Here is a 144,179-nt window from a genome sequence, read left to right as displayed (position 1 = left end):
GAGACATTGGACAGTGTAAGATATGACAAAATAATAATTTATAAATTATCAAGGGTTCATGAGGGAGGGGAGGGAAGCCTTTCACAAGAGTGACTGTTCATTGGGAAAAAGGAAATAATCAAACTTTTGGGGGATTACTGGACTCTGGCTTGGAACTGACACTAATTCCAGGAGAGCCAAAGAGTTTCGAAGGTCCACCAGTCAGGGTGGGCGCTTATGGAGGTCAAGTTATCAATGGAGTTTTAGCTCAACTATGCCCGGACCCAGCCTGTGGTTATTTTCCCAGTTCCAGAATGCATCATTGGAATAGATATACTTAGTAACAGGCAGAATTCCCATATTGGATCCCTGAAATGTGGAATAAGGGCTATCATGGTAGGAAAGGCCAAGAGGACACCATTAGAACTCTCATTATCTAGGAAAATAGTGAACCAAAAGTAGTACCACATTCCTGGAGGGATTGCAGAGATCAGTGCCTCCATCAAAGCCTTGAAAGTTGCAGAGGTGGTGATTCCTACTACATCCCCATTTAACTCGCCTATTTGGCCTGTAAGGAAGAGAGATGGATCCTAGAGAATGACAGTGGATTATGGTAAACTTAACCAGGTGGTGACGCCAAATGCAGCTGTCGTTCCAGATGTGATTTCATTGCTTAAGCAAATTAATACTTCTCCTGGTACTTGGTTATGCAGCCATTGATCTGGCTAATGCCTTCTTCTCAATACCAGTCTCAAAGGACCACCAGAAGCAGTTTGCTTCAGCTGGAAAGGATAACAATACACTTTCACAACTCTCCCCCAGGGATACATCAACTCTTCTTCTCTGAGCCATAATTTAGTCTGAATAATTTGACAACAGATTGCCTGTCTATTCCACAAAATGTTACACTTTTCCACTATATTGATGACATTATGCTGATTGGACCCACTAAGGAGGATGTATCAAAGACTCTAGATTCATTGGTACAACATCTGCGTGCAAGAGTTGGGAAATTAATCCTACAAAGATTCAGGCATCCCCACCTCGGTAAAAATTTTAGGAGTCCAGTGGTGTGGGGCATGTCGAGATATTCCTACTAAAATGAAGGATACGCTATTTCATTTGGCACCCTCACCTCCAATGACTAAAAAGGAGGCACAATGCCTAGTGGGCCTCTTTGGATTTGGGAAGCAACATATCCCTCACTTGGGTGTTCTACTTCTATCTATTTATCAAGTGACATGAAAAGCCTCCAATTTTGAGTGGGGCCCAGAACAAGAAAAGGCTCTTCAACCAGGTTCAGGTGGCCGTGCAAGCTGCTTTGCCTCTGGGACCATATGATCCAGCTGACCCAATGGTGCTAGAGGTTTCAGTTGTAGATAAAGATGCAGAGTGGAGTCTTTGGCAAACCCCTATTGGTGAACCACAGCATAGACTGTAGGGATTTTGGAGTAAAGTCTTGCCATCCTCTGCAGACAACTACCTCCCCTACGAAAAATAGTTGTTGGCCTATTACTGAGCCTTGGTGGAGACTGAACACCTCACCATGGGCCACCAAGATACCATGAGGCCTGAACTACCTATCATGAACTGGGTAATGTCTGACCCACAGAATCATAAAGTTGGACGTGCGCAGCAACACTCCATTGTTAAATGGAAGTGGTATATACAAGATCGCGCCAAAGCAGGACCTGAAGGAACAAGTAAGCTGCATGAAGAAGTGGCCCAAATGCCCTCAGTCTCCACTCCTGTCACATTACCTTCTTTCTCCCAGTCTGCTCCTATGGCCTCCTTGGGAGTTCCTTACCATCCTTTAACTGAACACCAAAAAAGTCATGCTTGGTTTAGAGATGGCTCTACACAATATGCAGGTGCCACTCATAAATGGACAGCAGTAGCACTACAGCCCCTTTCTGGGATCTCCCTAAAGGACAGTGGTGAAGGGAAATATTCCCAATGGGCAGAATTTTGAGCAGTGCGCCTGGCCGTTCAGTTTGCCTGTTAGGAAAAATGGCCAGGTGTGAGACTGTATACTGATTCGTGGGCTGTAGCTAATGGCTTGGCCGGATGGTCAGGGAATTGGAAGGGCCATGACTGAAAAATGGGTGATAAGGAGGTGTGGGGAAGAGGTATGTGGATAGATCTCTGAATGGGCCAAGAAAGTAAAACTAATTGCATCTCACATGAACACTCACTAAAAGCTTACCTCTGAAGAGGAGGACTTTAACAATCAAGTGGATAAGATGACACGCACTATGGAGGCTAGTCCTCCTCTTTCCTCTGGCACTCCTGTTATCGCCTAATGGGTACATGAACAAAGTGGACATGGTGGCAGGGATGGAGGTTATACATGGGCACAGCAACATGGACTTCCACTCAACAAGGTTGACTTGGTCACTGCCATTGCTGAGTGCCCCATTTGCCAGCAGCAGAAACCAACATGAAGTCCAAGATATGGTACCATTCCTCGGGGCCACCAACCAGAAACTTGGTGGCAGGTTGATTACATAGGACCACTAGGGGGTGAAATGAGGAGCTGATTTCAGGGGCTTACGTGGAGAGCAAATGTTTTGAGAATGATGAGGGTAACGAATGTACAAATGTGCTTTATACAATTTATGTATCTTATCACAAGATAAGAGTTGTATGAGCTCCCAATAAAATGATTTAAAAAGAAAAGAAAGAAAACATCCCAACCTAGTCCAGATCAAGTCCATAAGTCCGATATGAGCCCATATGTCTGATACCAGTCTATAATTTCCTCTTTAGATTCACGCAGCCATGCAGTGATGCAGAATGCAGGAAGCTCACAGGCCAGTGGGTGGAAAGTCTTGTGGATCCAGTGGTAGTGGAAACATCTCAGAGCTGGTGGGTCTCCATGGGGCTCCTCCACCTCTAGGTCTCTGGTTGCCAGCAGCATGTCTTCGTGTTGCTTGTCAACAGGAACGTCTCCCAGGGAGAGGGGCAAAGAGAGTATCTAGCCTCCAGTGAGCTTCTTATCTCCTTCATGCTTCTGAATGAAGTCATCAAGCTGCAATCCGATTGACAGGCTAGACTCTACTCCTTCACAAGTTGACAGGAGATTATGTAACTGCCTCAGTCTTGTTAGGTGTTGTTCTTAGGCATTAGTTCTAGCTCATAATAATCCTGTGTACAACAGAACAAAAAATAGTACTGTCCTACACCATCCTCACAATTGTTTGGTTTGAGTTCATTGTCAGAAACATTGTGGCAATCTATATCACTAAGAGTTGTTTGAGGGTACAAAAAGGACTCCAATCTTGGACTGTGAAACATATAGCTCACAGTTAGAAACCACAGCAGCTCTTGGGAGAAAGACTGGATTTTCTACTCCCATAAACAGTTCCAGTCCCAGAAACCACAGAGGGGTAGCTATGAGTCAGCACTGAATCGATGGCAGTGAGCTTGGTTTTTTGGAAGAGAGACAAAGCCACAGACACAGCATTTGGATGAAGGAGGCTATTAGATGAGGCTAAAATGGCATCTGTGAATTCAAGTTGGGATGCTAACTAAATGAGGCATGGAACAAAGAAAACTGTCACAAATTCATGTTTGGTGGTAGATCGATGCATCATAGTTGAAGGTGAGAGTACAGACGCAGGATCAGGGCCATGATTGGGACACACAAATTATGCACATAAAGCATGTTAAATAGAAAAGCTTTTAAAATGGTATAGAGCCTTCTTGACCAAGGCAGACAGGGTGAGACTGATAGGACCTGACTCATGACTATGTAATCTCCTGTACTGTCCCCAAGTACACTTATGTCTGAAAATGGATTTTGTGCTGTCCCTGCCATCTACAGCCTCTTGCAAATCATGGTACTCAGAACAGCTGAAGTTAGCCATTCCAACGCACCATCCACCATGGGGACTGGTGGGGTCACGGGTTGGCAAGATGAGATGTTCTGCTCCCATAAAGATTTACAGCCTTGGAAAGCCAGAGGGGAAGCTCTACCATGTCTTTTAGGACTGCTGTGAGTCAGAATCGACTTGATGGCAGTGAGGGTTTTTTGTTTGTTTACTTTAGTCCCATGGTTCTCAACCTCTGGGTCATAACCCCTTTGGGGATCAAAAGACCCTTTCACAGGGGTCGCCTAATACATCCTGCATCTCAGATATTTACATTACGATTCATAACAGCAGCAAAATTACAGTTATGAAGTAGCAATGAAAATACTTTTATGGTTGGGGGTCACCACAACATAAGGAACTGTATTAAAGGGTCGCAGCATTAGGAAGATTGAGAACCAGCGCTTTAGTCTAATTTGCAAAGCATGGTGTACTTTTTCAGGTTCTGGTCTCTCCCAATAGTATGTCCAAAATACTTGAGATGAAGTGTCACCATCCTTGCTGCTAAAAAATATTCTGGATGCTGGATGTACTTCTTCCAAAATACATTTGTTTGTTCCGTAATACCATGGGATTTTCAATATTCTTCACCAACATTGTGATTCCAATGCTTAAATTATTTTGTGGTCTCCCTTATTCATTGTCCATATGAAGTGATTGAAAATACCATAGCTTAGATGCAGGGCAACAAAGCACTTAAAATTACCACCGTACCCCTCAACACGTTAAAGAGTAAAGAGGTCTAGTGCGGCAGATTGACCCAACACAGTTCATTCTTTGATTTCTTGATTGTTGCTTCTGTAGCATTGATTGTTGATACAAGCAAATTGAAATCCTTGATAAGTTCAATCTTCTCTCCATTGGCAATGATGCAGATTGGTTCGGTTGTGAGGTTTTTTGGTTTACGTTGAGTTGCAATCTCTAGGAAAAGTTCAGTCTTTGCTTTTCATCAGCAAATGCTTCAATTCTTTCTTGATTTCAGCAAGCAAGATGGTGCCATCTACATATTGAAGGTTGTTGATAAGCTGTCTCCAATCCTGATGCATGTTCTTCTTCATATAGTCTGGCTTCTCAAACTATTTTCTCAGCATGCAGATTGCATAAATATGGCGGAAGAATACAACCCTTATGCACACCTTTCCTGATTTTAAACCATGTAGTGTTCCCTTGTTCTGCCTCTTGCTTTAGCTGTGTGCTGGTTCTGCCTGAGTACAAAGACGTATTCTGGAATTGATATTCTTCTCAAAGTTTCCTATTGTTTATGATACGCACTATTGAATGTCTTTGCATAGTTAATAAAATACAAATTAATACCATTCTGTAATTTCTTGCTTTCAGCCAAGATTTATCTGATGTTAGCACCACATCTTATGAATTCAACTTGAATTTCTGGTAGCACTCTGTCCATATACTCTTGCAACTGTTGTTGAATGGTTATCAGCAAAATTTTACTTCGTGTGACATTAATGATATTGTCTCATAATTTCTGCATTTTGTAGAGCCACATTCTCTGAAATGGGCATACGCATAGAGCTCTTCCAGTTAAGTGTATTTCAAATTTCTTGGCATAGAGTAATGTTTGCTTCCAGTGCTTCATCTGCTTGTTGAAACATTTCACATGATAGTTTGTCGACTCCTGGAGGTTGGATTTTTGATAATGCAGCATGGATTCTTACTTCAACAAATTTGGTTCTTAGTCATAGACCCTTCTTTAAATTGTTGTATAACAAAAATTCTTTTTTTTTCAAGTAGTAATTAACATTCCAAGCTTTTATTGAATCCTTGGAAGCAGAAGTACATGTTTAGTAAAATTGATTATACTTAAATATGACCAACTCAAATAAAAATGGCTTCAGTCTTGCCCACAGGCCTTGCTCACAACTCACAGTAACATCATACACCTCTCACAACATCTAACACTATGACACAGACACAATAGACATTCAAAAAATATCCATTAACTGAATGAACGAGTGCAAAAATTTCTTTTTGGTGTAGTGATTATGCTTATTCCTTCCATCTTCTTCTGATGCTTCCTGCATTGGTTAATATTTCCCCCGTAGACTTCTTCAACATTACCACTCCAAATTTCAAATTTGCATTTAATTCTTTCAGCTTGAGATATGCTGAACATGTGTTTCCTTTTTGCTTTTTTATTCCAGGTCTTTGAACACTTCATTACTTCTCAAGCTGTCTTTTGAAATGTTCTGTTCTTCATCATCTCGTTCATTTGCTTCAGCTTCTCCATGTTGAAGAGCAAGGGTCACGATCTCCTGTGGCCTCCACTCTTGTCTTTTCATTATTTCCTCTTTTCTGATGCCAGTTCACTTTCCTCATGTACCATGTTCTTGATGCCATGCCACCGCTCAGCAGGTCTTCTGTCATTAATTTCCAATGTGTGAAATCTGTTCTTGAGATATTCTCTAAATTCAAGTGGTGATCAAATAGAGGAGAGATATATCTGGACCAATGACTACATCCTTACTATTTGATGATGCTGAATTGTGGTGACCTACTTACTACCCTAATAAACCCTCATAACTGTGAGTACAGCCTATGAATTCTGTGTGGCCATTGCAACAAGTTATCAAACCCAGCACAGAAGTAGAGTTCTCTAGGAGGAACAGTTGGTATCAGAGTAAGTAAAGAAGGATGGAGTGTGGACACAAGTCTGAATTTTGACTCTTGGCAATAGGAAAGTCAAAGAAGGTCTGATAAAAGCCACCATGCCATTTGCTGCAATTGTCCTAAAACCTATTATATACTTTAAAGCTTCATTTCTATTTCCAAGGCCATATTTTTCCAATATTGTTCCTTTTTCTTTGTTCCCAAGTTTTGTATTCCAAACCCCAATAATTAACAATGCATCTTGAGTGCATGTTTGATAAATTCAGACTTAAGCAGTTGGTAGAATTCTTCAATTTCTTCATCACTAGCTTTAGTAGTTGTATTAATCTGGGTAGACTACAGAAACAAATCCATAGACACACATATGTGTATAAGGAAGAGGTTTATATACAAGAGTAATTGTACATTAAGAAAACACCCCAACCTAGTCCAGTCCAAAGTCATAAGTCTGATCTTAGCTCATATGTCTGATACCAATCTATAAAGGCCTCTTCACACTCATGAAACACATGCAATGAAGCCAAATGCAGGATGATCATAAGCCAGTGGGTAGAAAGTCTTTGGGTCCAGTGGCGTTGTAAGCATCTCAGTGCTGGCAGGGGTCTCTCTGTGGCTTCTCTGGTTTCAGAGGTCTGGTTGTGTCCATGTGGCTTGTCTTCTGCAATGTCTCCCAGGAAGTAGCAGAGAAAGAGAGGTGTCATCTGCCTCCAAGGAGGAAGTACCAGATTCCCCAGAATTCTCAGGAGAAATTCATGCCCACACAGAAATCTCATTGGCTATATCCAGATTGACAGCCTAGACTCCACCCCTACACTCTTAATCCTTAAATTGATACCAGATTAGTGACTATCACAGTAGGTGATGTGTAATTCTGAATAATTGTCTTAAATGGACTTCTTTGTATTATTATAGATGGTATCCTATCTCAAATAGCATTGTAATTCAACAAATATCTTGAAATGTTATTTTTGACAATGAATGTGATGCCATGTGTCTTGAGTTTGTCCTTCCTAGTATAGTGAACCACAGATTGTCTGATTCAAGTTGGAAAATATCAGTCCACTTCAGCTATGTAAAGCCTAGGGTACTGGTCTTCCTGAATTCTATTTCACCTTTGTTGACTTCCAATTTTCGTAGATTCATACTTTGTACATTCCACATTCTGATTATTAATAGAATGTTGCTACTGTTATTTTCTCATTTTGAACCATGCCTATCAGCAAATGAAGGTCCTGGGAACTTTGCCATTATGGTTAATACTAATTTGGGGAGGCAGCTTGCTCTTCCTAAGTTTAGAGAACATTTCAAGAATAGATTTGACACATCATATAACCAAAAAAGAGAAAGAAAATGGACAAAATGATATAAAAGAGCTGAACAGAAAATGTCAAAGGACCTCTCGAATACACCAAGAGAAGTATCATAATGAAATATGCAAAGACTTAAAGTTGGAAAGTCAAAGGGGAAGAACATTCAGCATATCACAAGCTGAAAAAAACGGAAGAAAAACTCAAGTCCTGAGTTAAATATTGAAGTTAAATATTGAAGTGTTCTATAAGCAAAATATCGAATGATGAGGGTAGCATCAAAAGAAGATGGAAGGAATTCAGAGTCACTGCACCAAACAGAGCTAGTTGATATTCAGTCATTTCAAATGGACCATATTATCAAGAACAGGTGCTAATACTGTCGGAACAATTGCTAGTAAGTTCAACAGAAGCAGAAAGGGCTTTTCAAAGGTGAACATACTCTGTTCACAGAAGAGAAGTCTCCTGTCTCTAATCTAGCAAACACAATGGCTATTGTCTAATTGGCCTACCTCTAAAGGAATGGGATCCTAGTCTTTTTTTTGTATGTGTGTGTGTTAGGGGTGAGGGGTTATGATTAGGGTTAGGGTTAATGATAGGGGTTAGGGTTAGGGGTTAGGGTTAGGGTTAGGGTTTGGGTTAGGGTTAGGGTTAGGGTTAGTGTTAGGGGTGAGGGGTTAGGGTTAGGGTTAAGGTTAGGGTTAGGATTAGGGTTAGGGGTTAGAGGTTAGGGTTAGGGTTAGGGTTTGGGTTAGGGTTAGGGTTTGGGATCCTATTCTTACAGTGAAAATGGTTAAGGAAAACTTACAAAGCCAATAATATAAATATTTTACATATCTAGTTTTTTTGTTTGTTTGTTTTTAAAACGTTTTATTAGGGGCTCATACAACTCTTATCACAGTTCATACATATACATACATCAATTGTATAAAGCACATCTGTACATTCTTTGCCCTAATCATTTTCTTTTCTTTCTTTCTTTTTTTTTCTTTGCTTTTTCTTTTTTTACATTTTATTAGGGACTCATACAACTCTTATCACAATCCATACATATACATACATCAATTGTATAAAGCATATCCATACATTCCCCGCCCCAATCATTCTCAAAGCATTTGCTCTCCACTTAAGCCCTTTGCATCAGGTCCTCTTTTTTTTTCCCCTCCCTCCCCGCTCCCCCCTCCCTCATGTGCCCTTTGTAATTTATACATCGTTATTTTGTCATATCTTACTCTATCCGGAGTCTCCCTTCCCCCCCTTCTCTGCCGTCCCTCTCCCAGGGAGGAGGTCACATGTGGATCCCTGTAATCAGTTCCCCCTTTCCAACCCACTCACCCTCCACTCTCCCAGCATCGTCCCTCACACCCTTGGTCCTGAAGGTATCATCCACCCTGTATTCCCTGTGCCTCCAGCCCTCATATATACCAGTGTATAACCTCTGCCCTATCCAGCCCTGCAAAGTAGAATTCGGATCATGGTAGTTGGGGGGAGGAAGCATCCAGGATCTGGGGGAAAGCTGTGCTCTTCATTGGTACTACCTTGCACCCTGACCGACCCATCTCATATCTAGTTTTTTAATCGTAAATTCCAACTTGGCCAAATTTCATGAAAAGCTTGATTTTTGTCAAATAAATTAAATGTGAACGTTTACACTAATTTCCCTAATCCTACAGGGTTGGTATGAGTCGTCAATGAGTTTGAACTACCATGGCAAGGCTCGTTGACAAGTACCTGAGGTCTGTAATAATCCCATAAATGATTTGAAGTAAATCTTCTCAGACTGTAGTCTTCAGATGACTGCTGCATGGGCAAAAGTTTGACTGCTAATCACATGAGAGACACCGAGCCAGACCCCGAGCCAGACCCTGAGCCAGCTAAGTAATTGCTCAATACCTGATCCTCAAAATTTCTGTAAAGTGCTAAATGTTTATTGTTTTAACTCACTTAGGCAAAAATAGATAATGCTGGGATAAAAGCAAAGAGTATTGCAAATGAGAAGACCAACCAGAAGCAATATGGCAATCTCTTAAATAATCCATTTTATTATTTTTGTCAGGTATTAATATTTTTTCATTGATATATTTAAACTCTTTCTTATAATATAATCTAGTTTTGTGAATGCTTTTATTATTGTAATTCAAATATTAACTGTATGAAATAATAAACTAATAGTATATAATTTTGTACTTGAAACCGTCATTGGGACAGAGAACCGGTTGTTAAATTATTTGAATCCCCACCACTGACTAACCCGTTTATATTTTATATAATTGGATTTATCAAAGCTCTGGAACTCATGAAATTACAGTGAATACCAGTTAAAGTGAATGAAAGAAATTCTACTGTACAGGGGTCCAAACATTTGACAAACAAAAGGTCAGTTTTCCGAACCTTCCAGCAGCTCCATGGGAGAAAGATGTGACAGTATGTGCCTGCGCATATTTACAACCTTGGAAACCCAAGGACCGCTCTCCTCCGTCCTCTAGGATCCGAGTTGGAATCAATTCAATGGCAATGGTAAAATGTACGTGTAGGAAGAAGGCAAGATCATTAGAATACAGATCCTCATTTAGGACCAGAGTATATTTGACTTTGCGAGAATCTAACTACTTGTGTAGTCAATGGAATGATAAAATTGCAATGGAACCGTGTATTGTATAGTCTTTTCTTTCTTTTTTTTTAATCTTTTCTTTCTTTCTTTCTTTTATATACACTGTTTTCACCTTTTGTTTTCTTTTGTTTTTTGGTATGTGCCCAGTTTATGAAGCACAAAAGGGGCTACGGCTGTATAGACGATAAGGATGTAAATGCTTATTGAGGAGGGTGGGAGGATGAGGGATATTGGGTGACAAAAAGAAAATGAATAGAGGCGAGGGCAGGATGCCCTAGAACTGAATGTGGTGTTGTATATACAACTCTTTCAAACACGACTAAAAAAACATGTATTATATATACCCTCATCCACATACGTTCGATTATAGTTAGTTGATTTGAACATTTGAGGATTTATTTTTCCCTTCCTTCTTTCTACTTTAAAAATTAATATTCACCAAGGGCTTAAGTAGCAAGCACAAGTTTTGAAAATGATGAGGGCAACAAATGTACAAATGTGCTTGACATACAATGGATGTGTGTATAGTCATGGTAAGAGTTGTATGAGCCACCAATAAAATTATTTTTTTAAAAGACAGTAGAATACCTAATGACTTTATAAATTGTGACATAATAAAATTAAATATATATCAAATAATAAAATTCAATATCTATAAAAAATTAATATGCATGTAGAAACTCATTTGAGGATGATAACTTCTCTTCTACTTTACAATTTATAGCACCACAGAACACCAACTTTTTTTTTTAATTTATTTATTTATTTATTTATTTTAACAATTTATTGGGGCTGATACAATTCTTTTCACAGTTCATACATATACATACATCAATTGTATAAAGCACATCTGTACAGTCTTTGCCCTAATCATTTTTTTCTCTTTTCTTCTTTTACATTTTATTAGGGACTCGAACAACTCTTACCACAATCCATACATATACATACATCAATTGTATAAAGCACATCCATACATTCCCTGCCCCAATCATTCTCAAGGCATTTGCTCTCCACTTAAGCCCCTTGCATCAGGTCCTCTTTTTTTTCCCCCCTCCCTCCCCATCCCCCCCTCCCTCATATGCCCTTGGTAATTTATACATCGTTATTTTGTCATATCTTGCTCTATCCGGAGTCTCCCTTCCCCCCTTCTCTGCTGTCCCTCTCCCAGGGAAGAGGTCACATGTGGATCCTTATAATCAGTTCCCCCTTTCCAACCCACTCATCCTCCACTCTCTCAGCATCGTCCCTCACACCCTTGGTCCTGAAGGTATCATCCACCCTGGATTCCCTGTACCTCCAACCCTCATATGTACCAGTGTACAGCCTCTGTCCTATCCAGCCCTGCAAGGTAGGATTCGGATCATGGTAGTTGGGGGGACAGAACACCAACTTTTGATGATGCTCAACAATCTTTGGGGACAGGTCCTAACATAGATGCTGGAAATAATCTATTTCTAAAACAACAGTTATAACTATGTCAGTTTCCAAAGGAATGTGTTAGAATGGGGTTGTGTGCTATCATTTGTTGAAAGGCTTTAAAAAATCATGAATCAATGACCAAAAATATAAGCTTTAAAGGAAATAGACCTGACAGAAGGTTGTTCATATAGTTGAACATTTTCATCAAATGTTAAAACTTTTATGTTGACTAAAATGTTAAATAGTCATGGTTTTTTTTAAGTGATTTGATAATCTAGCTATCATTTAATAATCTGATTACCATTAGAGGGCAAAGCTTTGTAGAAATAGTATGATACAGGAAAACAAAAACTTTAAAGCAACAAATAAAAATAAAACTGTGAAACAGAATTCTAAAGAGTATGGAAGAGAACCAATTTTTTCAATCACTAGCAATTATTCAATGCAACAGAAAAACAAATAATTGTAGACAAACTTTTTTTGAAGAAACACTGTTGGCACAAAGGTTTCAAGTCTGGCTGCTGTCTGTGGTTTGAATCTACCCCAGCTCTGTGGGAGAAGAGAGCTAGTGGTCTGCGCCTATAAAGATCACAGCTTAGGAAACACAATGGGGCAGCTCTAGTCGGTCCTGTAGAGTCACCATGAGTGCAAATGGACTTGCTTGTGCACAATAAGAGCAATTGTACATTACTGGGCGTTCCTATATGTCAAACACCTCAGCATTCACCTAAGCACCCCCTCCCCTACTGCTGATCCTCTCAATCTCGTTGAGCCTTTTCTTTCCCACAGCAATGATCATTTTCGGGTAGATTTTTTATGTTTATTAGTCCAGTGTGAAGTAATCTGCCTACTCCCAAAAAGCTCAAGTTGAGATTTAGAATCTAGATGTCCCTCCGTGGCAGTCAGTCTATCCAGTCAACAAAGACATGTGTGCCTATTATATGCCACAGCACAATTCTTCCGGTTGTCCAACTGCTTCATACCTACAAAATCTTTTTTTTTGGGGGGGGGAAAGGATTTATTAATTAAAACTATGTCTTATACTTTACAAAGAGGGTAGTTAACAACAAAAGTATAATTGACCTTAAAATCCTCAGTGCGTCTGAGGCTTCACATCATCTTCAGAATTCTGAAGTGTTCCCAGGAAGGAAGGCAGTGGCCGGGCCACACAGGGTCTCATATCTACAAAATCTTAGAGGGAACATAAATATGTTTGCTTTGTTTTTAGGAGAAACGGGATCTACAAATGATTTAAATTTTTTTTTCTTTAGAGTCGATTTAAAATATAAATCCATATTTTGTTATTGTAATACACATTTTATTTCATGACTCTCTTTCATAGGTATAAAGGAATTTAAAACTGAAGCGTTCCTCATAGGATCAGTCCTTTCATCTTAAAATATTCACAAGTTCATAGTTAAGTTCGTGATTAGAAATTGGAATCCAAGCACAGTAAAGAGCTGTTTGGTTTGTGACTCACACTATAGATTTGGGGTGGCTTGGTGCCTCTGGCAGTTCAGACCTGTAATGACAAATCATTGCTGGAATAATGATTTTTTCCCCCACTTGGAAATCCTTCATCAAATGCATAAGTACACTTAAATAGCTTAACTTTTGCAAGCTGAATTTTGCAAAAACAGATGTGAGATTATGCTATTAAAACACCTTCCCAGAATTCTCACTAAAGGTTGACATTTAAATAATTATACTCTGGCCTCTATTTTTCCTTTATAATTCAGAACACAAATGCAATGGAAAATATCAAAGGCATTTGTATTTGCACACTGTTAAAATTGCATTCACGTTTTTCCGAAGCATTTCTCATTTAAACGAGTTAAACTTGGTGAATTTCACTTTGACCTGAATTCACTTATTTCTTTATTCCCAGAATATTTATAAAGATCTAATACAAAGAGCACTTCAGTAAGCACTATCCTGCAGCACAGAGTCTGAGGGTGACAGAATCAGTAAGCAATTATAATCCAATGTGACAATGACAGTTGAAAAGGAAAATACTGTATGTTCCAGGAACAGAGAGAATGACTATAGGAGGACAGGAAAAAACAAAACCGCTCAACTAGGTGAAGTGGATTGTAACTCCGAAAATCTGCAAGGAAAGGTGTTTCAGGGCAAGAAGTGTGTGCAAGAAGGTAGAGCCAGAGTGGCACGTGTGAGGAAATGATGCTCAGTAAGACTGGATTGGAAACAGGTGAATCGTGGCCAGAGAGGAGGCTGGAGAGGAACAGAAGGACAAAGGGCTAGTAAGTACATCTAGAATCTTATGACCAAGCTTAAAGATGTACCCTGACAGCAGAGGAGAGCCACAGAAGGGTGCAAAGCTGACAGTGATATGACGTAGTTAGGCCGTGGCCAGGAGGCTAACTAATCAATTAGGAGGGCATAGGTCAGAGCAGAGAGAGAGTCGAAGATGTGAGGGTGTCACACGACTGGGGAGAGTGCAATGAGATATGACATGGTGTTGCAGAATCTGATGACTTTGGTAGAAAGAGGTGGTAGAAGAAGGGGTATTCCAGACAAGGGGCATATCTAGAATTTCATGATTCAAGGCTAGCAAGTCTATTAAATAGGAAAAGAAAGGCAAGTCTGCGATATTCACAAGTGCTAAATGGCTTTGATTTATGAATTTCAGTGGAGGTACTCAAAGCGTACCCAATGATCTCTCACTTAATGTCAGGACTAGTGCTTCACAGCCGGTGTTCAGTGAGTACTTGTTGCTACGTGGTGAGTGAATAAATGAATGCGTTCATGCCTTAGGCTGCCTGCGAGAAAGGGTGAGAGCTGTGGGACATCTGGTGAACACTGTGGGGTAGCAGCATGGCGCGTTCCTAGCCCACTTCTTTCTCTCAGTCACTTTCTGCTATTCAGTCAAGAAAACAGGACGTCCTTGATCTCCTGACCTCCCTCAGATCTAGGCCAGCAGTGGGGAGCCTTTTTTTCTGCCAAGAGTCATTTGGATATTTTTAACATGACTTTCAGGCCATACTAGTCAAATATTATTTAACTCACCCCTAATGTGAAGTGTGGAGTTGCTGCTCTTTGGTGAGGGTGTGGTGTGAGCTGCTATTGATGATTTTGAGGGCCTTCGATGATCTGAGGGCTGGACTTTCCCCACCGCTGATCTAGAGGTAGACTTATAGCCTAGCCCATTCAATGAACTATAGGGACACTCTGAGTGGCTTCCTAACCAAGGCCATGAAAAGGCAAGCACACCAGGGTAGATCTCCCCTCTTGCCTTGAAGGCGATGGGATGCTTAGAACCGCCCATCCCTCAGGCAAATCCAACCATCAAGTGACACTCTGTGGATAAAAAGCAAAGGATTTGAGAACAAGCGTTTTTAAATTCTGGGTCTTTGCTCACATTTGGACCTATTCTGAGGCCAATAATCAATAGCCATAAAGAAAGCCATTGCTGGAGAAGACATCATGCTTGCTAAAGAGTGAAAACATGGGAGATGGATGGTCTTAGTGGCTGCTACACTGGACTCAAACACAGGAATGTTTGTGAGGATGGTCCAAGACCAGGCAATGTTTCCTTCCGTTGTACTTAGGGTGGTTAGGAGTTGGAGCCAACTCAATGGCACCGAAAACAAAGGAAAAAATACACAGGGCAGGGCCACTGAAATATTTAATGTGCCTCTTCTAGCCGAAGTCTCTCACTTCCACCAACCAACCTTTTTCTTGAATGGTTCTAGTAAGAATGTGAGGGATTCAACTGTGAGTAATTGTGAATAAGATTCCCTGGAATGTCGTCCTGATTCGTATAAAATGACAAGAAAGCCATGATAGCCTAGTGATTATGTATTTGGGCTGCAACCTGCAAGGTGAGTAGTTTGAAACCACCTGTCTGAGAGAAAGACAGGGCTTTTTACTCCTGTAAAGAGTTAGCCTCTTGGAAACCCACAGGGGCAGTTCTACCCTGTCCTAGAGGGTTACTACGAGTCAGAATTAACTCCATGATGGTGAGTTTGGTGCTTTTTGAGAAGTAGGAGGAGGAATCTCATTAGCAGCAAAATCCAGGAGTAGAACATATCCCCTGGAAAAGCCGGATCATGGGCAAGTGGACTTCCCAAACTATGGAGCAAGTAAAGCTGAGTGCAATTGTGCAAGAGGCGCACTTGGGGAGTATGATGCCTCTGGGCACTTAACTGGGGGAGCTGGGATTGCTGACCCATGAAATTGGAACTTCAGGCCAAGGCTTGCTGCAGCAGGGTACATCTGGTCATGAATTCGGGAAGCTGGGTTTGCTGAACCATAGAGATTGAGCTGAATGCCTTCATGCTGAGGCTTTCCATTGGAGTGGTATGCCCCTTGGGGCATTTACTAGCAGAACTGAAAAATAAAAACAACAACAACTCTGTAACATGTCTGAGAGCCTTTCCCCTGAGCTTTCCCATTGACATTACCCCTTACTAATTTCCTTAATAAATCCTTTAATCATGATTTTTGTGAATTCTGTGGAGATCAAGTAGAGATTCTAAGACACCATACACGGTCTTATGGTTTAAATGCTTATTATCTTTTTTGTTTGTTTCTTGTTACGAAAGCATACCCAGTTGAAACAGCGTGACTGGAAATAAATATGGGAAAAGGTGACAGGAAAAAATAAATGGCACCACAGAAAGACTTCTTAAACAGCGGTAGTCTTTGGATATAACCAATGGAGAACCAAGAAATATTCTTCAATGTAAAAACGATTTGTTAATATTTTAGATTCTAAAGAGTCTTGATGGCACTGTCAGGTAACTCTTGAACTGCTAAGCTAACCTCAAGGTCAGTGGTTCAAACCCATCTGTCACACTGAGGAAGAAAGAGGAGTTTCCTTGCTCCAGTAGAGTTACAGCCTCAGAAACCTTATATGCAGTTGGTATGCATTGCAATCAATTCCAGGACTGTAGACTTGGGTTTGGTAGTCATTTCCCAGCTTCCTGATGTTTCAAACTCGAGCCTTTCGTTATAGAATTAAGATTCAAATTTAAACTGCAAAGATAGCTGGCAGAAAGAATCACTGACTTAAATGTACACATCCGGCAATTAGATTATTTATTTAGCTCAGTCATCCAGGAAATGAGTCCTAAAGACTAAATTTGTGGCGCAAATACACCAAGACAAGAATGTTAACTCTTTATTGCTAGCACCTCACATAGATCCCACCCACATTCATCTTCTCTTTCTATTCAGAAACATTAATAACTTAGTGCCTACGTGCTGATATGGAAGATACGGAAAGTTTTATTACTTGTCTTATTCAAACTCATCCTTTCAGGACCTGCTGTGGGGTTTTGTCCCCACCCCCACCCCAAAAAAAATCTGTTGGAATCCTAACCCCTCCACCAATGAAAACACCCTGATAGTGCAGTGCTATGGGTTAAGCATTATGTTTAAATGTTGGTTCAGACCCGCTAGGCGCTCCATTAAAGATTTCTAATCTCAATTCTACTCTGTCCTTGTAGGGTTGCTATGAGTCAACACACAGTATGTTTTATGTGTCATTTATACCTGTGGATGTACTTCTACTTGGAAGTTTTGTTTATGATGTCAATAAGGTCCTATCTGTGTGCCCTGTATCCTAAACTGAATCACTTCTGTATATAAAAAATGCAGGTTAGACACAAAAAAAATAGATACTGAGGAAGACAGATACCACGAGAATTGCCTATAAGCCAAGGAACCAGGGAAAACTCAAGAATACTGATCTACACGGAAAGAATCTACTTGGTTGAGATTCTGATTTGTACTTGTAGCTACCCAGACATGCAATCTTTGGGGAGGAGGTGAGGGGTTTATTTCAAGCTCCCTACTTGTGGTTTATGTGCTAGATAGCTAAGACTGGACCCAACTCAATCCCTATCTCCCTAATTAAGTATTTTCCAATACCCAGAAAGTCAGTTGTTATGTTTCTTTATATGCCCTGTGGTAACATTCTTTTGACAAGTCTGTCTCTGTCACTAGACAAGCTCCTTCCCTGCAGGAACTAGACCTTATTGTTTAAGTCTCTGAAGCACCAAGCATTATAACTAACATATAAAACATAAAACTGTAAGGACAGAAAGAAGATTAACGATTGCCAAGAGGAGGGGTAAAGGCGATAGCATTCTGAACAACAGGAAGCCAGTGGGACTTACGGAGTGGTGAGCATGGTCTATGTCTCAATATTAGTCATAGCTACATGATTGCCTATATTTCAAACTGCACACCTGAAAAGGGTGGATTTTATCGTATGTAAATTATGCTGGAATGAACATATTTTCTTTAAAAGATAGTATAAACATGGAGTGGGGGCAGCATCTGATTTCATAGAATAAGAAGAACTAACTCAACATCAGGCCAGAGCCAATTCCTGTTAGGCAGAGATCTGATAGACCTCCAGCCTACAGCCTTCTATACCAGTTCTGGCACCAACTGGTCACTTCCATGGACCTCTCTCCTTATCTGGTAAATTGGGTAATTCGTTGCAGTGGCCACTTAGAACTCACAGACCATACTCATGAATACAGGGCTTATTCAGGAAGATAACAGGTTATAATTCAAGATTAGAAATGTTCCATATTTCATCTGGAGAGCCTCTTAATGCCTGCAGGCCCACCTCTCTGTACATCAGCCTTTCATCCAACTGGCCTCCAAGCCTTTTACAAAGTTCTTTTAATGCTCTTGATAAAATTGCCAGAAGGCCCTCAGTCCTAAGATACTCAGCTCTAGCATTGTAGACCAGCCAACCTAGCTCCCTGATTAAGTGCTTGGAAGCATCCCAGTCTGCAAGTGAACTTCCTGCCCTAAGGGCCTCAGCTTTAACTTGTCTGTGGGCCAAAAAAGTCCATTGCTCTGTCTTGAGCTCTTGATTCCCTGGCATCACTCTTCTGGAGACACAATTCTTTGTCTCTTAGATGGAGAAGGATTCCATGCACAGAGATCGAGAGGTTCCAAGTACATGCTCTCTTCCCGGCTCCTCTTACTTGATGGAATTCACATCCCCAACTCTACTTCTGAGATCATTCATTTTCAACCCAAACCACGTGGCAAAACTGAGCGATTTTTGTATTAGGATTGCATGGTTGACCCAATCAATTGGTAGGAGTCAGACTATAGCTAAAAGATCCCTATCCACTAAAAGACTACAGCTAAAAGATCGCTCTCCAGTAATTCACCGCACTACAGCTGGAATAGGAATAAATCAATTAAAAACACACATTGGCAAATTTAACTGTGACTTATATCCCTTTCTACATGTGTTCACCTTCCTAGAAAAATGGTGAAAGGGGATGGTTACATCGGACACTACAGTAATGCTTACAACAAATAGACCCTTCCAGTAGGCATGTTAGGCAAGCCGGTGAGTTTTTAAAGGGAGAATTTTGAGGAGTTCTTTAAATTCATCTGTCTACTCTAGAAAGTGTTAAAGAGCCCCCCAAGTCTAGACACTTGGCATAGGAAACTCTTTGTCCAGTGTGTGTGCTGAGCTCCATTTGGGGTTGTACCAAGAAAAAGAGGCCTCCAAGTCAAGCTCACATGGGTTAATATGCCCTGACTCAGGGAGGAGGGGAGGTAGAACTGCAGCTGCTGTCAGATAAAAAGAAAAAAAGAAAGTGTTTTTGCAAGAGTGTTTTTGCACAAGCTGTCCCTATCCTTGAAAGATAAGTAAAAACATCTTCCCAAATTGTTTATGCAGGTTAGTTCTAGAACAGGATGTCTAGAGAAGAACTGATGTATGATTTATAGTTACTAATACATGACTTGTGGTTATTATTCCCCCAGACATCTATATAAAAGCCATTCTCATTTTCTGTGGAGCAATTTGTAATTTTGCAAATTGTTCCCAAACTGCAGTTGTAATAATACTCTTCAATAAATCTCTTTGTTTAACAATGTTAGAAACTTGGTCTTTCTCTTTGGCAAACGATAACTAATTTCTGCCCATCAGAGTCAACTTTGATATTGTTATTAATACAGTACAAGTCAGCCACAAAATGAGTAAAATTAAAATAAAGTAATCCTCCCTGGCAACCTAATGCAAAAGTGTTTTTTGCAGCTAATTTCAAAAGTATTTTATACTGATATTAAAAGGGAAAACGTGCTACAAAAATTTCAAGTGCATTTAAACCCTCAATGTGTAGAAATTATAAGAGTTTGACTAAACTATATTTTATCACATTAGATTTATATTTTACATATATCCTACAGATATATCTATAAAGACCATAAATTCTCTTTCAGTACTTTTAATGTGGCCATCTCACAAGTTTAGCTGATGCGGAGTTAAACAATGATAGATTATTAATATATTTTTCCTTCTATAAAGACTGAAATTCAAATTTGTCTTAAGACATACATTTAAATGTTTGTTGCATCTAGTTTAATTGTTAATGAATGGCTGTGGTTATCTAGTTGGTATGCACACATCTCATTCCCTCAGGAATTTCTCTTTTCCCTCAGAAAAACACAAGTCGGAAATAATAAAAGAAACAAAAAACCTGTATAGAGAGTCACCTTATCTGACCTATAGTAGGGAGCCCTGGTGACTTAGTGGCTAAGCCTTGGGCTGCTAAGGACAAAGACCGAAGTTCAAAACCAGCACTTGAGCAAGATGAGGCTTTCTATACTCATAGAGAATCGCAGGCATGGCAACTCCAAAGGCCGTTCCGCTCTTTGTAAGTCAAGCAAGAGGGACAACTGTGAGACACTATAGAATCGCTATGGGTCAGAATCCACTCAAAGGTAGGGAGCTGGGAGGTTGGTTTGGGTATTTCACCTGCAGCAATATGAAGCATTTGAGGAAATGGCATGGGAACCACACTTGACCTCCTCTACCGAAAGGAGACAGAATCTCCAAGGCCACAGCAGCCCAAGACTGATTGCCAGGAGGCAGGAGTCAGAGACGCCTCCACCTCCAGCCTCTTGACCCTCCTGTGACACCAATTCTCTCTCACAGCACCCTACTTCTCAGCAGGGTTTGATAATACTCTGCAATGACCACGCAGAATTCAAAGACACTACTCACAATTACAAGGTTTACTAGGGAAGCTGACAGGTTACAAAATGTTAAGGATACAGTTATTTTGTCTACGATGCCTCTTCTTAGTCAGACTGGCAAGAATGACTGTCTTGGTCATCAGTCTCTCAGCCACATGGTGCTTTGGCCTCTGCTTTGTTCCATGGGCCAGGAACCCCACCACTCTGCTGCCAGTCTCAGTGATGCTCCTCTCCTTTGTCACATGGGCTCAGCACAGCTCTTCTGCTCTGTCTCATAGTCTCAGTACTGATGTCTCTGGTGCTCCTGTTGGCTCTGCCGCATCATACAGGGATCTTCCCGGCTTCACTGGTGGCTCTTCTTTCTTGGTGGTCACTGAATTCTCCGTCTCCCTGCTTCAGCAATAGCTCAAATACACACCCAGTGAAATTGCAAAATTGACCAATTCCCTCTGTTTGCATTTAACACATCCTCAGTGAGTTGACATTGACTCAATGGCAGTGAGAGAGAGTGAGAGATTCCATCATTCTGTGTGTTACAAAGTTATCATTGTTGCTGTTGTTAGGTGCCATTGAGTCATCTCTGACCCATAGCAACCCTATGCGCAACAAAACAGACCACTGCATGGTCCTGTGCCATTCTCACAATGGTTCCTATGCCTGGGCCCATTGTTCCGGGCGCTGTGTCGAGCCCTCTCATTGAGGACCTTCCTCTTTTTGCCACCCTTCCACTTTACCAATCATGATGTCCTTCTCCAGGGCCTGGTCTCTCCTCACATGTCCAAAGCATCTAAGACAAAGTATTGCTAACTTTGCCTCTAAGGAGCACTCTGGCCTTACTTCTTCCAATACAAATGTTTGTCCTTTAAGCAGTCCATGATACTTTCAACATTCTTTTCCAGCACCATAATTCAAATGCATTGATTTTTCTACCATCTTCCTTATTCAACGTTTAACTTTTACATGCATGTGAGGCAATGGAGAACACTATGGCTTGAGTCAGGCACACCTTAGTCCTCAAAGTAACATCCTTTTCATTCGTTTCCTGTCATCAGTGTTTAATACATCAGATCTGTTCTTGTGATGTTCTCAAAATCCAGGTGGGAGATACTCAAGGTCTTAATTTGGCTCGTGTGGACTTGTCTTCATTATCTTCAGCATTAACCTGAACTTACATATGTGTAATTGATGGTCTGTCAACAAACAGCCCCTGGCCTGGTTCTAGCTGCTGATATTGAGCTTCCTCATCATCTCTTCCCATAAATGTAGTCAATCTGTGTGTATACCATCTGGAAAAGTCCACATATACAGTTCCTGTTTAGATTGTTGACAAAAGGTATTTATGATGAACAAGACATTTTTTCTTAAAAAATTCTATCATGAGTTCTCCAGCTTAATTTGTAACATCAAGACCATATTTTCCAAATACTGTTCCTTCTTTGTTTTCTTTGTTCCTTCTTTGTTACATTCCAATTGCCAACAACTATAAATGCATCCTGATTCCATGTTTGATGGACTTCTAACTATAATCATTAGTAGACTTCTTCAATTTCTTCCTCTCTAGCTTTTGTGTCGTTGCATGAATTTGAATAATAGCTGTGTTGATCTGATTTTCTTGACGGTGGAAAGATCAAATCCTACCACAGACAGGATTATACTTCAAATAAACTGCAATGTCCTTTTTGACAATGAGTGCAATGCCATTCTTCCTGACTGTGTCACTTTGGCTAAATCATGATTTTATGACTCAAAATGGCCAATACCAGTTCATATCAGCTCACCAATGCCTGATATATTGATATTTATGTGTGCCATTTCATTTTTGACCACTTCCAATTTTCTAGAGTCATACTTCATGCATTACAAGTTCTGATATTAGCAGATTTTTGTCGTTCTTTCTCCTTACCTTGAGTCAAGCCCCATTAGCAAATGTAGATCCCAAAGACTCTACTCCCACAGGCTTTACTCGGCTCAGGTCACCATGGTTGACTAAGAAATCAGCTCCTCCTCAGTCACATTTCCTGAGGCCGCAGACCCCAGGAAGGTCATTTTCTGGAATTACCTCCAACAATGTTCTGCTTATGTTAATTAGGCCTTTAATATCTGGCAATGTTTCAAAGCGACGCATAAGGTGTTTGGCTTTTTGAAAAATCATTTGTGGGGGGAGGTCAGAAGGGTTGGATCCTCGAACTTGGTTGCAAAGTATCTCACATAGCTTAAGTTCCAGTCTGACTGTGTTGTTTATCATTATAATTGTGATGCTTGCAGTCTCCTGTCGTTTCTATAGGAAGCTAAGTGATATGGAGAGACCATGTTGCCTCTGTTACACTATTAATCTTAAACGTAATGCTGACAGGGGAAATGTGGGATACTAACACTATAGGGAAATAAAACAGGGACTTATTCCCTGACTTGAACAGAGGGAATCTGGAAGACTAAAATTCCACGGCTGGAAGACCACCACTCTGGTAGTTGGAGAAATAGTCCAGGTACATGTTCCTGCAGTTGTCCAAGTTCTCCAGTTTCTCCCTTAAAGCTGTGCTGCAAAGTGAGCACATGGTTGATTCATTCTCCCTATAGAAGCGGACATTCCTTTTGGCTCTATTTTCTTCCCGACACAGCATCCAGCCCCTCTCATACCTTCCTCCAATAGCAGATGGACATAGGGGGACTTTATCCTCCATGTCTGGATTCAAAATGTTTCTATTAAGCCTGAATTTTTGGCTATATTATTTGGATCATGGAGTTTTGTCTTGACAGCTTTTAATATAAAGAAAATAAGCATGTCACCCATGTGGCTTTTGAATTTTATATATAAAACAAAAGGGGCAATTGTGGGGGGAGGTCAGATGCTCTGTTCGCAGGCATCCTCCCAGAGGGCGATTAGTTGCCAGACTGCAGTGGGCCCCACTCCCTGCTGTTAAGGACAATGGATGCCTGCAGTCATCTATTTGGTTCCAGTAGGTGGGGTTTATACCCTACAGATAATGGTTCCTATGGAGATCTAGAGAATAGGTCAAAGTTAAGCCGCCATCCTAAACCTAAGATCCGCCCATCTTGTCATATGTATACCCCCCACAGCCCCTCCTCTTCCTATTGTGTGTATGTCCCTAGACCACCCCCTCTCATTACTGTATTACCTGTAGCACAGCCCCTTCCTGTGACGTATGTCCTCACCTATAATTAGGGGGCTTGCATGTCCCCAGCCTGGGCTAGCATTAAACTCTCTCTCTCCCTCCATGTGGACCATCAAGCAGGGCTGAGGTGAGCATGCTACCATGAATCGTGTTTGACTCCATTTATTTCAATACTTCTGTCTCTTATGCTCTCTATAACTTTACTATGATCTTTACTTATTATCGCTGTACAATTGCGCCTACCAGACCCGTTATGATGTGTTAGGGGCTGGCTTCCTCTGACAATCATTCTATTTGGGGCCCATACAAGGCTTATAACAATGTATACATACATACATTGTGTCAAATACATTTGTACATTTCTTGCCATCATCATTCTCAAAACATTTGCTTTCTACTTGAGCCCTTGGTTCCTCATTTTTACCCCTTCCTTCCCCACCCTCCACCATGAACCCTTGATAATTTATAAATTATTATTTTGTCATGTCTTACACTTATTGATGCCTCCCTTCACACACTTTTCTGTTGTTCATCCCCCAGGGAGGAGGTTATATGTAGATCCTTGTGATCAGCTCCCCCTTTCTCCCACCGTCTTCCCCTTATCTTCCCAGTATTGCCACTCCAACCACTGCTCCTCAAATGTTTATCTGTCCTGGATTCCCTGTGATTCCAGCTTTTATCTGTACCAGTGTGCATCCTCTGGTCTAGGCTGATGTGTAAGGTAGAATTGGGATCATGATGGGGGATGGGGGGGGGCAGAAGCATTAAAGAACTACAGAAAAGTTGTATGTTTCATCATTGCTATAATGCAACTGACTGGCTCGTCTCCTCCCTGCCACCCTTCTATATCTTTTGATAGCTGGGCACCACCAGCCTTCTTTCCCACATTTGCTTATGCACCCGCTTTGTCTTCAGTATCATGTCAAGAAAGTAAGCATCATGGAATGCCAGTTTATTAGAAAAAAAGTGTTCTTGCATTGAGGGAGTACTTCAGTAGAGGTCCAATGTCCATCTGCTACCTTAATACTAAACCTATTGCCCAGCTATCAAAAGATATAGCACCTGGGGTCTTAAAAAGGCCTGAAGGTAAACAAAAGTCCATCTAGCTCAGAAGCAACAAAGCCCACATGGAAGAAGCATACCAGCCTGTGTGATCACGAAGTGTCAAAGGTATCAGGTATCAGGCATCAAAGAACAAAAAAAAAATCATATCATGGTGAATAAGGGGGCATATAGATTGGGGACTCTGTAGGCAACTGAACATCCCCTTATAGAAGGGTGGTGGGGAGGAAACAAGCCAGGCAAGATGCAGTGTAGCAAAGATGAAACATACAACTTTACTCTAGTTCTTAAATGCTTCCTCTTCTTCCCCCGCTCCACTACCATGATCCTAATTCTACCTTACAAATCTGGCTAGACCAGAGGATGTACACTGGTATGTCAGGGGAAGCCAGCCCCTAACACATCATCATGGGTCCGGTAGGCACAATTGTACAGCGATAATAAGTAAAGATCATAGTAACGTTATAGAGAGCATGAGAGATATTAGAGAAATATTGAAATAAATGGGAGTCAGTCACAATTCATAGTAGCATGCTCACCTCTGCCCCGTATGATGGTCCACGTGGAGGGAGAGAGAGAGTTGAATGGTAGCCCCGGCCCCTTTTATATTCTCTGGGGACATGCAAGCCCCCTAATTACAGGTGAGGACATACGTCACAGGAAGGGGCTGTACTATAGGTAATACAGTAATCAGAAGGGATGGTCTAGGGACATACACGCAATAGGAAGGTGAGGGATTGGGGTTATACATGTGACAAGATGGGTGGACCCTAGATTTAAGATGGCGACCTAACGTTGATCATCCTTGGGTGGGTTTGACCTCAGGGGTCTCCTACAAGGAAACAGACAACTACTACCCTTATCAGAAGGGAGTGGGCCCTATTTGTTGTGGGATAAACAGTGGTGACTACTAGCTCTAGATGGCTGATAGCTCTCAGGGAGAATAACTCCTGACCTACTTCTGATGACCTCCAAGTATAGACATTCCCAAGCAGCTGTCTGGCATATATTTGGGGGAGACAGCTTGGGAGAAATCCTTCTGTATCCCACACTGGTACAGATAGGAACTGGAAATACAGGGAATCCAGACAGATGATCCCTTCAGGACCAGTGCTGAGATTGGTGATACCGGCAGGATGGAGGGAAGGTGGGGTAGAAAGGGGGAACTGATAACAAGGATGTACATATAACCTCCTCCCTGGGGGACGGACAACAGAAAAGTGGGTGAAGGGAGACGTCAGACAGTATAAGACATGACAAATAAATTATCAAGGAGTCATGAGGGAGGGGTTGCGGGAAGAAAGGGGAAACAATGAGGAGCTGATACCAAGGGCTCAAGTAGAAAGAAAAGGTTTTGAGAACGACAATGGCAAGAAATGTACAAATGTGCTTGACACAATGGATGTATGTATGGATTGTGATGAGTTGTATGAGCCCCCAATAAAATGATTTTCAAAAAATACTTCACCTATTAATATATGACATAGATCTATTTCCCCAACATCATATATAAATATATTTACATCTATACCTGCCTGTATTTAGATCTCTATAAATGCCCCTTGCCTCCTAGTTCCTTCCTCTATTTCCTTTTACTTTCCTCTTGTCCCATTATGTTCACTCTTCGTTTGGGTTTCAGTAATTCCTCCCAGTTATGTTGCCCTTGATCACACCCTACCAGGCCTCCTACATTGCCTTGCCATTGATTTTGGATCACTTGTTCCCCTGTCCCTGAGTTTGTTAACACCCACTTCCTTTTCCCGCCTCCCCCTCTCCCATGTACCCCTGCAACCATTGGTCCGTTGTTTTCTCCTCTAAATTGTTTTTCCCACCTGCCTTATCTGGATAGACTTGCAGAGATAATAATAGATGCATAAGGTTTTCAGAGGCTATAGCATCCTCCAAAGTGGGCAGTCGATTCCTATTTGTAGGCCGTTCTTTGTTTGGAAGCCCCACTGAAACCTGTCCACTTTGGATGCAGCAACACACAAGCCATCACAGTACAACAAACTGACAAATTACTTCATCTATATGTGAAAGTTGGACAATGAATACTGAAGAGAGGAGGACTGATGAGTTGTGTTGGCAAAAAAATATAAATATCTTGACAATATCAATGATTGCCACAAGAACAAACAAATCTATTTTGAAAAAAGTATAGCCATAATGATCCTTCGAAGCAAAGCTGGAGAGATTTTTGTCTCATATACTTTGGATATGTTACCAGCAGAGACTTGTCCCTGGAAAATGGCATCACACTAGGTAAAATAAAGGGTCGATGAGCATATGCAACATGAATCTAGGAAATTTGAGATGGAATGCATAGAGATTGATATCAGAAAAATTATTGAGCTGACATGAACTTTTGTTGGCCATTCTGAATTGGACACTCATATAGTTTACTCTTCCAGAAATTATAAATTAAAGATAAATGGTGTCACATTCATCATTATAAAGGGTATTTCTGTATCCATCATGAAGTACAATGCTAAATGTGATAAGATAATATCCACACATCTACAAGGATGAACAGTTAATACTATTGTTCAAAGTTTTGCACCAACCACTAATGCCAATTATGAAGAAACTGAATAATCATACCAACTTCTTCCGTCTGAAATTAATCAAACATACATTCAAGAAGCATTGATAATTGCTGTTGATTGAAAGGCATATATTGAAATCAAAGAGGAAAGACGTATACTTGCAAAACAAGGCCTCAGTGATAGAAAGAAACTGGAGTTTTCACAAAAGGGTTTTGCAAGACTTTTTCTTTTTTTTTAAGACTTTTTCATTGAAATTATCTTTTTCAGTAATGTAAATGGTGACCACATACATGGATCTCACTACATCAGATACACAGGAATGACATTATGTTACTCTGGGTACATTCGAGATACAAATCCACAGAAACCCATATGTATGAGAGTTTTATATAAAGGGTAAGTGCACATAAAGAAAACATCCCAACCCAGTGCTGCCCAAACCCACAAGTCCATGTGGCTTCTCCTCAAGGATTCTTGCAGGAAGTGAGCCTTGCCAGCTGAAGCATGGAACTGGCTAAGGCAGCTGCACCCTGGCCCGACCATCAGAAAGCAAGAGACCAGAGAACTAAAAAGGCAAGACTCACCAAGCCATTTATCTTTCGGCCCTTCAATGAACCTCACATGTGTTATCAACCAGGTTGGCACAATAAACTTTAACTATCTCAGACATAAATTACATCTGTGCAAAAAAGACAATGGCAAAGCTCCATATAATCGGCTATAACAAGACCAGGATGTCTGCAGAACAGATCATTAGTTGCCCATATGCAAGCTCAGGTTAGACGAAGCACAGCCAGAATGTTTCTTATAGGCAAGGATGGACTTTGTCTCAGGTACTTTGAGCATGTTACCAAGAGGACCCAGTCCCTGGAGGAGGACATCGTGTTGGTAATTTAGAGGAAGGTCTCCCACAAAATGGAATGACACAGTGACTGCAACAGTGGATTGAAACATAGCGAGGATGGCTCTTGATGTTCGGATGGAAGCTGAAGAAAATTAAAACAAGCAGACTACAGCCCAAAGATGACCCTGAGGAATGAGATGGAATGAAAAGTAAGGAACCTTAGAAAAACTGCATGAAATGTGCTTAATATGAAGTTGCTAAAAGAACAAGCATCGTGAACTTTATTTGCTGCTGCAGTTGGATGCCACAGGTTCTGACCTGCGCACGAAAGAATGCCGACACACAGCTCCAGTCCTCCTGCGCATCTGCGTACCTGTCCCTATGCTGAGCCCATTGTTGCAGCCACTGAGTCCACTTGTTTCGTTGAGGGCCTTCTCCTTTTTCACTGCCACTCTACTTTACTAGGCTTGATGTCCTCCTCCAAGGGCTGATCTCTCCTGACAACATGTCCAAAGTATGAGCTCTTCTCAGAATTTGAATTCTACCTCTTTCCAGAAAAGGGATGTGGGTAGTTAGCAAAATATGTCAAAAATGTAAAAACACTCAATATTTATTAAATCTTTAAATTGGTAATAATAGTTTCTAGAAATCTTATATTTAAAGGGGCACATCCAGTGATGGACTCATTAGTATTTTACCAGAATTATGATAATTCCAAGTCAGAATTTCTTTTTTTTAAAATTATTTATTTATTTTTAACAATTTATTAGGGGCTCATACAACTCTTATCACAGTCCATACATATACATACATCAATTGTATAAAGCACATCTGTACAGTCTTTGCCCTAATCATTTTTTTCTCCTCTTTTCTTTTTTTACATTTTATTAGGGACTCATACAACTCTTATCACAATCCATACATATACATACATCAATTGTATAAAGCACATCCGCACATTCCCTGCCCCAATCGTTCTCAAAGCATTTGCTCTCCACTTAAGCCCTTTGCATCAGGTCCTCTTTTTTTTCCCCCCTCCCTCCCCTCCCCCCCTCCCTCATGTGCCCTTGGTAATTTATACATCGTTATTTTGTCATATCTTGCCCTATCCGGAGTCTCCCCTCCCCCTCTTCTCTGTTGTCCCTCTCCCAGGGAAGAGGTCACATGTGGATCCTTGTAATCAGTTCCCCCTTTCCAACACACTCACCCTCCACTCTCCCAGCATCGCCCCTCACACCCTTGGTCCTGAAGGTATCATCCACCCTGGATTCCCTGTGTCTCCAGCCCTCATATGTACCAGTGTACAGCCTCTGCCCTATCCAGCCCTGCAAGGTAGAATTCGGATCATGAAGTCAGAATTTCTTAACCTGAAAGTCCATAGAGCAATACGTGGGCCATGAACCAACTGAAAGTATGCACAATCCTCCTTTGCACATGCAGTTTCTGCAAGGAATTCCATAGCTTTTTAAAAATCAGGCCACCAATAGAGATTCATTAATTTCCTCTCCATCCTGTCTCCTATGAAGAAACATTCCTAATGGGGTCACTATGAGTTGGAATTGGCTCAAGGACAAGGCTCTAAGAAAAAAGGTTCAGTGTGGTTATACTTAGCTTACGATTTTGTTAACAAAGAAAGACTATTTCAATTTATTACTTGGTACCTTGTCTATCCAATTTCATTGTGTGTGGGAGGTAAAATTAATTTATTCAACTTTCCATTACCAACCAGGTGTGTGGCTTATTATCTCTCAGATAGAAAGTTAAGGAGAGATATAAATTTGCAAATCCCATTTTTAATCCCTGTTGCTATTTATCATTTGTTTGGTTTCTTAGTCAATCCAAATGAAATGTTGAATGATTATCCCTTTCTTGACTTGTTTCATGGTTTGTTTTTAAATATTAAGCAAAAAGAAGTAAAAATAAATTCTGGAAAGTTTTTTTCTCCTGTTTAATGAAAAAAATGAGGATTCTATCAAATATTTTCAGTAAATCCATCAAAAAAACACCCAAACCTTGGTAATTAAGAGAATGTTTGCAGCCTTACATAAATATTCCAATTTAAAATATGAATTTGATCTTTATAGCAGCCATTGAATAGTAATGTATTTGTGGAAACTTAGCAACCACATTAGATTAATCTTTTCTTTTCTTTTAGATTAATCTTATTAACAGAATTCTACTTTAAAATTTATATTCTAGGAACTTTATCTTAACTACTTGAGTCATGTAAAGCACCTTGATACAAATTAGAACCAATAATGTTTTCTGTAACTATGTGGATATTGTAAGAGAAGAAGGCTTTCATATAGACTCCTGCACATACTCCTGAGAAAGAGGGATTAAATACTCTTATGGGGGAAAATGTTTCTGGCAAAAAAGAAAAAATTTCAGAACACATAAATGAGTTCTCTATAATTCTTTAATTTGGCTACTGAAGCTCCAAATGAATGGGAAAAGGGTCTTAGATTTCTAAATCAATTCTGAGTTTGGGAATTTGAAGATTAAAGAAAACACACAGAACATTTGAATTCTCAGTGAGAAAATCCACTTGAGACAAAAATGTTGAAAAGTGTTGAGGTATTTTAAGTAGTTAATACTGCGTAACAAACTACCCCAAAGCTTAGTGGCTGAAAACAATAGCCATTTTTTTAAAATCTCATAATGTTGTCCATCAGCCCTTTGGGTCAGGCTCTGCTGAATGATTCCGATTTTGCGCTATCTTTCTCATTTACTCACTGGAATACCTTTATAAAGCAATACTTCCCTTCACGTTTTTAGTTATCTAGTACAACCCTTCACAGAAGAAAGAGAATAGACATTTGACTCTTTTTTTACTCGCCAGTCCTAATAATTATTACTTGGTTTTTGTGTTTTTCCCCCAGCAGTTTTATTGGCACACGATCCACATACCATAGAACGGAACAGTGAAATCGTTCAGACGCATCAAGGAAGACTCGGACAATCGCCACCACATCCATGCTAGAGCACTCCCTGCTCGCAAGGTTGATGTGCCCCTAAAATGAGCTCCAGGGCTCCCTCCCTCTCCCCTCCTCCCACTGTCATTATTTACTCTCAAACTCCCCCTTCCTCTCCCTGTCCCCCTCCCTTTCATTACCAGTTACCATTGTACATCCACTCCTCTTGTGCTTCATGACTGGGAAACCCCACAGAAAACAATGAAAGACAAATCGAACTAAGGTGGTGAGGATAGTATCACATTATTATTATCAAGACAAAAATACAAATAATACACGTGTGAGGGCATAGAACCCCATCAACATTCAAGATGCCAGGGAAGAAATTTTTGTCATGGAACTTGCCCCCCAGAACAAATTCAGGATGTGTCTATGGGGAGATCAACTGACCAAGTATCGAGTTCTACCCAGCCTAATCAAGGTAATCAAGGTTACAGCGGTCTCCGCCTGCTAGGAGCACTGTTCGGGACTCTTGCACTTGGCAATAGTGGATCTGCCAGCAGCTCCATCTGACTACTTGGCAGATGGGTTTGGGGCTCCCACTGACCTTCATAGCCGTCAAATTGGGTGTTCATAATTTTACCTGCTCTCATACTTTCACTTCACAATATTGGAACTTTGTTGTCAGTTTTGGATCACACTAACTGGTTTTTTTCTCCTTGAAAGCTGAACCATTCTTAATAGAATTTCATTAAAGCTAATGGATTTTTGTTGACGAGAAATTTCTTCATATGATTCCTCTATCCATGTCTCTGTAAATTTCACCAAGTCCAATTATACTATTCGGGTGTGTGAAACATTAATCGGGGGGAATGGTCAGTTGGGGTTGCCATCCCTATCTATGAGAAAGCCACCTCAGAAACAGAGAGGGGGGTCGAGAGAGAGAGAGAAATCTTGGAGCCTTGATGGGGCAGAGGCCATGCCTCACCTAGGGCAGTGGCTACGCAAAGCAACCATGAGGCAGAATAGAGGTGCGGTTCTGAGATTATGGACTGTGAGGCAGGCCTCCTGGGCCATGGAGGCAAAGGCCAAGGCTGAGACGCTGAGGACCAGAAAGAGAGCTGGCTGTGGGCCGAGGAAAAATGATGCTGTGGACCAAAGACTATACCCTTAATGTTTTATTATCCTGGCGGGTAGCAACTGTTAGTTTCCCTGATAAACTCCATAATCCTCTGTACACAGGGTAGCTATGGGTCAGGACCAACTGCAGGGCACCTAAAAACAGCAACAACAATCCTGAGGATAGTCTGTAAATTCTGTGTGGCCATTGCAGTGACTTAGCAAACCAAGTAAGAAAGCAGAAACTGTGGGTACCAGTGTTAGGCAAAGAAAGACGGAGACATGTCTGACCTCTGCCCCGTGGCGCTGTTTTTACCATGTTTGATGGCACATTTATGGCACTCAATTAATTGCTTCCATTGCCATATATTTGGCCAGTGGGATCCTCTTCCTGTTGATTCCTGAATCTTGTTGACATGATCCTAAGCTGTCTTTACCTGAGTGGTCTAGAAGAGCAAAACCCAAGTGTATATAACCATGTTGTTTGGTGCTATTGAATTAGTTCGGACTCCAAGTGCCACTGTGCACAAGAGAACTAAATGCTGCCCAGTCCTGTGCCACCCTTACAATTGTTTGAGCTCATTGCTGCCGCGAACTATTCAATGATACATGAAGCATCAAATGGAAAGAATGCAGTTACTGTATCGAAAAGAACTAAGTTACCTTCCACCCTTTCAGGAGGGAGCATATGAGCAAGAACCAATGGTACTGAAGGAAGAAGTTCATACTGGACTGAAGGCATTAGCCTAAATCACGTTTCCAGGAATTGGTAGAATTCGCTTCAGCAGCTAATGAAGCACTGGAAGCACTCACTCATCTATGCCAGGAAATTTGGAAGACAGCTACTTGGTCAACTGGCTGGAAGAGATCCATTTCTGTTCCCATTTCAAAGGTGACCCACAGAATGCTCAAACTATAGAACAATATCATTGATAGCACATGTAAGTAAAATGTTGCTGAAGATCATCCAACAGTGGTTGCAACAGTACATTGACAGGGAATTGCCAGAAGTTCAGGCCAGATTCAGAAAGGGACATGGAACAAGGTATGTCATTGCTGATGTCAGATGAATCTTGCCTCAAATCAGAGGATACCAGAAAGATGTTTACTTGTGTTTTATTGACTACACAAAGGCCTTCGACTGTGAGGACCATAATAAACTGTGGATCACCTTGAGAAGAATGAGAATTCCAGAACACTGCATTGTGCTCATTCAGAACTTGTACATGGATCAAGAGTCAATTGTGTGAACCGAACAAGGGAATACTGAATGTTTTAAAATCAGAAACGGTGTGTGCCAAGGCTGGTGAACCCCAAATCTTCAGATTAGGTGGTAGGCTGGAAGACTCAATTAGCTCACAGTGCTCTTTGTGTCTTAGCATCAATTTTCTCTAGGACCTAGATTCCCAGCACAAGAACCTGCATCCAACAGATGTGCTCCACTCCTGACTCTCCTCTCTTGGTGGTAGTAGGTCCTTCTTTCTTTCCTCACTTCCCTCTCCTTTAATCTTTTCTAAGGGAAAAGGCTTTCCGGCTGTACCTCTGAAAATGTTCCTTTCATGTATCGGACTGTGATGGGATTGAGGGTGTGAAGCTCCACATCCTTAATCCACAGCATCAAGGTGTATTCCATTGGGCAAATCTGCTGCACAAGATTTCTGTAAAGTGTTAAAAAAGCAAAGCTGCCACTTAGAGGAGTAAAGTGGGCCTGGCACAACAATGGTGTTTTCAATCATCTCACATGCATGTGAAAGCTGGAAAAGATCGAAGAATAATCGAGTCATTTGAATCACACTGTTGGTGAAGAATATTAAAAGTACCAAGACTGCCAGAACAAACAAATCTGCCTCAGAGGAAGTACAGCTAGAGGGTTTCCTAGCAACCAGGATGGTAAGACTTTGTCTCACACACTTTGGGTATGTTACCAGGAGGGTCCATGCCCTGGAAAAGGGCATCATACTTAGTAGAGGGTCAGGAAAGAGGAGGAAGGCCCTCATGAGGTAGCTGGACGCAGTGGCTGCAACACTGGGCCCAACTATAACAACAAGTGAGTGGACAGTGTTAGGTAGTCTTGTACACAGGGTTACTATGAGTTGGACCTAACCACAGATGTTCTCTCATACTGTCTTTTCCTCTGATTATGAAGTTGGGTAGAAAGTCTTTGATCTCCATCATAAGAGTGTTTTCATCCACTTGGAAACTCTGCTTCTGTTATCTTTAATTAGTCTAAGTGCAGTGCAGGTTCACATTGGTAGGACCATTCAGTGTTCCAAAAGGCTGACTAATTGTGAGGGTAATATTCTCCAAAGACTTAGTTTCTTAAAAATACATATTTTTTGCAAGGTGTGTATAGGGCACGTAGAGTGAGCAGTTTGATTTTATTTTATTTTTTCTAGTAGTTTTATTGGCATGTAATTCACATATCATAGAATTTAATAGCTCATCACCACAATCAATTTCAGAAAATTTTTTCATCCTCATATTCATTGTTATTAGTTCCCATTTCCTCCCAGCCTCCCCTGTCATGCTCCTCGATAATTATTAAGCCAGTAATTGTCTCTATAGTTTAACCTATCTTGGATTTCATATAGAAAATCATACAAAACAAAAAACAGGAAACAAACAAACAGAACACAAAAACAATGATAAAACCAAGAGGAAAACCTCAACCGAAAAAAAAAAGCAGAAAATATTAACAATGGGAGCAACTTTATAATGGGTCAAAAAGGAGATCCAAAGACAAGATGTTAGATTTTAACTTGCCTACATCTGCCACAATCGACTTCACAATGCTCTGCGTATGAGAGCAAGGCTAATTACACCCCTGCACTGTGTTCCGAGGGGATTCTCCAGATGCTTAATCCATGTGCTGACCCTGCAAATGGATTTTGGATTTCCACTTCATCCAAACCCTTCTGCAAATTGAGTTTTCACAATATAAGCTCTGGCATCTTTCCCTCCTCCAGATTTGGATTTTATTGTTGACAATCCTTGGAACACATAGGCTGGTGTGTTTTTTCTATATGGACTTAGTGGATGCCTCACTTAGATGGCTGCTTGTCTTCAGACAAGCCTTGAAGTCCCCAGATGATATTCTTTCTGATAACTGGGTACCATCTGATTTCGTCATATTTTTCTATAGCACCCATAACTTCAGTGACCTCTTCATGAGGGCCAGTATTAAATAGGGCCATGAGAGTTTGAGTTTAAATACTGGACATACATTTCATTGTCTTAAAAGCAAATTAAAAATAATTATGGATTTACCCTAAACCTAGTACTCAGACTGTTTCTCTTTCTCTAAGTAGAATGAATTCTTCAAAATAAGCCATTCACAGAGTAAATTGGTTTTACTACTTGGTCAGCACCATTGTTTGACTTAAAATGGTTTTTAGGCACCAGTCTTTCCAAGGTTCAGGATCCAAAAGGGCATCTATAGGCAATTGTCTTGATGGATTACCCCAACTTCCATGAAAATTCAGAAATTTAGAAATATTAGCAATCTTAAGCCAATTGGCTGAAATAGCCCACACACCTGTGAGCAAAGGTCTTTGTATCAAGGAAACAAGCCCTTGGGGGTAATTGTTTATACATATGCAGCATCAGTGATTGGTTTCAGGTACATAGGTTGTAAAGAGGATTCTGTAAAAATTCAGATTATTAAAAAAATTCAGATTATATATTAATATTAGATTAGAATTAAATTCTGAGCTCCCTGACTGCAGGAGGCTGTGGATAACAGTGAAAACTCAAAATCCATTTGCACACTCCCCCGCCCCATGATTAAACCTTCATTGAATTCCTCCTGATAATTACCCAAGGATGTAGATAATCTTGTCCTCAGGCAGAGTGCACTGGAAAGTGGATCATCTCCACTCCTTCCCAGCCAGCCCAGGGAGGGGCAGTCTCTTAGGAGCTTGCCTAGCATGTCTGTCCTTGATGGGCAGTACTGGGGGTTACACAGTCATGAGTCAGACCTTATCAGCCCTGCCCTGACTGCCTGGTTTTGAAGGCCCCGAACCAATCTTTTCTGTCTTAGCATAGTGACATGTGCCCATCATGGCCCTACTTCCACTTCTGTAGTCTTCCCTGAACCTGTGATGTGTAAATCCTCCACCAGTTATGTATCTGTGAGTCTCCTATGTTCTGTTCCTTATCTAACGAGCATTGTGTCCTCATGTTAAGAGCCTCCCTCATCTGGATGATGTGTGTATTTTTTGTGTGGTCTTTGTCTCTTTCAAGACAATAAATGTTCTTCTTAAAATATGTTTGAAGCAGAGAAGGGGGGAAGGGAGACTCCGGATAGGGCAAGATATGACAAAATAACGATGTATAAATTACCAAGGGCACATGAGGGAGGGGGGAAAGGGGAGGGAGGGGGAAAAAAAAAAGAGGACCTGATGCAAGGGGCTTAAGTGGAGAGCAAATTCCTTGAGAATGATTGGGGTAGGGAATGTATGGATGTGCTTTATACAATTGATGTATGTATATGTATGGATGGTGATAAGAGTTGTATGAGTCCCTAATAAAATGTAAAAAAAGAAAAGAGGAGAAAAAAATGATTAGGGCAAAGACTGTACAGATGTGCTTTATACAATTGATGTATGCATATGTATGAACTGTGATAAGAATTGTATGAGCCCCAATAAATTGTTTAAAAAAATTAAATTAAATAAAATAAATAAAATAAAATACTGAGTACAAAAAAAAATATGTTTGAGACAGGGGTCTCCTTTGTACCCTAAACTCTTTTGTACCATAAACACAGTAAAATATTGGATTAGGTTCTTTGGAAACTCAACAGGAAATCTAACACCAATTTATTTTGTAAAATCTTACCTTGAACCTTGGGCCTCTACTCAAACACTCCCTCTATGCATGAATACCTTCTTTTATTAAATTGGAACTCTATGATGCTCACTCTCCCGACACAACAGCTGGAGCCAACATGGGTGAACAAGTAAATGTGGTGAAGAAAGCTGATGGTGCCCGGCTATCAAAAGAGATAGTGACTGGGGTCTTAAAGGCTTGAAGATAAACAAGCGGCCATCTAGCTCAGAAGCAACAAAGTCCACATGGAAGAACACACCAGCCTGTGTGATCGAGTGGTCCCAAAGGGATCAGTTACCAGGCATCAAAGAACAAAAAATCATATCATTGACTGCACACCTCCATGATAGGATCGCTGAAGACAAATGGGTGCATAAGCAAATGTGGTGAAGAAAGCTGATGGTGCCCGGCTATCAAAAGAGATAGTGTCTGGGGTCTTAAAGGCTTGAAGGTGAACAAGCGGCCATCTCGCTCAGAAACAAATAAGCCCACATGGAAGAAGCACACCGGCCAGTGCGATCACGAGGTGCTCAAGGGACCAGATATAAGGCATCATGCAAAAAAAAAAAAAAGATATAAGTGTGTGTATGTATGTGTATTTATGTGTATATGTATATATGTATGTGTATATATATATTATATTAAATGAAGGGGGAAGTGCAGAGTGGAGACCCAAGGCCCAAGTGTCAGCCAATGGAGATCCCCTCATAGAGGGGCTTAGGAGAGGAGATGGGTTAATTAGGGTGTGAGGTAGTATCGATGAAGAACACAGCTTTCCCCCAGATCCTGGATGCTTCCTCCCCCCAACTACCATGATCCGAATTCTACCTTGCAGGGCTGGATAGGACAGAGGCTGTACACTGGTACATAGGAGGGTTGGAGATACAGGGAATCCAGGGTGGATGATACCTCCAGGACCAAGGGAGTGAGGGACGATGCTGGGAGAGTGGAGGGTGAGTGGGTTGGAAAGGGGAAACTGATTACAAGGAGCCACATGTGACCTCTTCCCTGGGAGAGGGACAGCAGAGAAGGGGGGAAGGGAGACCCCGAATAGGGCAAGATATGACAAAATAACGAGGTATAAATTACCAAGGGCATATGAGGGAGGGGGGAAAAGGGAGGGAGGGGGGGAAAAAAAAGGAGGACCTGATGCAAGGGGCTTAGGTGAAGAGCAAATGCCTTGAGAGTGATTGGGACAGGGAGTGTATGGGTGTGCTTTGTACAATTGATGTATGTATATGTATGGATTGTGGTAAGAGTTGTTGGAGTCCCTAATAAAATGTAAAAGAAGAAAAAAAAAAAAAGAAAATGATTAGGGCAAAATATGTACAGATGTGCTTTATACAATTGATGTATGTCTATGTATGGATTGTGATAAGTGTTGTATGAGCCCCTAATAAAATGTTTAAAAAAAAAAATCTTACCTTGAATTTCAGATACTTTCTAGTTATGGTATTTATAACTTTGCTAAGTATATCAAAAATAACCTCTGATTTGAAAGTACCACAACTTATTTCAAGTCCAATTATTTCCTTTAATGGAATAATTAGCTATTTTCATGACTAATAGCACTAACCTGACTATAAAGTAATCTATGTAAGATTTTTTTTAATCTGTTAATTTTTCTTTGGAGTGGTTTTATGCTTAGATTTCTCTTCTGATCTCAATTTTACATTCCTTTAGTATTGAAGAACAAACAAGCCTAGTCCAAATATACAGGTAAACACAACAAACCTACTGTTAGGTAATTCAGGAGAAAGGAAAACATTGGAATTCAGGAGAAAGGAAAACATAAGAATGTCCAGGGAACAGAAGTGCAAGACATCATCAATATTTCCACATAAAACCCAGCCTATATTTCAGTCTATTCCATCTTAATATCTGTTTCTAGTGAGGTAGGATCCGTTGTAATTCATGAAACCATTACCACAGTTCAGGAGATCTTGATTTCACTGTTGTAAACTCCACGTTCAACATATCATTGTCCTTTTCATAAGTACAATATAATCTATCTTTCTGTTAGCATATTTTGGTAAGTGAGGCAGCCAGGATTGACCACATCTGGCTACACAAAGGAGAAGTACTATACAATTTAACATCTGCCTAAGGATGATTCCTATGAGGCAGAGGTCAGACAGACCTCCATCCTGTATCCTGCTTTAGCCTATCCTGACAGGAATCACACTGCCATGACACTCTACTTCTTGGTGGGTTCTAAAAGCCATTACAGTGGCCACAGGGAACTGATGACAATCTTCATTACTATGGGGTTTGCCAGGGAAGCTAATGACTTACAAAATATAAGCACACTGTTCTTCTGCCATAGCTCCTCTTCTCAGCCATAATGGCAGACATCTGTCTCTTGTCCTTGTTCTGTCAGTCACATGATTCTTTGATGCTCATACATGGCGTGACCTTCGCTGGCTTCCCTATTGCCAGGAGGCAGGGGTCATACACCCTTTTTGCCTATTGTGACCTCCCATGCCACTTAATTTCTATGCTGGGTTTGATATTTTATTGCAGTGGCTATGGAGAACTCACAGACAAAACCCATAGTTATAGGTATTTATTGGGGACTTTAACTGGTTAACAGCAGTTAGCATCAGTAAGAATACAGTCATTGCTCCATAGCAGTGCCTCTTTTCAGCCAGCAGCCTAGTCACTTTCTCCCCAGTTTCTCAGCCAAGTGATCCAAGTGATCACTAGCTTCTGCCTCTTTTTTAAAAATAATATTATTAGGGACTCATACAATTCTTATCACAATTCATATATCCATCAATTGTGGTAAGCACATTTGTACATTTGTTGCCATCATCATTCTCCAAACATTTGCTTTCTACTTGAACCCTTGGTATCAGCTCCTCATTTTTCCCCTTCCTCCCTGTTCCCCCCCCCATGAACCCTTGATGATTTATAAATTATTATTATTATGTCATATCTTACACTGTCTGACATCTCCTTCACCCACTTTTCTGTTGTTCATCCCCCAGGGAGGAGGTTATACATAGATCCTTGTAATCAGTTTCCCCTTTCTAACCCACCCCCCTCCACCCTCCTGGTATTGCCACTCTCACCACTGGTCCTGAAGGGATGATCTGTCCTGGATTCCCTGTGTTTCCAATTCCTATCTGTACCAGTATACGTCCTCTGGTCTAACTGGATTGCAAATCCAGCTTCTGCCTCTTTGAAGCAAGAAGTCTTCCTGTCATTCTGCCTCACAGTAGCATAGTCTCCACACCCCATCTCTGTTCTGTCTCATGGTCAGCTTGCCTTGGCCTCTGGTCTCAGCCTGGCTCCTTTGCACCAATCATCTCCATACCACCAACTCTGGTGCCTCTGCTCTTGGCCTCTGCCACTTAGAGATCTTGAATGTGCTCTACTTGTGGCTCTTCTTCTGATCAGCTTGAGCCTTCTTTTCCTTCTTCTGAGACAGCTCATTCTTTTTTTTCTTTTGACAGCTCATTCTTGTAGTCCAGAGAATGGCAAGGAAAACAGACCAATCCTCTCTATTAGAGTGTATTTGTTGTCAGTTGCCATTGAGTTGGTTTTGACTCACAGCAACCCGATGCACAACAGAACAACACAGTGTCCACCCTGCGCCATGCTCACAACTGTTCCTAAGTGTGAGCCCATTGTTGCAGCTACTGTGTCAATCCGCTTCATTGAGGGCCTTCCTCTGTTCCACTGCCCCTCGACTTTACCAAACATGATCTTCTCCGAGGCTGGTCTCTCCTGACAGGTCCAGAGGATATAAGACAAAGTCTCCCCATCATTACTGTTAAGGAGCATTCTGGCCATACTTTCTCCAAAAAAGATCCATTTTTTTCTTTCAGCAGTCCAAGGTCTTTCAATATTCTTCTCCAGCACCACAATTCAAAGATATTGATTCTTCTTAGGTCTTCTTTATTCAAGGTCCGACTTTCACATGCATGTGAGGCAACAGAAAAATGCCATGTCAGGCATACCTGAGTCCTCAAAAGTCACATTGTTGCTTTTCAATACTCTAAGAGGCCTTGTGCAGAATTGCCTAATGTAATCGTGTCTTTCGATCTCCGGACTGCTGCTTCCACGAATACCGATTGTAGATCCAAGTGAGGCAAAATCCTTTATGACTTCAACCTATTCTCCATTAGGATCACTGTATATACTCATGTGTAAGCTGATTTTTAGCAGCTCATTTTTAAATCACTTTATTGGGGGCACGTACAACTCTTATCACAACCCATCCATCCATCCATTGTATCAAGCACATTTGTGTATTTGTTGCCATCATCATTTTCAAAACATTTTCTTTCTACTTATAGCAGCTCATTTTTAATGCAGTTTTTGTGGTAAAAGTAGGTGCCTCGGCTGTTATTCAGGTAGGCTTATACTTGAGTATATACGGTACACATGCCCTCTTTGCATGTTGTTAAGTGCCCTGACATTGGTTCTAATATGGACACTATGCAAAACAGAACAGAACGCAGCCCAGTCTCATGCCATTCGCACCATTGTTCTTACGTTAGAACCCATTGTTGCAGTGACTGTGTCAGTCCATCCCATAGAGGGCCTTCCTCTTTTTCACTGCCTGACAACTCTACCAAGCACAATGTGTATCAACAAGGTGCAGTCTCTCCTGACAACATGTCCAAAGTCCATAAGATCCAGTCTGGCCATGCCCGCCTCTAAGTGACATCCTACCTGTCAAGCCAGGACAGTTCTGTTTGTTCTTGGCAGTCTATGGTACCTTCAGTATGCTTCGCCAAAACCATAGTTCAAATGGATGGATTCCATAGCCCCCATGTGAAGGAGGTCCTCTGGTTCCTCCCGTGCATTTCCTTCACCTTGAAGATCTATCAGAGGGCCTTGCTTGTTGCAAGTGGAGGGAGTCCACATCTACCACTTTAAAAGGTGGTTTAGTCACTAAACTTTAGTGGATTGTTTGCCTGATGGCTTTTCCATCTAAGGGCTTTCTATTCATATCTTGGGTTGCATCTTCACGTCTGGAGGGCTGCCAAAGGGGACAAAACAAACCTTTTGCAGGTTTGTTTTGCTCATGCTTGCAAATACTGTTCAAGGGCTTTCTCATTTGTTGCTGTATTGAGCCCACCGATGAAGGGCTTTCCAGCCCATCAGCTTCAACCATTTTCCCACACAAGAATTTTAGTAGGTGAAAACCCTTTCAAGGCCATATGAGCCTGCTGACAGGCGCTTCAGAAGGACTCAGCAGGAGGGCTGGCCTCTGTGCCAAAACAGAAGAGAGAAGCTACTGGCAGTATGGCACAATGAGCTTTGTCTCTGTGTTGGAAGCTTACAAAACCTAACATTCCACTAACTCTAAAACGTCTAGGACAGTAACATATACAGCGAGAACCCTGTACTGCAGCCACCGGCCCAGGTAAACAATACTCGTGAGAGAATGAAACAAAGTCCCACATTATTACCACCAGTGGGGGCCAAACAAGACCCTTGCCAGAAATGGGAGAGCGCAGGGGTGTAAAAAAAAAATATATTAATTAAAATAAAAAGGAAAGAGTTCAGCATATGAAATTTCTCTTCAAATTTATAAAATAACAGATATATGCCAAACACCCCTCTAAAACTCCAAAACCAAATCACTGCCATCAAATCGATTGCAACTCAGGGTAACCTTCTCTAGGAATCCTGAGATTGTGAAACTGTGGAGGACCAGCTGCCAGGATGACAGTCACTGGTGGTCCTGCCCAGAAGTCAGGGATTTGGGAGCCGTCCAAGGCTTTGTGTTAGCCTTCACAGTAGTGATTGTCTGAAGGGCAGGCAAACAAGACGGTTATTAAAATGTACCGATTCAGATTTCGATGGACCATGAAGTTTTTTGAATAAGGCACAAAGCAATGCTTTGCCTGCCAAGTTCCTCATACAGATTATATATAAGCTTCACAATGAAGTTGTTTGAGGCTGATCTCTGATCAGACCTCCCAATCCCGTCTTGTCTTTTACGTTTTCTTTGTGGCTGGGCAGGTCGCGGCACACATCTCTGAGGAGCAGATCGCCTCTGCTTTCTCCCCTAGAGCAGTGGGGCTTGAACTGTCGACTCTGTGGCTAGCCGTCCCATGCTTGCTCAAAAGCACCACCAGGGCACTAAATTACAATCTTGAGGCATGCAAAAGCTGCATCCTAGAATCTAATTGCAGTTTCTGACTTGTCCATGTTTGGGCCAGGGCCGGACCAGGCAGCCCCTTCCCCTAGCCTCTCAGAAAGACGGAAGACCTGCTGGACTTTGCGGTCCCTGCTGCCAGCATTCCAAAGAGCTTATCTCTCCGGGCAGGGCTCACCCAGCGTCCCCCAGCATTCCTGACTGAAGCATGAAGCCAGTCTGCAAACAAGATGATTTACTCACAGGCCCCATCCTGGCTCAAATCCTGCAGCTACAGCATTAAAACACTCCCTTCCCCTTATCCGTACACACGTCCTTAGCTCAAACTCTCTATATATACACCTCACCGCCTTACTGCCAGGCGCTATGTCATTAGCTCAAACTATATATATATCCCACTGCCTTATTGCCAGGCACTACTTCCTTAACCTAGCTCACGAGGTTGTAGGATTCCTCAGGGAGTTCTTCCCTGCCTTAATAAAAGCTTATTTTTTACTTTTCATTCCTGACAGAGCCCTATCTCCTTTCTGCGCCTCCATTTCCAGTTGCTATCCCCACCCTCTAATCATTTTAAGAGATGTTCAAAGGCAATTTAACCTGTCCCCGGTGATTATAATTGCCAACAGAGAAACAAAGCATTAAGTGTTCTGAGACAAAAAACAAAGAGCAATACAAAACACACACAGAAAAAATTCATAAAGGTTTTGGGATCTACATTGAAACCCAGGGCCCACAATCGAAAAGCACTTACAAGACAGTGTGTCTGGGGTCTATAGGAAATGGTGGGGTATGAAAAACCCCTTCTCTGGAAACTGTGCTGGTTGGTCATTAACCTGTGGGCATGCATTAATAAAGGCACCACTGCAGTCACTCCTCCTTACAATCTTGTTCCAGGGGGGAAAGACCCCAGATTCAAACACGTCCAATAGAGCCCCTTTTATTAAGCCTGAAGTAAGGCAAGGATGAAGGTAATAATACCAAATGAGGGAAATCATCAGTACGCACACAGTACAATGGCTAAAGAGAATCCAATCACTCATCATGGGTTTGGGCTAATTATTGATGATAGAAACATTTAGGGTACACAAGAGGCTCAAGTCTAGTTTAAGGGGAACATTTATTAGGCCTTAAAAAGGACAAAGACAACACCACGACACTGACACATCATCTGAATGGGGAAGGCACGCCACGAGATCAAAATGGCATGTGTTCATAGATTCACAGTTGGCAGGTTACTTAAATAGGGTATGGAACAAAGTAGCAGATCATTGTCCCAGTTACATGTGGAACTACAGAATCAGGAACAAGCTCATGATTGGGACATGTACATTATGTAAAATAGAAGAATTTACAAGATGGGTCTTGGACCAAGCTAGCCAGGGAGAGACTGATAAGGCATGACTCACTACTATTCAATTCCTATACTGCCCTCCATCAAGGATACACGCAGGCAAGCCCCTAAGAAAGACTGCCATGCCCAGGGCTGGCTGGAGAGGGGTGGTGGTAATCTACTTTACAAAGGTACCAGGCCTGAGGCAAAAATTATCTATGTCCTAAATTAAAGTTAAGGGGACTTGGTATTATGGTCATGTGTTCATGTGTTGGGCTGTGATCTACAAGGTCAGCAGCTTGAAACTGAGAAAGACAGGTTTGCTACTTCTGTAAGAATTACAATTTCAGAAACCCACATGGGGCTGGCCTATCCTGTCCTATAGAGAAACTATGAGTCAGCATCAATACTGTTAAGTGTCAGAGTCAGTTCTGACCTATAGCAAACCTCTGCAGGACACAACAATTATTCCTATGCCTGAGCCCATTGGTTCAGCCGCTTTGCCAATCCATCTTGTTGAGGGAAGGCCCTCTTTTCTCCTGCCCTCCACTTGGCAAAGCATGATGTGCCTCTCCAGGAACTGGTTTCTTCCGATAAGATGTCCAAAGCACATCAGTGGCAGTCTCACCACATTTCTCTTTAAGAAGCACTCTGGTGGTAATTCTTCCAAGACAGACTTGTTTGTCCTTTTGGCAGTCCATGGTACTTTCCACATTCTGCTCCAGTACTACAATTCAAATGCACTGATTCTTCTTTGATCTTCCTTATTCATTGTGCTACTTTCACGTGTACATGAGGCAACTAAAAATACCACGTACCTCAGTCCTCAAATGTAACTCAGTCCTCAATCTAACATCCTTGCTTTTCAATATCTTAAAGAGATCCTGTGCAGATTGACCCAATACAGCTTGTGTTTTGATCCCTTGACTGCTGATTCGGTGTGCTTGCTTACGGATCCAGCCAAGACAATTCTGGACATCTTTCACCTTTCCTTCGTTTTTCGTGATGTTCCCTATCCGTCCAGTTGTGTGGATTGGGGTCTTCCTTACATCGAGTTGTAGTCCACACTGAAAGCTGCGATCCGTGTTCATGCTCAGCAAGTGCTGTAGGTCCTTCTCATTTTCAGCAATAATTCTTCCTCTAATCCTGAGGCCCAATGCTTCTTGAACAAGTCAAAGATGACCATAACCATGCCAGATCCTGAGTCAACACTAGATTTGAGTTAATAGTGGTCAGAAGGAATCAATGGAGGCTTAATCTATGTGGGGACTCTGTAAATGGAGTTTGGGCTCTCAGTGTCACCTACAGCCTTCTGGAAACCAGGGTGTTCATAATTTAAGCTCTAATGCAAAATCAAAGCCAATCAACACAAAACCATGATGGGTGATAGGCCAGTTCAGTACTGTCACAGAAAGGGAATATAAACCAAAATCCAAACACCACCATTGAGTTGATTCCAATACATAATGGTCCTGCAGGAAAGACTACAACTGCCTCTGGGTTTCTGAGACTGTCACTTACTATGGATTAGAGTCTCATCTTCCTTCTAAGGAGGGGCTGGCTGGAGGTTTTGAATTGCTGACCTTGCAGATTAGAAAAATGTTTTTTTCTAGGGCCCTCTAACCACCTAGGTGAGGATATATTTGGTCTGTGGCTCTCTTACTCCAATTTCCATCCAGGGCACCAAATCAGAAAACCAAAACCCCTGCCATCAAGTCAATTTTGATTTATGGCATGACCATATAAGGCAGGGTAGAATTCCCCGCTCCCTGGCAGTTGCCTGAGGGGCAGCCAAGCCCTCCCTAGGATGGCTAGGGACTGTAATCTACTTTCAAACACACTCTTCCCTAGGGTTATATTGTTACATTGCTGATTTGTAGAGAACTCAATGGAGCTGTATTGAGAACAAGACTCAAAATGGAGCTAGGGTTTATCAACTGTAGCCTTCTGCTAAGTGTTTAAAGTCCTGGCACACTATTGCCACGCGTTTTGAGTCTCCTTCTTTTGAGACTGTTTCAGGTAAGAATTGTATACCTGTAAGACATTTAGCAAATTACTACTATGCTCCTTATATATTATAATGCATGTTTTACACACCACGTTCTATCCCGTCTATTACTATTATGCTATTGATTGTTGCATTATCTAACCATTGCCTTGGTAAGACCGAGAAAGGCAGAACCGCGCGCTCCCCGGGCAGCAGCAGGAGTGATTTGCAATCCCAACCGCGCGCACTGGGACACCTTCCTTGCGCGCACCCGCTCGGAGAGACCAGGCTAGGCTGCGTCTTGCGTCATCACTGCGCGCTCCTTCGGGTGTCTCTGTGAAAAGTCCCGGCCGGGCTACCGTCGCTTTACGCCAGCAATTACTATTTTCTTTCTAACCCCGTTTCTTCGCACGGAGGCGGCTACTCTGTAAGTCTACTGCGGGATGTATAAAAATAGGGTGAAACGAGTAAGCCTGACGAGAGACGACCCGGCACATGCGCACCTCGGAACCCTCCCGTGTGCCCCGGTCCGATCCGCTTCCCCTCAGCTGCGGTCGCGTCGCGTCAACTTCCGGGCGGGTGCCCGGCTGCACGGCGTCCGCCGCTCCCCTGCTTTGGCCCCTTTGTGTCCCCGAAGTGTCGAGCCTCGGGCCCTGGCACGTCCTCCCTCGAGGCTGAGCGCTCCGTAGTGCGGGAGCCTGTCGCCGTGGGCGGGCGCGCGGCCCGCTGGGGGGTTGGCGTGGGAACGCGCCCGCGCGTGCCGGGGTAAGAGGATGTTGCACGAGGGTCAGCTTGCGATTCGAGCAAGGCGGGGTGGGGGTGGGGGGCGAAGGGAAATGAAAAAGAACAGCAGTGGAAAATAAAAAGAGCTACCCGCCCCCCCTGTATGATTCTTGTGGCTACCATGAGGCGCAGCCATCACAGTCTTCCCGAGCCACTGGCATGTTCGTAGGCCCTCTATCGCCTTGGGAATGAACGGCGAAGGCTTTGTGTTGTTTCATGGTCTCTTTTTCTCTTTATTTCCCCTTGCAGATAGTTTATTCTTTGCCCCAACCCCGCGGCGTGGTGGTGTATCACAATGAGTCTTTTCAACCTGGACCGTTTTCGTTTTGAGAAAAGGAATAAGATTGAGGAGGCCCCCGAAGCAACCCCACCACCCCCACAGGCTGGCCCTTCTTCTCCCATTTCTCTTAGTGCTGAAGAGGAGAATGCTGATGGGGAAGTTAGCAGGCCAGGCACTCCTGATTCAGATATAACTGAAAAAACAGGTGAGTTATAATGTTGCAAATTGTAGCAAATAGTATCAAGGAATTGCTTCAAAGATGAAAGGCAAAAGGGGACTCTTTTATTACTGTCAAATATACTGATTGTCTTACATTGTTTCCTTTAAAACATAGATTTGGGCTTGCCTTGTACCTCCAAGGAGTACTCATTCATTTGCTTCACTTTTATGTAATTCTCAGTGGATGGCCCAGTGATAGAAGGTGAAATTAGGATTTAGATCATCCTTAGACAATGTGCAATGTGACAATGTTCAGTGACAAATTGGGGGCTCCCATTTGTCCAGAAGTATTTATTTATTACAGTTTCCCTTAAAGTCTATGCATCTCCTGCTTTAAATTAGGCATTGTTCTAGTGCCTGAAGTTGACCTCTTATGCACAGATGAATATCAAATTACATTCAGATGTTGCCACCATCTAATTTTTGAATATCCTCATAGTGCAAATGAATAATTACTATTCTTTACATCGAATGAATTTTTTTAAAGTAATCTCTTCAAGTTGGCTCAGACAATAGGATTTGAGAGAAATCTGAAAATGATGATCTTCATTTTAACCTACACTTGTCAAACAGTTACGAGAGGCGTGTAAATCAAGCCCTTACTGTTTAAGGCACAGTGCGGAATGCTTCGTATTTCATTTCATTGTGAAGCAAGCTTCTGTGCTAGGCATTTTCCATATTTGCCAAAAGTGAGACCTAGAGAAGTTCAGTAAGTGGCCCAAGGTCAAAGGTTAGGAAGCTGGTATAGCCAGCACTCAATTCTTAGCAGTCTGATCCACAACCATAAGCCCCTATTCATGATATATGGTTGTCTGTGAAGTGGAGATATAATTGCAATAAGGGAATAATAAGCATTTCTGCAAAAAATCAATATTTCAATTCATTAAGCTTCACTGATGGGCAATCTCACCTTTGATATCTCTGTTTGATTCTCACCTATTTTATGCAGCAATGTCACATGGTTTCACATTCCCTACAGATTATAATTGGAATAACATTTCTGAATAATTTAGTGGAAATGGAACATGGTATAGAATGATTTAATGGATTAGATTGCGTAGTAATTGTGAGTCAAATTTTGAAAGACCAGCTATAAGGAGTATTGAACTTGTCTGAATGTTGTGAAGGATTTTAAACAGTTCTTTTTATCAACAGATAACGTGATTTGCGTTATAGATGCTGTGCTTGATGGCCCGACTCTTAGTTACTTTATTATTATTTGCAGTAATTGTATTCATTTGCTTTCTTATGTCATTAGGAAGAGCAAGGAAGGCCAAATACAGGGATTCTTGAGATAACTTAGAAGGTTCAACTTCATTTAGTTAAGTATTCACCATTAGGTCATTTACAGTCTGGGACCCAGAGTTCTTTTTAATATCTCTCTCTTTTTTTAAAACATTTTATTAGGGGCTCATACAACTCTTATCACAATCCATACATATACATACATCAATTGTATAAAGCACATCCGCACATTCCCTTCCCCAATCATTCTCAAAGCATCTCTCTCTCTTTTTTTTTTTTTTGGTGCACCGTTCCTGGAAGTACTGCAATGCCAGGTCGAAGCGTGGAGTGGACGGAGCAAGCTCCTGTTCCAACTCCCTGCTCCAAAAATCCATTTAATATATTGTCCTCGGATAGAGAATTCATCAGATATTAAGCTGATAAGAACAATTACTACACTTGTTTTAGCCAAAAAGCTGAGAAGCGATTCTTTTTAATATCTTAATGTAAAAACACTTTGTACACACTTTGTATTCAGTGCAATGCTTTAGTTATTTCTTGTATTGATATGGGGACATTCTTAATTGCTATGATTAACCAGATGTTTTTTTACATTATTTTGTTTCTGGGTAAACTTCTATTTTCTTTATTGGGAATTGACTTCATTCATCAGGGTTTCTTAGTAATTGAGATTGTAAGAATTGAATGGTAAGTCTTAATAATACTGAGAAGTATGAAAACGAAATTCATTCCAGGAATGGTTATCATTCTTCTAATGGGAGTGTAGGACTTTCTTGAAAAGATGATTGTAGGTGATTCTAGAAATTTGGAAAATTAATGTTAAGAAAGCTAAATATTATGTTACAGGTCCTAGGGATCCTTTTTGGATAGAATAGTTAAAAGACAAAAGGAAGTTGCTTTGTAGAAGAGTGGTCAACAGTTCAAAACCACCAGCCACTTCACAGAAGAAAGATGACATTTTCTATTCCTGTAAAGAGTTGCAATCTAGGAAACCCACAGGGGCAGTTCTATCCTGTCCTATAGGGTCACCCTGAGTCAGAGTAGACCCAATGGCAATGAGAGTGTTTTGAGCAGTAATGAATGGTAATACATTGTTAGCCAATACATGAAATTTTATAATCTGAACTTGATACTGCGGAAATGGAGAGGATTAAAAAGGCAAGAAAAGGGGGTGGGGAATCTGTGGGTAGGATTGAGATAAGGTGACTGTTAGGTATTTAGGTGCTTGGGGGGAAATGGTGGTGTTTTACATTAGAATTGGTGTTTAAAGGTCCATTGTAATGCACTGCTCAGCTATCTTAGTATTTCAGTAAGTAAGTATAATACATTCTCCAATTTAGCTTGTTGGAGGAGAAGGTTAAATTTTATGTTGAAGCCTGTAGAAAGATAAGATACTGAAGTTATATTGAAAACCCTGACTGGAGTTGGAGGTTGGAAGAATCATTGGGGTATGAATATTGATTTTTCCTTTTATCATCATCTGGTAACATTTATGATTATGATTAACTTATACATCAGTTTTAGCAAAGCTTTATTCACACTATCTTAAGGGTGCAAAGTGTCCACCAGCAGGTAAATAGTTCATTTAATGGAGACTGTTCACTCAGCCATTAAAGAGAGTCATCATTCTAACATGCATCACAATGTACATGAACCTTGAAAATGTCAGATTCCAAGCATTGTGTGACACCACTTGAAAGAAATGTCCAGAAAAGCCAAATAAAAAAGGATTAGTGGCCACGAAGGGCAAGTGGGTGAGGAAAATAGGAAAGTTTTATTTATTGGGTTTTTGCTAAGAGTGAAGAAAATTTTGGAATTGGGTTATGGTGATGGCTGTGCAACACGGAGCACATGTCACTGAGTTGTATTATGACTTCTATAGTGCACTGCAGTGTAGTGCCGTATCTGTATATTAGGGGTCTAAGGCAGTTCATATTGCAAAGAAATGTAAAATTGCTCGTCCTGTTACCCTCACTATGAAGAGTTGATGTCCCTTTCCTACTCTTTCAGTTACTGTGCCGTGGCCTTAATGGTTTCTTCTTTTTTAAAATTCATTTGTTTTTGTTTGTTTCTTTTTAAAGAAACTTTATTGTGAATTGGGGAAAGGTTTGCCGAGTGATTCAGTCTTTCACTCACAATTCGTGTTTAGATTGTTTCATCTCAGTGCAGTCTTGTCCATAATACCACAGCTCACGCTGCCCTGTGGCTGCTTCCATTCTCTATTTTTCCTGACCTCTCTGAACTTTTCCTGGAACACGTGCTGTTCTTTTGATCTCAAGCGTTTGGTTATCTAAGTTGTGTGTACCTCCCCAGTGTACTGCTCCCCTTAAAACCTGTCTGTCCTTTGGCTGAAAGTTGAACCACAGGATTTCATTTCCAGATCTGAAGGATGACTACAAATCATCGTCTTGGGGGTTCTAACCAGTCTCTGACTAGTACGTCTGTTTTAAGTTTAAAATTTGAGTTTGTTACATGAAAAATTTTCACCCACTCCATCCAGGATCTTTTAAGGCACGATCCCTTCTAAAACAGTTGGTATTGTTAACTAGGCACCGTTTAGTTTCTAGTTTTCGAGTCTGACGGCCAAGCTTCATGGGTCTATTCGTCCACTGGACTGTTTATTTCATTGTATCTTCAATTCTTTCATCTTTCCTCCAAACAGGAAGAGACCATTAGTTACATCATAGCTGCTCCATACTTGTTCTTGAATATTCCAAGCACCATGCTCTCTCTGCAGATTTCCATTTGCTGATTCTTTTACTTTGATGATCTTTTATGTTTCTGTGTTCACACAGCTCCTTTATTTGATTTCATGTGAATGAAATGCCAGGTTTTTAGGAAGTCTTCCCTGATTTCTTTTTATGAACTAGGTCTCTTTCCTCCTATATTGACAGGAGCCCTCTTGACACAGTGGTTCGGCATTTGGCTACTAATCAAAAGACTGGCAGTTTGAACTCACTGTTCTGTGGGAAAAAGATCTGGCAACAACTCCTTCCAGAAAAAGCAACCTAGAAAAAGCAACCTAGAAAAGCCTACGTGGTAGTTGTGTTCTATCATATGGTTTGCTGAGATCCTAAACCAGCTCCGTGACACCCAGACAACCATCACCTTCGTATTACTCCTTTTGCCTTCCTAATGTTACTACCTGAGATTGCAGGTTTGTAGTTTATGTCTCCCTCACTGGAATATAAGATCCATGAGAATAACACCTTGTCTGCTGGATAGATGCCCTCAGCTTTGATACCTGTATTTCCTTGGCTTCTCTTTTACTTATCTATCCAGAACATTCAGAACAGTGACTGGCATGAAGGAGTTCTCAGTGTGCGTTGAAGCAAGGAGGATAGATGGATGGATGAGTGAGTGATGTTACCGCATTATACATAGGATATAAGATCCCTCCACATTTTCTGATTTTGAAGATCCCGTAGCCATCAGGCATTTCCAGCCATACGTACTTGCTCTCTGATATGACAGGCTCCCCAAAGCTGGTCTAAATCTACACTAAACTTTAGATTTGGGGCCATACATTTAGCCCATGTTTTTCCCTCTCCAGGTTTACTTTGCCTTCAATGTCCAGAGTCCTCAGTGGTTGTTATTTTTGCACATTGTTTCGCTTGTGTGTGCCTGCATGTGTGTGTCTGTGCAAATGCAAAAGCATTTGTGTGGAAATGACAAATGATTGAGATGGAAGAACCAACCAAGTTTGGGGTATAAAAGTTAAAAATATGAGCAGAGCATGAGCCCCAGGAACACCAGGAAAGGACATGCAAGTATATAATTAAACTCATCTGAAAAATCATATCATAAGGGATGACATTAAGCAGAATAGAATCACAAATCTGATTCATAAATGTTTAAGTTACCCATTATTTCTCAGGAGTTTCAGGAGACTTCACAGACAGGTGACTTTAGGAGTGCACGATAAACAATTGTTTATTGAATGGATATGGGATGAAAGTATTAAAAGGTAGGGGGCTTCAAAAAATCATAGAAAAATTTCATTATTTTTTATATGAATATGTTGCTCTAATGAAAATGTCTATGATAAGTTCTTGGGTATGGAAGAGAAAGTAGCACAATGTAGATATGTAATAGAAGTAGAAACTTCTGTGTAATGAACCTTTCTTCATATGTTATTCCAAGAAAGGTAGACTGTATTTGATATGTACCATAAGGAATTTCAGTGCGGGAAGACCATTAATGAAGCTATTACCTGAATTGCAGTCTATGTATAGGTAAGTGACAGTAGAGTTTGAGAAGTAATTTAGGAGACTGTATAAGACATGCATTTGATGGCTTTTGCTGGTCAGCTGGACGGAAATAGGAATTGAATTTAATGTTGTCAAGTGCTATTGAGTCAGTTCCAACTCATAGCCATCCACTGTATAGTCAAATGAAACACTACGTAGGCCCCTGCCATCCTCACTATTGTAGCAGCTAGTATGTCATTCCTGCTGAGGGCCTTCCTCTGATTTTGCTGCCCCTTTATGAAACACTCCCTTATCCAGGGACTGGTAGCTCCTGACAGCATGTCCAAAGTATGTTGGTTGAAATCTCGACAAACGTGTTTGTTATTTCTGCTCTTCATGGTGCTGTCAGTGTTCTCTAGCCAGCACCAGTTGAATTATGGTCCTGAAGAGTAGGAAGACACTAAAGAACACAGGTCACGTTTTTTAATTACCAGTCCTTCAGTAAAAGGTTTATATGAACATTAGAGTTTATAGCTCAGAGAATGGTCGGTGTCTGAGAAGTCAGTGTAGGAGTCATAATATTAGTTAGAAAGAAAAAAATATCCTGAGTGTACAGTGAGAAACATGCACATTTGTTCGTCCCTTTCAGGTGATGAGCAAAGGAAGGGACAAGACTAACAGTCGTTTGCAGGGTCCCCATGTGGATTAAGTCTCCAGTGAGAGCTCTCTAGCCAGAGTCCAGGGATCTGAATAGACCCGCGATCATACAGAGAACTTGCTAAAGGTGGTTGTGGCAGATGTAGGTAGGTTACAGTGTGACACCGTATCATTCGATTGCCCTTTGGACCCATTTTGCGTTTGTTCTAGGTTTTGTTATTTTCAACTTTTATTTGTGATTCAGGTTTTCTCGTTTATTTAGTCAATGTTCAATTTTTGTTATGTTTTGTATTTGAAATTCAGGGTAGGTGAATCTAAATAGACAATAACTGCATTAATAATTATCTAGGAGCATGGCACCGGGGGGGTTGGGGGAAAGAGCAGTGACTATAAGACATGTTCTAAAATTGACTATGGTGATGATTGCAAATCTCTTAATATAATTGAACTGTTTAATTTCATGATAGGTAAATTATATGCCAATTAAACTATTTTTAAAAATAAGAGTTAGAAGATTAGAAGAAAAATAGAAAGTGATAGTATCCTATAAGCCAAAGAGAAATGCGCGTTTCTAATTTGGTAAATGATAAGCAGTATCAAATGCTGTAGAAAAGTCAAATTGGAAGAGGACTTTCCGGAGACCCTGGGAAGTCACAGGTTAATAATGGCCCTGAGTTGAAATCAACTTCATGGCATTGGGTTTGGTGTTTAAAGGTTTGGCTGAATTTTTAAAAGGCAATTTTAGTAGAATTGTGAGTAAGTGGAATTAATTGAAGGGCAGAGAGATAAATGGCTGGGTGAGCCTCCCCTTCTTTTTCTCTGGCTCTTGCTCCCTGATGGTCTGACCAGTGTGCTGCTGCCTTAGCTGGCAAGGCTCACTCACTTCCTGCAAGACATCTCAGGAGGGAAGCCACATGGACCTACCCTGATGTAGCCCTGGGTGCTAGAGCAGGTCCGACCACCAGAAAGCAAGAGACCAAAGAACTAGAAAGGTGAGCCTCACCGAGCCATTTGTCTCTACACCCTTCAGTTAATCCCACATGTGTTTGTCAGCGAGGTTGGCACAGTAAACCTTAACTATCTCAGTACTACATTTTAAATGTGTGTGGGGCTTCAAAAAATTGGTGGAAAATTTCTGCTATCATCAATTCTGTTTTTATGTGAACTTTTTGAAGCACTCTCTATTTTTCATCTCTGCCTTTTAACCTTCTATGTTTAGTTATAGTTTTCAGTATAGCAAGTGTTTTGTACAAAGTAAATGGTAACAACTCATTGTATAGTGTGGAGGGAGTCTTTTGTTTTCTTTGTTTAATTTGGGGGATTATTGTTGGACTCCCCACCCTCACCATAAGGGTGTGCAACAGACAAGCAATGGGAACAAAGCCAGGAAGTCCCTGAGGAATCCCAGTTGTACCCTTCTGACTCTGTGGGCAGCGCTTGGCACCTCATCTGAACTGGCTGGACGTCACGCACAAGGGGGCCACACTGAAAGTCTAAAGGTGGAATGGAGTGGGGCGTGGGGGCACTCAGCTGCTCCATCCCTGACTGCAGGAAGAACAATCAATGAGGACTTGTAGGAGGAGCGCCTTTTGGTCACGAATGCTGTGGACTAAAAAGGTAGTAAGTGCTTTTAGGTGTGCAGGTCCCGGGACACGGAACCCTGAAAGAAAAGGGGATTGGTTCTGCTTGCTATTGAATAGAGATACCCAGCTACTCTGGGTCAGGAGATCAGTTAGACTATGGTCTATACTATGGTCTTTCCCCCTTTTTTGCCTCTCTTTTTCTCTTTTGGTGTCTGTCTATATAAGAGGCAGGATAAGCAATCCCAAGGAAACACTGACAGGACTAATAGTTGGAGGGGAGGGGGAGAGATGGTAGGGAGGAGGCGGGGTGTGTGTGTGTGTGTGTGTGTGTGTGTGTGTGTGTGTGTGTGTGTGGTGTGAGCCATCAAGGACAGGGATAGAGGAATAGCAAGGGTTTTAAAGTTGACAGTGAGAAGCGTGCAGCACTTCTGGTATGTTACATCAATTGAAGTATATCCGAGAGGAACACTGATAGATGAATGACGATGGGTAAACATGATAGTGGGGCAGGAGGAAAGAAGAAGAAAGTATACATATATAGGTATAAATATAGATATGTAAATATATAAAGATAGACTCTCTATGCAGGTATTTATGTAAATTTAATAAGGAAGCAGATGGTCTTTGGGCTTCTACTTAAATTTTACCTCAGGGTAAGAATGATTCATGACACTCACCTTCCTGACATGATCACTGAAGACAAAATGGGTGCATAAGCAAATGTGGTGAAGAAAGCTGATGGTGTCTGGGTATTAAAAAGGCATAGCGTCTGGTGTCTTTAAGGCATGAAATTAAACAAGAAGCCATCTAGCAGGAAGCAACAAAGCCCACATGAAAGAAGCACACCAGCTTGTGTGATCATGAAGTGTCAATGGGAATAGTTATCAAAAGCTCAAAAGGAAGCAATCAAATTGACTGAAGGACTGTGGACAAAGTGGAGACGCAAAACCCGCCTGTAAGATAATTGGACAGTCCTTCACAGAATGGCCACATGGAAGGGATGACAAATACAGGGAGCTGTATTGCACTGATGAGACACAAAACTTCTCCTCTTCTTTTTTTTTTAAAATTTCCTCCTCTTACTATTATGGTCTTTGTTACACCTCATTAACCTTGTTAGACCTGAATATGTTCATGTGTATAATAAGAGTGCTGGATGCATGAAAACCAAAGTAGATAACCTTTCAGAAACAGTAATGGGAGTAATGATTCCCTGAGGGTACGGAAGGGGGGGGGGGAAGAGAGTTAAAAGCAATGGTGACTGTATAACCCCATTTAAGGGAATGAATAACAGAATTGCAGGTGAATAGATACATTGGCTGGTGCTAGATATGGCAAACAATAATATATAATAAGGGTTCCTGGTGGGGAGTAGTATAGCCAAGGGAAGGGATAAAGGAGAGCTGATATCAGAGAATTCAAGAAGAAAGAAAATGTATTGAAACTGATGATAGTAGCATTTGTACAATTAAGTTTGATCTAATTGAAATATGGATTGTGACAGTATTTATAAGAGCTCCCATTTAAATAATAAAATACTCCCCCCATAAATGAAATGTTCCTGTCTTCTCCAAGATATGCACCCCTTTGCCCTTCTTGACTTGATTTTCCCATCAGTATTGCCTTGTTTCCCGCAGCAGGATTGTCTGTTGGTTTAGAACATTTTTATGGCAGCAACCTAATGGTCATCTTCCTTTCCCCCCATCTTGAAAATCTGATCCTGGGTGTAGTGAGGATTCTCCTGTCAAAGTAGTTTTTATGAGAGACTTATTTGGGGGTAGTGTATACTTCATGGGCACCAGACAGTCTCTACCATGTTGCTTGGCAGAGTAGGTTAGTAGGTTAGTGGATGACATGACCTGAAAGTGTGAGATTGCTTTCGTCATACATTATTTGTCCCTCTGTGTTTGACTACACTCACCATAATGGTCTCCAGAATCACCCTCCCTGTCACGAGGTGTTTCATCAGTCTTTTATAGAGATGCATAATATTCCATTTTGAGTACCAGAGTTGTTGTTTTCTATCCTCTACTGATGGCAATTTGTGTTATTTGCAACTTCTTGCTATTATGAACTGTACTGCAATGACCATGGGAGAACATCCATCTCTTCATGATCTGTTTCTTATTTCTTTGGGGTATTGCCTGACCATATGTGTACCTCAATTTTTAAAGTGACTAAAGTGACGTAGGTGTCTTTATTAGTGTTGTGAGGCTTTGCTTCAGTTTTTTGTTACCAAAAGAATGTTGTCATTACCATCTGTGTGGAATATTTTCCTGTCAATAGATTGAAGAGTACTGAAGTAATATTTTATTGATTGTCAAATTAGTCTCCATTAAAAGTTTTCCTGTTTATATCACACTGTGGAACGTGTTTATAATGTCTTGTTTTTCATATCCTGGTCAAAATATTAATCTTTGTGATACTTGTAATTGAGCTCAGAGTCTTAAAGTTATTTTTTTATTTTTAAGGTTAAATATATGGTCCTAGTATTAGCTACGTAGAGTTATTTTGTCTTTGTTTCTTTTTTTTCTGAATGCTATTTTAGAAATTTTGTTTTGTTTTTAATTTCCTGTCTGCCTTTAAAAGTAAATGAATTTGACACATTGGTGTGATCAACCTATTCATCCTTTAAGACTTTTGGAGTAGTTTGGGTCCAGATTAGACATGCATTTCTTGCTGCTGCTTCTAATTCAATTCTGATTCGTGGCAATCCTATGAAGACAGTGAGAGTAGACTGCTTTGTAAGGTTGTCAAGACTGTAAGGGTTATAGTGTAACCTTGTAAAAGCATATTACCACACTTGGCGTCCAAGGTGCTTCTGGGAGGGTTTGAATCACCAGCCTTTTGGTTGGTGTCAGAGATTAATCTTTGGTTACCCAGGATTCCTACTCACTCCCGTTTTCTTCTAGTGCAGTGGTTCTCAACCTTCCTAATGCTGCGACAGTGCCTCGTGTTGTGGTGACCCCCCAACCATAAAATTATTTTTGTTTCTACTTCATAACTATAATAATTTTGCTACTGTTATGAATCTGGCTACCGCTGTGAAAGGGCCGTTTGACCCCTAAAGGGGTTGCGACCCACAGGTTGAGAACTACTGTTCTAGTGGATCTCTGGCTTTTAAAATTTTTTTGTAACTTAAAATGCTATCTGGAATTTATTTTGGTATAAGAAACAGTGATTCTCTTTTCTCCCTACTTCTTAGTTACTAATCATCCTAGAACCGTTTATTTAAAACTACTTCTTGCAGTGGAATTGTATTATTGTTGTTTAAAATCTCATATATTTAAAAGGGCTTCAGAAAGTGTAGAAAAATGGAATTAGAGATAATGGAATTCTGTAAATTTCTTGAAGTCTTCTTATATTTGCATCTTTAGGCTATTCTGATTCTTTAATTTCATGTTAATTTATTACATTCTTATAGTAGTCTGGACATGGATAGTCTATATCCATAATGTTGATTAAAGTATTTATGTTGACTCTCTTCTTTATTGACCTGAATGGTGTATAGAAGTGGTATCTGTTTTTTTCTTTGGTTAATTTCCAAATGACTGAGATTTTGCTTATGTGTTTCATTGTTTTATGACCAGAGAATATGGTCTCTAATGTTTCTTTGGGAAATTTATTGAAATTTTCTTAAAGTAAATCATTGATTTCTGTAAATGTTTCAGTCATATTGAAAAGAAGACAGAAGATACACTCTACATTTAGATTTAATTATATGTCAAGTTAATAAATGAGTTTTATTGTCTACATTAATCACGTACTATGTCACAAAGTCCATTTTTGGGATCCTGACACCATCCCCACCCCATGTGGACTAAGGAGGAAATTTCAAGTTTCACTCATTAGACTAAACAAAAACAAATTAATAAACAGACTGTCCCATATTTCTCCCATAGAATATCTAGTGGGTTTGAATCATTGACCTGGCAGTATTCCAACCCCTTATCTCACAAGACTTCCAGAACTCCTTAATATCACTCATGGAAGAACTAAAATTGGCTTTTGAAACTTTTAGTTTTGTGTCTTTGTGTTTATAGTCATAATTTAGCCATATCTCTTACAGTGAGTCCCAGTCAAAATTTTTTTACCAAAGCATTGCTCTAAAACAGTGGTCTCAACCATCCTAATGCCGTGACGCTTCAATACAATTCCTGGTATTGTCGTGACCCCAACCATAAAATTATTTTGTTGCTACTTCATAACTGTAATTTTGCTACTGTTATGAATTGGGTGACCCCAAGACCCACAGGTTGAGAACCGCTACTCTATAAGAAAGCTTTAAATTAGCTCATAGAATTAAAAGGTAAAGGAATTTTTACATTGAAGACCCCTACTGTTGCACAGCTACTAATCAAAAGGTCTGTAGTTTAAACCCATTCAGTGATAAGACTGACCATGTATTCCAATAAACATTACCAAAATCCAAACTCACTGCCAGTGACGATTCGATGTTGACTCGTGGCGACCTCATGAGGTAGGTAGAGGTACCACTGTGGATTTCTGAGACTGCAATTCTTTGTGCGAGTAGAAAGCCTTCTGTTTCTGTTGTGGAGTGGCTAGCGGGTTGAACTACTGACCTTCCACATAGCCCGAGGCATAGCCCACTATGCCACCAGGGCACATCCCATAAAGATTACAGCCTCAAAAACCTTATGGATAGGGGTAATTCTACTCTGTGACCTTATAGAAACAGCTATTGATCCAACTTTTTTTTTAGCACGTTGCTTACCAAAAAAAGTCTCTTATTTGTTGGTGGTGATTGATTTGCATTATATTTCCTTCAGTGCTTATTCATTTAATTGTTATTTATAGGTAGTGGAGATATGTTTTTATTATAGATATAAATTCCATTTTTAAAAGCATTACAGGATTAGCATTTTTGCCTTGTTAAATATGAATGGCATGACATTCTACAATCTATTGTCTTATTAATCAACCTTCTACAAGGGCAAATATATGAAGTAATTCAAAGGAACTGCCTTAAAAACGAGTTTCCATGTTAGAGAATTGAACCGGATAGCAAAGCACAGGATAGGTACAAGAGATTTATTTTTCTTTCTGATTTCATTCCACTTTGGGAGATTGCTGTAATTTCTAAATCATGAAATTGATTTGGTCTTTTCCTACAAGGAAGGCAGTGATGGTTCAGCAGTAAAATTGCCTGCTTCCATGGAGGGCGCCCTGGTTCGATTGTCAGTCAGTATACGTCAACCACAGCCACTGTGCATCTGTCCGTGGTGGCTTACATGTTACTGTGATGGTAACATCTTTCAGTGGCGTTTTCAGTGTAAGACCCACTAGTGGAGGTAAGGCCTCGAGATCTACATCTGAAAACTAGCAGTGAAAACCACTATGGACCATCATGATTCAGTCTGTTGTGCTTGGGCACACTGAGTTGGGAGTCAACTTTACAGCAGCTAACAACAAAAATTTCTGGGTGAGCTCATATTTTCCAGTAGGGACTTGTTGTTTTCTAGTTGTCTTGATCCTGGACCACTCATTAGTGGGCTGAAATACTTTCTTGTTGTTTTGCAAAGTGGTGGCAGTGTAGTGGGTTATATCTTGGGCTGCTAACTGTAAGATCAGCAGTTTGAAACCACCAGCTACTCTGCTAGAGAAAGATGAGGCTGTCCGTTCCTGTTGGAAGACTGACCAGCCCTAGAAGCCCCAGGACAGACACTTACTCCATCCTGTAGGATTCTCATGCGTCAGAATTGATTCAGTGGCAGTAATTTTGGAGTTTGAAACCGTAGGGATGATAATATGTACAAGAGATTGGAAAAACTTGGGGCATAAGATTATCTTCTTTTGTGTATACCACTAATGAAAACTTTCATTTGGAATACTCCCTGAAGTGTGCTCTTGCATATACTAATAGTATAGGTTCTCATTATCTTCCATCCTTAATATATGGCAGATAGCCTTTTTTGTGTGTTTTCATTCAAAAGGACAAGGTATTTCCCTATAGTATTTTTATTATTCTCTGATAACACAACAAACTATGTGTCATAACAATGTCCTCACCTCTTGGTGTCAAGCTTGCAAGAACAACATCACTCAGTGAGCAAGTGATGTTATAAAATAACGTGTAAGTGAAAGGCCCACTAAAGTGAAACATAGATCAAGAAACTTTAATGAAACAAAGTGTCATAAGGTTTCAGATTCCACATTGTAGTAACCTTTCAGAACTACCACCTATAACGTTTTCATTGAACACCAAAGGAAAACATCTCTACTGAGATCATTAAAATAATCCTTACTCAAAAAAAAAAAAATAATAATAATCCTTACTCAAACTGTGTATGGGTTTGAAGATTGATTTTCTTTATAAACTTACATTTAAAGCAAGATACTATAATAGATTAACTGCAGAAACTGAAATTAGAGTCTAGCTATCAATTAAAATAGAGCTTTTCATAAGAGTGAAATGCTAATCTTACTAGAATTTTATTAGCTCTTATAATTAACAGAATTTAGAGTTGTCTTCATTTTGCTGGCTGCTAGGAGCCCTGACAGGTTAGTGGATTATGTATTGGCCTCCTAACCGCAGTGTTAGCAGTTTGCACCCCACCAGCTCTCCAGTGGAGGAAGATGAAGCTTTCTGCTCCCGTGCAGGCGCACAGTCTCAGATAACCCACAGGAGCAGTGTAAATCTGCCCAGTTGGTGAAAAGCAGGGGGAGGGAGGGCAAAAGAGCTGATACCAAGGGCTCAAATAGAAGTGTGGTAACATAGCTTTGATTTGTTCCAGGGCAGTATTTCACTTAGGGCACCACAATGGACAATGCTAAAATTATTCTTTTGGAAAAATGTGGAAATTGCCTTTCAATTTTTTTGTTTTTAAAGATCACTTTTGGGGCTCTTACAGCTCTCATAACAATCCATATATCAATTGTATCAACCATATTTGTACATATGTTGCCATCATTATTTTCTAGACATTTACTTTCTATTTGAGCCCTTGGTATCAGCTCTTTTTTCCCTCCCTCCCCCTGCTTTTCAATTTTATAATTGAGATTTCACTGTAGGGAGTAAAGACATGCCCATGTCTTTGTGTTCTCTAAAGGAAACTCATATAGATTGATTAATGCTAATTTATAAAGATAGCTCTTAAAATCCTGATAATGATTGCTATAGGTTTGTCACAATTAAGGGAAGGTTAAGAGTTTTAGCATGGATTTTTAGATGTATATATATATTTTATGTGCTCCAGGAGTTATTAGGATTAAATATATGTGCTTCACTTGAAGACTTGATAATAATCTTGGAAGTAGGTAATAGTAGTGGTGTTTATTGTTGTTTTTCTTTTGACTTGACATCTTTGAAGTAGAGATTTATTCTGACCATTGCTTTTTAAAGTATAATACTAGATGATGGCACTAGCGATTTAACTGTAATATGAGTGCTTTTAATGTAATCATTTCTACCTTGGAGTTTGTTTTGTTTTTCACAAGAGAAAAACTTGTAGTTAGTTCAGGGATCGTTTGCTGGCCCTTAGGAGCGTTTTCCAGTCCAGTCTGTTGGGGCACCACGCCCTGGCCCCAAAGTCCACTTTCAGCATTCCCTGGGGACCTTGCCACTCCATTCCCTTGCTGTTCCGCTGCACTCCCCCAGTGATTTGCCTCGGTGTGGTGGGATCAGGTCAGGTGCAATTCCCACACTGTGTCTCCGGTGCTGTCCCCTGTATCGCCCTTAGTCACTGAGGGCCTTGGAGTTTTTATTGGAAGAGTAATTTTAGCACTGACCCACTGGTGTGAGAAGGAGGAGACATTGTATATAATACTGTACTCAGCAGTTTTGGAGAGACAGATGATGCCAGTTGCTTGCGTACTAGCCAATGTTGATTAGATGCTTGGGCTATATGCCAGTTGTTGAACTACATTTGCTGTATAGTTAGGTCACATTGAGTCAGTTCCAACTCCTAGCAACCTTGTGCTGCTGCAACCCAGAATGAAACACACTACCTTGGTTCTGTGCCGTCCTTACATTGTTCTTACATTGAGCCCACCTTTGGGGACAGTGTGTCTTTCTATCTCTTTGAGGATGGTCCTCCTTTTCACTGACCCTCTACTAAGCATGATGTCTTTCTCCAGGGACTGGTCCCTCCTGATAACGTGTCCAAACTGCATGAAATGAAGCCTTGCCATCTAGCTTCTATGGAACATTCTAGTTGTACTCCTGAGACATAACTGTTTTTGTTCTTTTGGCAGTTCATAGTACTTTGGATATTCTTCACCAACACCACAACACAAATGTATCAATTTTTCTCCAGTCTTTCTTACTCATAGTCCAGCTTTCACACTGCATATGAGGCAATCAAAAATTCCATGCCTTGGGTCAGAGATAACATAGTGCTCAAAGTGACCTCCTTGCTTTTCAACACTTTAAAGAGGTCATGTGCAGCAGATTTGCCTGGTACAATACATCATTTGATTTCTTGACTGCTGCTTCCTTTGTGTATCCAATTAAAATGAAATCCTGAACAAGCTACATCTTCTCTCCATTCATAATGATGTTGTCTTTTGGTCCAATTGTGAGGATTTTTGTTTTCTTTACATTGAGTTGTAATTCACATTGAAGGCTGCAGTCCTTGATTTTTATCAGCAAGTACCTCAAGTTCTTATTGCTTTGAGCAAAGCAAGGTTATCTGCATATCTCAGGTTGCTAATAAGTCTTTCTCCAGTCCAGATGCATCTTTGTCTTCATATAATCCAGCTTCTTAGATTATTTACTCAGCATACAGATTGCTTTTAAATTACGTAGTATCCCCATTGTTTTGTTTGAATGACCACATCTTAGTTTGGGGATAGAGTTCCCATAAGGACAATAAAGTGTTCTGAAATTCCCATTCGTCGCAGTAATATTCATAGTTTGTTATGGTCTACACAGTTAAATGTCTTTCAGTAGTCAATAAAACACAGGAGCTGAACAGAAAATTTCCAAGGGTCACTCAAGACAACCAAATCAAGCAATATAGTGAAATGTACAAAGACCTGAAGTTAAAATTAAAAAGCCAAAAGGAAGACTATACTCCAGGTCTCACTGTACCTTTCACTGTAATGTTTTACTTGGTAATCATGAACTGCCCTTGGAAATGTCTCTTTAGATCTTTTTTGTTTCATCATTTCTTCCACTTGCAATAGGTACTCAGCGTTTAAGAGCAGGTTTCAGAGTCTCTTCTGATAACCATTTTGGCTTCCTCACTATGTTTTGTTCTTGATGTTGTTTTGTAAATGGAGGGGGGCTGTATTCATCATCATATTAGACTCATTTGGACTTGTTTTTATTCTTGTTTCATTTTATTCAGCTTCAACTTAGAACTTGAATATAGCAATTGATAGGCTGGTCATCCCCTGGCCACCTTTAGGCTGGTGATATCGAGCTTTTCTGCTGTTGTTTCCCATAAACAGAATCAATTTAATTTTTGAGTATTTTTCCTAACAAAGTCCACTTGTATAGTCACTAAGTATGTTGTTGAAAACAGTTATTTGCAATGAATAACTCATTAATCTTGCAAAATTCTACCATAACAACCCCAGACTTGCTTCTATCATAAAAGACATGTATGTCTAACTATTATTCTTTTCTATTTGTTTACAACTTTTGCATCTTATCCTAATCTCTAATTATCAATGCATCCTGACTGCATGCATGATCAATTTCAGACTTAAGACGTTGGTAGAATTCTTCAGTTTCTTCACCACTGACTTTAATAGTTAATGGGTAAATTTGACAAATAGTTACATTAATTGGGTTTCCCTGTGTATGCTGCATTATATTTAAATAAATTTTAAAAAGAACTTCAAGAAATGTTCTTTTTTGTTCTTGAATGTGACACTGTTCCTCTTGAATTTATTATTCCCAACAGTGTAGATCACATGATTGTCTGACTCAATGTGGCTATTACCAGTCCCTTTAAGCTCACTAAGGACAGTTATCAGCAGTCCTTGTGGTTCTGTATGATAAGCATTGCACTGCTAACTACAAGGTCAGCAGGTCAATCCCACCAGCTGCTCTGGCCAAGAAAGATGAGGCTATCTGCACCCATAAAGATTTACATTCTCAGAAACTTTATGTAGGGTCAGTGTGAGTATGAGTTATTAGGATGAAAATGAGGTTTGGAGGGTAATGCCTAGGATATTGATCTTTATGTGATCCATTTCATTTTTAACAACTTCTGATTTTTTTTAAGAGATTCAGATATTGTATAGTCCTTGTTCTGATTCTTAATGGATTTTGCACCCGTGTCTTCCCATTTTAAGTCATGTGTCTCTTCAACAAGTTAATAGTCCCCAAGTTTTTCTCTGTCCATTTCATTCGTCATTACTACTGAAAACCTTACTGATAGCTGTGTGACATTGATAGCTTTAGCACTGGAAGATGAACCTCTCAGGTTGGCAGGCACGTAAAATATTACTGAAGAAGAGCTTTTCTTTTTTTGGGTTGTTTTTTTTTTACATTTTATTAGGGGCTCATACAACTCTTACCACAATCCATACATATACATACATCAATTGTATAAAGCACATCCATACATTCCCTGCCCCAATCATTCTCAAAGCATTTGCTCTCCACTTAAGCCCTTTGCATCAGGTCCTCTTTTTTCCCCCCTCCCTCCCTGCTCCCCCTTCCCCATGAGCCCTTGCTAATTTATAGATTGTTATTTTGTCATATCTTGCCCTATCTGGAGTCTCCCTTCCACCCCTTCTCTGCCATCCATCTCCCAGGGAGGAGGTCACATGTAGATCCTTGCAATCGGTTCCCCCTTTCCAACCCACTCACCCTCCACTCTCCCAGTATCGCCCCTCACACCCCTGGTCCTGAAGGTATCATCCACCCTGGATTCCCTGTGCCTCCAGCTCCCATATGCACCAGTGTACAATCTCTGCCCTATCCAGTCCTGCAAGGTAGAATTCGGATCATGGTAGTTGGGGGGAGGAAGCATCCAGGATCTGGGGGACAGCTGTGTTCTTCGTTGGTACTACATCGTACCCTGATTGACCCATCTCCTTTCCTAAACCCCTCTGTGAGGGATCTCCAGTGGCCGACAAATGGGCTTTGGGTCTCTACTCTGCACTTCCCCCTTCATTCACTATGGGGGGTGTGTGTGTGTGTGTGTGTGTGTGTGTATATATATATATATATATATATATAATTTTTTTTTTGCATGATGCCTTATACCTGGTCCCTTTGGCACCTCGTGATCACACAGGCTGGTGTGCTTCCATGTGGGCTTTATTGCTTCTGAGCTAGATGGCCGCTTGTTCACCTTTAAGCCTTTAGGACCCCAGACACTATCTCTTTTGATAGCCGGGCACCATCAGCTTTCTTCTCCACATTTGCTTATGCACCCGTTTGTCTTCGGCGATCGTATCATGGAGGTGTGCAGCCAATGATATGATTTTTTGTTCTTTGATGCCTGATAACTGATCCCTTCGGGACCACGTGATCACACAGGCTGGTGTGTTCTTCCATGTGGGCTTTGTTGCTTCTGAGCTAGATGGCCGCTTGTTTATCTTCAAGCCTTTAAGACCCCAGACACTATCTCGTTTGATAGCCGGGCACCATCAGCTTGAAGAAGAACTTTTCAAAGTGGAGTCAGCCATCATGACAAAGATGGAATAAAACTTCAAGGCCCTTCATTTGCTGGCGGGGAAAAATATTTGAGAAGAAATATTTGAAAATATCTGTTAATATTCCAAACATGGAATGTAGTGGGACGTATGAATTTAGGAAAACTGGAAGGTATCAAAAATGAAATGGGACACAAAACTCAATAGTCTAGTGATATTCTGCATTATTGAGCAGAAATGAACTGGTATTGTCCATTTGTATCAGATGATCACAGTTTACTGTGCCAAAATTGATGCACTCCAGGGGAATGCTGTTGTATTCATCATGTAAAAGAACTTTTCAAAATCTGTCTTAAAGTACAATGTAGTCTATGACAGGATAATATCTATATACCAGAAAGAAACCCAGTTAATAATGATTAATTCAAATTTGCACAAAGCTATTGATTGAATAATTTTATCATTGTGTTCAGTCAGAAGTTGATCATTCTATCACAATGCATAGATAATTATTGGTGATTGGCATTTAAAAGTTGGAAACATGAAGGAACAATAGTTGGGAAATAGGCTTTGATGATAGTAATGAAGCTAGAGGTTTCATGATAAAATTTTGGAATACCAATAACTTCTTTAACTCAAGTGCTTTCTATTTTCAACAACACAATTGATGGCTGTAGACATGGACTTCTCCAGTGGAAGGGGCTGACCATGGAATAGACCTTAAATTGCTTGTGTGGGAGGTCAGGCTGAAAATTAAGCAAGTCCCTCCTGAATTTAGAATATATCTCAAGAATAGATTTGACATATTGAACACTAATCACAGAAGACCTGAAGAACTGTGGGATGACAAGAGCATTGTATATGAAGACAGCGAAGATGAAGAATAATGAAAAGAAAGATTAAGAACATAGACCATTTAAGGCAAATAGAAGAAATGGTGAAATAAAAGGGCTGAACAGAAAAAAATTCAAGGGAAGCTCAAGAAGACATAGTTTAGGGTAATGTACCTTTGTAACCTGGAGTTAAAATGCAGTAAAAGTGAGAATATGCTTAGCATATCTTACGCTGAAAGAACTAAGGAGAAAATTAAAGACTTGAGCAGCAATATTGATGGAACCTATGGGCAAAGTAGTGAGCAATGCATGAAGCATCAAAAGAAGATGGAAGTTGTATGCAATCACTGTGCCAAAAAGAATTAGTTGACATTGAACCTTTTCGAGAGGTAGTATTTGATCATAAACCAATGGTATTGAAGGAAGATGGGTAATTTTCACTGAAGGTATTTGTGAAAAACAAGAGTGCAGCAAGTGACGTAGCATCAATTGAAGTTTTCAATAAGCCGATGAGGCACTGAAAGCACTCATCTATGCCAAAAAGTTGGAAGTCAGCTCTCTGGCTAGCCAATAAGTAGAGATCTGTATTTGTACCATTCCAAAGAAAGGTGACTCAACAGATTGTTGAAACTATCGAACTTTATGTTTAATATCACCTACAAGTAAGAATTTGCTGAAAATAATTTTGTGTGTGTGTGTTTGCTTTTAATCATTTTATTGGGGGCTTATACACCTCTTATCACAATCCATATATACATCAATTGTGTAAAGCACATTTATACATTTGTTGCCCTTATTATTCTTAAAACATTTGCTCTCCAATTAAGCCCCTGGCATCAGCTCCTCATTGAAAGTAATTTTTTGAAATGGCTGTAGTGGTACATTAACAAGGGGCTGCCAATAACTGAAGTGAGACTCGTTAGATGAGGATGTGAAGCAAGGAAATACCACTGCTGACATCAGATGGGTTGTGGCTGAAACCAGAGAAGACCACAATTATATTTAATTGATTTTGCAAAAGCATGCAATTGTGTGAATCATAACACATTATCAACAACATTGAAAAGATTAGGAATTCCAGAACACTTCAGGGTGTCCAAAGACTCCAGAAAATGAAAGAAAATCAAGTGTATCATATTTCACTTTAAAATCAGGAAAGGTATGTGAGATAGTTTATTGTGCCAGCTTGGCCAATAAACACAAGTGGAATTAATTGACGGGCGGAGAGATAAATGACTCGCTCTTTAATCATCGGACCAGTGTCCAGCCTTTTGAGGCTCTGAGATCATCTCCTTAATCACACTTTACATTGTAAGAAGAACCAACCAACCAGCTTCCCTATACTTGCCATCCTTTCAAAACTCCTGGAAAATGTCAAACATGATCACCCAGAGCCTCTCCTTTAACCAGCACATTGGTGGTGCTCTTTAGGTATTATCGTTGCTATTTCACACCATGGATTAGGAAGAGTTGCAGACTTATCCGTGCTTTGGGATGTTGAAGTAGCATCACTAGTGTTAAGACTAATCAGGCTGGAGAGCCAATTTAAGAAGCCCATACTTAAGTCTCAGAAGCTCCTAAAGGTGAGGTTGAGATGATTACCCAAGAAGAAGTGTGCTATACTCATAAAGATCTGCTCGAGTTTTCAAATACGTACAAGCAGGAGCTTGGAGATATCCCTGGGATATGACCACAATTGTAAGGATTATGAAGGACTGAGTAGTGTTTTGCTCTGTCATACATAGGTCACTATGATTCAAAGTTGAATCAACAGCTCCACTGTTACCGTATATACTCGAGTATAAGCCGACCCGAATATCAGCCAAGGCACCTAATTTTACCCCCAAAATTGCATTTCAAAAAATATGTTGAAAAACTTGGCTAATACTTGAGTACATACGATATTACTACTTTGAGGAAGCAGCACTTTCCCAGTTGTACTTTGATTACATTCCAAGCTACAGGGCTTGTTTTCTGGCACTATATCTGAGAGTGCTCACCTAGTGATGTCTTTCAGTGACTACTGCCTCTTCTTCCTAATCTGTTTGAGGTTAGAAGCCCCTTCAAAACCTTTACCTTGCATGACCCTGGTGGTATTTGAAACATCACTGCTATGTGTAAACTTACAGAGGAGGGAGAGTATTAGTCCCTTTGTTATGTCTTTATTTTACAAGAGTGGAAATTTGTCTTTGGGGAGATTAAATTAGCTAGAGATACGATTGGACTCCCGAGCCCGTGTTCTCTTCTATGAGAATCGAGTACAAGAAATAGAAGCACAAAGAGAGAAGGAGCAGAATGTCAAGACACCCACCTGCCTACTTTGCGCTTTACCCCTGAGGTCTCGTTAGTGCACAGTCTCTGAACTGAAAAATTATACCACAGCTGATTAACTTTTCTCTTTATAAAGTGCTATAGCTCTGGGTGTAGGGGGTAAAAAAATCCAGTAAATAAAATTAGTATTATTTTTTTTAAGCAATGATTGCAGTCATCAAAATCAAATTCATTGGTTGTATTCTTGAATTACTCAAAGTACTTTACCTTTTTTCTTTTGCAGAAGATTCTAGTGTTCCAGAGACTCCAGAAAATGAAAGAAAATCGAGTGTGTCATATTTCACAAATCAAAGAGGAATACAGTATATTGATTTATCTTCTGACAATGAAGATGTTGCCCCAAATTGCTCCAGTCCAGTTCAAGAGAAGACATTCAGCAAAGATACAGTGATTATTGTGTAAGCCCTGGAATCTGAAGTTCCCAGATTCATTCTATTCATTTTGTTAGCATACATAGGGAATTTTTCAGGAAGAAATTAGTGTAAAGTATTTTGGTGAAATTTTTTTTTTTACTGTCGGGTATTTCGTATTGACAACTTAAAGACCTAGAGAAACAAAATGTGATTTTGTTTTCTGGATGATTGTGATTTTCAATAAAAAGTTTAGTGAGATTTAGAGATCTTATTTTTTAAAACGCAATTGATAAATTATTTTAACAGCTACCTATGATGATTTATAACTTCTCTGTTAGGTTTTCAGTTATTGTGTCAGATTATTTTATATTGAGTATGTTCAATGAGCCAGACACTGTGTTATGATTAAGACTATAGCAATGATAACGGATCCCTTCGGCACCTGGTGATCGCACAGGCTGGTGTACTTCTTCCATGTGGGCTTTGTTGCTTCTGAGCTAGATGGCCGCTTGTTTACCTTCAAGTCTTTAAGAGCCCAGATGCTATATCTTTTGATAGCCGGGCACCATCAGCTTTCTTCACTACATTTGCTTATTTACTCACTTTGTCTTCAGTGGTTGTGTTGGGAAGGTGAGCATCATAGAATGTCAATTTAATAGAAGAAAGTATTCTTGCATTGAGGGAGTACTTGAGTGGAGCCTCAATGTCTTCTGCTACCTTAATAGTAAACCTATAAATATATGCACATAGATCTATTTCCCCATCCTCATATATAAATCTATTTGCATATGTACATGCCTTTATCCAGAGCTCTATAAATGCCCTTTGCCTCCCAACTCTTTCCTCTATTTCCTTTGACTTTCCTCCTGTCCCATTATTATGCTCAATCCCCACCTGGGTTTCAGCAATTCCTCTTGGTTACATTACCTTTGATCATGCCCTACCAGGCCTCTTCACCACCTATTTGAATCACTTATTGTTCCCTTGTCTCTGGGTTTGTTAACACCACTACCTTTCCCCCCACCTCCCCCTCTCCCATGTCCCTCCAGAACTGTCGGTCCCATTGTTGTCTCCTCCAGATTGTTCATCCAGCCTGTCTTATTTAGACAGACCTGTAGAGATAACATGCACAAAAGCAAGACAGAGCAAAATCAAGGAACACTATACAACAAACCAATGACCAAAAAAGCCCACCAAAGAACACAAGAAAGAAAAGCTTATAGTTAGTTCAAGGGTTGTCTGTTGGCCTTTAGTAGTGTTTTCCAGTCTAGTCTGTTGGGTTACCATGCACTGGCCCCAAAGTCCACCTTCAGCATTCCCTGGGGACCTCGCCACTCCCTTCCCTTGCTGTTCTGTTGCACACCTTTAGTGTTTTGCCTCTGTCTGGCGGGATCAGATCAGGTGCAGTTCCCACACTGCGTCTCCGATGTTGTCCCCTCTAGGGCTATGGGTCAGTGAGGGGTGTCATGTCTCAGTGGGGCCGGCCATTTGGTCCTCTCTGTGGACTGGATGCTGTAATTGGGAACGTTGTGCTTACAGCCTGGTTGACCAGGATGTGCTCTACTCTCTCCTTCCCCTTTACCTGCTCCCATGTACTCTGATCAGATATGTCCCTTTCCCAAAGCTGCAGGTTCAATGCTGTGCTTTTAAATAAATTCTTCTGGGGGGAGGAGCAGGTGTTGATCTAGTAGTTGGGATTGGGGCCGGCCCCCCCCAGACCTCTCCATTGGTTCCCTACTCCATGCTGGCATGTTGCATTCACATCTTGGAGTACTGGGTTGAAGTCTGGTCCCTCTTTCCCTGTGGAGATATAAACAATAACCACCCCTTGGGTGGGTTAGTGCCCTGTGCCCCACTACCCACTTTATATATATATATATATATATTTTCCTTTCCCCACCTCCTTTTTAGTTGTCTACCATCTGTATCCCTGTATTTGGTGCCGAAGGGATCAATTATCAGGCATCAAAGAACAAAAATCATACCATATTGTGTGCTCATCTCCATGATATGATCCCTGAAGACAAATGGGTGCATAAGTAAATGTGGCGAAGAAAGCTGATGGTGCCCAGCTATCAAAAGATATCGCATCTAAGATCTTAAAGACTTGAAGGTAAATAAGTGGCCATATAGCTCAGAAGCAACAAAACCCACATGGAAGAAGCACACAAGCCTGTGTGATCACAAGGTATTGAATGGATCAGGTATCAGTTATCATCAGAACAAAAAATTTTATCAGTGAATGAGGTGGGGAATGCGGAGTGTAGACCCAAAGCCCATTTGTAGGCCGCTGGACATCTTGGACATCTCCTTACAGAAGTGTCTCGGGAGGAGACGAACCAGTCTGGGTGCAATGTAGCAATGATGAAAAATACAACTTTCCTCTAGTTCCTAAGTGCTTCCTCCCTCCGCACCCCCCTCACTATCATGATCCCAATTCTACCTTGCACTAGACCAGAGGATGTATACTGGTGTAGATAGGAACCAGAATCACAGGGAATCCAGGGTAGATATCCCTTCAGGACGAGTGGTATGAGTGGTGATACTAGGAGGGTAGAGGGAGGGTAGGTTGAAAAGGGGGAACCGATTACAAAGATCTACATGTGACCTCCTCCCTGGGGGACAGACAATAGAAAAGTGGGTGATAGGAGACTTCAGACAGGGCATGATATGACAAAATAATAAATTACAAATTATCAAGGATTCATGAGAGAGGGGGAATTGGTAAGGTAGGAGAAAAACTGAAGCGCTGATGCCAGGGGCTTAAGTGGAGAGCAAATGTTTTGAGAATGACGAGGGCAATGAATGTACAAATGTGCTTTACACAATTGATGTATGTATGGATTGTGAGTTGTATGAGCCCCTAAGAAAATGATTATAAACAAACAAACAAAGACTAAAGCAATGAACAAAACAGCCCCAAATCCCTGCCCATGGGGTCTATAGACTATTCTGGTAGAAAAAAACAATAAGCAAAACATGTAGTTTGTTTGGTAAGTGATAAGTTTAATCGGCAAAAGGAAAGGTTTCTAGAACTTCTGACTGGGACTGGAGTACCCTTGAAGAGGCTAATTGAAAAGACGATGCTAAGAAGGGAAGAAAGTGAATCATGTGGCTACCTGGGAAAGAGCATTCTAAGTATTCTGAGTAACATACTCTGTGACCCTGGGGTGCTTTCATACATGACTTTTTAAAAAATCTTTTGACTGAGGGCTCATACAGCTCTTTTCACAATATATCCATCCATCCATTGTGTCAAGAACATTTGGACATTGTTGCCATCATCATTTTCAAAACATTTCCTTTCTTTTTGAGCTCTTGATATTAGCTCCTCAATTTCCCCCTCCCTCACAAGCCCTTGATAATTTATAAATTATTATTTTTCATGTCTTACACTGACCGATGTCTCCCTTTGTCCACTTTTCTGTTGTCCATCCCCCAGGGAGGGAGTTATATGTAGACTATTGTGATCGGTTTCCCCTTTCTCCCCCTACCTTACCCTTACCCTTCTGGATTGCTACTCATGTTATTGTTCCTAAGAGGTATATCTGCCCTGGAGTCCCTGTGTTTCCAGCTCTTATCTGTACCCATGTACATACTCTGGTCTAGCCATATTTGTAAGTTAGAGTTCGGATCATGATAGTTGGGGGGAGAAAGCATTAAAGAACTCGAGGAAAGTTGTATGTTTCATCAGTACTATACTGCAGCCTGACTGGTTTGTCTCTTTCTTGTGACTTTCTGTAACGGGATGTCCAATTGTCTACAGATGGGCGTTGGTTCTCCACTCAGCACTCCTCCTCATTCACATTGATAAGTTTTTTGTTCTGTGTCTTTGAAGCCTGATACCTGATTCCACCGACACCTCATGATCATATAGGGTGGTGTGTTTCTTCCATGTGGACTTTGTTGCTTCTCAGCTAGATGGCTGCTTGTTTGTCTTCAAGTCATTAAGATACCAGACGCTATATATTTTGATAGCCGGGCACCCTCAGCTTTCTTCACCACATTTGCTATGCACCCATTTTGTCTTCGCAGGATATTTTTTTTTAAATACGGTTACAAGTGATGGTGATTAAAGGACTTAAGGTTAAATAGGGCAGGGGGACATGTGGATTAGGATCTTAATTATTTTGGACCATAGACTATTTACCTTTTATTCTGAATCAGGTGGAAATGGAGACATTTTGAGCAGAAGAGTAAAACTGATTTAACATATATAAAAGGTTGGCCTGTGGGGCAATAAGAATGCAGGAATATCACAGATGAGAAATAATGAAGACTTAGACTAGCCTAATACCTGTGGAAGCTGTTAGGTTTTGAATTTACTTTGAGGATACAGTAGAATTATTGATGGATTTGAGACGAGATGTCTGGGAAGCGAGTCAAGGATAACTCCAAAGTTTTGACTTGAGAAGCTGGAAGAATGGAATTACCATTTACTGAGATAGGGGGAACTGCTTTAGGTCTGAATAGTGGAGCATTGCTTATAGGAAGATCAGCAGTTCAGTTTTCAGTGTGTTGTATTGTGAATACGCTTAGATATCTTATGCCTTCATGAAGACATAAGATTTATGTCTTGGATTTGAAGTCCATTGGATTTATGGATTTCTGTGGAAAAATCTAGGTTGTATATATAAATATATGTGTTCTCAGATCATAAAACCAAATTTAAAGCCATGATTGGATGAAGTCACCATGGACCACTAGTGTAGCTAGAGAAGAGAGAAGTGTCTTGGTTGAAAGGCTTAGGCTAGGAATATTTTAGCCAACTTTTAGGATCGACGAGATGAAAAGAAACCTGTAGAAGAACACCAAAAGACTGTGCTACCTTCTAGACACTCTTAAGGAGTGAGAGAGAAAACAACCAGTTACTGCCTAAGAGGGGACAAAGACTTCCTAAAATGAGTTTTCTAGGAGGCGCTTAAGCCTTCATTCAAATGCTTTACTCTGCACTTGACTCTGGAGTGAAAAATAGCAAAGTTCCTGCATGGTTGATTTCTGAAGAAATTGATTAAATTTTTAGCTTTAAAAGACATAAATTTTACAGAAAATTGGCAAGAATTATGTAATCAACTTGCTTAGCCCTTTCAAATAGATTCACCTTTTGCTAATATTTCCCTACATTTGTTTTATTACCTACTTTATAAATAATATTTGTTAAGCTCTTTCCCGCTAATATTTTACCATTGGACTCTTAAAAACAAGGACTTCATTCTCATATAACTGACACTTATTTTAAATTTAAGAAGTGCCATATTAGTATAGAAGTTTTATCTAATGTACCATGCATATTTTGATTTTGCCAATGAATCCATGAATGTCCTTACAGCAGTGCTATTCAAAGTACTGGTTTATAAATACCAAGTATATTCCTAAATATGTAGATTAACATATTGCTTTCTTCACTAAGGAAGTTTACATTTTGCAGGGAGATATGTTTGCCAAACTATGCTATGTATTTTGGAGTGAAGTTTCTTTATTTTCTATTCCAGATATTTTTTGAGGAATAATAACTTTAGGGGACTATATTTTTCCAGATTTCCCTCTGTCGAAATTAAGCAATCTGTGGGAAAGTATTTGAGACTAAGAATCCAGTCTTTTACCTGGTTGTTTTAGGGTCCCTTAGTTGTCAGGGGAAGCCAGCCCTTAACATCATTACGGGTCCAGTAGGCGCAATTGTACAGCGATAATAAGTAAAGATCATAGTAAAGTTATAGAGAGCATGAGAGATATAAGAGAAGTATTGAAATAAATGGAGTCAGACATGATTCATGGTACATGCTCACCTCAGCCCCGCTGATGGTCCACGTGGAGGGAGAGAGAGAGAGAGTGATCTTTAATGTTAGCCCAGGCTTTTTATATTCTCCGGGGACGTGCAAGCACCCTAATTACAGGTGAGTACATACATCACAGGGAGGGGTTGTGCCATAGGTAATACAGTAATGAGAGGGGGTGGTCTAGGGACAACATGCAACAGTAAGAGGAGGGATTGTGGGTATACATGTGATAAGATGGGCGGATAACTTAACTTTGGATGTCACAGAGTCAGTTTGGCCTGTTCCCTGACTCAACTGATAGAGATCATTATTGGTAGGGTGAGAACACTTGGTCGCAGGCCTTGAGGCAGAATAGTTTATTGTCCCCAGTAGCAGGGAGTGAGGCCTGCCATATAGTCTGGTGACTGCCCTCTGGGAGGATGTCTGTAAGCGTCTGACCTGTCCCCATACCTTAGTAGTGATTGTTACTTAGCTCAGTTTATTATTGTGATAGTTGCAAGATAGAGGCTAGCTATCTGGCATTCTTTCTACTTTTATTATTTGATATTCTGTTATAGAGATATATATTTTATTCTCATTTATCCATTTATTTAGTTTTCCATAATAGTTTGTTTTCCTTTCATGCATATATTTTCTTCCTACTTATTAAAAATAGCACACTGTCTATATACTTGCTGGCCGTTTATTCATTTAGTGGTATACCCTGTAAATTATTTAATGTACAAATATTTTATTCTCCATAGTACTACATTTCCATAGATTATATCCCTACATGTGGGTATTTTAATTAGCAGAGTTTTTATATCTAGGCAGTATTTATAGTTTGGACCAGACAAGTCTTGGTTGTGGAGGACTGCCCTGTATGTATAATGTTGGATGTTGAGTAACAGCCTTGACTTCTACTCACTAGATGCCTTTTGCCTCCTCTGTGCTATGCCATGTCTCAGGACATTACCTGATGTCCTGTGGGGTAAAATCACCTCTAGTTGGCTACCACTGATGTAGATATTTAGTGGTCAGGAACATTGGCAATAGGTAACAAACCCCCAGACCCTGAGGAAGTATTTATATGTGAGAGAATTAGACTGAATCCTAGATAACAACAATACTTAAAGGTTAGAGTAGGAGAAAAGAGTGGAACAAAACTCAAAATGACTTTGAAAAGCCAGGCTTACTTTTTAGATAGAGATGGGTTGAACCTCAGAGATCCTTTATTGTTGTATGTGTCCTCAAGTTGGCTCGCTCATGGTAGCCCCTTGTACAGCAGACGGAAACCCCGCACAGGCCCGCACCATCCTATGTGCCCATCCCTGAGTCCATTGTTGAAGCCATTGTGCCAATCAGGGACTTCCTCTTTTCTGCTGCCCCTCCAATGCATGATGGAAATCTCCAGGGACTGGTCTCTCCTGACACTCTGTCCAAAGTATAAAAAAATGAAGCATTGCCTTCCTTGACTCTAAGGAATACTTCTTCCATCGCAGATTTGTTTTTTCTTCCAGTAGTCCATAGTATTTTCAATATTCTTCCCCAGCACCACAAGTCAAATGCATTGATTCTTCTGTCTTCCTTATTTAACATTAAGTCCAACTTTCAAGTGCACGAGGTCATTGAAAATACCATGGCTTGGGTTAAGTGTACCTTAGTCCTCAAATAAATATCCTTGATTTTCAGTACTTTAAACAGATATGTGCAGCAGATTTACCTAATGCAACTTGTTTTTTGATCTCTTGACTGCTGCTCCCATGAGCATTGATCATTGAACATTGATAGAGTGACCCTTTAGTCACTCTTCATTCTGGCCTGGAAATGAGTTCACTCCCACAGCTCAGTTTCTAGCCAAGCAATGTCAGAGGAAGAGCACCATTAGGAAAGTAGAAACACCTTAGAATAATCAACCAGTTGAGATCAAAAGGACAGCATCTGATACTCAAGGACAAACTAGAAGATTAAGGACTTAGTGAAAATGGTTATGTAGGGCAGGAATTATTAATTATTGTTGAGTCAGTTTCAACTAATAGTAACCCTGTATGCAACAGAACTTTCAGTTAGATGGGTTGGCATAGGGTTAGAATGATAAAAGATTCTAGTCTTTTTGTTTTTTTCGTTAAAAAATTTTTAATCTTATTGGTGGCTCATACAACTCTTACCACAATCCATACAAACATCCATTGTGTCAAGCATATTTGTACATTTTTTGCCATCATCATTCTCAAAACATTTGCTTTCTACTTGGGGCCTTTGGTGTATCAGCTCCTGATTTTTCGCCTTCCTCCCCTCTGTGTCCCCGCCCCCCGCCACGAACCTTGATCATTTATAAATTATTACTATTTTGTTGTATCTTCCACTGTCAAACATCTACTTTCACCCACTTTTCTGTTGTCCATTCCCCAGGGGTAGGATTATATGTAGATCCTTGTGATCGATTTTCCTTTTCTCCCCCACCTTCCTTCCACCCTCCCGGTATGGCCACTCTCACCACTGGTCCTGAGGGGTTCATCTCTCCTGGATTCCCATGGTTTGAGCTAGGAGTAGTTGAAGTAGGATAAGATTTCAGAGATGAATGCATCAGTACTGAGAAGCCAAGGTTTATAAGAAGGAGAGACACATGTCTCCATGAATGGATATACAGACATTTTTAAAGAAAGTACTGGATGTGTGTAATAGAGTTGTTAAAAAGATAGGTCTAGTTACATTGCAGTCTGTATTCTAGGGATATACAAGGAGGCTTCGAAAAGTACATGGAAAATAGACTGATATTTTTCACAAGCTTTTTGAATCCTCCTTGTATTTAACTATTACCCATCCTTGTTTTTTCTCCTATGGTTTTTTAAAAATCTTTTTAAAAAAATATTTCTAGTCTGACTTTTTTGCTTCTCCAGGGAATATATTAGTAAAACCTGTAGGGTAAACATAAAGTGAAACCAAATGGAGTCTATAGTTAGTTGTTGGGAAATAAAGCCCCTTGAGATCAGCACTCTTGTTTGCTGAGGAAACCTGTCCTTGGCAGAGAGAGGTCCTGATGCCAGAGTAGGCTGTTCCATTGTAATGTTTGGGTCTTGGTTACATAGGTGGGCTATGAAAGTGTTTGACTCTACATCAGTGTAGGCTTCATGATTTTTCAGACCTTAATAGATAATACTCATTGTTAAGAACATAGGCAAAAGAATAGGAAAAAAGATGACTATTCAATAAATGTGCGGTGGTCTTAACCAAATAAATGCCAAATTGCTTCCTTCACTGTCCCTTTCTGTCCAAATCCAAATAATTTTAGATAATTTTTAAAGGATTCTGATTTTGGGGGTGTGGGGGTGGGTAGATTAATAATATAATCACACTGAAATGAAAGCAGGCAGATTGGACACCTCACCTGGTGACAAAACGGTTAACCCCAAAGCTAGCTGTTCCACTCGCCAGGTGCTCCATCGGAGAGAGATGAGGCTGTCGGCCCTGGTAAAGATTAAACTCTCGGGAGCCCAAAGGGGCAATCCTGTTCTGTTCTAGAGGGTCACTGCGTGTAAGAATCCACTGATGGCAATGAGTTTGTTTTTGAAGCGTAGATTACATTTAATATTAAAAGGAGCCCACTATGTTCTGTAGCAGATAGATGTAGACATACATGGCTATTGGATAGATATAGATCGATAACAACTAATAAGAGTGTTGTATTTTAAGTGTTGGACTTTTTTTCCTCCCCCCATATTTTAGCTCTGAGCCATCTGAAGATGAAGATTCTCAAGGCCATCCTACCATGACAGGTAGAAATGCTAATTCTGGATTGGATGACTTTTCAGAACTAGAAGACATTAAAGATGCTAAACTTCAGACTTTGAAGGAACTTTTCCCACAAAGAAGTGACACCGATTTACTTCAGGTTATTATACCCTTTTTATAATAATTGATTCTTGTGGTTGTATTGATGTATCTGCTACTGTAGTACATGGGTGGTCATTTTTTAAGAACATATTCGAGGACAATTATTAAGTGTTAGATGAGCCAGCATCAACTCGATGGCAGTGAGTTTAATATAATCAAGGTAAATGCCAGAGATTGACTTGTTGAGTATCGGAATTCCCTATTTACCCACATATAAATGATAAGAATCAGTCGCGCTTTAGTAGTTCACATTACTTTGTGAAGCTTTTTTATGCTTAAGATCATTCCCTACCCCAATCCTCCATCCCCATTTCTCTGGGAGCACATGGAAATGCCAGAGAGTTTTTAATCTCCATTATTACATGTGGTCATTATTGAAATTTAGGGCCAGGGAGATGAAATTTTACAATTTTGAGGGCAGTTTTTTTTTAAAACAAGAAATAGCTTAACAGATCTTAAGAAAAAAGTAGCTCATTTCAAATAGGAGAAATGATAGCATGAGGGAAACAAGGGATATTTGATAGAATGCTGGAAGTACTTACTGATGAACATCAAGGAGAACAGCCTTCAGCATGGCTTATGTCTCCATTGTACAGAAGACTCAAATTCTCACAACCAGACCAATAAGTAACATGATAAATGGAGAAAAGGTTAAAGTTGTCAAGCAATTCTCATGGAAGCAGCAGTCAAGAGACCAGAAGACGAGTTGCACTGGGCAAAGCTACTGCATAAGACCTCTTTAGAGTATTGAAAAACAAGGATATTACTTTGAGGAATAAGATGCATTTGACCCAAGCCTTGGTATTTACCATTGCCTCCTATGCATGTGAAAGTCGGGCATTGAATAAGGAAGATGAAGAATTTATGCATTTGGATTGTGGTGCTGGAGATAAATATTGAAAGTACCATAGACTGCTAAAAGGGTGAACAAATCTACTTTGAAAGAAGTACGGGCGCAGAGTGCTCCTTTGAGGCAAGGATGGCAAGCCTTACATTAGACATCAAGAGAGACCAGTCCCTGGAGAAGGACATCAAGCGTGACACAGTGCACGGGCAGTGAGAGAGAAGGCCCTTGATGAGATGGATTGACACAGTGGCTAAAGAATGGGTTCAGGCCTAGGCAGAGTAGTGTGGATGATAACGGGACTGTGCAGGGTTTCCGTCTGCTCTTCAAAGGCATCTCTGGGTCTGACCTATTCGGTGACACCTAACAGCAGTTCTTTTTGAATTCCAAAATGTTTATTGAAACTCATTATGTCAGTAATATATTAATTAGTGTATTCTTGAAAAATCCACGCAAGTCAGAAATAGAGTGAAAAGTTAATGACCTCTTTGTCCCTCTCATGTTGAGAAAAACTAAATAAAAAATGAGAGCTGATCTCCCCACCTGCCTCCTTTGTAGTCTGAGACACAATATTTGACACAGGACTTTCTCAGGCTGCAGTGTAAAACCTTGTGAGTAACAGAAGCGTGGAGTGTACTATGCATGTTGGATTTTTACTTTTTCTTTCTAGGAAAATCTAATTATTTTAAGATAAGAGTGACAGTTTAGGTAAATCGAGTTTTCTGAAATGCTATTTTGGGACTTTAACTATGTGCTGTGTGTACATTTTCCCATGCCATCTCTGTTTAGACCCCTGGTGGCATACTAGGTTACACATGTGCTGCTAGCTTCAGGCTTGGAACCCTCGGTGGGGAGTAGGGATGAGGATGTCGCCCCTGTAAATATTTGATGTTTCAGAAACCCAAAGAAGCAGTTCTATTGTGTCCTAGAGGATCACGCTGAATTAGAATAAACTCAGTGGTAATGAGTTTAGGGGTGGGGGTGGGGTGTGTGCGGCGTGTGTGTGTGTGTGTGTTGGTATGTGTACATATTTAGCATCTTTGTTTTGAACTCTTCAAATAAATTGGAGAAATAAGTTTATAATTTTTAAAGCAATCTTTTCTCATTGATAGTTGATTGAATCAACAAGCACCATGGATGGAGCAATTGCTGCTGCCTTGCTGATGTTTGGTGATGCAGGTATGCCTGGTTTAGTCTCAAATTTTGCTGATTTATATAATAATATTCCTCGGTTTTCATATTTCTCTAATTTACCAAGCATATCATACATTCTTATAGGAATTCTGTGAATTAATAGATTCAATGTTTTTGGTGGCGATACTAAAGCTTAAGAATGTTAAATTAACAAGAATAATATATAATTGATCCAGGATTCATGAGGGTGAGGGTGAGGGTGGGGGAGGGAAGGGGAAGAAGAGGACCTGATACCAAGGGCTCAAGTAGAAAGAAAATGATTTGTAAATTATGTTGGCAAAATATGTAGAAGTGTGTTTAATACAATTGAATGATGGATTGTTATAAGATTTGTACGAGTCCCCCAATAAAATGATTAATAAAATAAATTGCACATTTGAGGTCATGTAGCTACTTAAGGAGCCAGGTTATATAAATTTAATCATACCAGACAAGGTCTGCTTCTCTTTGGCAGTTCTGTTTGATTTCTACAGTTGAGTTCTCATAAGAGTAACGTTTTGGAAGGTATCTTTTTTTTCTTAAGTATCCTTGTGGCTTTATTGATGTGTCTATAAACTTGAATTAGTAAGGACATTATGTCTTGTGGCAAGGCTTAGCTTATAATCAGCGTTCCTTTATTTTGTTTACATTTATTCTTTATTTCAGGCTTGAGATACAGAAGTGTATTTGAAAGCTTGCAATTTTTTAGTAAATAATATCATGGGACTTTTTAACTGAACACACCAAAAAATATAACAAGTACGCCTATCATCTGAAAAACTTACTGTAGGATAATAGTAAGCACATGTTCCCTTCACCACTCATAAGTTTGTTTTTAAATCATTTTTAGCCTTTTGTTAAGTTTACTTATGCTAATATGATACATGCACACTCAGACTGTTTTGTAGTTCAAAAAATCATTCTAGAACTTATTAAAGAATAATTATTAAATTTATTGAAGAAGACCTATTAAAGACTAGCCCCACTGCATATGGCTTCCAAGGTTGCTATCCTTAGCGAGGCCGAGGGTTACCTCTTTTGTCCTGTGGAATAGCTTGTTGCTTAGGCCACCAACTTTCTGGGTAGCACTCAAGTACTTCAGTATTGCTCCCGTGTCCAGGACTCCTTTGTACTGATGGTTTTGCATGAATAGTAAAGGATTGCATCGTTTTAATGCATTACACTTTCTGTAGAATAAATACAAAACTAAGATACTGAATCAAAACATGTACATTTAAACTTTTTTTAAAACTAATTATCGGGAGCTAATACGATTATCTTATCATTCCATCATTCAGTCACATCAAACAATGTTCTTAATATGTGCTTCTTTGAAAGAGTTGTACCACATTACGGTCTTGTCATCAATGCGTGAGTGAATGCCCATCCCCCAATGGATTTCTTTTTTTCTATTTAAACAGAAAATAATTTAGTGTGTTTTGCTGCCCCATCATCTCTCTTCAGTATTCTCCCTCGTTTTTATCTCCACATTTAAGCCAAGGAGACATCATATGATCTGGGTTCTGTTAAATGGAGTCAAGGTTTTTGTTTGTAAAGGTTCTTTTTAATCTTTTACTTGTTAGCTCTTTGACCTTGGGGAACTGTATAGCTTAACTCTTCTGTATCTGTTTCTTACCAGTAAAGTAGTATCATATATATATTTTTAGTATCGTATTACTTTTGATGACATAGGTTATTTAAAGAAGTGATAGAGTTGGTGTACATTTCTTGCTGTACTTTGTGACAGAAGTACTTCCTAAATGTTAGCAGTTATTTGCACTTAAAAAAATCTGACCATCAAGTTGATTCTGAGTCATAGGGCCTTTAAATGATTAAAACAATGTAAGAAAAGATTGACTGTATCTTCTTACTTGTTACACTCCTACCTCTGATGTTCTAGTTGTTAAGCACTTGTTTAATAACCAAAAGTTTTTTGTTTGTTTTTTTTAAATAAACTTCTAAACTTCTATCTTGGACTGAGCAATGTAGGATATCAGACATTTTAGCACGAAACATGTTACACAAGGTATAGAATGACAACTTAACATAATGTATAGGATAATACCAAGATAATGACAACCTTCAATATACTGTATCACTAAGATAAAAAAAATTGGGGGAATTTTAGGACAATTTAAATCAACAACAACTATCTCTCTAAATACCTGTAAGGGACCATGGACAGTACCCTAAGTGATGACATGAGATACTCGTTTTACCACAAACCATACTCTTTTTTAGATTGTAAATCTTTATTGAAAGACATGAAAAAGGCCTATGTCATTTGAGAGTTATGCCATGTTCATGGATTAGAAGACTGTTATAATCTTCAAATTCAAGAGAAATTACATAAATTTAATAGAAATTGAGTCAAAATTCCAAAAGTGTTTTTCTTGTTTTGTTTTAATGGGTAAATAGCTAAAAATAGCCAGTATACAACTGGAAACTATGGTGATCTTGAACTGGAATTTATTTGTATACTAATATCAGAATCTTTTTTTTTTAATATAGTAAATAATCAGGACCGAATAGTACTGGCACAAAGCTAGAATTTTATCAGTAGATCCACACATAACATAAAATTACTTAGAAACTTGGTTTATGAAACAGTTAATGTCATAGATCAGTGAGGAAAGTATAAACTTTGGGACGTGGAGGTGGAACAACTTATCAATGTGGGGGAAATATATTGGACAGACTAAAGACAGATGTGAGGGGGGAAGCAAAAAAAAACCGTGAAGCTTTGCAAGGCAATACAAAACAATATCCTTTTGACTTCAGAGAGCATATTGTTTTCCCCTCCCAAGAATTTTTGTGCTTAACTTCATACGATACTTTAGAAACACAGCAGCTTTGCTAACACCCACCAGAACACAATCAGGAATCAGTAAAATTTTAAACTCCCTAATCCTCTCTGGAAAAAGTCCGTGTAAAAGTCAGCAAGAGTCTGTTTTTCCCTCTTTGTTGATCAAGGAAATAAAGACCAATTATTGTGCCAGGAGGGGTCACTCTTGCAAGCTTATAACACCCTCAGGCACTATGAAATGGAGGATAGTATCACTAAATGTGTTATTATTTCAAGCAAATGGAGGGTACCATGAATTCATGACCCCAAACTTCCAAACCAAGGAACCAGATCCCTAGAGGTGTTTGTACATTAGCAGCCTGCGTAGCTCTTTATTGATGGATTGCTTTGTTTTTGCCATTGTGGCACGGCTTCTCAAGATCATGTGGATAGAATGTATTTTTTATTTCATGATTTAATGTACAGATTTCTTGGTTTTGTTAGACTCTTGTTGATTGCTTAGCCTCTCTCTACCTCAGTTTCTCATTTGTAAAATGAAAACATTACTTCACTTGTAGGTATGTTTTGAAAGGTAAATGAAATTGCACATATGATAGGCCTTATAAAAATAATTATAAGGCCACATATGATAGGCCTTATAAATGTAATAATTATCAGTATAATAACACATTTAGTGATACTATTCAAGTTACCTACACTGATATTGATCGCCCTCCCCCCCACTGTCAGTCATTGGGGAAAACATCTTCCCACTACTATTACTCTGTAGAATTACTTATAAATTTAGAGAACCTTTTAGTATTAATATAGTTTACAAATACAGTGTTAAGTTATTTCCCATTTTTAAAATACTGACAAAAGTTTGGTCGTTTTTCCTTCAGATCAACTGATAATAGGTATATATACTATGAGAAATAAAGAACACTCAGCTTAAGGTCAAGAAAACTACAAATTTAATGTTATAATAAGATTTTTGCCTTTTGTATTTGTTAATTGCTACAATGTTTTTGTGCAAAGTTTGAGTGTGCTTATGTTTTTAAAGGTGGTGGACCCAGGAAAAGAAAACTATCTTCCTCTTCAGAAACATATGAAGATGATGAATTTAACGATGATCAATCTGTGAAAAAGAAAAAAGTGGATCAGGTAAGATGCATTTTATTGCAGCGTCAAACTCGGCTTCCATGAAATGGCAAGCCCTTACCTGACCTCATCTAGCTTCACAAGAAAGGAGAATTCAACTCCTCACCAGTCAAAGCGTCCCCCCACTTTCATTCTCCTTTTTTCTGATATCAACTGCTTCTCCCACTCTATTTATTATACCTCTCTCCTGAGTCCAATAATCTGTTGCAATGACCACACAGAATTCACAGGCAATACACACAATTATGGGGGGTAATTAGGATTTATTTGTAGGGTCCCCGGAGTACAGTTATTACTTGTTGGACTGCCATCCTGGAGGTCAGCAATTTGAAACCACCAGCCCCTCTGTGGGAGAAAGATGGGGCTTTCTAAGAAGTTACAGTCTCGAAACACACAGAGGCAGTTCTAGCCTGTGGGTTACTATGAGTCAGCATACTACTCAATGATAGTGAGTGGGTGAGATTAGGGAAGTTAATGGGTTACCACAAGTCATGATCCTCAGACATGAATGGTAGACAGGCACCCACACTAGCACCTCTCCTCAGCCCCAGCCAAGTTTTTCTGGTTTTCACCTTAGTAGCCATGTGGTCCCTGCTGCTTCTGCCACTTCGGGTAGGGATTTTTGATGTGCTTGATTAGTGGCTCTTGTTTCTTGATGGTCCTGGGAATTCTCCTGTTACTGTTTCTGAGTTGGCTCATTCTTAGATAGAGTTGTGAATTTTGTGTATCAGCAGATGGTGCCCCTCAAGGCAACAAAGGGTAGTGAGTACATTCCAGTGTAATCCATCCTAGCCATTAGCATAGCAGAATGGTATTACAACACAGGTATAAAACCAAAACCAAATTCCTTGTCACTGAGCCAATTCTGACTCACAGTGACCCTATAGGACAGGGTTGCACTGTCCCTGAGGGTCTCCAAGAATAACTCTTTATGGGAATAGAAAGTCTCATTTTTCTTTTATGGAGCAGCTCGTAGTTTTTGAACTGCTAACCTTGAGGTTAGCAGTTCAATGAGCACCCACTATGCCACCTGGGTCCCCAATGTTACAAAAGAGATTCTAGCAGGAAGGACCATGTGAACTGACCGCAGCTCAGCTGCAGAGCAGAGTATAGGGAGTCAGGATATCAGACTCTAAACTCCACATCAATATTTTATTCTTTTCACAACTAACTCAGGGATTTGAGTTTGCATTTAATTTGTAACTTATTTTCTGTGAAAATTTATCTAGGATTAATGGTTTACCTCCAAATTATGAAGATTAAAAAAAATAATTTTATTGGTGGCTCACACAGCTCTTTTCATAGTCCATACATCCATACATTGTGTCAAGCACCTTTGTACATTTGTTTTGCCACCATCATTTTCAAAACATGTTCTTTCTACTTGAGCCCTTGGTATCAGCTCCTCTTCCCCCCACCCCTCCATTCTCTTTCCCTCACGAACCTTTGATAATTTATAAATTATTATTATTTATTCATGTCTTACACTGACCAGTGTTTCTCTTCACCCATTTTTCTGTTGTTTGTCTCCTTGGGAGGGGACTACATGTAGATCATTGTGATTAGTTCCCACTTTCTCCCCCTACCTTCCCCTTCCCCTCTTGGTATCTCCATTCTCAATATCGGTCCTGAGGGATTTGTCTGTCCGGGATTCCCTGTGTTTCCAGCTCTTACCTGTACCCATGTACATGCTGTGATCTAGCCAGATTTCTAAGGTAGAATTGGGGACATGATGATAGTGGGAGGAATGAAGATGGTTTTGGATTTTTTATAATCATTTTATTAGGGGCTCATACAAGTCATCACAATTAATACATACATCAATTGTGTAAAGCACATTTGTCCATTCATTGCCCCCATCATTCTCAAAACATTTGCTCTCCACTTAAGTCCCTGGCATCAGCTCCTCATTTTTCCCCTCCCCACTCCCCCGAAGATGGTTTTTTCAGGATATTTTATTGTTTATTTTATTCTTAGTAAACAGTTTTATTGGGACACAGTCCTAACAATATGCAACTCAGCAGTTGAGTCATATAAAAAAGTGTTGTGCATTCACTACTCCAATCAGTTGTATGCCATTTTTCTTCTTTATTGTACTTCCCCATTTCTTCCCAGCATCCCCCGCCCCTACACCTCATTACATCCAAGGAACCCTTAGTCTAATTACTGGCTATGGAGATTTGCACATCCTGGGTTTCATATACAAAACATAAAAAACTTAAAAATATATAAAATAGAATCAAAAAGGCTATCAACAATAACAAAACGGAAAAATCACATTTGGAAAGAATATAGTTTTAAAAAGTAAAACAACCTTAAAATGGGTCAAAAGGGAGATCAAATGATAAGGTACTAGATTTAACCTAGTTACTTCTGTCACATAATCCACTTTCCAATCCATTCTCTATGGTAGCAAGGTTATCCCTGGTTCAGAGTGGTACTATACAGGAATATTTGGGATAATATATGTTGAATAAAATTTTACTCAATACATGGTGAATAAATTAACATTTATTCATACATTTTAATCACTTATAAAACAGTAAGCAAACACAAACTGCCTTGCCTTTCTACTTCCCAGAGACAAGTACTTCTGGATGATAATGGAAATTTACCTCTATCTCTGAAAATAGTAGTGGTTCTGATGCTGGTGGGTTGTCTTAGCTTTTCAATAGCTTTTACTCTACAAATGGGATTACTCGGAGGTGTTTCAGTGACTCTTTTGTTTTGCAACTTTCCCCCCTTTCTACATTAAGGAAGATGAAATTTCTCCTTTGTAGTGAAAATCAGAAGCAATGAAACTAACTAGTAATTTCTCTCTCTGTCTCTCTCACTCCTTTTTAAATTTTGTCTGTGAATTAAGGGCAGAAGAAGCCCCAAATAAATAGTTGGATGTCATCTTTTGAAAAGCAGTCTTGGGTATTAATGTTGATGGGAAGTAAAAATTTACTGCGTGGGTTTTAAGGAGTGTAGGGCAGCCATCATGTCAGAGACTATGACCACAGGTGCATTTCCAGTCCCATGCATAACGGCTGTGGGAGAAGTGGCATCATTTATAAATTCCTGGTTTAGATCATGTATGTTACATATACATCCAGAACTTCAAGCTCACATGCAGAATGTTCCGCAAGCCACCCTACTGTTCTTTACACATCTGCTCCTAAGTGTTGCTTCAGACGTGAAATAAGTGAGCACTGTGTGAATGAAGTACTTTTCTTCCATTGAATTAGCCCCCTAGTTAGAAGCCCTGCTGTGTTATGGAGTGCTATAAATGTGCATAAAGCTTTCTATAAATCTGTATGTAAAGGTGTGAATAGAAGCATTTGGATAGGGAAGGCAAATCATACTCGGAGTGGTTATCTACTACTCTGTCCTATGATGAAAGTGTCCCAGTGTACTTAATCATCACAATCTTTTGAAGAATGGTGTTATGTTGTGGACTCATTGTTGGCCTCTGCTCTTGGCGAGTGGGATACGCTCCATTGGTGATAACTAAATAAATCTTGGTTTGCGCAGTTGCATCATGCTGATCTTTATACATAGCGTCTACCCCATCTGAATAAGCATCCAAGTGATTGTAGCCTTGCTGATTTTTCATAAAATGGATTTTTCTTACCTACTTTCTTATTTTAAAATTCTGTAATAGATGTTCTCTGTTGAACATTCACACTGGAAATTATACAGATAAATGTTCCTTCCACCACGTCACAACAAATCACAAATTTTAGCCCTTTCAAGGTCCGTATCTATAAGCACACGTAAGGCAGTGTTTATTATGTTATATTTATTGTGATATTTATGTGTTTCTTAGCTGTTTTTATAAAATTTTGCTACTATTTTTAATTGGGCTCAACTATCATTATTAATGTCACTGATAAAGTTTTTGAGTATTTATATGCCCCTAGCAAGATTTTTCTCATAAGTGTGGAAATTCTCCTGGTTTTCATAGTATGTGGATTTTAATATGTATCTATTTCTTAGTATAGTTGTGGTTACCCAAAGGGGATATGAATTTGTATTGAATCTGTGTGATTTCTGCTCCAATTTTTCCATTGGGGCTTGCTAGAAGTGTTCTACAGCATCTTACCTTTTATAGATTCTTTGTGAATCTTCTATCTGTGGGCATGAGACAATGACAGAATGTACTGCTTCCTAACATGAACTTGTCTTAAGAAGCCTATCATATGTGCGTCTTTTTCTTAGAAGCAGGCAAAATGTAAATATTTATTATTATTATTATTTTAACAGAGAGAGAATATTTATTCTTAACAGATCAAAATTTGCAACATTCTCTGAACTTGGTCTCCATAAAATTCATGATGATGACGGGGGCCAGATTTGGGAGTGGTTATTTCCCTTGCTTTGGGATGCTTGTCTGTTGTTCATGTTCTTGTTAGGTGCCCTAACCTTGGTTCCTGGCTTGTTGTAACCCTCGGTAAACAGAAGGAGACACGGCCCAGCCCTGGACCATCCTCACAATCATTCCTGTGTGCGAACCCATTGTTGCAGCCACCGTGTCAGTCTCCTTGAGGCTCTTCCACATTTTTGTTGACCTTCTACTTTACCAATCATTTTTCAGCACCACATAAAAAACCTGTACCCACTAAGCAGTGTGTAAAACAGCGCAGGGCATTTTTAGCCTCTGGCTTCCCGCTTGCCACCAGGCAAGAGTCAGGCATGCCTCCCCCTCCGTCTTCCTTTACCCTCCAGCTATTCCTCCCCTGACACTTTACTTTTCTCCTGAGTTCAATTATCCGTTGCAAAGGCCACATCAAATTCACAGGCGATATTTGACAATTATATGGCAGTTTATTAGGGAAGTTAACAGGTCAGAATTTGTAAACAGTAAGTGTGCATTCTTTGATGCACAACAGCACCTCTCCTAAGGCAGGCTAGATGGGCCGGATTACATAACCTCTCAAATAAATTAAAAACTCACTGCCAGTATGAGTTCATGCCAACTCATACTGACCCTATAGGACACGATAGAACTGCTTCTGTGGATTTCCTAGACTAAGTCTCTACAGGAATAGAAAGCCTCTTCTTTCTCTGTTGGAGTAGCAGGTGGTTTTGAACTCTGGAACTTGTGGTTAGAACACACTATGCCACCAGAGCTCCTATGTCGCAAATAGTTACTCCATACTTTCTCGCAGCCTCTAGACTGCTTTCAAAATAGCCAAAAAGGCAGAAACAACTCAAATGCCCAAAAGCAAATGAATAGATAAAAATTGTGATGCATAGATAAAATGGAATATTAGTTAGCCCTAAAAAAGAAGTGCTGATGGGATGAGCCTCAAAATCAAGTTTGTTAATATTATCTCTCACTCAGTAGGTTGACTTTACATATGCATTTTATCTTTTATATTACCCTTTTTAATTTCATGGTCTTAAAGATATTTCGCTGATGATAGTATCTTTTCTTGTACTATCTTTAAGACTTCTTGGATTGCTGAGAGCCACCAGAAGGGGTTTTCCTTGCTCCCTCGTCAGGGAGTAAACAACAGGTGATCATTAATTCCACAAATTAAAGGGGGAAAAGAGAGGAGCCCACTGTACTGAACTAATTCATTAACAATCCTAGCGTCTTTCCTCCGTGTTTAAATCTACCATGCAGTTTAGATACTTGGAGTTTTATCATTCTCTCAGTCAGTGTTACTCTCATTTACCTTGGATCTCATGTTCAGCCCTTTTGCTTAGCCCAATCTCTTCGGATGATTGGTAGTTTTAAAGTAGATCCCCTTAGTCAAATAGGGATGCTCAGTTTTTTCTTGCATATTACTTTTTCCGTACACCACTTTTCTTCTTCCTAGTGAGGTACAGTGCTTCCTTACCAAATCTAGCCGACACTTTTTGCCCCTTTCTGGAACCCTGGTAGAGTATATCTTTTCCTCCTCCTCATTTGTATTCTCCACGAGAGCAGTAGTTGAGAGCCCTCAGCTGAAGAGGGTTCTCACTCCTGGAAAGAGTTACAGCACAAAACAATAATAATTTGCAGATGATCAGGGTTCATGAGAGAGGGGGTCATGGCGAGGGAGGGAAAAATGATACCAAGGGCTCAAGCAAAAAGCAAATGTTTTGAGAATGATGATGGGAACATCTGTACAAATGTGCTTGACGTGATGGATGGATGGATGGATTGTTATAAAAGTTGTGTGAGCCCCCAATAAAATGATTTTTTAAAAAAAGTTAAATTATTGTAAACTCACAGGGACTAGTCTACCCTGACCTAGGGTCATTTTAAGTTAGCATCTACTTGACAGTGAATTTCATAACCCCCTCTCCCTAACGTCTGGATAGTTAACTTGTACTGTTAGTGGTGTTATTGTAAGCCACTATCCTCACCACCACCCATTCACCCTCTCCCCGAATGAATAGATTTTTTATTTCCTGTTTATTTCCCTCCATTCCTTAAGCTTGCTCTTTCTTGTAAAGAGTTACAGTCTAGGAAACCCCTGGGGGTACTTCTGCCTTGTCCCATAGGGTCACTGTGAGTCCACAGTGGACTTAGTGGCACTGAGGGAGGGTGGGAGTCTGCATATTAGAAGGAGCTGCAGTTTGAGTTAGCCATGACTGACTTTCAATCTCGTATCCATTGCTTATAACTTTGGACAAGTTAATCAACACCTTTAAGCCTCATTGTACATGTTTACAATGAAACTGCTGTACTATGGAGTAATGAGTCCTGCGTTGACAATATGAAGAAAATATACAAATTCATTAAATGGTATCACTTACAGTCTTCTCACTGGATATAGATGACTCCAGCATCCTTACAGCATTTTGTTATCTGCCTGTAAACTACTGAAATATTAGTTCTGAGACATAACCGAGTATGGCATCCGGGCTTCCCATATCATTAAAGGAATGTGTAGGGAAGCATTTCCGGCAATATTTGCTTTTAATATTTCTAGCACTACCTTCAAATGAGAGCTTTGGAAATAGAATTCTCCACTTGCATGTGGGAGACTGAGGTTTGATTCCTGGCCTACTGCTCCTTATATGAAACCAGCTGTTTAGGGGAGACTTGCATGTTCAGATGCTGAACAGATGTTAGACTAAGTGTCCAGACTGCGGCAGAGTAGAAAGAAAGGCTTGGCAATTCAGAGTTCTTGAACCACTGATGATAGCCCTTTGATTAAAGAAAGGGGTCAACAACTAGTTACTCTTTATTTAACTGTACTTGTATTTTAAAGGGAAATAAAGCTTTGGTGTAGCACTGTGTGGGGAGGGTTCCATTTTGTTGTGAGTGGGGTCACTTTGAGGGTGGGTGGGGTGGGCCGAGTGGACTTCGACAACCACAGTAGCCACCCTGACCCGTGTTTTCAAGATGCTGGTTCTTAAAATGACATTAAAGTATATATATATCAATCTCAAAAAAAAATTAGAGGAAAATGCTTACTAAATCATTTTAAGCACTGAATACAGTTTGAGTTAGTGGATAAGTAATCAAGGCCCTTCAATAATATTAAAGCAGCAATATTTTTAATTCTTAAGATGGAAATTATCAATTTCATGTGACCAAAAATAAGGACTTTTAATTCTTCCAGATCAGATGTGATTTCCAAATCAAGTCAGAATACAAATGCACTTGCCGTAATAACATTGGTATTGATTCTCTCTTTTTCTCATTAGGAAGAAGAATCAAATGAATGTGCAGAATCTAGCAATAATTGGGAAAAGCAGGAAAGTATTGTACTGAAATTACAAAAGGAATTTCCAAATTTTGACAAACAGGTGAGTAATCTTAATGAAGCTTTATCAGTGGGCATTAAATGTTTGTATTGCAAAGTATTGTTCTGAGATCAACCCTGTAAAACACCATTATTATTATTTAGTGTTTCATTTTTATATTTTTCCAGTTACACATACTTTTCATTAAACTTAATTTATACAGATTGTTTAGTCTTTACATTACTTATTTTTAAATTTTTTTCTTATTTTTTATTAATTATCAGCAATCTAAGCAAAACTGACATAACCTTAATAATTTTAACTCAGTAAAGTGTAAATCATTAAGAATACCCTCCATAACTTTGCTATTACAGTACCAGCTCTACTATTTTCATAATAATCTTTCTATAAATTTATGGTAAGAATTTTAGTTCTCTGCATGGACTGGCTACTGAGTTCATGGCCATCCTGGAGCACCCTCTGATGAATACCTGCTGTATGTGACCGGGGACATCCCTCTGCACAAGACCAAGTCTCACCCCGTCTACCCTCTCTCACTGGTCTGCACTTGCCTCCTGAGGGGACAGCCCCTCCCTAATATGCATTGGCCACCACCTGCCTTTTTTAGCTTTTGTCCTTTGCACTGATCACCTTCAAAGCAGCCTCCATCTCCAAAGTGGAAGTCATCGAAGTCAGTGTCCATTGACAGCTGGGCGATGGACAGACAAAGTGAGGTTCATACACAGAATGGGATGTTGTTGGACAACAAAACGTCACCAAGTCGGGAAACAGGTCACGACATGGATGCACCTTGATCCTAGTATGGAGCATGACTCCGAGTGAACTGTCATTTACGTTGATCCAGAATGTTCACAACAGGCAAATCCATGCAGATGGAGCGTAGATCCGTGGTTACCTAGGATGGAGGCGTTCAGGGAAAGACTGCTTATGGGTTCAGGGTGTCCTTTGTGGGGTTATGAAAATTCCCTGCAATCTTGCAATCTACTGGGGATGATGTGGGACACCTTGTGAATGAACTTAATGCTGGTGATCGGTGAACATTAAAAAACACAATCGTTTTTACTTATGTTTGGTTCCTCTCCCCCATCACTGTGTCAGCCCCATGAGGACAATGATTTCTTTTTTGTAGCATTGTATTAGGAGCTCTTAAGTGTATTATTACAATCCATAGTTACATTAGATCAAGCATACTTGGACAATTGCTGCTATCATCATTTTCAATATATTTTCTTCTTGAAAAAAAAAGAATTTTTATGTAGATTATCATCTTTCATTGTCTAATATTTTGTTCTACTTCCCACATTGTAAGAATATTTCCACTGTCACTAAAGATCTCATATCACGGGTGTCGGTGATTGTATAGGTATGCATGTACATACACTCACCGGTCTAGAATCCGGATTGCTTTTGCACTTGCTGACTCATTTGCGCACATACACAGGAGTACATCTGCAGAATTCGGATGACCTACATGTAAAGTGTTATTGCTTCTTTACATTTGTTGAAACTGCATTTTAAGAAGTTCAAAGTTTGTAAAAGCCAGGCTATATATTGAAGCTTCATTTTTAATTGACCAGACATATCCTGGTCCTCTTTTGCTTCAAATACTGTAGAGAGGGACTTACACATATAAAAATAACCCAGCATTTCCCTTTTTCACTCTTGCTTCGTTGCAGTGGTAAAATACATATGAGTGGGGTATCCCTGAAAAAAACAAAACAAGCAAAAATCTCTGCTAGGCAGAGTTTTCTAGTGTACATATTTCCTGCCAGATGGGTGTTGAGCAACTCACTTTTGAGAAGTTTGTCAACCCAGGGATGTAGCCTGGGAAGGTTCTCTCTGGTCACAATGAATTTTTTCATGAAAGCAGTTTCGCTTGAACCTCACTTTTTGTGATGTCCAGTTTAAGAGAATAGCATGCAGCTGTGAAATTTTGTTTCCTGCGCAGGAGAAATGCCACGGAAACTGTTGTGATGTTGAATACAGCTTACAAGGACAGCACTATGGGAAAATGCAGTGTGGAAGTGGTTTTCTCATTTCAAAAAAGGTGAAAGGTCGATTTATGACAAACCTCATTCTGGACTTCGGTCAACTTCCCTAACTGACAAAAATGTCAACAGAATTCATACACTTGTGCTTGAAGACCAACTACGGACCATTGAAGAGATGGGGAAGTTATCTGAACTGTCTTGGAGCTCAGCTCAGCGAATTTCAGCAGAAGATTTGGGAACGAGCAGGGCTGCTGTGAAATTTTGTGCCTTGGATTCTGAATAACCAGGGAAAAGCGCATCGGCTGGAAACATGCCGTGCTTTGAAAGAACAGCTCTAGACTTTTTTTGGTATTGTTACGACCCAAGAGTGAACACAATCAAGCCAGTGGAAGATGCCATCATCACCTCGCCATCCCCCTAAAAAAGCTCTACACGTGAAATCAAAGATCAAGACGATGATCATTTGGTTGTTTTGATGTGAGGGGGATAGTGCATTTGGAGGTTGTTCCACCAGGTCAGACTGTTATTCAAGCTTTCTATTTAGAGCATCGGTTCTCAACCAATGGGTCATGATCCCGTTGGGGACTGAATGACGTTTTCACAGGGGTATCCCGATTCATAACAGTAGCAAAATTATAGTTATGATATAGCAGTGACAATAGTCTTATGGTTGGGGGTCACTACCACATGAGGAACTGTATTAAAGCAGCATTAGGAGGGTTGAGAACCACTGGTTTAGAGGTTCTGAAAAGATTGTGTAATTATGCCACAAAAGCCTGATTTGTGGCAGGTGGGAGACTGGTTTTCCCACCACAATAATAATGCACCTCCTCATGCAGCCATCGCAGTGTGCCACCTTTTAGCATAAAAACAGCAAGCCTCTCTTGCTCCATGCACCTTACTCACCTGACTTTGCTCCGTGCAGCTTCTTTTTTGTTTCTGGGAATGAAAAGGGGCATGAAAGGACAGTTATTTGACAACGTAGAAGATGTGAAGAAATAAATGAGGGAGGTTCTGTCAGCCATCCAAACAGATGAGCTGGAAGAATGCTTCCAAGACTAGAATCGCAGATTTGACAAACGTATTAAGTAATGAAGAGTACTTTGAAGGTGATAAGGTGTTGTAAAAAGAATTAAATACATAGCTTATGGGGAAAAATACCAGGTTTGTTCGAGTATCCCTTTATATATTCAAAGCATGTATAAATCAAGTGTAATAAACCAAGAAAGAAGTGTAAAATTACCACATTTAACCTATATTTTCAGGGGATTAACTTATTTCTTATAGAATATTAAAATTTTATTTCTGTAAGATTCTATTTGACTTTTTTAAAACAAAAATTAATGACTTATTTCTAGGAACTACGAGAAGTACTTAAGGAACATGAATGGATGTACACAGAAGCTTTAGAATCTTTAAAGGTATTTGCAGAAGACCAAGGTAATTGACTATGTTGAGTCTGCTTATATAAAATATAGTCTACATTTTATGTTGTGTATTGTAGAAAACAGTGAAACCTACTAGTAGTTAGAGAAATTATTATAAAAGACACCGGGATTGATTAATTTTTTAAATGGCTAGTTTCTAAATGTTTTATCCTGTTTATTATGGTAATGTGAAGCAAAACAATAAATGAGTGTCTTTTTCTATTTGGTCAACTTTTCCCGAGCCTACTCAGAAAAAGCCTAAGCCTACTTTTAAGCTAACATGTTAACAGGTATAAGTGAAATATTTTACATGTGAACAGCTCTTTTAGCAGGATGGATCTTCCAGTCCTGGTGCCTGCATTCACTTTAGTACAGTGGATGAGAAAAGTACCAGCACCAAAATGTGGTCAAGTGGATGTCATCAGCATGAAAGTCCGTGAGCCCAGAGCAGGATACTCTGAACGTGAGGAGTAGAATCCCATGTGAAGGGGCTCTAGAATGTTTGTGGAAAAATACAAATGAAAAAAAACAGTAGTATTTTTCCACCAATGCTTTGAAACCTCCTCGTATGTTTAGTGACACATTGGGCAAGCACTAAGTAGATTAGCTCTTCATAGTTGCAAAGCCAGCTTAAAAGTCTAGCACAGTACCTTTGAGATTTCCTTGATGGATTCTTCTAAGAAACGCTCTAGATGGCACAGACAACAATGAGAAAGCCACCAATGTTACCAATTCTCAGTGCCCAAAATTACTGGTTCAGGAGACATAGGCTATGGAGGTAAAGAAATTCCAAGGTTCCTTTTGCTTTAATTTCTTAAGTATGGATAAGAATATATAAATGATGATATATGCCTCACTCTAAAAGAATTAGAAAAACAATTTAAAAATTTCAAGTAATAAGAATGTGTTTTATGAAATAATAGTATGCCTTCAATCATAGGCACTTTAAAATTCAATGAAACATTCTCGATTAATGATAGATTCACTGATGGTAAATGCTTATTGCTTTTTGATAGTGTATATTTAAATACTTTTTCATAGAAAACTGATCTTAGAAAAGTGGAAGAAGTGGTGATAAAATAATATAAAAGCAATGAATTAATGCAGGTGGTTGAAGTGGTGTTTTCACTTGTAAAGCTCTCCGTAGGCGGACATGATTTGCTGTTTCACAAGGGGCTGCGGCATAGAAACTGGTCAACTTAGGGATGTACAATAGCTGTCAATTATGTTCTCAGGACTTAAGAAAATTGAACTTTGTTTTTAATTATTTTTATATAATCTGCCTTTAAAACTCATTACTTATACTTACCGTATATACTTGTGTTTAAGCTGAGTTTTCTAGCACATTTTAAATGCAGTTTTTGAGGTAAAATTAGATGCCTCCGCTAGTAATCGGGTCAGCTTATACTCGAATATGTACAGTATTTTAGAATTATAAATTCTGCTTTTGTATCTCCTTAAAGTATATCAAGATTTAACAATAAATTACAACTGTTTCTTCTGCATTAAGAAGAGGAAAATATTTAAACACTTATTTGAAGCCTTAGGTCTTTGTATGTAGTTTACCTATTTCTAATTTAAGTTTTTATCTTTCTTTGTACACAGATATACACTTTGCTTCACAAAATGAGGTCCCAAATGGAAAAGAAGTTTCCTCAAGGAATCAGAATTGCCCTAAAAATACAACTAAACCAAAACTGAAACAGAAATTTTCCATGAAAGCACAAAATGGGTTCAACAAGAAACGTAAAAAAAATGTATTCAATCCTAAGAGAGTTACTGATGACTCTGAATATGACTCAGGTTCTGATGTCGGTAGCTCTCTTGATGAGGACTATAGCAGTGGTGAAGAAGTGATGGAGGATGGCTATAAAGGCAAAATCCTTCATTTCCTTCAAGATGCCTCAATTGGTGAACTTACTTTGATTCCTCAGTGTTCTCAGAAAAAGGCTCAGAAGATAACAGAACTCCGGCCCTTTAATAGTTGGGAAGCTCTGGTAAGGCTACATTCTCTCTCTGCCCCCCTCCCCTTCTGTGTGTGTGTGTGTGTTTAATTCCCAGTACCGTTTATAGGCAAGGTGTCTTCCGTCCAGAGAAGCATAGATGGGTGGCCTTATGCGGAGTAGAGTCAAACAGTACTTTCATTGTAAGCCAATAGTATTTCAAATAGTGTCATATGACCTAATTTTGAATGAATTAAGGGGTGATTTTCCTGAAAAAACCCCTAGCTGATTGGCTGGGAATACTGTCACTCAGTCTTTTGCATGAAACTTGGTTCATTTCACTGCAGAAGAAGAAATTGCGCTTCCTTTTAGGAAGCAGTTGTTTGCTAGCCTGTTCTGATCGGTTACTGCTGAGGCACCATGCAGAAAGCAAGAATGTGGCAGCGATCTTACTGCAGCTACCCGAAGAGCAATAGGCACGACCAGGGAAGCGCCATGATTGAAAGTGCCAGCCTAAGTGTTTGAAGTTTCATCACGAAAGAAGTGATTGTTGATTTTATGTTTCTTTTAAAAGTGACAGCTCAGTCTCTTAACGTGTTTGTCTTTGTTAAACAACGTGGCCATTTTCTGGAGTGTGCTGGCTGTAGCATTTTTCATTGGAAAGCTAGAAAAGTGTTTGGAAGCGTAGAAATCAAGCGTTAGGTGAAGGGAGGCATGCGCCCTGGTAAGTACACTTTTTTTGGAATTTGATTTACTATAAGCAAGTTTTTTTATCCAAAATACCTGTGCTTTCAATCTTTCTAAATGTCAGTAAGCATCAAGTGATAATTATTCAGGGAAATAGAAGAACTCTTGTCTTTTAAATTGTTGCTTTGACTTTCTTGGGACTACCCTGGTGCGCCTTGAATTGTATAAAGGCCTTGCTGTGAAAGCAATATGGATGTTTTTGAAAGGTTTAGAAGATAAAGCAATTCTTTGTACTTTATTGAAGTACAAAGTTACAAAGCAGAGTTTCTTTTGTGGTTAATTGGATACTTTCTGTCCGATCTTTGTGAGTGTGTAGTACCCTTGGTAAATGTCTTCCAGTGGCAGAAGGGCAGGGTCCTTGAACAATGGTTGTAGAAAACATTCTTAAGAAAATTAAAATATTAAAAAATATAGAAACCGCGCTGCTAGTATTTTGTAGCGTGCGCGCGCACACACACACACACACACACACATACACACAGGGTTTTTGCCTGAAGCCTTTGCTTTTTCCGAGAACATCTGTCAAGCAGGTCCTTTCGAGACTTGTTTGGCTTTGCCTGAGTGATTTATTTATTGAAGTATGTGCTGAAGGGCTTTCTTGTTAGTTCTTTCTTTCTTTTTTTTTTCTCAAGGCAATCATTAATGTTCCCCTATGTTTTTGCAGGGTTGGATTGCTTGGGCATGTTGGGATTTTAATTTATTTAATAAGGAATGCAATTATCGGCATCCATGTTTTTTCAGTCACTGTAACTACTTGCCCAAATATCTTAGAGTAAAAGTAAATTATACAATTTTGCCACAGGTATATGTGCCAGGTGCTTTAAAAATATTCAGCAACTTAACATATGGAAAGCTTATTTCCCTTACTAATTAATTGGCATAATAAAAATTAGCCTTGACATGAATTTGTATAATATGTATTTGTGCCTACCATAGCATCTTGTCCCCTTCTCAGGAGTTGGACACAAAGACTATATTCTTTGTTTTCTCAATCACTCTTTAGCAAAACATGTGACTGTCTAGTGTACTTTAACAGAGTTGAAAACTATCACAAACGCAAACTTAACTGCTTGAGTTCAATGAAAACAATGCTTTGCTATCTTCAGCAAAGTCAGTAAATGATGAGGGGCCTTTTTTAATGAAGAGCTAAAATAAACTAGTAAATATATAAGCTTTCAATTTTAAATTGCTTAAAAATTTTAATACGTGCTTTTAGTAACTGGAATTTTTACTAACTGGCTTAGCGCAACTTGGTAGCAGTGAATTAAAAGAAAAATCTTTTTTTTAATAAAAAGCTATATTATTTACTCCATTCTTATTATTCACTGAGAGTTGATACATGTATACAAGGAACTTTCAAAATAAACAAAACCTAAAGCATTTGATTTTTGTTGTCATAGCTGCTGTGTATTTGCAACCCTGTGAGAATTAGCTGAGAGTAAATTACCTTACTCAGTCATACTTTAACAAAAATCACAAGTCGTACACAGCTTGCAAACATCTAGTAAACTCTTGAAGTTATTATCAAAGCTTAATTATCTTCAGCATTGGGGATTTCACAGAACTTTAAAATTTATAAATACTTGTTTAATTTATAAATGCACACACACATTTTATGATTTTTGCTAAAACTGAAGTTTCTTCAACCAAGATGTAATGATTACTAATATAATCATTAGTATTTTGTTCTTTTTTTAATAAAAGTAATTTCACTGTGAAAATTAAATAAGGAGAATGCTGTTCTAAGTAAACCATTGCATATCACTAGTGTTGGTTTAAGATAAAAGAACATCAGTTACTTAGAATTATCTGATTATAATGTTTAGATCAGGGGATTTCACACTTAACCGTTAAGATTTTTTTTTGCTTGGAAGTACTTTTTTTCCTCATCTAAAATGTAGTCATCCTCAGTTTACATGAAGAAATTGATTTTGATTTTTAATAGAAACATTTAAAATATTAAATGAGGTTATTTGTGTTTGCAATTTTCTATTGGAATAAAACTTGAATATTGCATGTTAAATTTTTTTAATATTGCTGTTTGCCGATAATTTTCCTGCATAACAGCTGTGAAGTAGGTTCTCTTTGTGAGTAACCTTATCATTAAATCAGGTCGACTTTGGAAATAAAGGACATCAGGAATGCTTTTAATTTTAAAATCTGTGTTCCTAGTATGGTAATATTGCAATGTTTAATGAAAATTCTGTGATCACATCAGTTCTACAACTACTTACTGATTTTTTTTTCCCCTTAGACTTTTGGAAAGTAAGGTAGGAGATAGTATGTAGAGACTTTAAAAAGTCTCTGGGGAAATGGAATGGAAAGGTAGTGGGATAGTTCAGTGAACTTTTTAAGGGTCCCTCCTATGTCCGTATTGATCTTACTACATTGCACCCATGCACTTTAATCAAAATAGTAGTGTGTTTATACAGAGGCATGCAAGATGTGTGAATAATTCAATTTATGAATACCCTTTTTCATTGAGTTGCTTTTGTTTTATTGCAACCCTATAGAGTTTCTGAGGCTGTAAGCTTTTTAAGGGAACAGATAATCTCATGCTTCTTGTAGGTTTGAACCACCAGCTTGCTGTTCGCAGTTCACTAACCCACAGCACCACCAGGGCTCCTAATTTATGACTACCTCAACCTAAAAGCTTTTGATATGCGTGTCTGCTTCCTTAATATTTACATCAGTTTTGCCTGTGAAACAATTGCTCATTGCTGTCAGGTCTATGCCAACTAATAAGAACTCACTGCCATCAAGTCAGTTCTAACTCATAGCAACCCTATAAGGACAAAGTAAAACTGCCCTCTGTGGGTTTCTGAGATTGTCCCTCTCTACGGGCATGGAAAGCCCTGTCTTTGTCCCGCGGCCAACTAATAGTGATTTTCATGACCTCTGGCTTACTGTGTGTGTACTCTGCAGACTGCTGCCGGCTGTGTAAGGAGGCCTGGTAGTACAGTAGGTAAGCACTTGGTGACTAACTGGAGGCCCGTGGTTTGGACTCACCAGTGGTTTGAGGGAGAAAGTTTGGACAAGATGCTTTCATCAAGATTACCGCCCGGCAGTCCCGTGGAATGGTTCTGTTGTGCTGTATGGCCACTTGGAGTGGGAGTCAACTCAGTGGGACACAGTCACGAGCCAGGCATTTATAGCCATAAAGAAGACCGGAGCGCTCACCTCTCAAGAAGCATGCTACATGGAGTGTATGTCGTTTGAGGATCGAATCGGCTCTTTAAAAATTTCTCCCCAAAGCCAAACTCAACTGCCAGCGAGCTGATTTTTAATCATAGTGACTCTGTAGGACAGATAGAACTGCCGTGCGGTTTGCTGAAAGGAAACTCTCTTATAGGAGTAGAAAGTCTTTCTCCTGGAAATAAATACCACCCCCAATCCTATCTAGCTCCATTTAAACATCTATATTTGCATAGTAAGAGTGACACAGTGTGGCAAAAGAGAGGTACTTCAGTTGCTATTTTTTAAAAATCTCTAGAGAAATACTGTAGTTTCTAATTAAAGAGATAGTAATCAATGCCATATTGAAGGTCTTCTTTTTGTTCACATTATTATTCAACAAGTAGGTGTTGATTTTCTTTCTTTTCTTGCCCCATCCCTCAATAGCTTTATTATTTTTTAATTGTCTAAAATTTAAACAGTGCATGCAAGAACAAAGAAAGTAAAGATCACCCAAAATTATACTAAGGTATTCACAGCTTAAGATTTATTTGAGCACCATTTATTCAGACATATTTGTATGTTTATATTATATGAGTATAAAACTCCAAAAACCAAACCCGTTGCCATCGAGTCAATGCTGATTCGTAGCAAACTCCCTCTGTGCTTCTATTTGTGGGAGTAGAAAGCCCAGTCTCCCCCTCAGAGCTGTTGGTGCTTTCAAACTGCTGACCGTGCGGATCGCAGCCCGACATGCACCCACTCTACCAGCAGAGCCATGTGAGTATAAGCAGGAGCATATTTTATGTGCTCTTTAGCATCTTTGTTTGCAAGTAGAGCCTGCATTTAAAAGAGATTTTATATTTCCACACTTTTGGGGGGAGGGCGGGGTGGGAATGAAGCTCAGTAACCGTATTATTAAATGATGTTTGTCTTCAGAAACTAGTAATATGGTGGCAGTTCTACTCATATTTAATCACCCTTCTCTGGATCAACGTTTTGTCTTTCTCATTCCTCCTCTTGAGTTATTTACTAGACTTATGACTGGAAATGCTTCTGTTGGGTACCATCCAGTCAAATTCAGGGCATAGTGGCGCTTTGTGTGACAGAGTAGAAGAAATACTTTACAGTTTTTTAGAGTTTGTTCATGTGGATTTTGAGTGTAAAATATGGTGTAGAACTGCCCTATTAGAGTTAAGACTGTAAAACATTTTTTCTTTTTTGATACTCAACTGTCCCATCTTACCTACATATAGCACCTGTTGTGTTTGAACTGCTGACCTTTAAGTTTTCCAGTGATCCTTGAAGCATTGTACAGGAACTTTTATTTAAATAATAAACAAATCCTAAAGAATGGATTTCTAAGTTACTAAGGGTTACAAAATTAATATCCTAATTCTCATTACTACTTCCCTGTCTATAAAAAGAACTATATAGGAAAAGAACACTCCCACATTTTCACTCTCAGTGTTTCTATTATTCATGTACAAAATTCAGAATATGTGCTCAGTTCTTTCTATTTATTACCAGTTCTCTGAATAATGATTTGGTTGCCCCTTCTTTTTTTAAAAACCGTTCTTGTGATAGCAGAATGACTGGCCAGTTTATGTTTTTTAAAAGCTAGGTAAAAAGACGAAACAGTTTAAGTAAATTTGGGACCATCATTTTGTAACTTCTTCATCTCTTGGAAAATTCAGATATGACAGAAGTCTTTTGCTTCAGGAATCTGTTTGGAAGCAGACAATAGAAATTTGATCATTACATATCATGTCATAACATGTGAATTTCCCATGAATAATCTGTTATATAATACAACTTTTGAAAACATCTCAATATTAGTATCATTCTTACTAAGAAAAAATGTGAAACTTGAAGCTGTTTTTTGGAGGAATCCGTATGTTTTACTGCATTGCGGGCCTGTTCATTTAGTCCGATGCTCCTTTTGGAAATGACAGCGTGGGAGCTGCATGGCGAGAACTCCTCTTGTGCAGACTTCACTTTCTTTCCTGGCTCTCGAGGAGTACAGGCAGTCTATTCGGCCAGTGACTACTTATCAGCAAGCATCCACACAAGCGCAGGAACATCTTCATTAAATACTTGGCTGTATTACTCTTTCACAGTCTTGACGTGAGTGTGTCTTCTTTTTCAGTGTGGCAGAGAAATGCAGTAGGACGTGCACTGATTGACTGTTTCCTGCACGTGTACACTTTGGCGGCATTGGTTATGTTTTTAAAGTCGCACAACTATTCTCCCCTTTTCTGAATTATTCTTCCCCTAGTGACTTAAAGAAACTGCTTCCTATGTTTGTTTTTTTACCTCAATTTTGAAATTTCTGTTAATTTGATCTACTGATATATCTTCAAGTGAACACATTATTCAAGGTAAAGTTTTTTTAGTAGTTAAACTAAACTGTTGTTTGGTTTTAAGAAGACTTGGGGTTTATTTTTAGTTTAAAGTCTAGACAAGTTTTAGGGATTCATCTACTTGGTTCTAGTTCTGTTCTGCATTTCCTTCCTTTTGATCAGGATTCCTCTGTAGGATGTCTGATCAGAACATTCCGTAATGGTAGCCGGGTACCATCTAGCAGACCGTGTGGCTTCATAGCAAAGAAGGTAGTTGCTCGTACGTGGAGGCAATTAAAAAATTCCATTTCTTCTAAGTATGACTTCTGCCTCTTTTGTGTGCTCCAGACAAATAGAAACCAGTCTTTGTGCCTTGGATGGTTGCTTTGTGCCTTGGATGGAAAGTGTACTTTAAAAATGTACACGTCACAGGGGACTGGGAGATTGGACAGAAGCAGAAAGAACAAGGGTGCCCCATGATACCATGCCCCTAACCCTAACCATCCAAGGAAAGAAAGAAGATTGTTACTGGCATATAAACAGACTTAGTATAAGTCTCTTCTGGTTGTTGTTGCTGTACATATATCTTTCACATAACTTTCGCCAATTCAAATTCAAGATAAAACATTCCATCCGTTACATTAATCATTTACAATGTGCAAAATTTCTTTTCAGTGTCAGTATTCTTCAGGATTCTGTTCTCGTCTTCTGATCTAGTTCTGTGTGCTTTTCCTGAAGTAACTTCGACAACACCTCTGCTTTTAATTGCCACCTATGCAGACTTCTTTAACATATATCGCTTCCCAAAGTTCTAGATCTGTTTATTTGACTGCTCATTGGTCCTCTCCTCATCAGACTTTGACAGTACTTCAAATTAAATATACCCAGAAGCATACTTCCTCAAATTTTTTCTTTCTCTTTTTTTATTCAATCAATTGGGGGCTTGTACAACTCTTATCACAACCCATCCATCCATCCATTGTGTCAAGCACATTTTTACATTTGTTACCATCATCATTCTCAAAACATTTACTTTCTACTTGAGCCCTGGCTATCAGCTCCTCATTTTTCCCTCCCTCCTTCCCGAACCCTTGATAATTTATAAATTATTATTTTGTCATATCTTACACTGTCTGACATCTCCCTTCACCCACTTTTCTGTTGTCCATCCCCCAGGGAGGAGGTTATATCTAGATCCTTGTAATTGGTTCCCTCAAATTCGTTCTTTCATCAACTGAGTAAGTCTCAGTAGAGAATACCTCTGGCTGAAATGGAATAAAAGCAGAATACTGTGAAGATCTGGAGGAGCCCTGATGGCACTATTAGGTAGAGGTTGGACTACTAATTACTAAGTTCGAATCCACTGATCACTCCTTGGTAGAAAGATGAAGCTCTCCTGCTCCTGTGAAAATGTGTGATGTCAGAGACCTTGCAGGAGTTGTTGTGAGCCAGGAGCAACTCAGTGGCAGGGATTTTTTTAACTGTGGAATTGTTAAGAATATTAACTGATTTTGTGAATTAAAGGCTATAAAGTTACCTAAAAGACATACATAGTATATGGTAGGGGTTTTTTCTTCATGATTTTGTTGATTTTTCTCTAAGACACACACATACCACAGTAGAATGAATGGGATTTTTTTTTAACCTATGTATGTTTGGTTACTTTGAAATGTTTTAAAATGAATATAATCTCTTTAAAATTTGATAGGCACTGATTTTTTTTAATCTGGCCTGTTTATATATAGAGTTTTCTTTATGAAAATAAAAATTTAAGGAGACAGCTACCCTGGCTGAAGGCTGTCTTAGAAAAGGGTAATAGTGTACAAATAACTTGTGTTGTCATTGTGTGAAGTAAACATGTGTTTTCTTTTGATCCTGCATTGGCTTGATTTGGAACTATTCTATTTCTTACTAAGGTATTTTAGATTAAATGTGAAAAACGTATTTATTATAAATTACACATTTAGGACATTAGTTTAATATAGCTTGTTAGTAAGTGTTGAATTTCTATAGCTGGAGCATCTTTGTGAATTTAGAAAACTATGATCACGGGCATTAGAATTACTAATTTGATTCTTGTAACTTGGGAAGAATATGCTAAGTAAGATGACATGAATCAAATCCATGTGTGTTTTATCATAACAGATAGCCTCATTTTAGTTTCATTTATTACGTTCAAAATGAGGGAATTTTTTATAGTTTCCAAGGTTGTTAATTCTTGAACAACTTTCTATTATTTTTCTCTAAAAATATTTTTACAATGTTCTTGGAATATATTTTTAACTATTTAGATGATAAAAAATATCTAACTTTAGTAAGTATTTTTCTTATGAGGTAGTATCTTCTATTGAAAACTAAATCATAGAGGGGTTTAGGAGAGGAGATGGGTTAATTAGGGTGTGAGGTAGTATCGATAAAGAACACAGCTTTCCCCCAGATCCTGGATGCTTCCTCCCCCCAACTACCATGATCTGAATTCTACCTTGCAGGGCTGGGTAGGACAGAGGCTGTACACTGGTACATATGAGGGTTGGAGGTACAGGGAATCCAGGGTGGATGATACCTTCAGGACCAAGGGTGTGAGGGACGATGCTGGGAGAGTGGAGGGTGAGTGGGTTGGAAAGGGGGAACTGATTACAAGGATCCACATGTGACCTCTTCCCTGGGAGAGGGACAGCAGAGAAGGGGGGAAGGGAGACTCCGGATAGGGCAAGATATGACAAAATAACGATGTATAAATTACCAAGGGCATATGAGGGAGGGGGGAATGGGGAGGGAGGGGGAAAAAAATAAAAAGAGGACCTGATGCAAGGGGCTTAAGTGGAGAGCAAATGCCTTGAGAATGATTGGGGCAGGGAATGTATGGATGTGCTTTATACAATTGATGTATGTATATGTATGGATTGTGGTAAGAGTTGTTTGAGTCCCTAATAAAATGTAAAAGAAGAAAAGAGAAAAAAATGATTAGGGCAAAGACTGTACAGATGTGCTTTATACAATTGATGTATGTATATGTGTGAACTGTGAAAAGAATTGTATCAGCCCCAATAAATTGTTAAAAAAAAAAAAAAAAGACGGGTGAGACCGGGGGGGGGTGGGGGGGAAAGAGTTGTATGAGCCCCTAATAAAATGATTAAAAAAAAAAAGAAAACTAAATTCAGATATATTTTAATATCTTAAGATACATGTAATGAAAAAATTGTCATCTTAACTCTGTAAAAATGTATACTTAAGTGACATTACTTATAGTTAGCATGTTAAGCATCCACCTCCAATATTAATTTTTAATTTTTTTTTTATCACACCAAACAGAACCTCAGTATTCCCAAGTAGTAACGCCTGGTCCTCTCTCATCTTCTCCCCTCCAACCCTAGTCCCTGGGAACCATTGGCAGAGGCATTTGGGAAGAAAAATTACAGAGTTTTCACACAAAACCTTGTATAACTCAAGCCAAATCAAGCCCACTGTACTCAAGTTGATTCAGACTCATCGTGACCATGTAGGAGAGGGTTTCCAGACTATTAAAGAGTTATGGAAGTTACTACCACATCTTTCACTCACAGAACAGCTGGTGTGCACAATGGACTCCTTGGTTGGGCTAGCAGCTCAGTGCTAAATTCACTGCACTACCAGGGGTCCTTATAAAGCATTTATACAAGTGCAATATTGTTACTCCCTCCTCCCCCCCGCTGACTCCCACCCCTCAAAAGTTTTAGCTCATTATTAAATCGGTCACTATAAACTTAGTTCATATAATACATTTCCATTGGCAGTCTCAGTTTAGGAGTAAAATTATCAATTGATAATAATTGGAGGCTTGGTAGCTTTAGGAGTTTGTACTTTATATGTAATTACCATGGAAAGGAACACAAATAGAGTCCTGCTTGGGTTCTGATTACAATAATTGTATAATAATAATATTTCACAATAATTCTTTGGTAACATATGAATAAGCCAGATTTTGGTTAACCACCCAGCACTTCACTCACCAAGCCTACAGGGCCCCTTGGTTATTCAGATTTTGAATCAAAAATTTAATTTGATAGGAGAGACTAATAATTACTTCAGACATTAGCCATCCCTCTTATAAGAGAATAGCTATTTGGGCTGAAACAAGAAGTTGGGTCACTCCAGTTTCTAACTTATTATTTATTTATTTACAATCATTTTATTAGGTGCTGTACAACTCTTAGCACAATCCATACATACATACATACATCGTGTCAAGCACATTTGTACATTTGTTGCCATCATCATTTTCAAAACACATTCTTTCTACTTGAGCCCTTGGTAACAGCTTCTCATTTCCCCCCTCCCTCATGAACCCTTGATAATTTATTTTAAAAATTGTTTCATGTCTTTTGCACATCTTCCATATAGCTTGCAATTCAATAGTTCAATCACATAGGAGAATTGTACAATGAATACTGCAGTTGGTTTTAGAACATTTTCTTCTTGTACTCCTGGTTATTAGCAGGGTTTTTTTAAATTGTGATTAACACATTCTCCAATTCAACCATTACATGTATAATTCATTACCATTGGTTACCCTCATGTTGTACAACCATTCTGTTAGCCTTTTCCAAATTATTTCACTACCACTACCATAAACTCAGTGTGCTTTAAGCAAAACCTCTTCCTCCTTCACACATGGTAACTATTGGACAACTTTGGTTCCTTTTAGTAGTTTCCTTGATATAAAATTCACATAACATACACTTCCATAGTTAAGTCACTTTTACAAAGCGTTAAGAAAGAAAAGACCACCCACAATTTTAAAAGCCAGAGAAAAAATTTCTGTTGTGAAAAAAGCCAGCAATACTTGATCCTAGAGCAAATTCAGCTTAGGTCAAGAGGCAGGTTTACTGACCAACTATCATAAATAAACCATGGTTCGACCTACCGTAATCAAGTTTACCGTGATCTCTGTGTAATGGTAAAGCTGCTCTAGTCTTTCTCCTGTGTCTAGAGGGGATCGGTCAGAGGCTTTGTCTGATTAGATTGTCTGAGATGGACTTCGGGTTCATGGGCTTGTCCAGTTTTAAAGGGAAATATATATTTTATTTTAACGTACTATGAGTCAACAGTGGGATATCAAATGAAATCTGAGAATGCAAATGTGGACATGAAGTGAAGAGCCAATGTTATGTAGCAGCAGTTAACTAAGTGTAAACCACCATACAGTGTTGACGTTCTGTGTACTGGATTTGAACGGTTAAATCAACTTTCATTTCATCCCATAGTTCACAAAGATGTCCAAAACGAATGGCCTATCCGAAGACTTGATATGGAACTGTAAAACATTGATCCAAGAGAGGGATGTGGTTATAAGGCTCATGAATAAATGTGAAGATATTTCAAATAAATTGACAAAACAAGTTACCATGCTCACTGGAAATGGAGGTGGATGGAACATAGAACAACCGTCCATTCTAAACCAAAGGTAACATTTGTTTTACAGACTTATTTGTAATTTCATCTTAGCTGTGTGAAATTCCTTAGCTTATTCATGTAGTGTAACTGAGGCACTGAAGTGCAGAAGCGGCCTGAGAACCAGAGTCTGCAGAGGTGCGTGCCCCAGGTCTGCTGTAGTGGCACAGACAAGTGGCATGTCAGTCTTTCCACTGCTTTTCCTGGGCTTGTTTGTTTGTTTGTTTGTTTTCTTTCCCCACCAGGTATGTCAAGATCAAGATGTGTGTGTGTGTGTGTGTGTGTGTGTGATGTGTGGTGTGTGTATAAACCCTATATCTTCTTTGTTTGATAAGTTATATGTAATCACAAAAGCTGAACAGGTGGTGTTAACTTCCTCTTAATGTTTTGGAGTTTTAAAGCAGGCAACTGCTTAATTACATCACTTTGAAAATTTTCTCCTAATGTAACCTCCTTTTAATCACAAGTAAAATGGGATAATCAGAATATTCTGAATCTCTGTTGAAATTTTTTTGAAATGCGATATGTACATACACCATTTTATTGGGGGCTCTTAAAATGTTTCAGGTTTGAATTATCCTTTTGTGTGAACACATCAGAAAGGGAAAGGGCAGATAATTTCACTAAGTAGATTATCTGTATAAAAGTATGCTTATTTCCCCCAAAATGTTACTTTTTGGTAAAATACCTTGCGAGGATTTTAGATAAAAAGGTAGATACTAAATTATTTTCGCTCAACCACTTGGCAAGCAGCCAGGGTATGTTAAGTGGCATTTTGTAATTGTGGCAACCCTTATTGGTGTTAGAAGCGGGGTAAGGGAAAGTAGTTTGAGTTTCCATTAAAATTTATTTTTATGTAGTTTTGGAACTCAGAATATCTAGAGAGTATTTTCTTTTTTTAAATGGTACAAAATGCATCACTGTGATTGTATTTAGTGGCAGAAACATGGAAATCACACTAGTTAACACAATCAAGTAATTTTGGTATACCTATCATCAAGGTGTTTTTGATAGATCCTTCAATAAGATTAGCACTAAGATATCATCAAAATTAGTTACCTTTAGTGATGATTTTATTTATTTCTGATATTTTTCTAAGTTAATGATCAGAGCATATTTGCCTGATCATGAATTAATAATTAAAAATCAAGCTATGATTACTGGTTTTATAGTAAGCAACAATCTTTTCTGTACCCTTCTAGGGTGCTATGGGATGGTGTAGGGAAACGTGATGCAGTTCCCACAAAGAAGCTCTTTTCTCTGTGCATAGAAAGAACTATGGCCATGTCAGCAAATTCATCTCCTAAAAGTGTAGTTGGAGCTGCTGCTTCTTGTTCTCCAGCATTGGATGTGGGGAGTTCTTCACTCTACAAGACTTACTCAGTTGAGTCTCCTTTATCATAATTTGGAGTTTTTAAAATCAAGTGCTTTATTGCATTACTTAAATTTTTTCTCTCCTACACCCACATTCACAATGTCTTCTGATCTGGTAATAACTGTCCTTTCCACTGGACTGAGGATTTTTTTAATGACATAATTAATAGATGAGAAATAATATATTTTGGATTTTTCCCGCCAAAATGCTCATCAGTTTTAGATTAAGCTTCATTCAGCTTCTAAAATGTGTATAGATCCTTTAGAGTTTATAAAAATGCACTTTTAGGGGGTGAAATTTGTTGGTCCAGTTTTTTCAGCCAAGTAAGAATTGTATAAGCAATTTTTACTTCGTGTACGGCCAGGCTTATGGCTACTTGTTATTATTTAGGCATTGGAACTAGTTTCCTTGCTTGTAAAAGGATTTTATTAGCACAGATTAAAAATTTAAGACTATTCTTAGTCCTGAAAATTAAGACTATTACACTTAAATCTTTCTCTTACAGAACAACTTCTTTATATCAAAGTTTACTCTTGCAAAGTTAACTTTCTTTTTCTTGTAATGGTATGTCCATTGAAAAGTAAGAACATTAGAAATAAAGGAAGTAGAGTAAAAGAAACATTCCATAAATTTAATATGCACTAAAATTCAAACCATTTCTGGAAAATATAAAATTTCTAACATGTGTTAAATCTAATAAGTTTGAAAATACTCATTTTAAAATATCAGAATTAGAAACTGCTAAAATAAAAGATAATGTACCTGTTCTTCACTTAGCAAATATCTGGTTATCTGATATTTTGCATTTATGACACTGGTTTAATAAAAAGGGTTGTGAATACTTTTCACATTACCAATGAACATCTGGCAGTAATAAGCACCGAGGTATAAGGTGAAAGTAATCTGGACTGGGATGGTTAAGGTTAGGTGTCAGCTTGGCTGGTCTGTGCTTTCCAGTTATTGCAAATGACGATAGTGCAATTTGGCTCTGATATAATGATATACTCTTCATCCATTCTGGGATCTAATGTAGTCATTCTTCATTTTCATATAATGACCTGATAACTTGGAACCTAGTCATGTCCGTAAGTAAGGAGTGAAGATAACAGTAGTGTGGGAAATTTGTCTTTTCCTGCTCTAGATACAATCTCACCGCTGTGTATTAGTTGGTCTTCCTCTGGTGCTTGGTGTGTGGCTTTGCCGTTGGAAGCTGGCAGGTATTTCACATACCACCAGGGTCGCCGAAAGTGAACAATTTCCGTGGCGCTTCTAGGCTAAGACCAGACCACAAAGAAGGACTCAGCTCCCCACTTCAGAGGAAGCAGCTACTGAAAACCTTATGCATAGCTTTGAAACATTGTCAGACACCGAAGGTCTAATGAATTGAAGCAGAACATTGTTAGAGATGGTGCCAGAGGATGGGTCCTCTCTGGTTGGAGGACACTTAGAATAGAGTGCTTGGAGTAGAGTGGAGTGGCCCATGTCTGGACCATGAGTCCGGAAAGCCTGTGTGAGTGGAGGCTGTGGGATCTTCAATTCCCGATGGGACACAGCTCTAAGTAACGAGAAATGGCTGCAAAAACCTGTTAACAATGAGAACTTGAAATGTATGAATTAGGAATTTAGGAATATTGGAAGTGATAAAACATGAAATTGAACAATAGAGATTGGTATGTAGGTCTTATTGAACTGAAATGGACTTATGTTGACCATTTTGAATCAAAATCATATGTCTTTCTATGCTGGAAATAACACAGTCAAGAGAAATGGCATTGCATTCTTTGTCAAAATGGGTATTACAGAATCCATCATGCAGTACCATTCTGTCTGTGATGGGATTATAGCTCTTTGCCCTCAAGGAAATCCAATCAATGCAACTATTATTCAAATTTATGCACCGGCCAGAAAAAGCTAGTTATGAAGAAATCAAGGAATTCTTCCGATGTCTTCAGTGTGAAATTGAACAAACATGAGATCAAGATGCTTTGATAACTATTGGGGATTGGAATGTAAAAGTTGGAAACAATGAGGAATGTGCAGTAGTTGGAAAATAATGACTTGATGGTAGAACTGAAGCTGAAGATTTCAGAGTAGGATTTTACAAAACACAATGGCTTATTCATGGAAAATATATTTTTCAACAACATAAAAAGCAGTTATACCCGTGGACTTCTCCAGATGGAACACACAGAAACACAGTTGAGAAGACAAGATAGAGAAACTCAGTATCAGCCCCTAAAACCAGACCAGGGGCTGTGGAAGACACGATCAAATGCTCATAGTACATTCAGGATAAAACTGAAGAAAATCAACACAAGTTCAGAGCCAAAATATGACCGTGAACTGAATTTTGAGAATGTCTCAAGAACAGATTTGATGCACTGAATGGTAATGGTAGAAGACCTGACGAGCTGTGGGAGGACATCAAGACCAGCATTCCTGAAGCAAGCAAAGCATCATTAAGAAAACAGGAAAGAAAGAAAAGATGAAAGTGGGTGGATGGCAGAAGAGACTCTGAAACTTGCTCATAATCGTAGAGTATGTACGTAAATGGAGAAATTCTGAAGTCGAGAAACTGAGTAGAAAATTTCAAAGGGTATGTCTAGAAGACAAAGCCAAACAGTGTAATGAAATGTGCCTTTGCACATTGACCCAGAGTTTAAACAACAACAGCCAAAGGCAGAGCATGCTCAGTTTATCTTTAAGCTTAAAGAACTCATCATACGCTGTGTAGAACCTTGAGAAGAATGGGAACTCCAGGACACTTCCTTGTGCTCATGAGGAACTTGTACATGGATCAACAGGCAGTTCAGAGAGAACAAGGGCATACTGCATGGTTTAAAATCTGCAAAGACATGTACCAGAAACCAGGAAAGAGATGCATCAGAATTCTCGCCATAATTACTCAGTCTGTCTAGGGCTTTATCTTTCTTGGATCTACAATCAGTGATCGTGGAAGCAGCAGGGAAGAGATCAAAAAGTGGATTGCATCAGGTCAGTCTGAAGCACAAGAACTCTTAAGAGCATTGAAAAAGCAAGACTGTTCCCTTGAGGATTGAGGTGGGTCTGACACAAGCCCATTGTCTCATTTGTACCTAAAAGTTGAATATTGAATAAGGAAAACCAATGGAAAGTAAATATAAATACACATTAATACAAATGTATTTTTAAAACATTAATTATAGATTTGTATGATTGTGGTTTTAAATACTCATTTTCTCAAAATGTGTTGGTGAAAAGTTATAGTATTTTTTAATTATTAAAGTCATGTCTTGACTATTTGTATGTATATTGTACATTGTGATGGTTTGTTGGTCCTTGAACATTCTTAATGTACCTACTTGGAAACCTTCATGTTTCTGTTTTTTCATGAAATGTGAACCTTACCAAAGTGGGATGACAGGTGTTGGGAATTACTTAGAAAAATAATGAAGAACTCAGTTTTGACTACAATGTGGGTGTAGAAAAAGAGAATTTTTTTCTTTTTTGCTATGTAGTAGTCAAGGGCTGAGCTGTGAAACAGACCTGGATTTAGATACTGGCTCTCTATATCAATGCAGACCCGGATTTGAGTGTGTCTATGGCCTTAGGGAGTCGGGATATTGGAAGCACTTGGTAATAGGCTGCTAATTTAAAAGTTGGTCTTCAAATCCAGAGAAGCAGTATACCAAGAAAGCAAACTATGTCCAGAAAGATTACAGCCAAGAACATGCTTTGAGGTAGTTTTGCTCTGTGTCACATGAAGTCACTGAGTCAATTTGAGGGCTAACAACAAAGCAACAAGCATGTATTTTGGCAAGTAATTTCCATTAGACAGTGATAGAAAAGTGGTAAGAATGCACTCTGGAATGGCAGAAAACTTGGGAAACCTGCTAAACAAGGCAGTCTGTTGAGTTCTGACTCAGGGTTTCATTTTATATGCTTAGTAATTTGTTATAATTGTTAATTTTCTGATCATGTATAGAATTAGTAGCATTACATTATGAACGTATTTGAAAATGATAGCTTTGGTAATTCTTATTGCTAGAAGAAATCAATGAATTCAGGGTAAAGGTTTAGATTAAAAGAAGAGCAAAGAATATGTTTTGGGGTCCTTTATTTTTGTTTTATTCTTTTACTTTATAGTATTGATTTATTTCTATTTGTAAACAATGAGTCTTCTACTCTCTAGGAAGATGAACACCATAGGTAGGTGGTTACAGACTTCTGCCCTCAGGTCTCTGTGCGTCCATTGGTGCCCCTGGGTCTCTGGATTCTTTATTTTTAAACAATTTATTGGCACATCATCTGCATATTATACAATTTAATAGTTAAATCCTGTAAAGAGTTGTACAGTCATTACCATAATATTTTAGAACATTTTCTTCTCAGTGGGTCATTTCCTTAAGTAGATGCAACTAACTTGTAACAGTTAAGTTAAAGGTGAGGCCAAACCCAGGTATTACAGTTTTTGTGTGTATTATAAATGTAAATCTCACGTCAGAAAACCAATAGAAGAATAAAACTATAATATTTGATCATTCTTTATCAGTTTGTCACTCAAGCCGTATCAGAAGGTTGGTTTGAATTGGTTGGCGTTGGTACATAAACATGGACTTAATGGCATTTTGGCTGATGAAATGGTGAGTAGTACTCTTTCTGTGATTTGATATTTCATTAAAAGATATTTCAGATTTACCATCCCTGTTCTTAAAAACAAAATTTTTGCCATTGAATTTACTGTTCTCCCTTAAGTATAGTTACAGTTAATCTTTTCTATTGCCTTCCTTTTAGCCTCTTATGGCATGCTAGTTATCAAATTAGTAAGTATATGTATTTAAAATATACACAAAACATAAAACTATAAAGCAAATGTCAACATCAATCATAATCCTTTCACTTGCTTGAAGTTCTGTTTGGGTGTACACTGGGTTGTTTTTTTCTCTCTGCATGTTTGGAATCGACTTTCTGCGACTTAGAATAGGTGCCTTGGTAGCGCAGTGGGTTATGCGTTGGACAATACATAGGTCAGCTGCTCGAAACTCCCAGCTGCTTCACAGGAAAAAAAAAATCAAAGCTTCTAGTCCTGTAAAGATGGACAGCCTCAGAAACCCGCAGCGGTAGTTCTACTCTGTTCCGTGGAGTTGCTGTGATTTGGATTCAACTGTGTGGCAGTGAATGTGGTGTTGACTTGTTGACTGGTCATTAGGAATGCTCAGCATCGTCCACTACGTGAAAACTGTGCTACTGCTGACTCTCAGTTTGTACGCTGTAGGGATCAATAGTGTTCCCCACCAAAATATGCGTCTTAGCCTAGGCGATGTCTTAACTCAGTCTCTTGAGATATAAAAGAACATGAATTAAGTAGGCACAATTGGGGGAAGATAGATGCCATTGCCACTTGGCCTTTGAAATATTAAATGAGATTTCATTGGATGTACTTTTCTGTAGCTGACTTTTAAATTTTAATTTATTATGATAACTTTTTGCAGTATTGAAGGATTCTATAGACAAAATTTTGAATGATTCAGTAATCATCCAAAGACAGGAGGAATATACACAGTCGCTGTACCACAAAGAATTGGCTGACCAATAGTGTTGAAGGAAGAAGCCCAAGCTGTACTGAGGTTTGGCATTTTTAAAAAAAATGGATGCAGCCATTGACAAAATCCCATTTGCTATATTTTGGCAAACATGCAATGCTGGAGACGTCCACTTGTGTAGTCCAAGCACTTTGGAAGACAGCGACCTGCCAACAGATTGGAAGACAATCATAGTTGTCCTGTTTCAAATAAAAGCGACTCAGTTGAGTTTGACAACAGTCAGGCAATATCTTTTATATCCCATGCAAGTAAAATTATGCTAGAGATAGAGGGCGGGGCACAGAAGTAAAGGTTGCAGCACTACATCAGTAGAGAACTACTAGAAATTTAAGCCAAATTCAGAAAAGGATGTGGAAAAAAAGGCAATCTACTCAGCAATGACATCATTGCTGGTGTCAGCTGGATCTTGTGCTCCACAAAGTTGAATGCCTTTGCATGATCAACAACACACAAGCAGACATGTTCCTTGGCATTCACCTTTGTGGAGCGCAGCAAATTATGGACAAACATTGCAAATAATTTGAATTCTAGAACACTTAATTGTGCTTACGAGGAACCTGTACATAGACTGAGACAGTTGTTCAACCCAAACAAGGAGATACTGCATGTTTTAAAATCAGGAAAGTGTGCGTCAGTATTGTATCCCTTCTCCATATTTACTCAAATCTGTATGTTGAGCAAATAATCCAAGTACTGGACTATTTGAAGAAGAACGTGGTTTCAGAATTAGAGGAAGACGCTAATAACCCGGAATTTACAAATGACCTGACCTTGCTACCACGAAAAGTGAAGAGGGCTTGAAGCCCATACTGATGAAAATCAAAGGCTACATCCTTCAGTGTAGATTACACTTGAACATAAACCAGAAATCCTTTAGCTGGACTTGGCATTTAATTCCTGACAGCTGTCTCCATGGGCACTGATTGTGGATCTAAATAAAATGAGTTTTTTGACAAGACTTTCTGATGATGAATTATGGTGTTGGCAAAGAATATTAAATGTATCACTGCCAAAAGAATGTACAATTTTTAATTGGGAGGATAGCCAAGAATGCTTGTACTTGGGTATGTTATCCAGTAGGTCCAGTTCATGGAGAAGGACATATGTTCATGCTTGGTAAAGCTCAAGATGAGCAGCAAAGAGGAACCTTGCATGAGAGAAATTCACAGGGTGAATACAACTCTAGCCTCCAGAACAGCAGTAGTTGTGAGGATGACTTCAACTGGCCTATTTCGTTCTGTTCCACATGGGGGAGGGCATCTAACAACAAACGTCACAGGAACATTTTCTTCAATGGGGCTACCTGTTGAGCCACTAAGTCAGCAGTTCAAAACCACCAGCAGCAATGAGGGAAACAGTTGAAGTTTTCTACTCCTGTAACGAGTTGCAGTTTCTGAGAGCTACAGGAGCAGTTCTACTTCATCCTGTAGGGTTGCTGTGAGTCAGAATTGACTCATTGGCAGTGAGTTTAGTTTTTACTAAATATATACTAATTATAAACAATAACCAAAATTATATCCTTGTCATATAATACAGAAAGGTCTACGTTATTAATGTGTGCAACATATTAGTAACTAAGTTAAGATTCTTTTTATCTATAATTAAAAATAAAATAGAAATTATCTTACAGTTTGGTACTATGTGGAATAAAATACAGACATTGTTCTTTTTCCTTTGCATTTCCAATATTCCTTCGTTTCTTGTTTATTTTCATATATTGTCTTTCAAACTCTTTATTTTAGGGTCTAGGAAAAACTATTCAAGCTATTGCATTCCTGGCATACCTCTATCAGGAGGGTAACAAAGGTCCACATTTGATCGTGGTTCCAGCATCAACTATAGGTTTGTACTGCCAGAGTAAACCACGTTTGACTCTATAGAAGAAAAATACTGTGTGTGTAGTTTCTTAAATATAACTGTGGAGCTGGACATTAGTTTCTATGGTATCTTGATACTATATCCCCCCCCCCCCGACACACACACACACACACAACACACTTTGTATATGAGTATATATGTATATTTTATTGTATTGTCAATTTTTAAAAGAAATCAAATCATGATTTACTGTTCCATTATTATAGATCAAGAGTAATAAGAATGTATATTTTATATTCATAATACCTTAAAGTGATTGCTAAATAGCTATCTAAGAGAAAGGAACTTTTAAAATTAATAAGCACTATTGAGTCAGAAAATATGTAATTAATCTCTGCTTTGCTTTTTCTTTCATCCTTAATTGATTGAATTTGGAAGGTAGAGTAAGAGTGTACCTATGAATCTAAAAGGAAAAAACATTGTTTTGAATTAATAAATAGGTTAGATACAAAGGTTGATTCTCTGCTGTTCCTTTTGATAGAACCTTAGAAGTTATTTTATTCATAAGTAATAAATGGATTATCAGCAGGGCCTATGATAAAAATCATCCTATGCGATTTTGTCCTAGAAAAAAATTTTTCTAAGAGAGCTTATTTATGTCAATCCACACATATGCTATTGTAACACATGCAAATAATATATCTCTTGTTTCATAGATAACTGGTTAAGGGAAGTTAATCTATGGTGCCCCACTTTAAATGTGCTTTGTTACTATGGTAAGAATATGCCTAATTGCTTTTAATCATGGAAGTGTCTTTAAAATCCTAAAATACGGCACAATATAGTAAATGCAACTGTTATGTCTATATTCAAATTCTAGGCTCTCAAGAAGAACGTAAACAAATTAGATACAATATTCATAGTCGATATGAAGAATATAATGTAATTGTGACCACGTAAGTATTAATTATTTTAATGGAAAATAAAATTTGTGTTGCCTCCAAATTTAACAAGTGTATATAATAGTAATATTAAGAAAGTTGTTACCATGACATGGACAGCACATGGAATGGAATGAATTACATGGAGAAGCCGTGGTGGTGTGATGGGTTATGAATTAGCATGCTAACTTCCAGATGAGCAGTTTGAACCTACTAGCTAGCTGCTCTGAGGAAGAAAGATAAGGTTTTCTACTCTAGTGACGATTTACAGCCTCAGAAACTCAAAGGAGCAGTTCAGGCTGTCCTATGTGGTAGCTATGACTCAGAATGTACTCAATGACATTGCGTTTGAGGCTATAGCATATTTTCAGTTCACTGTACAGCCTAGATAAAAGGTTTGCTAGTGTCTCAGTTCATTGTCATTGGTCCTGTCCACTTGATTGAAAGCACACTTTTAATGTGTTCTCAGTAAAAGTAAACTATAAGATACCCCCACCAAAATGACTTTATCATATTTATAACCTGAAAGTACTTATTAGAAATATATTAAATTGTATTCTCCCGAAGAAAAATTTGAGTTAGGGCAGAAGGCTGAAAAAATACAACATTGAATAAGGTAACTTTATAATTTTGTATAAATATCTGGCAGAGAACATAATGCTCTGTCTGCTCTAATTTGATGAAGTTGTATAATGTGACAAACAACTATTTCTTAACTCTTTGTCTTTTTACCCGCAGTGTCTTAAAATACAATGGTTCATGAAGCAAACTTGTGTGATAAAACCAAACCCGTTGGCAGGCATCATGTCAATTCTAATTTGTAGCCACCCTATGTAGGGTTTCTGAGACTCCATCTGCATGGGAGCAGGCAGCCTTCTCTTTGCCCTGTGGCAAAGCTAGTGTGTATGAACTGTCCACCTTAGAGGTAGCAGCCCTGAACTGAATCCACAGTGCCCTCAAGGCTCCTTCAGCTGTGTGAGAGCAGATTGGATATGAAGTTGTCCTTGTCTTGAGCAGATAGAAGTGAATCTTTAGATTTTATATTAGTTTCAAATTACTGGTTCTTTACTTGCTTACATGTATATTAGTAATTACATGAGAACCTACTGTGTCTAGTACCACTCTTTAGATACTGGCTAGTAGAAATTAATAAACAAAATTGATTGTGAAAAGAAACCATTGTCTTACTATACTCAGCACTTAGAAGAGTAAGTTTATAGAGATTTTGTTTTTTCTTTGGCGATAGGTATAACTGTGCAATCAGCAGTTCCGATGACCGTAGTCTCTTTCGACGGCTGAAACTCAATTATGCAATTTTTGATGAGGGCCATATGCTGAAAAACATGGGCTCAATCCGCTACCAGCACCTTATGACAATTAATGTAAGAGCATGTTTTCAATTTCTGTCTGAATTATCAACTATTTATATGATTCTATATCAGAGCTTAGCAAACTTTTTCTGTAAAGAGCCCATAAACATATATTTACCATTTTGTAGGTCATACTGACTCAATCATATGAGGGGGCACCCCATAAAAACCAAATCCCCTCCTCACCACCCCACTATGTATTTAATTTTTTTTTTTTTATAAAACAACCATATCACCATCAAAGTACTCTCCATTACACTGAATACATTTGTCAGGTCTGCGATGCCATTCTTGGAAACATTTTTCAAACTGATCTGTTTAGATGGCTGACAGCACCTCCCTTATTTTTTTCTTCACTCTTCTACATCTCCAAATTACTGTCCTTTCATTCAAGGAAACAAAAAGAAGTCTCATAGAGCGAGGTCAGGTGAGTAAGATGCATGGGGCAAGAGAGGCATGATGGTTTTTTGCCAAAAACTGACACACTGAGATGGCTGTGTAATGGCAAAACCAGTTCCCCGACTGCCACAAATCCAGGCATTTTTTTGCTGCACATTGTTATGCAATCTTTTCAGAACCTCTAAATGGATGCCTTGATTAACAAGTCTGATCTGGTGGAAGAAATTCCAAATATACTACTTGTGCACATTTTCCTCCACTCAGGAACTTGACAGACATCCAGAATGAAGTTTGTCAATTGACATTTAACTTTTTTGAAACGAGAAAACCACTCGTGCACTTGAGTTTATCCCATAGTGCCTTCTTTGTAAGCTAGGTTCAACATCACAGCAGTTTCTGCTGCATTTTCTCAAGTAGTAAAGAGAATTTCATGGCGGCACCCGGTTCTAAAAAATGAGGTTTCAGTGAAATTTTTTTACGAAAAAATTCACAGTGGCTAGATAGAACCTTCCCAGGCAATGCCACTGGGTACACTAACGCAGAGGGAGTTGTTTGATGCTCTCGCACAGTGGGAAAGATGCATACTACAAAAGCTCCACCCCACGCAAATTTGGGATTTTTTGGGGTACCCCCTTGTCGATATGCATACACACATTTTAACAACTGTTGTAAAATGTCAATCCTTTCTTACCTCCTGAACCATTGTTTGTCAATCCCTAGTTCATATGAAAAAGTTAATAAATGTATGCTATTCTTTGGTTACATATAAAAGTGATACTGAAATACAAGTTAACTACTTGTAAAATGAAATCAATAGCTTTGCATATTGTACCTAAAGTATAGTAAATCATAGATGCTAGTTGAAACTTACTACTAACCTTTTATCACTAAAAAGTAAATTAGTAATATATTTTTGTGGGGAGTGTAGACAAGAAAGTGACTTTTTCTTTCTTTTTTAAGCTAATCTAAATTTTACCTTCATTTACAGGCAAACAACCGTTTGCTGCTCACAGGCACACCTGTACAGAATAATCTTTTAGAACTCATGTCTCTGTTGAATTTCGTTATGCCACACATGTTCAGTAGCAGCACCAGTGAAATACGAAGAATGTTTTCTTCTAAGACAGTAAGCAAACATACATTTTCTTCAAAATGTACTTTGACTTTATCTGGAGCATTACTGTATTGGTCTTATTTTTTATGGAGTACATATTCTTATATAAAGTCAGTTTAATTAATTAATATTTTTATATACTTGAATGAGTTGGAAAGTTGGACATAATATAGTCTTTTTAAAATCAAAAGTCATTTTATTGGGAACTCTTATAACACATATTAAAATCCATATATCAGTTGTATTAGACATAATTTGTACACATTACTAACCTTATGTAGACATTTTCTATTGCGCCCTTGGTTTCAGTATCCCCTCTCCCACGACCCCCCTTGCCAAAATCCGGAGTTAACCCTTGATAGATTATAAATTAATATTTTTTCTTTTATTTTTAAATCATTTGATTGGGGGCTTATACAACTCTTAACACAATTCATTGTGTCAAGCACATTTGTACATTTGTTGCCATCATCAGTCTCAAAACATTTGCTTTCTACTTGAGCCCTTGGTATCAACCCCTCATTTTTCCCTCCCTCCCCCACCTTCTCTCCCTCACCCTTGATAATTTATAAATTACTATTATTATTTTGTCATGTCTTACACTGTCCCATGTCTCCCTTCACCCACTTTTCTGTTGTCTGTCCTTCAGGGTTGGCGTTATGTGTACATCCTTGTGACCTACATATTGGTCTTGAGGGATTTATCTGTCCTGGATTCCCTGTGTTTCCAGCTCCTGTCTGTACCAGTGTACATCCTCTGGTCTAACGGGATTTGTAAGGTAGAATTGGAATTATGATAGTGGGCGGGGAAGAAGCATTAAAGAACTAGACGAAAGTTGTATGTTTCATCATGCTATACTGCACCCTGACTGGCTCGTTTTCTCCCAAATTAACATTATTTTCATATCTCACACTGACCACTGTCTCACTTCCCTCTTGGTTTCTCTTGTTCTTCTACCTGGAGGCTGGTGTGTGTGGTTATGTTCTACTCATTGTGATGTTTCCCCCTTCTTCACCTCCTCCTTTTAATATCGCTATTCCCATTCCTCTTCCTGAATTTCATGTGTTGTGAGCATTAGCTCTTATACTATGTACATGGTCCAGTCCAATCCAGAGTGGGAAGCAGCACTGGGGTCATGATATTGGGGAATGAGAATTGCTCAAGGAACAGAGGAATAATGTGTGATCCATCGGTGCTCTACTGCACCCTGGTTGACTCATCCTTTCCCTGCAACCCCCCCTTAGGGGAATGTTCCGTTGTCTTACAGATGGGCTTTGGGTCTCTGCTCAAACACCCCTAGTTCTCAACAGTGTGTTTGTTTGTTTGCTGTTGTTTGTTATGAATCATCTGATGCCTGTTACCCAGACCTATTGATACCTCATGATGTCACCACCTGGTGTGCTTTTTCCATGTGGGCTGTGACCTCACTGCTGCATGGCCTCTTGTTTAATTACAAACCTTTAACACCCTAGACTTTCTTATTTTTAAAAAATATCTTATTAGCGCTTCATAGAACTCTTATGACAACTTATACATACATCAATTGTGTAAAGCACATCTGTATATTCATTACCCTCATCATTCTCAAAGCATTTGCTCTCCACTTAATCCCTTGGCATCAACTCCTCTTTTTCTTTTGCCCTCCCCCTCCCTCATGAGCCCTTGATAATTTATAAATTATTTTGTTATATTTTGCCTTGTAGTTTTCCCCGTACAGATCTTTTTTTTTTTATTTTTTAGGTATAGCCCTAGATATTTCAATTTGTATTTGGCTATGGTGAAGGGTACCACCTTTTTTTATCTCTTCTGTGGTCTTATCCGATGTGTATAACAGTCTGATGGACTTCTGTTAGTTGATCTTGTATCCTGTCACTCTGCCAAACTCCCCTATTGCTTCCAGTACTCCCCTTGTGGAACTTTTGGGATTTTCCATGTAATAAAATCATGTCATCTGCAAATAACGAGAGTTCTCCTCTTCCTTCCCCAGATGAATACCTTTGATGTCTCTTCTTTGCCTTATGCTGTTAGCTAAAACCTCCAGCACAATATTAAATAGGAGTGGGGACAAGGGGCATCCTTGTCTGGTCCCCTTTTTCAGTGGGACCATTCCTCCATTGACTACCACGTTGGCTGTTGGTTTTTCATATATAGCTTGTATTTTCTTGAGGAACTTTTCTTCCATTCCTATCTTCTCAAGTGTCTTAAACAGGAATTGGTGTTGGATTTTGTCGAAAGCTTTTTCTGCATTTATCGATCTTATCATGTGGTTCTTAGAGTTTGTCAGTCAATGTGATGAATAACACTAATGATCTTTCGTAAGTTGAACCATCCCTGCATCCCTGGTATGAATCCCACTTGGTCATGATGACCCCGCTTGTTTTATATACTTTTGTATTCTGTTGGCTAGGATTTTGTAAAGGATTTTTGCATCAATGTTCATTAGGGATATTGGTCCGTAGTTGTCGATTCTTGTGAGATCCTTGCCCGGTTTTGGTATCAGAGTTATACTAGCTTCATAGAAAGAGTTCAGGAGTTTGCCACATTTTTCTATGTTCTGGAAGAGTTTGTGTAGGATTGGTGTTAGTTCTTCCCTAAATGCTTGGTAGAATTCTCCAGTGAAGCCATCTGGTCCAGGATATTTTTAGTTGGTAATCCCTTGATAACCTTTTCTATATAGGCCTTTGAATCTCAGGCTACTTTTGTCTGTAGCCTTGAGATGTGTCTCTGGTAGGCATCAGATTGATGGGTTGTATTTTCTAAGCCAGTCTGCTAGTCTCAGTGTTTTAAAACCTAAGTTCCGGCCATTGATAAATTCAGGGTTAGCTCCCTCTGTGGACACTGTGATGTCATCTTATACCTATTTTGTAGGGAGCTTTCCTACTTTCCTTTCTCATTAGTGTGTGTTGTGTGTGTGTGTGTGTGTGTGTGTGTGTGTGTGTGTGTGTGTGTGATTCTTGACTTCTTTCCGTCCTTAAGCCAATGCTATCTTGGGGTCTGTTTTCTCTTTGTTGCCCTCTGGGTGAGGTTGTTCTATGTGGCGTTCTCTTACTTATGCTTGTTGAGTGTTCTTCTGCCCATACTGGGTCGGCAAGGATCTTTTGTAGGGCTGTTTCTTCTAACGTATTCTTTGAGTTTTTCCTTGTCTGGGAAGACTCTTACTTCTCCATCTATCTTGATCGATATACAGTATACAGTAGCTTTTTCCTCTATGCCCCTTTTGCATTTTTTTTAATACTTACCTCAGCGGGCTCATGTTGTACTTGTCCTTTTGTGCCTGACTTACTTCGCTTAGCATGATTTCCTCCAGTTCTTCCCATGCCTCTATGTGCTTCATACGTTCATCACTGCTTTTTAGTGTTGCGTAGTACTCCATTGTACTCCATTGTTTTTTAATCCAGTCATCAGTTGATGGAAATTTGGGTTGCTTCCAGCTCCTTGCAATTATGAACTGTGCCGCAATGAACATTGGAGCACAGATGTCTGGTCTTGGTTTGTTTCTTGCCTCCTCTGGGTATATGCCCAGTTGGGGGATTGCTGGGTCATATGGTAACTCAATTTCCATCTGTTTTAGGTATCGCCAGATCGATTTCCATAGTGGCTGTACATACTTACAGTCCCACCAGCAGTGGATGAGAGTTCCTGTCTCCCCACAGCCCCTCCAACACTTGTTGCTTTCTGATTTTTTTAATTGGGCTGCCTTTAAGGGTGTCAGGTGGTACCTCATTGTTGTTTTAATTTGCATTTCTCTTATGGCTAAAGATCGGGAACATTTTCTCATATGTTTGTTGGCCATTCGGATTTCTGCCCCTGTGAAACTTCTGTTCAAGTCATTTGCCCACCTCTCAAGTGGGCTATTAGTTTTCTTCTTTTTGGAAGCTAGAGTAGAGTATTGTAGATTTTAGTAATAAGGCCTTTGTCTGATGTGTCATTGCTAAAGATGTTTTCCCAGTCTGTGGACTCTCTTATTATTCTCTTGGTGACTTCTTTCGTTGTACACAAGTGTTTTATCTTCAGTATATCCCATTTGTCAATTTGTGCCTCCTCTGTGTTTGTGTCCTTCCCTATTTCTGATAGCCTGTGTATTTCCTGTGTATTGCCAAAGTTCTCAAGTTGGTCCCAATTCCCTCATTGATGGCCCTAATAATTTGGGGTTTAACTTCAAGGTCTGTGATCCACCTTGAGTTTGCTCTAGTGCATGGAGTAAGATAAGGGTCTTACTTCATTTTTCTGCAGGTAAATATCCATTTTTTCCAGCACCACTTGTTAAATAGGGCATCTGCTTAACATTTGATATTTTTGGGGCCCTTATCAAAGATCAGCTGACTGTATGCTGATGACTTTATTTCTGGGTTTTCATTTCTTTTCCATTGGTCTGAGTATCTGTCATTGTACCAATACCATGCAGTTTTGAGAATCGTGACTATATAGTATGTGCCAAAGTTAGGTAAAGCAAGCCCTCCCACGGTGTCCTTCTTCTTGAGGAGTTCTCTGCTAATTCTGGGCTTCTTCCCTCTCCATATGAAGTTGGTAATCAGTTTTTCCATTTCTTTGAAGAAAGATGAGGGTAATTGTATCGGGATGGCATTAAACTTAAATAGTGCTTTTGGCAGAACTGACATCTTAACTATATTGAGTCTTCCAATCCACGAGCATGGGATATTCTTCCATTTGTTGAGATTGCTCTTGGTTTCTTGTAATAGTGTTCTATAGTTTTCCCTGTGTAGATCTTTTGTTTTTCAGTCAGGTATATCCCTAGATATTTCAATTTGTAGTTGACTATTGTGAAGGGCACCACCTTTTTGATCTTTTCTTCTGTGGTCTTATCTGATATGTATAACAGTCCGATGGACTTCTTTTTGTTGATCTTGTATCCTATCACTCTGCCAAACTCCCCTATTGCTTCCAATACTCCCCTTGTGGGACTTTCCATATATTAAATCATATCATCTGCAAATAACGATAATTTCACCTCTTCCTTCCTCAGACGAATACCTTTGATGTCTCTTCTTTGCCTTATGCTGTAGGGGCATCCTTGTCTGGTCCCCTTTTTCAGTGGCATTGTGTTCCGGCCCTATATCTTTTAATAGCCGGGCATCATCTACTTTCTTTACCACATTTGTTTATGCACCCCTTTGGAGAGAATATCATTTGGAAAAATAATTGATGACTTCCATAATTACTGTTAAAACGTTTTACTTTTCAGTATCTTGACATATCTGAATAGTGATAATATCCAGAAAAAAATCTAAACTATGTATTGTGGTTCAAAGTAAGCATCCAATCAGTCAGTGTAAGACATGAAAAAAATAATAATTTATAAATTATCAAGAATTTGTGAGGTAAGGAGGGTGGGGGTGGGAGGAGAAAAATTGAGCTGATACCAAGGGCTCAAGTAGAAGAGGACATTTTGAAAATGATGATGGCAACAAATGTACACATGTGCTTGACACAATGGATATATGTATGTATTAGGATAAGACCGGTTTGAGCCACCAATAAAATGATTTTTTAAGTCCATTAATAAAAAAGCCATTTCTGAAAATTACATGAAAAAAAACCACTCTTTGGAAGTAAAGTTTGTCTCCCCTTCCCCTTTTAATTGCTTTCAAAAAAAGTTATAGTGTAATTTTTAGGAATTCCCAAATCTGCTCAAAACAGTAGCGTATATTCTTGACTCACTCCTAAAGCATGTTTTTTGCAAGAATTTCCAGATTCTCTTCTGCAAATTATTGGCCCTTTTCTGTTTCACTAGTGGTTTCCTTCCCATTAGATAAACAGCTTTTGACAAGGCTCAGCAAACTTCATTAACTGCCTTTTCTAATTTTAGTTCATAATATTTAGAAAACTCCTTTAGAGTTAAAGTAAAATTCAATTTTCTAATTGTCTGGAATTATCAGTTTCTGAGTAAGGACTGTCTCCATATTGTTTATATCACCAACACTTGCCTTCTTTGGGTTTATATTCCACAAACAAATAAAAGATTTCTACCGTACATGTACATAGAGGTTTTTACGTATCTTTACGAACCATTAGACTCTGTAGTTAGTGACTCCTGAGCGCCACCTAGTACATTACATCAATGGATAACAGTAAAATGTCATGAAACATCAAAATGCAGATAGAGCTTCAAGAAATAAATTATAATAAGACAATAAAAACTTTTGTTCATCAAAGAAATTTACCATCAAAGGAAGGCACAAGCTACAGATTGAGAGAAATTATTTGGGAAATAAAATCTGATAAGGGGCAATTATGAAAAATATGAGTGTAAGTCAAAAGGTATTGCTCAACACATAGAGCCCATTCTGAAACAAATGTATCACAACGTGAACCTTGTTTGTCAGCATTCCCTCCCTCCGTTTATATGCCTTTCAGCAGGCAGGGTCTTCATCTATCGCTAACCTTTCCCTGAGGATGCTTTCTTTCCTTTAGATTGCATCAGCCGCACAGGGCTCACGGTAATTTCACTTTCAATGTTCATTGATTTGGGGCACCAACAACAAATCTCTGAAGGGGCAATATTAGGGTTATAGGCTGGATGAGAAAGTTTCTCAGTGAAATTCTCTGCCTCCCCTCAAAGAATGAGTAAGTGCATTGGGGTGAAAGTAAAAAATTTTGCCACAACTTACCTGGATCTTTTCTTGGAAATGTAGTGTTCGGTTTTCTGTAAAGTTCTTGTGATTGTCATGCCTTTCAAGAAAATCTTCCAGGATTCCCCCTTGGGGTCCCAAAATAAAGGACTACTTTCTGATTCCCAAATATTTTCTGAGCTGACCTTTTTACTTTGAATTTATTTGTCCAAGAAGGTCCCTTTGCTATGTGCCGCCAAAGTGAGTGTAAACACATCCCATGGAAAGTCTCTGTTAATCTTGGCACACCAACGAGACTGACAAATATGTTACAGAGATCACCTGTCTGTAGGTTCCCACTTATCACAGACATATGTTTAATATGTTTTAATTAAAATAAATCCAGACAGTGTATGTACTGGAATCTTGACTTACTCTCAATTTATATTTTTAAAAAAAGAAGTAAATATCTGCAACTTAACAAAAAGGTAAATACTCAGTCAAAACATAGGAAATGGTCTTCACAGACATATTACCAAAAGAGATATTTAAATGGCCAACAATCCTCTGTAACAATGCTCTGTGTCATTAGGAATTAAGGAAATGCAAATGAAACAGCAGTGAGATAACACTTCCCCCCCATTTAGAATGACAGTGGTCAAGAAAGTGGGAAACCTTTTGGCTGAGGATGTGAAGACATTAGAACCTTCATCCTCTACTGGTAATAATGTAAAATAGTGTAATCATTATAGCAAACAGTTTGGTGGTTCCTCAGGGAATTAACTTTAAGACTACTGGATGATGCAGTAATCCCAAACCTAGATGCATGCTGAAAAGGAAGCAGAAACTTTCATTGTAGCACTTTTCACAACCATCAAACGGGGGACAAAACTAAAATGTCTGTCACCAGATGAATGGAGGAACAAAAGGTGCTATCTATGCACAATAGAATATTATTCAGCCATAAAGCACAATGAAGTCCACAATCAGGTTTCAACATGAGGAATATTAAATTAAAAGCATTTTGAATGAAATCAGTTATAGAAGGACAAATGCTGTTAGATCTTGCTTCTCTGCGGTTAGCAAATATATAGAAAACAAAGATTGTTAGTGATGGGGGCGGGGGTGCTGTTATTAGCAGAGCAATAACCTGGAAAATGATGAAGATAATGGTTACACCAGATAAAAACTGTTAACCCATCCTACTGAGTTTCACATGTAAAAGTTGCTGAATTGGTCAGTGTTTTAGTGTTTATTTTCACTAAAAAAAATACCTAAAATTTAAATGAAATTCCATTGAGAATGAATTGTTTCTGTGGGATGTAAATTCTAGTTAGGGCATTTGCATCTCACATACTACTGTTAACGTAACTTAACTGAATAATTTGTATAAAGCATGCTTTATTTTTTCTTAGAAATCAGCAGATGAGCAAAGTATATATGAAAAGGAGAGAATAGCACACGCAAAACAAATCATAAAGCCATTTATTCTCAGAAGAGTTAAAGAAGAGGTAAATCTTATTTGCGGTTTTGGTTGTAATCTTTTGTTGTTTTTCTCTTACTTTTTAGAATTATAATCTAAAATGGTTTTCTTTTCTCAGGTTCTGAAGCAGCTACCTCCCAAAAAAGATCAAATTGAATTGTGTGCAATGTCAGAGAAGCAGGAACAGCTCTATCTAGGTCTTTTCAACAGATTGAAGAAATCTATCAACAATCTAGGTATGATATGATTTCTAGAATTTCGTGTGGAAAAAAGCCCTGTCTGTATTTGGTTAGAAGACAGTGAAGTTTGCTTCTTTGAAAAATAATTGGAATTTGTTATATTTAAAACATTTTAATTTGGATATACTGTAGAAAACAATGGCTTGGTTATTTTTTAAATGTTTCTTCTTTGACTCACAGAAAAAAATACAGAAATGTGCAATGTCATGATGCAGCTGAGGAAAATGGCCAATCATCCTTTGTTGCACCGCCAGTATTTCACAACAGAAAAACTCAAGGAAATGTCTCAGCTTATGCTAAAGGTAGGGATTTTGTAGTCTGTAACTGTTTTTCCTCCTACAATATCTGACTGGAATAGTTTTAAGAATGACTATAGTGTCAACCAACCCTAAAATGTTTCGTATATGACCGTTTACAGAAGAACTTTGCTAGTACTTGACATAGGCTTCCAGAAAGCACATTATTGATGCTCCCCGTTCTGAGTCATAAATAGGCAGCAGGTTACACAGTGGGGTATGAATCAGAAAGTCGGCAATTTGAACCCATCAGCAGCACCAATGGAGAAGATTGAAGCTGTCTACTTCCCAGACGCTTAAAACGCCTTAAAACGTCGTCTGCAGCTCTATGGGGTTGCTGTGCATTTGAATCAACCTGGTGCAGTGGTTTTTAGGGCAAAAATGAAGTGCATTATACAAGTGTTAAACATCTATATGTTCTCCACCATTCTTCCCTCTCTGTCTTATCACACATCTGTTAAATTTTCTCCTGATTTTTCAGTCCAAGTTTTTGCCTTGCATCTATCCCCCTGATGCTTTTTGCATATGTGATTCTCCCGTCACAGTGCTTGGCTCAAATGGTGACTCTCTGTCTCTCCAGTTTGGAGCCAGGTGGTTATCTCTTTGATAACCATCGTTGTTTACATTTTGTTACTAAAGTAATGTTTCCCTAGTTTCCTGTGGTTTTATATCTTCTAGTATAAATTCTTTGACGATGGTAAGGAAAAAATGTGCAATGTCATGAAGCAATTGAAAAATGGCCAATTGTCCCTTTTTTGCATCACTAATGTTCTTTATTATATTTTGTTTTTATAGTTTTAGACATTACCGCTTATCTCATTCTCCTTATTTATCCTGATCATTGAGGTCAAATAACTATAAAAAATATTTTATGTATTCATGAAATTTTCAAACATATAATAGTAGAGAGAATTGTAAAATGTGTGCCTCTGCCCATGCTCTCTTCATCTAGTTTACACAGTTACCACTTGATACCACTGCTGTTTAGCTTATAACCCACCCTTCTCCCCGGATTCTATTTTAATCCAGTTTCTAGGTGTAGTAGTATTTTAGCTAGAAATTTTTCTGTATGTTACCTCAAAAGATATGGATTTATTATGTTTTTTAGAGAAGAAAAGTAAGTAGTTTATTTCCTTGGCTAAAATTTTTACACTAAAATATTCTCTGATGTAGCTTTTTTGAATTTAATTGAGCTCATTGTAGCTTGACTTTTTTTTTTTAAGTAATTTTATATATTTATTTTTAGGAACCTACACATTGTGAGGCTAACCCTGACCTGATCTTTGAAGATATGGAAGTTATGACAGACTTTGAGCTACATGTACTTTGTAAACAGTACCGACACATTAATAACTTTCAGCTAGACATGGATTTGATTTTAGATTCTGGAAAATTCCGAGTTTTAGGATGCATCTTGTCTGAATTGAAGCAGAAGGTATTAAAGCAGATTGGTATTCTCTTTGTATTTTACTAAATAATTAATCTCTTTATGAATTTAGTTTAAGAATCAAAGGTTTTTATATATAAGTGTCATGAGTCATTTATCTTCCCTGCTTTTTATGAAAGAAGTGATTTATTAATTGAATTTTGTAATAATTTAATGTCAAGTTATTAGCATGATATGGATAAAAAATCTGCTTTACACCTATTTAGATCTTGAGTGGTAGAATACTTTTAATTTTCTGTTTCTTGTTTATGTGTATATTTCCACAGGGTAATAGAGTTGTATTATTTAGCCAGTTCACCATGATGCTGGATATCTTAGAGGTTCTCCTAAAACACCACCAGCACAGGTATCTCAGATTAGACGGCAAGACGCAGATCTCTGAAAGGTTGGTATGCTTCACTTGAGTTTCAGAAATGTTCTTCCTAACCTACCCCAAGTAATAAAAGATCATTGTTATGTGTCCGTTACATTAATAGGTCATGTTTCTAATTTTAATTATTTTCATATATTTGGTTACTAATTCAAATCCTTAAATTTAAGTTGAGGCACATTTCTAATTTTTCTGTCAATGTTATGAAACTTATTAGAATTAGTAATACATTTTTAAAGATTTCTCCTTTTAAAAATTGTTTATAATCTGAAGAGACTTTTATCTTTAAACCAAGATGACTTTAAAATCTTGGGCTTAACATATTTTCATGGTCATGTAAGTTAGAGACAAAGATTATCTTTAAACGTACTTTCTCTAGTATGATTAAATTGCATTAAATTTTTGGTTTATTTTTATCCAATTTGTTTGTTGCATTACAATAATGCTGAAAGAGAACACACTGATAAAATTTAATCTTGTGGTTCTTGACTTACCAAGTACAAAGATTGTAAAACCATGTGCAGAACTTGAATAAGCCAGACGTATTAAACGAATGACAGTCCTTTTAAAAAATTAATGAAATAGGAATAATTGAATTAGTTAAAATAAGAGTAGAAAGGTAGTAGAGAAAGGAAGTTGAAATGTAGCTGCAGAAATGAATTAATTTTTTCCAAGTTTTCCATATGGTATGAATAATAATTACATTGAACAGTGCCACATTCCAAAATTACTAAAATCTTAAATAAACTCTTGTATTCTACAATTGACACAGTTAAGACAGTTGAACCCTTGAACAACACAGACATGAACTATGCAGGCCCACGTGTACACAGATTTTACTTTGTACCTAGAGCAGGAATGCTAGTATGGCAAGTGCTCTTGTAAAGCACCGTGTATCGCTAATAATCTCCACCTAAGCAGTTTGGCTCTGTCACTTGGTGTTTTAACTGGAGACAAGCTGGCCACACTGACAACAGGGGGAAGTAATCTAGAATTAAGTGCCAGCTTGTGTTATTCAAATTATGGGACAGCTGCTTACAATAGTGGGTATAATTTTATTCTCTTGCTGCATCAGCACTGAATAAAGCTTAGAACTATCATCATGATAATCCTAACAGCAAATTCTTCATCAAATTTTGGTTTCCAGGTTGATTAAATGAAATTTAATATGCTATTTACAGCCAAAGTTTTAAAAAAATTTAATTAAGACCAGTTGCTATAAAAAATGTTTTGGTAGCTTTGATATATAATTTTAATCTATTACTCTTGCAGGATTCATCTAATTGATGAGTTTAACACTGATATGGATATCTTTGTATTTCTACTATCAACAAAAGCTGGTGGACTAGGAATAAATCTGACTTCAGCAAATGTTGTTATACTTCATGATATTGATTGTAATCCTTACAATGACAAGCAAGCGGAAGATAGATGCCACAGAGTAGGCCAGACTAAGTAAGTATCTTGAGTTGACATTTATTTTTATTCAAATGCCAAGGGGTCTGTTGATAACCATCTTTGATTTTATGCTTTCAGCAAAGCCTGGCCACTGTTATGCACTAGCAGTGTGGAACATGAGCTCCACTCTGTCACCTGTTGACTTTCTAGTAATTAAGATAACTTCCCTTATCTCTTCTGCCCAGTGGTTCTAAAGCACACTCCAAATACCGAAGTATTATCAATTATCCACCCATTTGGAAAAACAAGTAATTGGAAAGACTTGCTTTTTAGAGCCTTTAAGGACCAGGCAGACTTGCTAATGTTCATACTGTCTCTTGTATTTATTTGTTTTGTTTTTTTAATTAGTTTTTTGGCAGACTCTTAGAAATCTTATGACAATCCATCATTCAGTTGTATTAAGCACACTCATACATATGTTGCCATCAATATTTCCAAAACATTTTCTTTCTACTTGAGCCCATAGTATCAGTTCTTTTTTCCCCTTCTTCCGCACCCCCCCCCTCAGGAATCCTTGATCAGTTATATATTATTGTTGTTATTTCGTGTTTTATACTGCCCATTGTCTCCCTCCACCCACATTTCTGTTAATCATTTCCCTGGGAGGTGGGCTACAGATCCAACCTCGTGATGGGTTCTCCACACACACCCCTCCATCCCCCTACTCTCACGATACCACTACTCCCACTACTATTCTTGAGGTTTTTATCTGTCCTGAATTCCATGTGTTGATAGCTCTTCTCTGTCCCAATGTGCGTACTACATCTAGCCGAATTTGTAAGGTAGAACTGAGTCATGGGGGAGGGAGGTGGGAAGCATTCAGGAACCAGAGGAACAATGTGTGTTCATCAGTACTAAACTGCACCTAGTTGAATTGTCCATTCCTCGTAACCCTTCTTTGGGGAGATATCTAAGATATAATTGTTTGTTTTGGATTTTTCGATACCTGAGCCCGTTGACACCTTATAATCACACAAGTTGGTGTGCTTCTGCCATGTGGGCTTATTTGCTTCCCTCCTAGATGGCAGCTTCAACCTTTAAGACCCCAAATGCTAGGCACCATCCACTTCACCACATTTGCATACGCACCCATTCTGTTGTAATTTAAAATGTATTTTACTTCGTTGTTGAAAGTATGATACAGCAAAACATTGATGAATTCAACAATTTATTGGTGACGTTGATTACATTCAAATGTGAAACTATTCTTACCATTTTCCAAACTGTTCCTCTTCCATTAACATAAATATTTCAAATTACCATTCTCTGTTTGATCCCCTATAAACTCTGAACACCCAAACTCATTGTCACCGATTTGACTCCAGCTCATAGTGACCCTCGCAGTTTCCAAGACTGTAAATCTTCACAGGGCCAGAAAGTTTTCTGCAGAGTGGCTGCTGGTGGTTTCAAACACCTGACCTTGCCATTAGCATCTCAACCCACAATCCATGACGCCACCATGACTTCTCTTAGCCCCCTAGTTCTTGAAAGAGCGTGGTGCTCAAGGCAAGCATTCTTGACTCATTGAGAGAACAATTTTGGTTTTAATGAAGGCCTTCATGGGGTTTCTTTGGTTAAGGGTTTAGGTTCAAGAGATTTTGTCAGGGCAGTCGTCTCAGGGGGACTCGGCCTCCGATCCAGAAATACTGGATTCCTTGAGCATTGGAAACTGATTTCTATGTTCTCGCCCTTTGCAGCAGGATGCTTCTACAGAATATCTGATCAAAACTCACCAGTGTTTAGTCTCCTGGCAAAGGCGTCCAGGGAGTCCGTACACCTTCCGTTTCATTCTGTTCCTAATTCCTTCCCTCTGTTGCTCCAGATGAACCTTCCAGTACTTCTACTAGTAAAACGGAAGCACCAATCCTTCTTCTCTTGTGTCCATAGAGAGAGACATTCATAATTGTAGTGCTCAGGAAATTGATGAAAGGGATAATTTGATTTTTTAGGACAAATAGTGGGGCTTCAAAGATTTCATGGAAAAATGGAATTAAATGACAGTAAATATTTCCATGAAGTTTTTGAAGCCCCCTTGTATTTATGCAATTTTCAGATCATTCTATTGAACTCTTCAGATATAAATCATATTATTTACATGCATCCAAATACCTTTATTTTAAGCAATTGGTAAACTTTTTTTCCCCTCTCTTTTAGGGAAGTACTAGTTATAAAATTAATAAGCCAAGGAACAATTGAAGAATCTATGTTGAAAATTAACCAACAAAAATTAAAGCTAGAACAAGATATGACCACAGTAGATGAAGGTAAGCTGTTCGTAAGCAGAATTTTCAAAACATAAGGAGCAGCATACGGAAAGGCAAGAAATGAGTTGTGGTAAATGGGTAATAATGATGGTTACTACTTATCCTAGCTTGCACGGGCTCAGTGTGCTCCCTTCAGATGTGCTACCACCAGGGCAGCTTTACCTGCACTGGTTGAATTGGCTTGATGGTAGTGAGGTGAGTAAGATGGTAATGAAGGTCCATTTGCCAGGATTGTTATAAACATTTTGATTTTTAAAATTCTCCATTGTGTCTTACTACCATGTTTCAGATCCCAAAATGTCCTAGAAGCAAAATTTAAGTTCGGATCCATAGTTTATGATTTATAGTAGCCACATAAATTTGTATAAAATCCATTTTAAAAACAAATATATGGCAAAATATTAACTTACGAAAAGTGCTATCATTTACACTAATTTCATTTTGATTAAAAAATATTACACTCTAAAACCAAGGTCACTATAATCGAGTTGATGCCGACTCATCGTGATCCTATAGGACCCAGTAGAGCTGCCCGTTAATTTCACTCTAGCCCTGTCTGTCCCCTAAGGAGCTACTTGGGGTTTTGAGTTGCTGACCTTGCGGCTCACAGCCCAACATCTAACCAGTATGCAACCAGGGCTCTTAGAGTTTAATAAAATGCATTTGGTTAAGAGTTAATAATTTAAAATCTTCAGATTGAAATAGTTGGAGCCAATAAGCAAAACTTTCACTCCCATGCCACCCTTTTGAAAATAATTTTAATGGTTTTATAAATTAACAATTTTTGGCTATAACTTTGAAAACTCACTTAGCACTAAAAAGACGTACAGGAAAAGCAAACTTTATACTCTGTAATATAGTCCCCATTAAGTAGTTGGTATTATAATTTGTATAGCATGTATGACCAGTTAGTTACGTATACTAAAGTAAATTAGCATAGATTTTCTTTCCCTTTTTAATGAGTAAGCATGCACTGTTCTACATCTTGTTTTGTTGTTGTTATTTAATGTTTAATTGGAAGCAGTATGACTTTTCCAAAGTTGTACATATCCATAAAGGTTTATTTTTATTTGAGAGGCTTTTATTGCATCTTTTCCGTGTCTTGGTCCTTCCTTCGCTGAGAGTTAGTCTTGGAAGCCCACCGAGGCAGTCCCTGGAGGCCGTGGCGAGCCAGCCTCTACTTGATGGCAGCACGTTGAGTGTGAGCTTGGGGAGGAAATCTGACTGAAAAAGAAGCAGCTAATAGTAATTAACACGACTTTGTGTATATATGGGCATTTGTCAATTTCAGGTTAACCAGCAATAACACGTAACAAGATTTCCCTTAGCCAACATTTTTACCTGATTATTTGGTTAGGAAAGCTTTTAAAATTTAGGTGAGCAGTGAAATACCTAGGTAAAATTCCCTTTTGGGAGTGCTGGCAAACATCTCAGTCTATAGCTTGCACGTTCGTCCTAACAATAAGTTTCTACATAGACACACAATCATTCTTTAATTAGGTACTTAGCTGTCTGTCCAGCATCTAGATGTTTAAACTGTAAATCTTTTCTCATAGGCTCACTTCATCTCCCCAGAGAGAGAATCTCTCAACTCATGTTGGAGGGGGGGTGAGATGAGGTCCAAGCTGACGGAATTCTCAGAACTGGGTGGGGGTGGGGTAGGGCTGAGGGACTAGAGGTGACAGTTGCGGCTTCTGTTTTCATATGTCTTCACTCTGCTAGTTCCAAGACTAGAGTTTTCTCTGCTGCAAATTCTGGAGGAACCTTTCAGAATCACTGGGATTTCTATGAATTCCAGAGCAAGGGAGCATTTGAAGTACGAATTGTTTTGTTTTATCCATCTGTATGTAATTAAGTTTTCTTTTTCTATTCTTCATCTTCATTCTTAAATCTGCGTTTTATCTTCCAAATTTGTTGAGAACTTTTATCTGTTGGTTTTCTCTTCATATTTTTTTCAGCTGTCTCATATGCAACCCTTTCTTCCTTTTTTACCCCCTTGCATTTACCTTCCTCTTACAAGAGCAGCAGTGTTCATGTGTGTTCAGTCAGTCACTTTTAATCATAATACATGTAAATGGTTAGGCAGGTAAACATGCTAATATAAATAATTTACTCAGTATTGACCCTTAAAGTATCTGTTAAAGTAACAGTTTATTTCAGGTAGGGTACCAGGCAATTAGCTTTAAAATCCTGGTTGTTCTTGCTAGCTCTTGTGGAGTTGCTTTCAACTTTGAGCAAAGCTACGTAACAGACCGGACCTGCTCCCTGGGGCTCTAGGCGTTCATCATATGGAAGCAGATCACTGTGTCTTCTCCCACAGAGCTGCTAGATAGGCTCGAACCTGCCAACCTTTTGGTGAACACCCCAGCACTAATCATTGTGCCCCCAACTCCAGACTCTAAACTTATTGCCATCAAGTCGACGATAGATTGTGGAACTTGGCAGTATTAAGAAGACCACCGAGGCAGTAACTCCACGGTCGGTTGGCGCTGGCAAAGGTTTGTAAGAAGTGACAGTGGCGCATCTCAGAGCTGGAAAGAGAAATAGGAACTCACCAGCGATAGACTCTGGATGGAGAAAATAGATTTCACAAAATAAGATCTCTTTATTTAACTTGTAATGCTGCTTTTTTCCCTGCAGGTGATGAAGGAAGTATGCCAGCAGATATAGCCACACTATTAAAAACGTCAATGGGCCTGTGAAATTGTGAATTCATCCTCGATAAGGAAGTATCAACTTGGTGCACTCAAGGACATTTTCATTCTGATGACCATGGGGTTTATGAACATTTATAACTTTTTATAGTTTCCATATTGCATTTCTCATAGAATGGACAACTTTTTTGCCACTAACTGAATTCTTCAGATGCTCACACGTGAGATTTCCAAAAGCCACGAATATATAGTCCTTAAGATGTTGAATAATCATTTTACAAAGCAGTTTTCTGAATGGGGATTAGTTGGTGATTGTTTGTAACAAATATGCTAATGCTTTAGAAATGTCAGTATTTTTGTAATTATTTCTACCTCCAAATATATATATATTGTCTTTCACTGGATAATGTGTGTAGATTTTTACATGTGCCTTATTTGACAATGCTTACGTCTTGATTTTGCTCGTCCCCCTTGAGGTTCTTTTTGATTGTTAGTTTAAATATTGCGGCCATGGTAGATTGTATAGTTTTAAGTTTGATTGCTATTTGAAGCAGATGTTCACCACTGTCAACAAGAACTCAACCTGAACTTAAAGGTGGCAGTCCATATACCAACACCCCCAGGTCCTCTCAAGTACTTCTCTGACAACAGATTTGCTTGGCTAGGCACTAAGTTGTTTTCCAGTGAGTAGTAACTAAAGAGCCCCTCTCTTGCTCCATGGATTAACTCCTTCTGCTCATTAGTCTGCCTACTTTATCCGTGTGCATGTTTTCATTCATTTCCCTTTCCTGGCCTTTGCTTCTCTTAAAGCTATTGCCCAGTCACTTCTGCACCAGGTCTCTCTAAATAACAGTTTATCCTTGCCACATCGCCGTGCACCAAAGATGTTGGTGACACTTTCTAGCTTGGCAGAGCAGATAAACTAAAGCTATTTCATTTCAAAGCAGACTGAATGAGGCTCCATATTGAGGCAGCATTAGGTACTGCATGGAAATAGGTCATTAACTTTAAACCCTTATCGAAATACAATTCAGCAATTTCCAGTACAGAATCTCCTGAAGAGAGAGCCATTGTTCAATTCCAATTCCGTGTGGGTGACACAGTGAAATTTAGAAGTAAACTTGTCTGATACTTAACTCCTTACTAAGTCTTTCTTTACATTTTGCCCGTCAGTCTAATTGCTGTTTTTATTATATCAGCTTCTTTGTATAACTTGTGAGTTTCATGTTTTGTTTTTATTATGTAAATATCATTATAAATAAACTATTTATAAATCAAAGGTTTGTTCGTTATTGGAGATCATACCTTTCAAGGCACTCCTTGTTGCTAAGATGCTGGTTATCAGAGCCCTCTGGCGAGAGAAAGCGAGAGAAAGTCTTAAAGTGACTCTTGAGCTACTTTAGCTTCTGAGAGCCCACCCACTCAACAGACTTACTCAGTCTTAAAGATGTCGCGAGCACGCCAGTTCCTCGCTGTTTGAGGGTCTCCTCTGACATCTTGCGCTTCCAGCAATAGTAAAAAATTGGACTATCTTGTGCATTAACGACATATGTGGCAGTAGCACATGCCGAGGTGCTAGGTAAGAGTAATACTACTGTCTGTGATAGGTACAGTAAAGTGTCCATTTAGCCAGGCCATGATTCCCAGTGACCTGGGCGTTTTATGTAATGATGTGATTTGGCAGTTATTTAATGATGTAGGCACCTTCCATTTTCAAAGTAAACTAGTTTTCTCCTAGTCAGCTAGTCTTTGAAACCTGATCTTGTCGGTAGTGGGGAGTGGGTGTCTGTGGACTCTGTTTCAGTGCAATAGGGCTGGAAGGCCTCTGCACGTGTTACTCTACCTCCTCCTGTACCACAGCGCCCAATCACGTAGTCAACTGCTTGGGAATAGTACTTTTTAATTTCATAATGGGTTTCTCTTCGCTTTTCTGTTTTATTGTATCTTCAATGATAGGCTATTTTATTTTGCTGTTGTAAAAGTCCATATTTTTATCTCTAATGATATGTAGTTGGATTCTACCTATAGTGCTCTAATTATGTCTTGGGCTTAATAAAAATTTTGTGATCATAAGTTTTTGTTTTGTTTTTTCCCTCCCCCCACTCTTAATAATTGCTAGCCTGCTCTCCCGTCACATTTTTAAGAATTGAGCACAAATGAAGATCATATTATATGTTCAGAATTGTCTTTCTCAAAAAAATATTGTGCAAATAAGGTCCTAGTTGTCAGAGTAATATCTGGACCAACCGAAGCAATCAAGTAAAGGACATCTTACATGTTTTCTGGTAACTCTCCTTGACTCGGAGCTTTATGCCAGCAGGTACGTACACAAGTGATCTGTCGGTTCTAGCAGAGTTACTGCATAATGGGGAAAGAGAGGCATCAGTAGATTTGGTTTCTATTTGTGTGACCTAAAGGCATTTAACCAGTCTATAAAAGTTAAGGAATTAGATTTTAACTCCAGAATATATCCAGGGTTTTTGTTCCTGACTATAATGTGATCTATAATTTAATGTCTGCTTCAATTCTTATTCTGTGTCTGTATTTGTCTCTAAGCAAGGCAGACATTTAATTAGATACAAATAGGATGGAACATGGTTTTATTTCAGTGCAAAGATGTTGTAAAAGTTATGTTGATGCTGTCATTGAAATATTTCCTTATTGACCTGTTAACATTTACACTAATTACTATATGTGTAAATGGCCTCATTTTTATAGTTTTGGGTAAGCCTTGTATTTGCAACTTTCGGTACTTTAATTTTAATTATAGTTTGTCAATATAATTATTTATAGTGGGAAATGGTCATGTATTATAAGAGAGAAAACAATCCAGTATAACCATTGAAGCTTTTCAGCAGCTGAAGATCATTGTCTTTTCATCATACCGCCTTGAGTGGCAATAAAGTGCTTTGTCGTGGAATCCACTTATAACTTTACATTTATTAACAACCACTTCTGGAAAGAAGAGTAAATCCAAACAAGAAAGGCATTTGGGAAACAATTTGATTTTTTTATGTATAATTCTTAGTAACTTTAACATTTCCCCCCCATTTTATGAAACATTGGGGGATAGGAGCACCTTAAGATTATACCCAGCTGGGCTTTGGGTTTGGGTTTTGATTTTTCCCCCTTATGTTCCTCTGCCACCACACCCACCGACTTCATTTCTGTTAGTTTATTTTCTCTGCTCTGCTTTTCAAGAAGGCCATGTAGTTCACTGATGGACCTTTCCACAATGACATAGTGACCTTAGATAATCCATAATCAATAATGCTTGTTAAAAGGAGATGCTCTGATCATGATTATATGAGGGGGCTTCAAAGTATTTTGTAGGAATGGAGTCGAAAGATTATGTTCTTTTTACCAAAAACTATAAAAGTGTGTTCTAAAATAGAGAAGTAAGAGTGTGAATGTATAGTTACTTGGAAGGTTTCGATTTAAGCCGCCTATCCAGAGAGCTCTTACTTTCTACAGTCATATGGGAGCCTAGCAATGGCTGTACGCTTACCCATGGGCATGATCATCCCATAACCTTTTAAAGCTGCATTTGTTTGTTGCCAAAGCATTAGGAACTTTATCATTACTGGTTGTAAATGCCAAAGTAATAATGAGCAAAGCTAATAAGTAAAAAGCCAAACCTCCTGTAATCTAGTCGATTTTGACTCAGTGGCTCCAAGACTATAAACCTTAAGTGAGAATACAGT

The 144,179-nt window shown here is 39.1% G+C and overlaps 1 protein-coding gene and 1 non-coding gene across 3 annotated transcripts; one reads left to right on the top strand and one right to left on the bottom strand.

Moving 5' to 3' along the window:
- Positions 1-47,007: 47,007 nt before the first annotated feature.
- Positions 47,008-141,754, top strand: SMARCAD1 (SNF2 related chromatin remodeling ATPase with DExD box 1). 2 transcript variants are annotated; one of them, XM_075544015.1, is made up of 24 exons: positions 47,008-47,113; positions 47,719-47,954; positions 70,608-70,782; positions 80,220-80,385; positions 82,344-82,410; positions 86,253-86,353; positions 93,983-94,084; positions 97,392-97,473; positions 99,066-99,457; positions 110,910-111,109; positions 117,003-117,093; positions 119,796-119,895; positions 120,588-120,647; positions 120,752-120,827; positions 122,059-122,194; positions 123,570-123,707; positions 131,680-131,775; positions 131,866-131,983; positions 132,167-132,288; positions 133,529-133,717; positions 133,996-134,114; positions 135,372-135,554; positions 137,712-137,821; positions 140,462-141,754. In XM_075544015.1, exons 2-24 carry the CDS (start codon positions 47,765-47,767, stop codon positions 140,521-140,523), a joined length of 3,075 nt encoding a protein of 1,024 aa, XP_075400130.1. In that variant the 5' UTR covers positions 47,008-47,113; positions 47,719-47,764; the 3' UTR covers positions 140,524-141,754. The 2 variants fall into 2 exon arrangements, with proteins under 2 accessions (XP_075400130.1, XP_075400129.1); XM_075544014.1 differs by lacking the exon at positions 47,008-47,113 and adding an exon at positions 47,248-47,451.
- Positions 49,491-49,680, bottom strand: LOC142443911 (U2 spliceosomal RNA). Its single transcript, XR_012783636.1, has one exon. It is a non-coding gene; the product is annotated as a U2 spliceosomal RNA (small nuclear RNA).
- Positions 141,755-144,179: the final 2,425 nt, after the last annotated feature.

This window comes from Tenrec ecaudatus, chromosome 3 (assembly GCF_050624435.1).
Source record: "Tenrec ecaudatus isolate mTenEca1 chromosome 3, mTenEca1.hap1, whole genome shotgun sequence".
Taxonomy (NCBI): Eukaryota; Metazoa; Chordata; class Mammalia; order Afrosoricida; family Tenrecidae; genus Tenrec; species Tenrec ecaudatus.
This window is presented reverse-complemented; position numbering and strand designations above follow the sequence as displayed.

Excerpts from the sequence above, each read along its gene's own strand:
- SMARCAD1 (XM_075544015.1), top strand. The coding sequence starts at position 47,765 with ATGAGTCTTTTCAACCTGGACCGTTTTCGTTTTGAGAAAAGGAATAAG. Across the intron at positions 111,110-117,002 it reads CCGTCCATTCTAAACCAAAG|TTTGTCACTCAAGCCGTATC; the intron begins GTAACATTTGTT and ends ATTCTTTATCAG. Across the intron at positions 120,648-120,751 it reads AAATGTGCTTTGTTACTATG|GCTCTCAAGAAGAACGTAAA; the intron begins GTAAGAATATGC and ends TTCAAATTCTAG.